The 124,092-nt window shown below is 36.6% G+C and overlaps 16 protein-coding genes across 22 annotated transcripts in view; 10 read left to right on the top strand and 6 right to left on the bottom strand.

Annotated features, from left to right (window-relative positions):
- Positions 1 to 7,777: 7,777 nt before the first annotated feature.
- LOC103950395 (probable beta-1,4-xylosyltransferase IRX10) lies at positions 7,778 to 10,607 on the top strand. Its single transcript, XM_009361594.3, has 4 exons — positions 7,778 to 8,206; positions 8,861 to 9,249; positions 9,479 to 9,720; positions 9,833 to 10,607. Exons 1-4 carry the CDS (start codon positions 8,110 to 8,112, stop codon positions 10,344 to 10,346), a joined length of 1,242 nt encoding a protein of 413 aa, XP_009359869.2. The 5' UTR covers positions 7,778 to 8,109; the 3' UTR covers positions 10,347 to 10,607.
- Positions 10,608 to 13,225: 2,618 nt separating this feature from the next.
- Positions 13,226 to 16,339, top strand: LOC103950394 (transaldolase). The gene is made up of 7 exons (XM_009361593.3): positions 13,226 to 13,526; positions 13,730 to 13,901; positions 14,119 to 14,168; positions 14,450 to 14,750; positions 15,050 to 15,238; positions 15,331 to 15,513; positions 15,697 to 16,339. The coding sequence occupies exons 1-7, from the start codon at positions 13,336 to 13,338 to the stop codon at positions 15,940 to 15,942; spliced, it is 1,332 nt and encodes a 443-aa protein (XP_009359868.2). The 5' UTR covers positions 13,226 to 13,335; the 3' UTR covers positions 15,943 to 16,339.
- Positions 16,340 to 16,848: 509 nt separating this feature from the next.
- Positions 16,849 to 19,191, top strand: LOC103950393 (peptidyl-prolyl cis-trans isomerase FKBP19, chloroplastic). 3 transcript variants are annotated; one of them, XR_667676.3, is made up of 9 exons: positions 16,849 to 17,159; positions 17,241 to 17,357; positions 17,784 to 17,869; positions 17,985 to 18,035; positions 18,185 to 18,265; positions 18,355 to 18,399; positions 18,483 to 18,538; positions 18,638 to 18,721; positions 18,802 to 18,875. XR_667676.3 is itself a non-coding variant. In XM_048574729.1 (9 exons), exons 1-9 carry the CDS (start codon positions 16,982 to 16,984, stop codon positions 18,895 to 18,897), a joined length of 777 nt encoding a protein of 258 aa, XP_048430686.1. In that variant the 5' UTR covers positions 16,849 to 16,981; the 3' UTR covers positions 18,898 to 19,191. The 3 variants fall into 3 exon arrangements, 2 of the variants coding, with proteins under 2 accessions (XP_048430686.1, XP_009359867.2); XM_048574729.1 differs by having other exon boundaries at positions 16,849 to 17,150; positions 18,646 to 18,721; positions 18,802 to 19,191; XM_009361592.3 differs by having other exon boundaries at positions 18,646 to 18,721; positions 18,802 to 19,191.
- A 110-nt stretch (positions 19,192 to 19,301) lies between these two features.
- Positions 19,302 to 22,484, bottom strand: LOC103950392 (sterol 14-demethylase-like). The gene is made up of 3 exons (XM_009361591.3): positions 22,332 to 22,484; positions 21,476 to 21,968; positions 19,302 to 20,455 (listed from the first exon to the last, which is right to left on the bottom strand). Exons 2-3 carry the CDS (start codon positions 21,944 to 21,946, stop codon positions 19,457 to 19,459), a joined length of 1,470 nt encoding a protein of 489 aa, XP_009359866.2. The 5' UTR covers positions 21,947 to 21,968; positions 22,332 to 22,484; the 3' UTR covers positions 19,302 to 19,456.
- A 1,608-nt stretch (positions 22,485 to 24,092) lies between these two features.
- LOC103950391 (mediator-associated protein 2) lies at positions 24,093 to 27,751 on the bottom strand. 2 transcript variants are annotated; one of them, XM_009361589.3, is made up of 5 exons: positions 27,499 to 27,751; positions 25,938 to 26,119; positions 25,461 to 25,536; positions 25,211 to 25,291; positions 24,093 to 24,728 (listed from the first exon to the last, which is right to left on the bottom strand). In XM_009361589.3, the coding sequence occupies exons 2-5, from the start codon at positions 26,082 to 26,084 to the stop codon at positions 24,388 to 24,390; spliced, it is 645 nt and encodes a 214-aa protein (XP_009359864.2). In that variant the 5' UTR covers positions 26,085 to 26,119; positions 27,499 to 27,751; the 3' UTR covers positions 24,093 to 24,387. The 2 variants fall into 2 exon arrangements, with proteins under 2 accessions (XP_009359864.2, XP_009359863.2); XM_009361588.3 differs by having other exon boundaries at positions 25,938 to 26,122; positions 27,499 to 27,748.
- Positions 27,752 to 30,469: 2,718 nt separating this feature from the next.
- Positions 30,470 to 33,677, top strand: LOC103950389 (protein NRT1/ PTR FAMILY 6.1). 2 transcript variants are annotated; one of them, XM_009361586.3, is made up of 5 exons: positions 30,470 to 30,760; positions 31,250 to 31,499; positions 31,609 to 31,826; positions 31,947 to 32,527; positions 32,619 to 33,677. In XM_009361586.3, exons 2-5 carry the CDS (start codon positions 31,262 to 31,264, stop codon positions 33,493 to 33,495), a joined length of 1,914 nt encoding a protein of 637 aa, XP_009359861.2. In that variant the 5' UTR covers positions 30,470 to 30,760; positions 31,250 to 31,261; the 3' UTR covers positions 33,496 to 33,677. The 2 variants fall into 2 exon arrangements, with proteins under 2 accessions (XP_009359861.2, XP_048430690.1); XM_048574733.1 differs by lacking the exon at positions 30,470 to 30,760 and adding an exon at positions 31,002 to 31,142.
- Positions 33,678 to 33,747: 70 nt separating this feature from the next.
- LOC103950388 (E3 ubiquitin-protein ligase At3g02290) lies at positions 33,748 to 36,100 on the bottom strand. Its single transcript, XM_009361585.3, has 5 exons — positions 35,888 to 36,100; positions 35,409 to 35,530; positions 34,510 to 34,942; positions 34,226 to 34,335; positions 33,748 to 34,054 (listed from the first exon to the last, which is right to left on the bottom strand). Exons 2-5 carry the CDS (start codon positions 35,526 to 35,528, stop codon positions 34,028 to 34,030), a joined length of 690 nt encoding a protein of 229 aa, XP_009359860.2. The 5' UTR covers positions 35,529 to 35,530; positions 35,888 to 36,100; the 3' UTR covers positions 33,748 to 34,027.
- Positions 36,101 to 37,727: 1,627 nt separating this feature from the next.
- Positions 37,728 to 39,093, bottom strand: LOC103950387 (uncharacterized protein At4g14100). Its single transcript, XM_009361584.3, has 2 exons — positions 38,580 to 39,093; positions 37,728 to 38,012 (listed from the first exon to the last, which is right to left on the bottom strand). Exons 1-2 carry the CDS (start codon positions 39,052 to 39,054, stop codon positions 37,813 to 37,815), a joined length of 675 nt encoding a protein of 224 aa, XP_009359859.2. The 5' UTR covers positions 39,055 to 39,093; the 3' UTR covers positions 37,728 to 37,812.
- A 4,443-nt stretch (positions 39,094 to 43,536) lies between these two features.
- Positions 43,537 to 48,450, bottom strand: LOC103950386. Its single transcript, XM_009361583.3, has 4 exons — positions 46,918 to 48,450; positions 45,803 to 46,374; positions 45,499 to 45,718; positions 43,537 to 44,959 (listed from the first exon to the last, which is right to left on the bottom strand). The coding sequence occupies exons 1-4, from the start codon at positions 48,133 to 48,135 to the stop codon at positions 43,610 to 43,612; spliced, it is 3,360 nt and encodes a 1,119-aa protein (XP_009359858.2). The 5' UTR covers positions 48,136 to 48,450; the 3' UTR covers positions 43,537 to 43,609.
- A 9,562-nt stretch (positions 48,451 to 58,012) lies between these two features.
- LOC103950385 (indole-3-acetic acid-amido synthetase GH3.17) lies at positions 58,013 to 61,325 on the bottom strand. The gene is made up of 4 exons (XM_009361582.3): positions 60,356 to 61,325; positions 60,176 to 60,277; positions 59,211 to 60,055; positions 58,013 to 58,849 (listed from the first exon to the last, which is right to left on the bottom strand). The coding sequence occupies exons 1-4, from the start codon at positions 60,655 to 60,657 to the stop codon at positions 58,263 to 58,265; spliced, it is 1,836 nt and encodes a 611-aa protein (XP_009359857.2). The 5' UTR covers positions 60,658 to 61,325; the 3' UTR covers positions 58,013 to 58,262.
- Positions 61,326 to 84,838: 23,513 nt separating this feature from the next.
- Positions 84,839 to 86,133, top strand: LOC103950383 (40S ribosomal protein S27-2). Its single transcript, XM_009361581.2, has 4 exons — positions 84,839 to 84,987; positions 85,358 to 85,459; positions 85,611 to 85,639; positions 85,758 to 86,133. Exons 1-4 carry the CDS (start codon positions 84,985 to 84,987, stop codon positions 85,882 to 85,884), a joined length of 261 nt encoding a protein of 86 aa, XP_009359856.1. The 5' UTR covers positions 84,839 to 84,984; the 3' UTR covers positions 85,885 to 86,133.
- Positions 86,134 to 89,689: 3,556 nt separating this feature from the next.
- LOC103950382 (nudix hydrolase 12, mitochondrial) lies at positions 89,690 to 93,187 on the top strand. Of its 2 annotated transcripts, XM_048574746.1 has the most exons (6): positions 89,690 to 89,842; positions 89,939 to 90,018; positions 91,869 to 91,983; positions 92,063 to 92,146; positions 92,477 to 92,626; positions 92,785 to 93,187. In XM_048574746.1, the coding sequence occupies exons 2-6, from the start codon at positions 89,948 to 89,950 to the stop codon at positions 93,076 to 93,078; spliced, it is 714 nt and encodes a 237-aa protein (XP_048430703.1). In that variant the 5' UTR covers positions 89,690 to 89,842; positions 89,939 to 89,947; the 3' UTR covers positions 93,079 to 93,187. The 2 variants fall into 2 exon arrangements, with proteins under 2 accessions (XP_048430703.1, XP_009359855.1); XM_009361580.3 differs by having other exon boundaries at positions 89,693 to 90,018.
- An 8,334-nt stretch (positions 93,188 to 101,521) lies between these two features.
- On the top strand, positions 101,522 to 102,594 carry LOC103950436. Its single transcript, XM_009361636.2, has 4 exons — positions 101,522 to 101,594; positions 101,816 to 102,022; positions 102,203 to 102,314; positions 102,480 to 102,594. The coding sequence occupies exons 1-4, from the start codon at positions 101,522 to 101,524 to the stop codon at positions 102,592 to 102,594; spliced, it is 507 nt and encodes a 168-aa protein (XP_009359911.2).
- Positions 102,595 to 103,485: 891 nt separating this feature from the next.
- Positions 103,486 to 104,936, top strand: LOC103950381 (ethylene-responsive transcription factor LEP-like). The gene has a single exon (XM_009361578.2). The coding sequence runs from the start codon at positions 103,543 to 103,545 to the stop codon at positions 104,374 to 104,376; it is 834 nt and encodes a 277-aa protein (XP_009359853.1). The 5' UTR covers positions 103,486 to 103,542; the 3' UTR covers positions 104,377 to 104,936.
- Positions 104,937 to 105,532: 596 nt separating this feature from the next.
- LOC103950434 lies at positions 105,533 to 106,999 on the top strand. 2 transcript variants are annotated; one of them, XM_009361635.3, is made up of 4 exons: positions 105,533 to 105,645; positions 105,791 to 105,924; positions 106,055 to 106,339; positions 106,623 to 106,999. In XM_009361635.3, exons 1-4 carry the CDS (start codon positions 105,628 to 105,630, stop codon positions 106,675 to 106,677), a joined length of 492 nt encoding a protein of 163 aa, XP_009359910.1. In that variant the 5' UTR covers positions 105,533 to 105,627; the 3' UTR covers positions 106,678 to 106,999. The 2 variants fall into 2 exon arrangements, with proteins under 2 accessions (XP_009359910.1, XP_018503723.1); XM_018648207.2 differs by having other exon boundaries at positions 105,610 to 105,613.
- A 13,532-nt stretch (positions 107,000 to 120,531) lies between these two features.
- The window catches only part of LOC103950380 (potassium transporter 5-like), a 7,874-nt gene continuing 4,313 nt past the window's right edge, over positions 120,532 to 124,092 (top strand). The window contains exons 1-2 of the mRNA XM_009361577.2: positions 120,532 to 120,724; positions 123,089 to 123,314. Of these exons, the coding sequence (XP_009359852.2) occupies positions 120,557 to 120,724; positions 123,089 to 123,314 (394 nt within the window). The 5' untranslated portion in view covers positions 120,532 to 120,556. The remainder of the gene's footprint in view (positions 120,725 to 123,088; positions 123,315 to 124,092) is intronic.

Raw genomic sequence — 124,092 nt, 5'->3', positions numbered from 1 at the left:
ATCCAGACTCTTTTCTTTTAATTCGAGTCAATGAAAATAATCTGATGTGGAAATTTTAGAACCATTAGATATTGTTGGACGGTTCAGATTAGAAGTCTGGTATAGTCTTGTTGGGAAGAAACTTGACAGAGGATTCGTCAAACAAGTAATTAACTTGTGATTAAAGTTTGTCTTGTTTTCCATTTCAAGGAAAATGAAACCACAACCTACTTTTATATGATTAGGAATTATTTCATCAAAGTCTAGACATATTAAAAAATGAAAATGCAGTAAGTGATTTCTTATTCTCAGATACTTTTTTCTGAAAACCGTCTTCAATGAAATGAATTTATTAATTTTACGATCTCTTTTGGCACGACAAATTTTTAGGAGCTCCATTAAATATCGTGTCAAGAAATCTCTCAGATTGGGAATTAATTACTGCCTTAAGAGAGATGTGTAATTGTAAGGTGTGTTCTATTCCACCCAATTGTGCCTTATTTATAGTAGTAGGGAAGATTAATTCCTTACCCTTTTAGGATTACAACTCTAATAGGATATTAACTACTAAAGGGAATATTCAAACATATATACACTAGGATTTACACAATCACATTCATATTTCAATAGGACTGCAACACCCCCTGAGTGTGTAAATACTCAAGTAAATGGCGCATCAGGTCTTCAGTTATGAAGTAAGTTTAATTGATGAAGTTGTTGACACAATGAGCGAATGTGAGTCTCAAATTAATGGAAGATTGCATAAAAAGGTAAAACTCACAAAATCTCACTATGGTAAAACCCAAGGTGGGAGAAAAACCATAGGCTAAGGAGAAAAGTGAGAAGTTGCATAAGGTCAAAACTATACATCTTCTGGATGTAGGTAGAAGAGCTCACAAATGTATGATCAGCCCAGGATGGGTGCCTCGTCAAAACCTAGTTAGGTAACAAAAACCCAGCGGGAAAAATGCCCCTAATCGTAGGGAAAAAGAGTACATTAAGATCAAATGAGTATACTTCTGGATACTCCCCCTAAGTTTGACAGAACTTCCAAATGAGAACTACAAGCATTGCATATGATAGTTAGACATATCAATTCCTCGAACAAGCTTCTGGAAGGTTAACTTCGGCAGTGACATCGTGTATAGGTCGGCAAGGTTGTTTAGGATTGGCTTGTGTGGCTTCAATCTCCTGATGCTTTGCTAATGTGATGTAAACGCAATATGTCTTGGCGTTGACTTCGTTGATGTATCATGTCTTGGTTGGGTGGATACATGCGGCATAGTCTTCATGGATCATTGTTGGGACTTAACGATGGATGAAAACAGCAAATACTTCAAATATACTCAACAAGAACTACTAACCATGTCTCACTTGTGGTGTAATGAAGTAAGGTGAGTCTTGGAACGATTCGAAGATTTCGCAACTAAGGTCATATCGTGGACCTCCAAGATATTACGATATCCCTAATGGTAAAGACATAACCATTCGGAGATTTTGCCTTGTGCTGATTTGATAAGTAACCAGCGTCAGTATAACAAACAAGGCAAGCATCATTCCGAGGATCAGGGGGTTGGATCGGCTCGAGATGCGTTGGAATTTGCCCAAAATCGCAGTACCTTCAGGGTACGTCTTTAATACCAATTAAGTGGTTGAGTGTAGGCGCGGTGTTGCATCTATACCAATTAGATCAACAACAAATAAGATGTCCTATATAATACAACGAGCTAAGTACAACGAAGCGTAAAGTTAAACTTAGATATGAAATTTCAAATTCCATAACCTCTTCAAGGGTCTCATTTGCATGTAACATATGGACGATCAAAGGTATACTCAAAGGTAACACATTCGGGGTGCGGTTCGACTGGTAGACCAAAGTACCGTCAGAACCATGCTTGAACTTCAGGTCATGGCATAAACAAGTTTTTTTAAGATCTTTCATCTCAAATTCCATCTTCAGGTGTGAAGCAGTTTTCACAAGCTCTTCAAGAGTCTTAGTGAGATTCGTGTTAATGATATAAATTGTAACTCTAGCAATTCGGAATAAGATTTCATAGTTTAACATGCAAGGGCATTCATTTATATCCTTGATTGATCAAATAATCACTTAGACAGGTATACCACATTCGTCAGAATGTTTCAATCCGTAAGTGAACGCCTTAAACAAGTTAAGAGGGTGTTCCGTGGTTTGAAACTATTTGAACCAGTCCATGTAATTATTCGGGAACTTACATGTCAATCTTCGTATCAATATCCCCATGTTGAAAATACTAACCATATTTCATAATGCTGCAATGAATCATAAGACGTTTGAGAGAAATCTTACGCAATAAGGCGTGCATCATATTGCACTATCTCATTCTTCTTATAATGCTTCCTTTCTCACTTGTAACACAACAGGGTTACCTTGGGCAGTGTAAGAACGATAGGTCCAAAACACACTTTAGTAAGGAATTTGACCAAGATTGTAATTTCAGTTGTCCAATCAGTTCTACATTGTCACTTAATCAATGGAACACGGTTCGATATTGTCGCTTTTCATTTATGTCTATAGCTACCATATATGAAAACATCATCAATGGTAATCTCATTTCAATTCCATTTTCTCATCTAAACTAGTATATTGGACCAAAAACTTCAAGCCTCGGGAGTAATCCAGATTAATCTTATGAGATGGAAATGATTTGAGATAGAGATCAAGTATAGATTCATTATTGTGCCGTGTCTTCCTCTTCTAGGGAAATGAATCCTATGAACCGAGTAATCTGTCGTGCTCCAGGCGAAGACAGATTGATTGACTATCCGCCGGTGTACTGGACCGTCCAACAGGGGCGGCACACCCTCCAAGGATGCTGTCTCAACGTCTGTTAAGTACGTCTATCCTTGCATGCATGTTTGTAGCTGGTATATGATCTCGTCACTTTAGCTAGATCAGAGAAATATGTTTGGAGCAACATTTTGAAAGCTAGAATTCATCGCACTTGCTTATCATACTTATGCGGTATAGGAATCGAGATGAGACATAGTGGGCAACGTCCATGCAAATTTGCATTGTTCTACAGGAATGTTGACGTTCTTATTTCCCCCAAACGATGAGAAGGCTGTTTCATTGAAATGACAAACCGCAAATGAGCGGTAAAGAGATCGCGTGCAAGGGCTTTAAGTGAGCTAGTGTGAAGGAGAATCATAATCAACAAAGATTCACATCCTTCTTTGAGAACCTATGTTGGTGCATTGCGATGGTGCAACTTGGCACATAGAATGCACGCTAAAATGCGTAAATACGAAAAACATCAGGTTCGTACCCAGTAACCAACTGTAACGTCAAATGGTTGGGTGGCAATGGGCCTCAAGATGGACTAACATAGTTGCGTACAAGATTGAATAGCCTTAGGCAGAAACCAAAAACTTGGTATGTCCACCAAGGTCTAGGCGATCATTTAAATTGCGCTTTATGATCACTAGGTGAGGATATTTTAGGTGAACATGGGAATTCGATGTTCAATTATAAACCAAAAAGACATGCAATACTTTATTGAAAACGTCAATATAAACTCTCCAACATTATCCAGTCTCCCAGACTTTAAGGGATAAGTAGGGTGGTGAACCTTTAATCGATCATGAGGTTTAGCAGCAATGTGTGTGGACAAACATATGTCCTAGTTTGTCGATTCATCAACCAAAACCATAAGTATTTATATGGTCTGCATTTTGGTTGGATTTGTCCACATATATTCCCTTGAATCCATATGAAAAGAGGTTTGTTGCGTATCTTTGCGAGGGATGATTTAGAAAATTAATTTCCCTAATGAGCAGGCTTGGCAAAGTGCGTTTATAGGCACAAGATCCTTACTTAGGGTAAGGAGATACGTTGTAGCATCATTGTTTGACCTAAATGTCCCAAATGGTCGTGCCAAAGCAAGTAAATTGCTTCAAGCTCATTTTTGGAGGTGGTGCAAAGATATTTCACTCTATTTTCTTCAGTGGTTTCATTCATGATCATTGTCATCTTGAATAAGAAAACTCAACGACGTTCTTTTGGAATGGGGATAATATAAGGTCTCTGATATAGTAATTCAGTACCATTCATACAACGACGAGCGTGCCAATACTATTAATCACGTTGGATAAACCTGAAGTCGTTGCTAGAGATGTGATTTAGGTGTAAAGTTAGTGTGCGTAGTATCGCATTCATCCTAGACAACTAACTTTCCCACTTTCCTACCTAATCACATGTTTAATTGAATTTGATCACATGTATACAAGAAATATGATTCAATTAACTCATATTTGAGGACAATGTCAATAAGATTATCCATAACTAAAACATACACCAAACTTGAATCCAAGAACATGGAAAAATGTTCACAAAGTAAACCAAAGTTACTATGGTGGATTCGGCCAACAAGGCTATTTATGTCAAAATTCTGCTCTTCCAACTGGTGTTTGGTGGAGCAAAATTAGTCTCATATATTAACTACTACAATGGTACTCCTTAATAACATTGGTAAGGGCACAAACATGTGCATAACTAATGAGCTATTCCATTAATACGGAAGTAGATTCTGTAGGGTTAAGTTTGGGAATACTATCCTTTATTCTTGAAGTTTTAGGTCTTAGGTGCCAATGATCATGCTTTGGGCATGATGCCACACTTTGGCAGGCCTTGATTCTACCATAGGTTGTAAAAACAAATTCAAAATTAGAGTGTGTGAGACAAACCCAAAATTGGATTCATTAGGCTCCAACCAAAGCTGGAAAGGTTTGTTCGGTAGGCCTCTGCAGAAGCAGAGTATGTCCTTTGGTGCATCACTGCCGAAGCAAAGCACCACCATTCGGTAAGCTTTGACCAAACTGGATCAAGCCATTCAGTAGACTCCAGCTGAATCGAGTTTATGCCGTTCGATAGACTCCAGCCGAAGTTGGGTCTATACCTTTCTCTCACGTTTATGGTAGTAATCAGATCCAAGAATGTGGTAAACTTTCGCTTTCTACACTACATGCTTCAGAAGCGAGTTAGAAACATAGAAGGACGAGAAAAATATTCTCTACTCAAAATTCGATCGGATTTATAAACTTCAGAATTGTACTCATTCATGGATGTAACCATGGTGTGCTTAAAGCAATGTCTTTCATAATTAGACAGTCCGTATGAGTGAGCCAAAGAGCCATGAAATCCTCGTTTGAGAGATACTTCCTTTTGTAATGCTTCGGACATAAGTCTTTGAATGAAGATCGTGGCGGAGGCTAATTTAGCTCTTCCTTACCATTGTTGGCTTCAATGGTTTCTCAGCTTCTTGATAGTTAAGTGGAGATTCACGTCTTGTACCCCACGTAAAGTGGTTTCTATTAGAAATGTCCAAATCAGGAAAATCGAACTTGTGATGGTTCGACAATCTACTGAATTGGAGGGTAATGCTATAGGAATGAAACATCCATATGAATCAATGTTAGAACATTTGAGTTCTAAGACATGGTTTTCATGAAAGATGTCAGGTTTTTATAGGTGTATTGTTTTATGGAAACTTCGGGTTTCAAAGGCACTAATTTTGAAACTATAAGTTTAATTGAGTTTATGAACGTTTAGTTCATAAAAGAGAGGTTCATGCAAGAACGCATAATGCAATATGCTGATTTAAGTGTAGTGGATTTGAGTTGCTTTAGGAACTGAAGTGTGAGTGCTTCGGAACTACGAAAGTGAGTCAATGGTTTAAAGAAAAGAAATAATTTATTGAATCGTTAATTGCCAAAAAGTGGACTTCAGGCCAATAATTTTAGATTAATTGTCCTAGTAATGGACTGCTGGTCACTTTAATGAATTCAATAGATCGGGACCATACGGGGTCAATTGTAGAAGCAAAAGTAAAATTTGTCTAGGCCCATTTATTGTTTAATGTTGGCTGCATGCCATACAAGAAAAATAAGGCCCAAATTGGGCTCGGGTTGGCTGCATTGGGCAGCCCAATAACAAGCAAAGCAAGCTGCATGCTTGTTGCGATGTCACAGAGCAAAACAAAAAGAAGCCCAAGTGGGTTGTTAGGAAAAATCAGCCCAACTTTAGGCTGGCTGCGGGTCGAGAGGGCAATAGGCCCAGAAAAGAAGAAAGAAAAAAAAACTTGAAGCCCAAGTGGGCTGAGCCATGGACAAAGCCCAAAAGGCCGGGTATTGATTTGGGCACCCCAGCTACAAAACGTAAAAAAAGGCGCCGTCTCGATTCTCGAACCTGGGAGTGGTTCTGTGCATCTGGGTTTCGGGACAAAGCCGGCTTGGCTTAGCTTAGCGGGTTGGCGCGAGCGCAGCTGCAAGCTGCGGCTCCAGCGCGAATTTTCTTTCTTTGTTGTTGTTGTTGTTTTTTTTTTTTTTTGTCGATTTCTCCTATTTCGATTTCTCCAGCGTGAATTTTCTTTCATATTCCAATAGGACTGCAACATATTTATATATATGATTTCTAACTTAAGGGTTTGGTTGGAGGCCTTCTAGTACATCTTAGTTGTTGTAGTTGTCGTTTCTATCTCTCAGACTACATTCAAATCCCTCGTCAATCATATGTTTGCCTTCTGAAATTCCATGTGGTATTATTGGAGGAGTTTGTGTCTTGTGTTGAAAGTAAATTTTATCTTCGATTCTCTACCGGATTGTGACACTAGTTGCGCGAGATCATGCACAACATCTTGCATCTTGCTTTTGGTAATAATGCCATAGCTAGCCATCCTTTGTAACAATTTGAAAAAAGTTCCCCAATAGATTATCCAATCTCCAATTTTAGATTATGGAGATTGGAGCAATCCTTAAGTCATCCAGAGTTGGATCAAACTATTCTTTTCAATCTCTAAATCTTTAAAGAACATTGAGCAATATGCAAAACACTCTTAAAGCTAGACACCATTATTGATATAAAACATATGACAAAGTGTACCAATGAATAGCTTCAAAAATACAAAATCATCAACAAAGTCCAAACATTGAAGATTTGAGCTATGATCTCATAGTTGAGGTTTTTTTTTTTTTTATAGGGATGAAAATATCTTTTATGTGGAGTTAGTGTTATTCTTTTATTCTATTTAATTATAAACTTTTACATGTTTAATCATACTATGAACTCCAGTTTTATAATCAAGGTTACCGTTTGTATTGTTCTTACTAATGCTAGGCAGGCAATGTATTTCTGCTACCCACGCCTCCCGTCACCTCTGTCCACTTGTCTTTTTTTTTTTTTTTTTTTTAACACGTCAATTATGTTATCGATTTTGGTTTTATTTCATTCTAGTTTTATGTTTTGTTTGTAACGCTAGAACATGTTGATTTTGTGTTGCTACAACGCTGTTTGTGTTGCTTTGGCGATTGTGTGACCTCGCTGTTTGCGATGACTTTTATAAGGACATCGGTGCTAGATCTATCACTTCTATCATATTTGTGACATATTTATTTCACGACAATATGAATTTAAAATTATTTAAAATTTGTGCGAATTCTCTTAGATCATGAGATTGATTACCGGAGGACGTATACCCATTCGACACATTTTGTACTTAGTCATTCTCGGTGATAAAACACTCTAGTCGCTTCTGTTAAAGACAAAGATACCGTTTGATTTCCTTCGTATTGTCACAACTAGAGCAATCAGCAAAGAAACCATGTAAATGGAGAGGACGGGAACTCGCAATCTCTAGAAGTGCCAAAGAAGTTGTCGACTATTGGTGGATTTAATAAAATAAAGGAAAAAATGGCAGAGCGTTGGCGCTTTATTGCTTGTGAAATGGACTTGCCATCAGACCGGCAAAACAAATACAGCTTTCACTAACCACATAGATTTGTACATCTTGTTTGCTACAGTTTCAGAAAATGTATGCCGATACAGTCTTCACTGTTTCTTCAAGCAATTCCTCCCTGCATTTCCCTTTCGATGCTTTACCTCAAACCCTCCACCCTCCATTTCTTATTCCATTTTCAAAAACCTATAGTCTAAGAAAACTCCCCAACTACTACCCACACGACCTCCCACCCATCACGTACTCTTCATATATACTGCAATTGCAGCACCTTCGACACGAAAACCCGAAAACCTCTTTCGATTTATGGTCGAATTTTAGGGTTCAAAGATTGGGTTTTGAACTTTCAGTTGGGTGAAAAATGAGAACGCAAATGTGGGTTCTTGCTGTTCTTGTTGTATGGGGTTTTGCTTGTGGAATTGGAGCTGATCAGAATGTAAGAACAGAGCGGATTTCGGGTATGTTTTTCTCGTTGTTTACTTCGAATTAGTTGCAAAGCAGCTTCCTTTTTGCTACATTTGGCTGTACAAAGTGTCATTGGTAGGATGTCAGGTGTTTGAAATTATTCCCGATTTTGTCACAGTTCATAAGAAGTGTATAAACTGAGTGATTCTGCAATTTTGCTTTGTCTGATAGTAAAAGGGTCAGTATTTTTGGCATTTCTCTTGATGGATTTACTTGCAGGATTAATTTGGGGACACGAGTTTTTATTAGCTCCCAGTTGAGTAGGAGTTTTATTATTTGATTCAAGCGGTATTCTACTTTAAACTAATCTAAACTGCGGGAAGTAAAATTTGAACACGGTGCAGGCAATGTGAGTAGGCCCACGTCTGCCCAAGTTGATAGAGGGTTACATTTGAATTTTATATGGGGTTCATACTGTAACTTGTATAAGAAAGACTAATAATGTGATTGTTCATTACATCAAAGATTAACAATTTATGCATGGAAATTGGATAAGAGGGGAACCCAGTTGTGTTCTTGGAAAGATGAACTGTAAGAAAAAGGATTCTTGTGAATGCCTTTAAATTTATGTTCCATAAGCATTTTATTCTGTTTGATCCCTTTTTTTCGTTGTTGTTTCCGATTGACTTAATGGAAGAATGATGCAGGAAGTGCTGGTGATGTCTTGGAGGATAATCCAGTTGGAAGGTTGAAGGTTTATGTGTATGAACTACCTAGCAAATACAACAAGAAAATCCTTCAGAAAGACCCGAGATGTCTCAACCATATGTTTGCTGCTGAGATCTACATGCATCGGTTCCTCTTATCCAGCCCAGTTAGAACCCATAATCCGGAGGAAGCAGATTGGTTTTATACTCCTATCTACCCTACTTGTGACCTTACCCCCACTGGCTTGCCATTGCCCTTCAAGTCACCGCGGATGGTGAGAAGTGCAATACAGCTCATTTCTACAAACTGGCCTTATTGGAATCGAACGGAAGGAGCTAATCACTTCTTTGTTGTTCCCCATGACTTTGGAGCCTGCTTTCATTACCAGGTAAGACCCTTCAAATTCGTAAGTAACCATGATTTTTTGGGGGTTAAACTGTTAAAGAAAAGTAATTTGTGTTGGAACATGAAAAGTTTGCATGAATTTGTAGTTCTGTCAACAAAACCTCACTAAAAATTTCATCCATTCGAATCAAATCATTATTTGCAGAAGTAACAGAAAGTTACTTGTACGAGCCGTGACTAACATGTGGTCTAAATATGTTGGCATTCTGTAGGAAGAGAAAGCCATTGAACGGGGGATTCTTCCATTACTCCAGCGTGCCACCTTAGTTCAGACGTTTGGACAACAGAACCACGTATGCTTGAAGGACGGTTCAATCACAATTCCTCCATATGCTCCACCACAGAAAATGCAGACGCACCTGATTCCCCAAGAAACTCCACGGTCCATCTTTGTCTACTTCCGTGGTCTATTTTATGACATTAATAACGACCCTGAAGGTGGTTACTATGCGAGGTATGTTTGTCTGGAAAGTGTTTTATCCATTTGAAATTATGAAACATGTTTTCATGTCAAGTTAGACTTAAGACATACGTCCATCTCATTAACCCTTCTAATTGATTAACAGAGGTGCAAGGGCAGCTGTTTGGGAAAATTTCAAGAACAATCCACTCTTTGATATCTCCACGGACCATCCAACTACATATTACGAAGACATGCAGCGATCTATATTCTGTTTATGTCCTCTTGGTTGGGCTCCTTGGAGTCCAAGGCTAGTTGAAGCAGTGGTGTTTGGCTGCATCCCTGTTATTATAGCCGACGACATTGTTCTGCCCTTTGCTGATGCTATCCCATGGGAAGAAATCGGTGTTTTTGTTGCTGAGGAAGATGTCCCTAACCTGGACACAATCCTCACTTCTATTCCACCAGAAGTAATCTTAAGGAAACAAAGATTGCTGGCGAATCCTTCGATGAAATGGGCGATGATGTTCCCACAACCTGCACAACCAGGGGATGCTTTCCATCAGATACTAAACGGGCTGGCACGCAAACTACCCCACGATCAAAGTGTTTACATGAAAGATGATCAAAAGGTTCTGAATTGGACAGCAGGTCCAGTGGGAGACTTGAAACCTTGGTAAGGGAAATGTTATCATTTTCCTTCTCCTTTCGGAATGCAGCTGGATTTTGTATATGTATTGGCACTGAGCAGATCCTTTCGGGGCACAAATATCGCCGAATCGTTGATGCCTCAGATTTCTTTGTGCCTTTGTCGTGTGTTTTGTCCAGTCTCACTGTACCAAATTGAGAATGTGCTGCCTTGTACTCGAAAATGTAAACTGAGTTTCTTGTTTAATGAATTTTGTATAGGTGCTGCTGGCATTCAGCAGATTCTTTATGGACATGCTTTTGTGCTGCTGTACTCAAAATCCACAAATTTTATTTGACAGATCGGTCCTTCGGTTGATTCATGACACAAAAACTTATCTTTAATTCCTCTTATTTTAAGTGTCGGTAGGAAGTAAGAGTTACTTGCGCATAAAAAACGCTACGGTGATGATATTTCAAACAAATATCGCACTGCTAGGCGTTGGACTTTGCACACCATGGGAAAGAAGTTCAGCCCTTGAGCTATCCTAAGGGTCGGGTCGGATTTGATGGGGGTCAAGCAACTAATTAAAGTAAAATATTTGACGAATCAATTTAATTCGAGAAGTCAATTTCAAGCAATATAAAGACAACTTCTCATCCATTTTGGCCCTATGACTAATTGTAATTAGATTATAATTATATACAACCTTCAAAGTTCTGTTCTACCTACCTACCACATCCACAAACATCAATCCACATGGCTGCGATTGTGAGCATGACGATGTTTTAAACCAGTATATATTTGTTTATTAACATGCTATCCTCAAGTCGCTATTAGAATAATAAGCTACTAAAATCTGAAAAAGTACATTTTTCGTAGTGGCTAAAGATCCGAAGCAGGAAAAAAAAAAATCATTTCGGTTTTTTTTTTTAATTATTACAAACGATTTTATTATATATATATATATATTTTTATTTAAGATACTATATTATTTACAGGACGGATCTCTTCCCACCAAAGCCCACAAATCAATTCATTCGGGCTTTTGAAATTTGATTTAGCAGCTACAGGTAGGGATCCTTTTAAAAGTAATAATAATTTTAGTTGTTTGATCAAATTTCAAAAATCCGAATTAATTGATTGATGAGTTTTAATGGAAGAGATCCGGAAGGGATCTCTTTCCATTATTTACGTTAAGGAAAGAGGTTGAATTTAAGCTCTTTCTCTATCTATATATATATATATATATATTGTAATTTACGATTTTACTATATTAAAAGAAATAAAAGATTTGAATCCAAAAGCGGTGTGTCAAATAAATAAGTTCAATAAAAAATGCTAGGGCAGGTCGGCTTTTAGTAAATTCCTCCAAAATTGACCTCTAGCTTGGATGTATGTTACGTCTCTTTGTAATGAATATACCCTAATATGTTATTATCACATATTTTAATTAAGTTACCTGTTATTACATAAATGAATGACACATTACCTGTTATCATAAAGTATACAGCACTTTATAGCACGATGAATTGGTAACACAGTTTGATTGTGACCGGTTATAATTAGGGGTCGAAATTTTTTTTAATATAAAATATATTAGGAACGGTTTTGACATTTTAAAATTTTTATTTTACACTCTTCACAAGTGTAGTTTTTTTATTCAAATTATAGGAAGTTTTGATTGCAAAATGAGATTATTTTACTGCCAATAACAATTTCCAGTGACGGAATCAGCATGAGGACATTGGTTACCCTTGACCCCAACAACTTCAAAAACCCCATGTATATTTATTTGCGTATTTGTATTTTTGACCTCTATAAACGGTTAAGGAAAACTAAATTACAACCTCCTCTTCCTATTTCTTCTATTTTCTTATGTCATTTATATCTCCCTTTTCTCCCTTCTTGCGTGCGCTCTATTGTATGCACTATGTGCTCGATGAAATACATTAGTTGACAAACCTTAGCAATCTTCAACATTACTCTGCAATATCCTACATCCACCCTCGACAAAACTTTACATAATAGTAGTTGTCGACATATGTTGGCAGGACTTGACATGTGCTTACTAAGTGCTCGATTAAATGGTCTAATAAAGTTTTTTCGGTTAATATTATGATCCCATTATTTAAAAATCCGGATTCCACCAATGTAATAATTAACTATTATAGTGCAGATCGAGTGTGCCTCAGCCAATTGTGGTTTTCCTTGTCAAACATTGAATGAGTATGTCAAATATTGTGGTCCAAAATTTTGGAGAGTCCTCATTTGAATTTATAAAATCACAATCAAAAAGCCAACATTTGAACCAACCACGTGTTACTCATGATAATATTTATACAAAAAGTTTCTAATTCAAATGGTTACAATTTTTCTTTTAACCTCAAAATTTTGTGCTCAAATCTTTCCCTACCAATTGTGACCAAACACAAACGCAATTCACCTTTCAAGGTTTTGCATGTTCGAAAATCGTGTGCTGTTTCTCGCATTGCAGGTGGCATTTTTAGTAAATTGAATTTATACTACAAATGTTAATATTTATATGATCCAAAATTAAATGTGTTCCAAACTTTGTGACTTATTTTCTTTTCTAATATTGCACCACATTCTTCAACAGCATCAATATATTTTAAAATTAACAAAAAATGACGTCTTGATTGAGTAAGCGTTGGCACCTGCAGAGTGAAAGCCACGCAGCAGCTAGCTAATAAGGAGAAATTATGATGGGAACATAAATGATACATCATATATTTTTAAATAAAAATTTTATTTTTTAAATTATTAATTTTTAACGTACCTATCTAATTATTTGTATAGTAACATATTACTAGCAACTGCTACCATCGTCGCGATTGAGATCTTGTCTTCAACATGCCGTTTCGAGTCTACAGAAAATCACCGAAAATATTTAACCCCAAAAACTTACAAAAATATAAACAATTTCATCGTCGGTGTCGTAAATAAATATAAACGGTCCTTTCCTCAGTAATCAATCAGTCTTCGCGTCTTCACCAACCCCCTTTCTCTGTGATCCAGCAATGGCGGCTTCCATTTCCAAGCTCTCCAATCCCACCCCCGCTTCCTCCTTGTCCTCAACCTTCAGCCCCAGAACGCCGCAGCCCAAGTGTTTGATCCGCCTCCTCGCCACCCCCGCCGCCACCTTCAACTCCAAACTCTCCTCCTCCAAGCTCTCCGTGCGAAGCAAGCCCTCTCTCCGGGGCTCTCTGGTGTAAGTCTCCCCCTTGTTCCGATTGCATATTGTCGAGGTTTAATTTTTTTATGAGAAGCTGGATTTGAGCTTTGTTTCATTTGCTTGATTTTTTATTTTTTGTATTGAAAGTTGTGTTCTTTACTCTTCTGGGTTGCTGATTGATTGTGAAATTTGAATCGAAAAGTTTGTTTATTTATTTTTTGGCCTTCTTTTATTGGTAGTGTGAGGTGTTCTCAGAGTGATGGAAATGGAAGTCAGATGAAGAGAACGTATCTGCATGATCTGTACGAGAAGGAAGGGCAGAGTCCCTGGTATGATAACCTTTGCCGGCCCGTGACGGATCTGCTTCCACTTATCGCAAGCGGGGTTCGAGGTGTAACCAGTAACCCAGCGGTGATTACTCGTTTCTTTTTTGTTTTTTGAACTTTACTTAATTTGTTGACATGCATGGATGATGGTTTTATTGGTTTTAGATCAAATGAGAAATGGGGTTGGAAGTGAAACTGTCAAAATGTTAGCCGAGTATTATTTCTTTAAGCATGTCTTTTTGCAGTTTTCGTGTGTTATCCGCAATCCGATATAACTATCTCTGTATAATGTATGATTGCAGATTTTCCAGAAAGCAATCTCAACTTCAAATGCTTACAATGATCAATTCAGGTATTTTCAATGCTTTTCTTCGTTGGAAGGGGTTGTAATTGGGGTATTTTTAAGTGGAATGGCGTGTATAATCTATTGGACTTTATAGATTTATCAGTTGTGCTAGTAGAGGATCGTACCGCATTAGAAATAATATATAGAATGTTTGCAGATGGAACTCTGTTGAGTTTCTGGTTATAAGCTCTTGGCGTCTGGGATGGGAAAGTTGAAAATTGGTATTCAGCATATCCCCTGATATACCTTCTTCATATGATAATAACTTAAGCTAATGGAATTTACAGGGAACTTATACATTCAGGAAAAGACATTGAAAGTGCATACTGGGAACTGGTGGTGAAGGACATTCAAGATGCTTGCAAACTTTTTGAGTCAATCTATGATCAAACTGATGCTGGTGATGGTTATGTTTCTGTTGAAGTTTCTCCCAGACTTGCTGATGACACTGAAGGGACTGTCGATGCTGCAAAATGGCTACATAAAGTAGTTGCTCGTCCTAATGTCTACATAAAAATTCCTGCAACTGCTCCTTGCGTTCCTTCAATTAAGGAAGTTATAGCAAATGGCATAAGTGTCAATGTGACTGTAAGTTCAGTTCTACTATAATAATTTTTTCCTCTTGGGGCGAAATTCTTTGAATCTTTGCTTCACCAAGAATAGATGGCTGGCAAAGTCGTACAGAAGTGTGTCTAAATAGAACATAAGTTTATGTGGTGGTATGGTGGGGCTTTTCATGGGTGATTATTTTGATAGTGTAAATGAAATCTACATGATGCGCTATAGTTGCCATAAGTTCTTGTGGCATCATCTCTCATTCGACTGAATTATTTAGTCCCTTATTGTAAAAGTGTTAACTCATACTTTCTCTTAATGTGTACACACAGCTTATATTCTCACTTAGTAGATATGAGGCAGTGATGGATGCTTACTTGGATGGCCTTGAGGCTTCTGGACTGAGTGACCTTTCCAGAGTCACAAGTGTTGCTTCCTTCTTTGTCAGTAGGGTGGACACCCTCATTGACAAGATGCTTGAAAAGATTGGAACTCCAGAGGCCCTCGACCTTCGAGGAAAGGTAAATCAAAATCAGAAGTTCAACTCATTTTTCAATCATGAACAAAAGCCTTGAAGGTGAGATTTGCTAACTTGATGAGTTAACTGTTTCAGGCTGCAGTAGCTCAAGCTGCTTTGGCATACCAACTCTACCAGAAGAAATTCTCTGGCCCTAGATGGGAGGCTTTGGTGAAAAAAGGTGCTAAGAAGCAGAGGCTGCTTTGGGCTTCAACTAGCGTCAAGAATCCTGCCTACCCCGATACTTTATATGTTGCTCCTCTCATAGGCCCCGACACGGTGAGCCATCCTATAGTCCAACCTGATCTCTGGTGCTTGATGATTGTTATTATTATTATGGTTTTTATTTCTGTGATGATATATTAGTTGCTTAAATATACTTCAGAATTGAAACTTTAATCTGTCAATGTTGATTTGTTGATTCATATTGCTTAATATTTGATGCCGACTTTCCTTTTGCAGGTTTCAACCATGCCAGACCAAGCTCTCCAAGCATTTGTCGACCACGGCACAGTTTCAAGGACAATTGATTCAAATGTATCCGAGGCTGAAGGCATTTACAGTGCACTGGAGAAGTTAGGCATCGACTGGAGCTACGTTGGGAACCAACTCGAAATTGAGGGAGTGGATTCTTTCAAGAAGAGTTTCGACAGCCTGCTAGACACCCTGCAAGAGAAGGCCAACTCTCTTAATTTGGTTAGTCCGTAAGATGCAAGATGTGGGTGAGAACTACTTGTGTGAGTTGAATAAAGCTGGTGGGGGTTGTCGTCCTGTGAGTTTGGCATTGTTTTCTTTTTCCTTCCCCCACCCTATGAAGGTGAAGCTAGTAGACCTTCCGAAATGTACTTTGCATTTGGATTTGAGAATTATGGGCCATCAAGTAGATGATGCTCGGTGTTAGTCTCTGCAAGATTTTCCATTTCTGCTCGCAAATTGAACCGTCAAGCTTAAAATTCTTGAATCCGACCGCCGAATTTTAGGTTACCTTCAAACTAATGGAGAGATTCAAGTATGTAGTGTATGGACTTCCTTGTTGAATTATGTACCTACGGAAGAACGAAAATACACTAATAATTAGAAAAATATTATGTTATCGAATTCTCAATCTGAATTGTTGTTGAAATATGTTATTCGTGACTGTTACTTTGATTGACAATATTATTCGATTAACGGAAAGAAAACTGAACATGGTACAAGTGGCGAACACTTTGATCTGACTGTCTGGTCTAAATCAGCAAAAAAATAAAAAACTAAAACTTGGTAAATGTTTATTTTTCTTACACGTCCAAAAAAATTTTAGATAGAGCTGGTTAATTCAAGCGATAAGTTAGTCATAATAATTTAATATCAAACTTGTTATTTGTAACATTATATAAAAGAAAAAAATTTATATATATATATATATTATAGGGGTATGATATTCACATCTTTTTTTACTTTTCACATATCTTTCTAATTTTCGACCGTCAGATCGTATGAAATGAAGAAGATCAACGAACAAAAATTAATAAGGGTGTATGAGAAGTAAAAAGGGATCAGATAGCACATCCCATATTATATATATATATATATATATATATGTATGTATTATATTTAATTTAAAGGAGAAAAGAAAATAGAAGAATAGAGGGGTTGAGCCAGACAAGTTGAGGCCGTTATCTTGCCGCGAAACGCATTCCCTGGTTCCCCAGTCACCACATCACAGGCCCACCCTTTTCTCTCCTAGTCAAGTAGCACCACACCTACAATGTCTTCAATCTCAGCCGTCCGGTCTCCACCGCGGCCTTCGTCCTCACCCGTCGGAAAATCTTCAACCCCGATACGTCGTTTCGTGCTAACCTTCCCTTCTATGCGCCAGAGACGCCGCGGACCCCAATCTCTTCTTCTTCCTGAAGCGGAGAAGTTTTCTGATTCAGGTGCAGGCGGTTAGTACATCAACCATGGGATATCTAATTTTAATTAGTAAATTGGTCAAATTTTGAATGAATTTTGAATCTTTGATCAAGGTGGAAGCATTCTTATCGAGCGAAGAAGTGTTGTGTTTTCATCGATTGGCATGGTGGCTGCAGCTTTCTGTAATGCTTCAAAGGACGTAATTGCCCTCGCGTCTCAGTTTACTGACAGTGAGTCATTTCCTATTTCCATTGCCCGAAATGTTAGCGATTTTGACACTCTCCTGTTTAAGCCTCTGCAATCCTCCTGTGAGTGCCAAAACATAACATCGTAAATTATTCAGTTTGGAGTGCGGATGGCTAAAAATACGGGGAGTGTCGAAATCGCCGTCCTTGAATAACCATGCTCATAAGTCATAGTCATATACATTTGTATGATTTGTGTACCAGGCAAAATCTTAAGTGCAACGAGTGTATATCCTGTTGTTCGTATGTCTCTCCTCACGTGACATATCATGTGATGAGACAGACATGCACAAATGTGTCACTTGAGGAGAGAGAGTGGCATAAAACATATCATGTGACGAGAGAGATGTGTACTTTTGCTTTTTCTCACATTGTTTGTTGCATTTGTGAATGTTTTGGAACTACTTTCAGTGCCAGCACTTAGGGGGAAGGACTATGGCAAGTCGAAAATGAGTTATCCGGACTATACGGAAACTGAATCAGGTCTTCAGTACAAGGTTAACTACTACTGGAACATACAAAAGTTTAGCCTCTTTGTTTTTATTGAGTTTCAAGCTCTCCGAAGTTTGCTTTAGTTATTTCGTTGAATGATTTATCTAAGAAGAAATGCAGGACTTGCGAGTAGGAGATGGCCCCAAACCGAAGGTGGGAGAGACCGTTGTGGTAAGCCACTCATTCTCCGAGTGCACACTTTCAAGCTTTCACATGTTGCTAGGGTTTCTGTTTAGGATTAAGCCAATTTTGTGCAATGAATTTGTCTCTGTCGTAGACAAACGTTTGAGCATATTTCTGGTTGATTGGATGGATTTCAGGTTGATTGGGATGGATACACCATAGGATATTATGGACGTATCTTTGAAGCTCGAAATAAAACAAAGGGCGGTTCATTTGAGGTATGGAATACTTCTCATCGGTTAACTTGGTATCACATAAGCTTAACTAACCGACTAACAGATTCCGTTCCATGGTTTCTCAAATGCAGGGTGATGACAAGGCCTTTTTCAAATTCAGGGTAGGATCTCAAGAGGTGAGAAATTCGTGACCCAATCGAACGAAACAGTCTTGAATGCTCTGATCTGTGGCCTCTAATGATGACGTGGTTATCTTCAGGTAATACCAGCTTTTGAGGAAGCCATTACAGGCATGGCTCTTGGAGGCATTAGAAGGTGCTGCATATTCTTTTCCGTAGCTCGTTGTATTTACTTAAGGAACTTTTAAGCAGTTATATTGAATGTTATTTGCAAATTTCACAATGGAGCTCACAGTGATGCAGGATCATAGTGCCCCCGGAATTGGGATATCCAGACAATGACTACAACAAGAGTGGCCCAAGGCCGACAACATTTTCGGTAAATCTTATGTCTTTCTGCCGATTCATGTAATCCAGTTCCGCCTTGTTCTTACAAGGTGCAATGTTCATGCGTTACAGGGCCAACGAGCTTTGGATTTCGTGCTGAGGAACCAAGGGCTGATAGACAAAACTCTTCTGTTCGATATTGAGCTCATCAAGATCATACCAAACTGATCTCCTTTCAAATTCAACGTTTCTCACAGGAAATCGATTAGCTGTTAAAACAAATACGGCTTATTTATCGTAGAGTTTCTTACTCCGGATGTCAGAAATATCGATTAGCTGAGAAAGTCGACAGATTACCCTAAATACCATCAAATTTGAGGTAGAAACTTTATTTCTGCGAAGTAGAAGAGTTCACAATTATTTGATAAGCTTTTTGTAAAATTAACTTTTCATGCAGTATATCTGTATAGTGAAGGATTACATTGTATAATTTAAGCTGGATTTGTGCATTAATTTCTTGTATACATGTAACCCTATTGTTTTGGCTGAGGAGAACTTCGAACGAGTACGGCTAGCCAGAGAGTTGGAAGTAAATCCAAAGTTCTGTTGAGAGCTACAATGTGCATCATAAATTAATGGCACTAAGCAAGATCGATAATCTGATAAAAGTGCAAATCATCAACAGTTAATTGCAAAACGAGGAAGAAAATCAACACATACAAGGACCGAAAACATCCTAAGAGAACAAATAATTTAAACCCGCAGATCACCCAAAAAGTCATTGCCATTATTCAACTGAAAGCTCCCGACGCTTGTACCGCACCATCACCTTTCCTTTCACACCCACAACCATGGCATTCCAATCCGTCTCGGGAAATGGTGATACCAGCTCCAGTTCAAAATTTCTCAGCAGGTGGCTCCATATAGCCTTTATCTGTAGGTATGCAAAAGGCTCACCAAGGCATCCATGCCTGCCACCTCCAAACGAGATGTATGAGAATGCCCCTGCTGACTTGTCTTCTTCTCTCCCAGCAGCAAATCTATCAGGATCGTAGGTGTCTGGCTCCTTGTAAATATGAGGAAGCCGGTTGGCAAAAGATGGTGACGCGGCTACTATGTGCCCCTTCGGGATATCATACTCCTTCCCCTCGTTGGTTTTTACGCTGAAATCACTATGCGAGCTTCGCAGCAGAATGATCAGTGGAGGGTGCAATCTGAGAGCTTCTTTGATGCAACGATACAGGACATCCATCTCTGCCAGTATATCATGATCAATCTTCTTTCCATGCTTTTTCATTATGTTTTTCTGCTCCTCTGACACAGCAGATAAGAACTGCTTGTGACGGAGGAGATAGGCCCCAGTCCAAGTGGAAGTGATAGAGCTAGTGTGTTGCCCAGCAAAGAGAGCAGCAATGAGCAAGCCAGTGACCTCAGATTCAGTTGTTGGTCGGCCATTTTTGTACTTTGAGTCAATGAAGCATTGCAACATGTCATTCTCAGACTGTGCAGCACGCTTACGGGAATTTATGATCTTTGCAAAGATATCTGAAAGCTTCTTTCGGGCCTGGTCACGGCGACGGTGAGCTGGGATGGGAAGGTATGGGAAGATGACACTGATAGGAAGCATGCCATTGTCAAGGTCATGGAACAATGCGGAAACATCATCAAAGAGCTTATCACGAACTTCACGACCCAAGAGGCATCTGCTGGCGGTCAATATGATCAGATGCTCCAGCTCATATTTTAAGTCCACCTCGCCACTGTCTCCCCACTTGGAAAAGTAATCCTGCACGGTACAGTTGGAAGACAAGAATCAACATCATGGACAAGAAACAATGCACAATTTAAACAGCACAAGCATTTGTGTATTTAGATTGAGTAATACTATAGAAGGAAATGATGAAAGCATTAGTCGTCCCTTGCATTTAATTGATGTTTTGGGGTGTTCTATTTCCTTTCAGATTCAGAGAAACCTGAAGGGAAAAACTAACCATGCCCTTTGCGATACATATTTTGTATAAGAAGTTAATGAAAATAACTATGCCAATACTGAGGGGTACTCGCAACATGAATCACAGCATGATTGAAGAACCAACCAGAACATAGTCCATCTTTACTCACCGGAAAGTTCCCCAAAACACAGACACACATAGTTTTCCATTTTCCTTGAAGATTTAAGCACTGTTAAGTCACTTCATGGTTCATACTAATTCCCTTTATTTATTTCTATTTTTCAGGGAAGGGTCTATAATGCGTACATTTTCCTCTCACATAAGAAACAATCATATATTTGACATGTGGTCTGCACAATCTGAATCTGATTAAATTCAGAAAAGAGAGTAAAATATCCTAAGGAGCACGCAATGCTAGTTGCCCACACTTGAAAATGACTACCCCACGAAAATATAAAATGAGACTCAGAGAAATCTTCCCAGGTGAATCAAGCTCATGGGAGACTCGTAAAGCACTACCGTCCTTTCAGTTAAAAACAAATTCAGGTTAGCTGCTACGGTTTTATCTTTCTAATCAAATTTAACATTAAGGAAAGAGAAAAACATCTGGTTTAAAGACTCTCATTCCAATCAATGTTCCTTGCAAAATTTGCAGTCCCAGGATACTATTTGGGCGAGTGGAAGAGAATTGTGCCGTAGATCACATTCATATTGCTACTCTCTTAAGAATATAAAGTATCTTCTCTTACAAACATAAATAAATTACTAAACGAGTTGAAGGCTGAAGCAATCAGATAAACAACAAAACCAGCCAAATTCCAAATCAAACAATGATATTCAATCGAAACACTTACCTCTGCTTCTGTAACCATCTGATCCACATATCCCTTAAGCTTATTTACCCTGAGAGCCTCCGTGAAGAACCTAAACTGCTCCTGTCTCACCGTGTAATCCACGTCGAACACAACTCCAGGGCCAAAAGTGGGCACATTGAACTGGTATACTTCCTGCTGGCTAAGATCAGCCTCCGATGCCTTGAAGAAGTGGGCAGAAACCTCAGGACCAATCAAGAAAGTGATCTTCTTGTTAAGCAGATTCAATGTGAACACACTCCCGAGCTTCGGGTACTCTTCACGAAGCATGATAATGGGGCCTTTCAAGAACCTGAGCAGTCCTCCCAACACAGGCCAGGTATTCACCACCGGAGGAAGACGCTTCCCAGATCGAGACATTATAAGCGCTGAGATCAGCTTGGCCACCACCAGAGTGGCCAAAATCATCAGCCCCACACTGAAAAGCTTGTTATCCATATCCATTGTCACCATAATTTGGTCCACTTACAGGGACCTAACAGCAAAGTTCACACAGAAACGCAGAAAATTAGCAGCTTTTAAATTAACACTACCACTCACCACCAGTTCTAACGAAAACCCAACAGAAATTTCACAACTTTTAACAGTAAATTTCGAGTAGATCTAACTTTGAGCACAAAAAAAAAAAAGAATTTATACAAGTTCTCCGTCCGGTTGCGGGAAAATTGAATCAGAGCTTCGATTTTCGCGGCAACCAAACAATCAAGGAGTGAAAGGGAAACGAGAATCTAGTTAAAATGGCATCAGATTAATGAAAAATTGAAGCATAAAGACAATGCATGAGAGAAGGTAAAGACGAAGGATTTGGTACAAGAAAGAGGGAATTAGGGATTCGTACCTGATTGCAGAATGGGAGGCAGAAAAGATAGGAGGAGGACAGTGAAGACCCGAAACTCTAGTCGAGCAGTGTGAGAGTAAGGCGAGGCACACTCGTGAGCATATATAGCTCTGGATAGTCCGCTTCCACTACAAATATTTCAAATATTATTTTACTATTTTTTGCTGGAAAAAAATATTAGTATTATTATTATTTTAATAGAGAGAAAACTACTCTCTAAATTGACATGGTTTTTCATTATTTTTTTTAAGAAAACTAACTAAAAGTTAAAAAATAAAAAATAAAAAATTAGTTTTAATGAAAAGTGACAAATAAGTAGGTAGTGAATAGTACCAGGAAAAGATAAAAATATGATTTTTCGTTAAAAGTGAACAATATGGAAAGTTTTTCGTTAAAACTCTTTTTTTTTTTTTTCAAATGAATTATATTATCTACACTAAGCTCGAGAGAGTAAGCTAAGTTTCATAATAGACCAATAATGATATGGTTTAAATTCATTTTTTACGAGAATCAAACTTTTGACCTCTCACTTATCAATAAAGAAAAATACAATAAAACCGTAATATTAAGCTTTTAGTATCACAAGTTCAAACTTTTATTCTCCGCTTTATCAAAATCAGGCAAGGAAAAATTGTTTACAAGTGTAAAGCTGCGCTCGTTGGATTTGGAAAACAGTGGGTATATGACAAAGGTGGTTTGTCGTACACGTGTGTGGTTTTAATTGGTTATGGGAGATTTATATCAATTTAGCACGTGGCTGCTGCCTAGTTGGGATTACAAAAAGGAAAACGACAAAAACATATGTAGCAACTGCCAACTGCCAACTGCCAACTGGAGCTTTGAATCATTGATACACGGGCCCGGGGAGCGAATGGCGGGAGGAATCATCATGTCATTGTCAGGACAAGTTATCCATGGGTGAAGGAAATGGAGGCAGATTATCTGCCTCTTCCTGTATGGGTGCCCTTTCCATCTTCTTTTATTTTATACGATCACGATTAAACTACATTCATATTTTATATTTATTTTTTTTATAAAGATAATAAGACAAAAAGAAATATAAAATGTTGACGTGGCTTAACCGTGATCGTACAAATAGAAAGGGATTGGAAAGGCATCTAAATAGGAGGGCAAACAATCTGCCTCCGAAGGAAATTCCTTCCCCACTGCATTTTGGGGCAAATAGTGATAATAATAACGACAACTAACGAAAAGTTCTTAAAAATTTTTGTTCTAATCAAAATGATAAAATAAAGATGTAAGTAAAGAGTGATTTTTTAGGCAAAAGAAATCTCTAACGTTAAAATTGAATAGTACCAGAAGTGTTCCATTAAGACTCTCGTAACAATATGGATACGAATAACCCATAACTTCAATCATAAAAACTGAACTCTGCACATGCAGGTAAAGTCAGTTGATCAAAATAGGAGGTTTGTTAACTTGCGTTTGCATAATGCTCATAGCAATTATGGGCATCAAAGAGTTGGTAAGATACCCATAAGGCGCATATGGCCTCTTACCACAATGATAGAAAGCAATCACATCTGTGTACCAGTGGTGCAAATTCGATCTCACAAATTCTCTCCTCGTAATTGATAATTTAACCCATTAATGTTATTATTTGTGAAAAAAAAAAATACCCTAAGGCATTATACGGATGGAAGGAACAAATAATAAATGGGCTTTAGCGGTACCGGATACTATGGCGCGCGAATAAAATCCAGAAGAGACCCAAGAGCAAAAGAAGAACCAATCAAGAGAGATTTGAAATTAGGCTTTAATAATTAATAGAGATTGAACTACAAACTTCAAATAATTAGAAGCCTGGGAAGCAAAAAAATTGAAGCACACTTTATAATATTGCTTCAAGTGTCTGCACAAACTCAAGAACAACAGAGTACCGATTACTTAATCCTCCATCAAGATTCATTTTGCATAACGTATTTTGAACAAAGAAAACCCTCTGATAGCGACATCAATTCTCATGTTCGATTTTCTTCCTTGATCTACTTCGATGAGGTTGTCCCGAGGAAGCAACTGCGCTATCACGTTGTCCTCAGTCGGTGACTCCACTGCGTCGTCCTGAATTTTGGCCAGAGTGGTTCATGGACCTCGTAGGTTCAGGTGCACGCCTTTTCTTCCGAAGCTGTGATGGCTCCCCAACACCAGATATGGAGCTTTTTTGTCTGCTGCTATGAGTGGGGGTTGGATGCCCACCTACTGTCCGTGACATTGTCGGCATAGAACTTCGTGTAGGAGTTGCAAAACTATGGGGAGAACGGGACATTCCAGATGATATCTGCTGAATTTTCTTCAACTGTTTGGACTTTAGTTTTTCTTCAAGTTCACTAGGTTCCGGATAAAACACGAGAGAAACATTCCGTGAAATCTTCCCAGCTGCCAAATCATAAACAAATTCAATATATGATAGTACCAAAGCAGGAAGCACAAAGGTCATTGCAGGTAAAGACAGCCACTGGCAACAATCACGATAACAACAATTTTATCAAGATATTATCCACAAAGAAAACTGTTTGTCATCTCAATCATTATGACTAAAATACCATAAAGCAAATGCAAGGCTAAATACTAGACTTCATAATAAAACTTCACGTGTACCACATAAAAAGGGAAGCTACTGATCACCTGTACTGGTTAAGAAAACAAGATATATGAAGAACCTAAACCTAAACATATTCAGCTAGATACAAGCTCAGCGCAACATAATTCAAATTGGTTATATTTTGACAGAACATCAAACTGTAATGCCAAGGATCAGTCCAAATTGCTAAACATTAAGAAACTGAAGGTAAGCATAAAAACTGAAACTGAGATTAATGTGTCCTGTAGATTCTTAATATGAAAGGTTTCAAGCATACCAACTTTTGTGCCTGACACAGACGAAACAAAAACTGTAGCATCTGGCTTTTGAGCTGTACTTTGGAGATCATATTCTTTGCCTAGCAGCATTAGAAACTTCATATCAGCACTCAATAGTAGAACAGAAATATGCATTGCAGAGTCATACCCAAATGAACTCCTTGGGCTATTGAAATTATATAGATAAATGATATGTGTATCTATAACTCTAACATGCCTCTTCTATCACTAATGTTTATGTAATATTACCAGATGGACCGACAAAACTGCCCAACTCTCCATCAGGACCAAGCTTGAGCGAAACTTCTTGGCTAAAATCTGGATTCTGCAACACCATCAAATAATAAATAGAAACTCGATAACCGACAACGATCACATTAAAAACAACACCACCACCATTGATTCTAATGAAATTAACGTTACCCTTCCACTGTAAGGACCACGAGGCCATGGAAGTCAATTCCTAACAGCTAGCTGGTATGAGTACTTAAGAGGGCAACAAACAAGTTGATAACTAGCTGGTATAAGTACTTAAGAGGGTAACATTACGTTCAACAAAAATTGGGTCTTCCCATTAGTTCACTGCAAAACTTATTCCCAAACAAGAAACCAATTTTCAAAACTACAAACTTACAACTATGGCATTGCTCTTTATACTGGAACATGAAAACAAGAGTCCTAAATAAAAGTATTAGAAAAGAACCCCGAAACCAAAAAGCAGCATACTTGATCTTTCGGCCAAGAAATGAGCCAAAGCTCTGTGGAGTCGTTCATATTGATATCCAGAAGTGGTTCTTTAGCAACTTCGGAAAACTCCGGTGGAGGTTTGTAGCCCTCAGCCACACCAACTTTACCCGAGTTTTTTGCCTCCATCTATCTCCTAGCTCAGTTCACAAACTCATGCAGCGCTTCTACAAATCAAAGAAAGAAAGATAAGCAATGAGATAAATAATAACCAAATGAATACTCGTTCAAACATTTTGTCGAACACCTTAAGGGCAACTTCACAAGTTACAATTTTTGGATTAGCGAAGCTTAAACCCTAGAAGTATGGGGTTGGGAAAATTGAACAATGAAGCTATAAGAAGAAGAAGAGTACCTGTGTAAGAATAAGCGGTAAAGAAAATAAGGGGCAAGCCTCTGAGGCAGTTCTACGTTTTTTCTCCCTTCTCTACTGCCCTAGTATGGTAGTACCCTTAAGATCTAAAAATTTGTTGGGTTGTAATGTGCTGAGTTTGAATTAACAACCCAACCTGAACCCAACCCAATCATAAAATTTATTTTTTATTATTTTTAGGTTTTTTAAGTTAAAATGGCCAATTGTTTATTAAATTGAGGGTATTCTTGTCATTTTAGTACTTCTTTAAGGAGATTTTTCACAAAATGACCAAAATAATTGATGGTGGACAAACTAAGGAACACTTCTATCGATTTCAATTCTCAGTGACCCAAGTGAGAAGTTATGCCAATTTCAAGGACATTTTGGCTAAAAAACCTAAAAATAAGAAAAATTTAAATTTCATGATTAGATCAGGTTGAGGTTGGGTTGTCAATCCAAACTCAGCCAATTAAAACCAACCAATTGTGTTGTATTTGTCATGGCGATTTTGTCAAAACAAGAAACGGGGCATTATAGATCTTAAGGTACTACTAGGCCGAGAGAAAAGCGAAAAAAAAAAAACACAGAGCTGCACCAGAGACTTGCACCTTGTTTTCTTTACTGATTAAGCACATGCTCCTGCTTTCAAAAAAAAAAAAAAAGAAAAAGAAAAGCCCATGCTCCTTATTTCCCCAATCACATACTTGTAGAGTTTAAGCATCTCCAATCCAAAATAAAAAATAAAAAATGTACCCTTAAGGTGTTCGACAAAATTGTAGTATTCATTTGATTATTATTTATCTGATGCCATGATGACATTATTCTTTTGAAGAGTGATCTGGAGGAATCCAGGCTTATATAAGAAAAAAATGAAAAGCAAACTGGAGAAGGAATAATTCACACTTCACAGATACAAGAATCGTAATTCATCATGAAAGCTTGAAGATTTAATCCTATAGCAACCTTTACCCATAGGCCATACTTTCCCACACTTTCTAATCAATAAAAAATTTAATCTCAAGATTTAATCCTACAGGAACCTTCACCCATATTTTCCCGCAAGTCCATAAGAATCAGAAATATCAGCAATAAAATTATCTCAAAAATTATCTGAAACAAAAATTCCTAGAATAAAGACATAAATAGACAAGATGCAAAAATGAAATCGAAAATATAGAGAGGGAATACGTTATAGGTTTGAGTTCTGGATAAGCGGCGAGGAGAAGCCGGCGAGGTGTGAGAGTGAGACGGCGAGCGGCAGCGAGGTTGCGAGTCAGCGCCAGCGAATGGATGAGCGACGGCGAGTTCCTCCTCGGCGAACTCTGGATCATTCGATTCTTCAAAGACGACGAAGGCTGAGAGGAGTGCTATGAGAGTGAAAGAGAGGAATTCGCGGAGGTTGGGAAGGAGAGGGGCGTAGATTAGGGTTGCCAAAGTCTGAAGGGGGATAAGGGTATTTAGGTATACGACGCCGTTTCATGGTATAGATATATTAAAAAACTTTAACGAAAAAACTATATTTTTACATTAAAAAATCAATCATGTACTATTTACTTTACTATTTATTTTATCTTCATCTTTAAAACTCAAAGTTTTCAAGCATTTTTCATTAGTTTTCCTATTAATGATTATTAAGTTTCAAAATGTTTTGAAATACTTCGGTTTGGTTCGGTTTTTGAACTCCTGAATCTAAAACCAAACCAACAGATTTCAGTTTGGTTTCTGAGCTACTAAATTCAAAACCAAACCAATAGATTTCAATTTGGTTTTTTTTTTTTTTTGTTCGCTTTTTTTAGCTTCGGCTTTGTTTTCTGCCTAGGTTTTTTTTTTCAATTTTTAGTTTTTTGAACCCATCCTTATTGCAAAGCGATACTCTAAACTAAAGGAAAATAAAAGATTTTGGGGTGAGCATTGCATGGCTTGGTCAGGTTGGACTTCAACCAGTTTAGCCAACCCAATACGCTCAGCCATAATTGAAGCCCATTTCCACCCAAAAAATGGGCAAGCCAACCCACCCAAATCTTTCTAAGACATGCTACAACCAAACCAATTTTGGTTGAGTTGGTTGAATTGGTCAGTAAACCCACTAAATGTCCACCCCTAACAAGTTTGAATTCAAGAAGTAGTGGATTAAAGATCAATGCCCTAATCACTAGAATAATCCATAACTAATTAATTTAAAATTTATAGGACATGGTGCCTGGACAACTTTTAATGTACTTCTCTCAATTTCAACTATCTCAAAATTCAGGCCATGTTTAATATTCTTGTTCAATCCAACTATTTATTGTAAAAAAGAATAGTGAATGTAGTTAAAATACTTAATACCCGTTAGTTTCAGAAACAAATAATTGAATCCAAAAATCTTTTTTTTTTTTGGAGGATTGTGTAACATCCCACATCGTCCAGGAAAGTGGATCATGTAAGCCTTATATGTATATTCTCATCTCTACCTAACACGAGGCTTTTTGGGAGCTCACTGGGTTCGGGTTGCGTAGGAACTTCAAAGTTAAGTGAGTTCGCGCGAGAGCAATCCTAGGATGGGTGACCCACTGGGAAGTTTTCATCTGAGTTCCCGAAAACAAAACCGTGAGGGCGTGGTTGGGTCCAGGGTCCCAAAATGAACAATATCGTACTACGGTGAAGTCGAGTCTGAAATGTGATGGGAGCCCGGACCGGGGATGCGACAATTATATAAGGACTTCTATTGGAGAATGCAACTTTGTAAACTCCATCCCACATGAATAGTGTTTGCCCATTTGACAGGTTTTTTTAGTCTTTGGTAGAGTTTTTTTTTTTTTTTGGAAAATAATAAATACACATTATTTTTCTCCTCACACACTCTTCTATCTATTTTTGCTCTTTGTTTTTTTATTTAATTTGATAACTAAAAATATACATCACTTTTCTTCTTCCATATTCCATATTTATTTTTTCCGTTATCTCCTATTACCCCCTGTTTAACTTATTGTTGTTTTCATGCTTGGATGTGGCCTCATTTACTGCTTGAGTGGCAGGTTGTGTGCGAGAATCTTCCTTTGATGGCCCTTGGAGCCTATGTAATTGGTCCAGTATGCTTTATAGCTCTGTCTTCGTCTATATATTTGAGGGTGGAGTTATTTATACTTTTTTTTTTTTTTTTTTACTTTTTATATACTTTTATTAATTTTTGTCCGTTATTCTTGTTCAATTCATTCGATTCGACAGTCGAAAATTGAAAAGAGTGTGTGAAAGGTAAAAATAGATATGTTGATAACACCACCCAATATTTAATCACTTAACCCAAAATCACATTCTTCATTCTTCCCAATATATCTATATAGATTTTAACTCCTGTATGTTTCTTTAACAAATGAGAGATTCTATTGTATAATCGAGACGTATTTTTTTTTTATATTTCTTTCATTACATAACAAGAAAAGCAAAAAACGAAATACACCCCACCATTATTGGAGTTAAAAAAAATTAGTTGATGTCACACCTAATTATCACACTCAATTTTATATATTTGGTGCTTGCAAAATCAATGATTCATCGCATCACACATTTTTTATTCTCTTTGTTAATGGACCGCACTTGTTAGTGAAAGAAGCACATGAACTTGTCAAACGCATCGTCCAACTTCCATCCCCCTCCATTTGTTCTTTCTTTCTTCCTCAATGTCATCATCGATAGACTTGGTTGGATTGAATTGACACTTGACCAACAACATGGACAGTCTTAAATCCGTTTGATCCCACCAAAAAAATACAATAATGACTCACTTGAAACGAAAGCTACTATAATTACAATAGTAAAAAGGAATTGTTGTTAGCATTCTACAAATTTCATTCAACACTCTAAACTTTCTATATTAGGAAAGAAAAATACACTTGCGAGGAGTGTAGAATGAGATTTTTGGAGTGCCAATAACACTTCCCTAGTAAAAAATACATAAAAACGTCTGACAGATTTAAACACCAACATTTTCGCATCTATATCCAAAATACTACACTCAAAAAAGTAACTAAACACAGTTAAGCATATGCCATTCAACTATGTAACATCAAAACCTCCGAAGGATATCAATTCCCACCCATATCTGCATGCTCAAAGTTATGCGGTGCGGTGATCAAATTCCGACAAATGAAACTGTACGGCGGCGTTTCATCATTCAGCAGCAAGTATGGCTCTTTCTGCACACCCAACCTCCACCACAGTTGGCCATTTATTTATTTATGGTTAATTTTTCTTTGGTACCATTTATTGCCTTGGGATCCACTTCTTCGCGAGTTGGTTGGATCTCCTTTAATATTGTCTTTGAAATCATATCAGTCGCCAACCAACCTCTCAAAAAGATTATTTCCCTTCTATCAACTTGGCTTAAAGCTTCATTCTTTCAGAATGTTCTTCACGTCTGCATAAACGGCAGGATACTGTTCTACTCATCTCTTCACTTAGCAACTTAACGGTGAGGAATAAACTCAGTTTATGTGTAGGATTCTTACTTGTACGTAGGTGTTCTTTGTTTGTTTTAATTTTCTTTTAATTATATATTTTGGACAGGAGTTTGCTTGTTCCTTTTGTTTCTTTCGAACAGGAGTTTGTTTGTTCCTTTGTTTCATTTGTTTGTTCTATTTGTTCTTTTGGAGACAATAGATTCCACATATTCACATGTCACCGCCTCTGTACGTAGAAAATTTGTCATATCACTAGTTTTATACAATCATGTGCGTTTCTCTCTCGTTGCATTTGACTAGATAGACAAAAATGGTTGTACACAATAGGAGACACCCAGAAATCTCCCCCTATTTGACGATGTGATCCAATTCACTAGAAACTATAGTAATTAGGTATGAAGAAATAGTCATTTTTGTTTAAGATTTATTTTATCAGGTAATATTTCATACTTGTGTGTAAAGTTCCATATAAATCTTGTGGTTTTGTGGGATTTCTGTAGGGAGTTAAAACAATGGGAACCGGAGAAATCAAGTCCCCTGAAGGAGGGGTGATGACACCAGCTAGTTTAGATGGAAATCCAGACTCAAACCAGAGAAAGAAGCTTGGACTGTACTTCATTGAATCCGATGACAGGCGGACGGCTTTCGGACGGGGTTATACTGGAGGAACCACACCAGTTAACATCCATGGAAAACCTATTGCTGATCTTTCGAAAACCGGCGGTTGGTTTGCTGCCTTCTTCATATTTGGTAAGCGCTGCGTATTTTGTAGTGTATTTTTCAATTTGGTTTCTATGCAGCTCTTCATGTAATGAAATGTGATTAGGTTAGTCGTGAAGTTTACTTTTAATTTGTCCAGGAAATGAAATGGCTGAGAGAATGGCGTATTTCGGTCTCTCGGTTAACATGGTGGCCTTCATGTTTTATGTTATGCATAGACCCTTCAGCAGTTCATCAAATGCAGTTAACAATTTTCTTGGGATTTCCCAAGCTTCATCTGTCCTCGGCGGTTTTCTAGCTGATGCATATCTTGGTCGATATTGGACAATAGCAATCTTTACAACTATCTATCTTGTGGTAGGTATACATACACTCCAACACTGGAAATGTTTAACCAAAAACTAATTGGTTTTCCGATCACAAGCTTATAGGTGAGCTGATATTTCTACATTTTTGCTTTCTGTATTTTCATGGAAGGGTTTGACAGGAATAACCTTATGTGCAACGATGCACATTTTGGTGCCAAACCAAGATCAATGCAGCGAGCTAGCCCTCCTTTTGGGCAATTGTGAGCCTGCAAAACCGTGGCAGATGCTTTACCTCTACACGGTTCTATACATAACTGGATTCGGAGCTGCTGGCATACGGCCGTGCGTTTCTTCTTTCGGGGCAGACCAGTTTGACGAAAGAAGTAGAGATTACAAGTCTCACCTGGATAGGTTTTTCAACTTCTTTTATCTCTCTGTCACCATTGGGGCAATTATCGCCTTCACTGCAGTAGTTTATGTCCAAATGAAACTTGGTTGGGGATTCGCCTTTGGGTCACTGGCATTGGCAATGGGCATATCAAACATGGTCTTCTTTCTAGGCACCCCTCTATACCGGCATAGACTGCCAGGAGGCAGCCCTTTAACGCGCGTTGCTCAAGTTTTGGTTGCTGCCTACAAGAAGAGGAACGCAGAATTTTCCAGCAGTGAGTTGATAGGCTTGTATGAGGTTCCTGGAAAACAATCTGCCGTAAAGGGTAGTGGAAAGATAGCTCACACCAACGATTTTAGGTATCTTTTCATCTACTTTTTTCTTTGTAATAATCCTATTTATCGGTCTTTCTCTTCGATTCTAGAATATCTGATGTTTTTCGTGTTACAGATGTTTGGACAAAGCAGCTCTGCAGTTGAAGGAAGATGGCGTAGACCCGAGTCCCTGGAGGCTATGCACTGTGACACAAGTAGAGGAAGTCAAGATCTTGTTGAAACTTATTCCGATCCCGGCATGCACAATAATGCTGAGTGTAGTTTTGACAGAATATCTCACCCTCTCAGTGCAGCAGGCATTCACCTTAAACACCCATATGGGCAAACTGAAACTCCCTGTAACATGCATGCCAGTGTTTCCTGGCCTCAGTATCTTTCTCATACTGTCCCTCTACTACTCTACATTTGTCCCGCTGTCCAGGCGCATCACCGGCCATCCTCACGGTGCTTCGCAGCTTCAGAGGATGGGGATAGGTCTGGCAGTTTCAATCCTGTCAGTGGCGTGGGCTGCTATATTCGAAATGTACCGGAGAAATTATGCTATAGAACACGGATACGAAAGTAGTTTCTTATCTGCAATGCCAAATCTAAGTGCATTCTGGTTGCTTATCCAGTACTGCCTTATCGGAATAGCTGAGGTGTTTTGCATAGTGGGATTACTAGAGTTCCTGTATGAGGAAGCCCCAGATGCAATGAAGAGTATCGGATCTGCCTACGCTGCTCTTGCGGGCGGTTTAGGTTGCTTTGCTGCCAGTATATTGAACAGCATCATCAAATCTGTCACCAGAAGCTCAGAGAAGCCGTCTTGGCTGTCCCAGAATATCAACACAGGAAGGTTTGATTACTTCTACTGGCTGCTGACAGTTTTGAGTCTCATCAATTTCGGCGTTTTTCTGTATTGCGCACATCGCTACAAGTACAGGACGGAGCAAGGGGTTAAGAAGGAGAAGCAGGCTCTAACCAACATAAAAGAACAACCCCTCAGTGGTTAGCATGATATGCCATCTTCCTATGATATTCCAACCTTTTCATTTTGCAGCATTTTAGTAGAAAAGAGAGAAAAGGAAGCTCAAATTTACTTGTAACCAAGCGTTATGCAAACAAGAAATACAGTTTGTGATTAGCAATGTAAAAATTGCCTTGAAAGAATAGGATGGTGGGAGCCCTTTCGGAACGTTTTCGTGACGATTATTTTCGGGGAGAGATGTTTTCATCAGAAGCGGTACAAACAAGAAAGAATAGGATGGTGGGAGCCCTTTCGGAACGTTTCCATAACAATTATTTTTACAATCATTAAACATGGTTCCACACAGATCTGTGGAGATCTATACAAGAAATAAGATGAAGTAATCAAACACGAAGCATCGAGAAACACGAAGTATTACAACTGGTGACACAAAATGAACAATTGCTTCCCTCTCCGGAACCCTTTAGAAACAAGACAACTTTTTATTTACAGAAACCCGTAGCCGCGCTCCACATATGTATATATTTGTTATATTGCTTTGCCATCAGACAGAAAAGTTAAGGGCTTTCGCAGAACTCCATCTCCTGAAATTCCAGAAACTAACGGTTAAAAGTATGAACTACTTGGTAAGTTGACTCTTGATTTAGATAATCTAAGAACTGCTGCAAAACAACACCAAGCAAAATTCCAAGGGTAGGGCAACTAATAAGCGATAATATTTTGATCTACAAAGTAAATTTCATGTTCCAGCTTACCTTGCCACAAATTGGACAGCTTTCGCTTCTCTCCAACCATTCATAAATACAGCCGAGGTGAAAATGATGAGAACATCTCGTTGTGATTTTTGGATTTTCTGAATTGTATTCTGCAAGAAAATACATCAACTATTAAGTATTAGCAGCACACCAAAGAACCAATGAAGAAAGACGCTAGTTCGCAACAACAATATATATTATCACCGGACAATTAATATCTTAAACCATATTCTAGCAAAGCCCATTGGTTATTAGCTACTGTGACATGTGCGCATTTAACTTACCATCCAGACATGTAGGGCAGACATCTTCATCTTCAGAAGATGGTTGCACGTAAGTTAGTCCATATGCGAGTTTTGTTGCCAAAGCCTTTTCCGAGGTCTCCGATTGGCCAAACTTACAATCTTCTTCAGTATCATCTCCATTCCATTTCTTTCCAAAACCCAGGGATTCGGTACCAGAACTGCCTCTTCTCAGTTGTTGCGTATCTTCTTGCAAATGAGTCATTGACTTCTCACGCCTAGAGACCAAGCCATCACGCTGCAAACGTGAGTATCTCTGATCAACATCGAAGGGGGTTGGCCTGGAAACTGAGAGCTGAGTATCATTCAAGGGATTATTTTGTAGTGTTGTGCCTACTCCAGTTGATGCCAAAGTGGCTCCTTGAATAGGTAATGAAGGTGGTCGTCCATCAAGCCTTTGAAAAGGTGCACTATACTGCGTGAACATGGGGAAATGTGAACAAATAAGAATTATGGAAACTAAAGTGAATCAAACCCATGGATCTTATTGGGATTACCTTCATAATAGCTACGCATTTTGGAAAGAACATTTTCATTTAACAATAACTTTGAAAATGTCTTTCTGTTCAAGTATGTTGGCCCAAAATTAAAAATTGATAGATGATTTCAAACAGTTTACTTTGTAGCCATCATTAACATTACAAATTTTTAGAAGTAATGTAGACGTATTTGTTTAGTTGCATCAGGCTTCTCAGTTTCCAATTGACATGCCAATTTATGGTCCACTGCCCGTTCTTTTTCAGACAATAAATCTAAAACATTGATATAACCAAATGCATCTGGTGACAGAAAACTACATAAATTTCCTAGCTTTGGACTAAGAGGGTTCCTGAACGGAAGAACCGACAAAATATTGAGTTCATCATGGCTTCTATACATACCCCAGTGAATAGCTGGTGGAAGAAGTATCTCAGGCACAAGCAATGCCTATAAATTGAATTGCTTGGAAGCGCGTATTCTTCGAATTCCTCACCACAAGGACAGCAGCAAAGAGCACCCATCTCTGAATTTCCACCAATATATACAAAAAGTCAAAATTTGAGTTCCTGAAGACAAAACCCGATGCTTTGTGATGAGAGCCCCAATTGAGACTCTTCCACAATAACCCATATGCATATGCAGAGACCCCAGTGTGAATTACATAACATAAAAGGACAAAGAATCAATTTTTGACAATTACCGTGATCAAGACTTACAGACCCAGCTGAAAAACTAATCATATACTTACATTACTAACATTTTCCAAAAGATTTGAAGAATTACAGTGAAAACCCATAAATTTCTAGGGTTTTTCAATTGGGAAAATCAAGTAAAGGTTGAAAATTTAGAGGTGGAATTGGGAGTGTAGATTCTGACATACCTCGCGTGGCGTTTGCGGATGAGCTATTGAATTGCGATGGCGATCGTGCGATGAGATGGGGGAAGGAAGGTAGGGGTTGAGGAAGACGGAGACTTGGGGGGAGTCGAGTCCACGCAGGGGTTTCCTGGTTTTGGTTTGGGAAGTTTCAGGAGTGTGGTGGGTGGGCAGTGGGCTCAGAGCTTGAAGGCGGACAAACAGGAATGGAAGCTCTTTTTTAATATTTAGCACACGGTAAGGAGATTGTATTTGAATATTAAATTTATAGATTAATAATGTGATATAAATAAGAAATAAACACGCTAATTATATATTTTTTTTCTTAAAAAAAAAAGCATGTTAATCACAATTAAGTAATGATTAAATAATTAACTTTCATGTTATTTAGTTTACAAAATTTAATCAAGACATTTGATATCTCTAACATTACTCCTTTAATATTATTTATAGACTGTTTTATCCTGTACATGCGCACAGCAAATTCTATGGATTTTCAGCCAATTAACCCACATTCTAAATAAAATATTTTAATACGACTGTTATTGATCCTTTAAAATATCAACATGTGCTAATCAATCAAAAAGAACTCTTGGTAGTAAAAATGGAGTAACACCAACACAACCTCTACAAGTGAGGGTGTGTGCAAATACTACAAAATAAAATAATCTTAAGACGTGCTACCTATGTATGACCTTCCTAAGAAATTTCATAAATTCATCTAGTGTTGTGTGCTTAAGCATTTTTTATTTGATACTTTCACCAACCAAAACCCGTAATTCTAGACAAATTTGGGTAAGGATTTCGTTAATACAACTTGTCTCTGAGGAAGTAGAAAACAAATATTGCACATGATACGTTTTGACCTAAAACATTAGTTTCACCTTTGGATAGTAAATTGGCAAAATTTTTTATTTCTTATATTGGTGGTATTTGCGTACACCCTTATTAGTTTAGGTATTGTTTGTGTAATTCTCGTGTGAAGAAAAAAAAAAAGAAAAAAGAGTAGAGTACAAGAGTGTTTAGCTGAGTTGGTTAAGACATTATAGTCCCCCATTTGCACCCAAATTCGAACATAGCTCCTATTAATTCAATGAATTTTGTTTAGTTATCATATCATTTGTCAAAAGAGTAAAGTAATTATATAATACAAAAATGACAAAATAACAAAAATGAAAAACACTCACATTGATCAAAACAGAAAAAAAAAATAAAAAATAAAAAAATAAACAAACAAACAAAAAACAAAAGCTCACCAATACTGACCAACTAGTAAATTAATAAGGCCGTTGGTAGTAATGTCTTGGGACAGAATCTCGGTTTGGTCAAAATAATTGGCATTGTTCACCAATAAAATTGTGTCAAATATTGCAACGCATACAACTCAAGCAGCGCGAACGAGTTAGCGGGCCGTGTTCGGGTTTACCAAATAAACCCTTACTCAACCTGTTTAATTAATCAACCATAACTCAACTCGTTCGCCACTGTTAGAAATCTCACCAAAATTCATTATGTGTTGCGCATTTGAGAACTTTTTTCGCATACCGTATTTTTTTCTCTATCGATAATAAACTCTCCCTTCCTAGTCCGTAACCTCAAGTGACCCCAATTATATATTAGAGAGGAAAGAAAGAAAGTTCTGCTAGATGAACCGCGTCATCACACAACGGTTAACTCAAGACTCGCAAAACCTCGCATGGAGTTGAGCAGTTGATGTCCAAGTTTAGAGTTCAAACCATGATCGTTATTCTACCAACCATACTCCACTAACACCTTGAAAGCTGGCCCTGTTAAAGATAGATGGGATTCGAACTTGACTACACCAGAAAGATATAAAATTTCGACATTGTTAACCATAAAATCATTTATTCTTATATATAAAAGTTGAGTACAAAAAACAAAAAGAAAGAAAACATAAACCCTGAACATCACTATAAATTGAATCCCAATAGATTTGAACCTTTCAGAAATCCTCCATCCATAGAAGCACCGGTGATGGAATACTCTGCTTCTGCTTCTGCTTCTGGGACAGTATCAGTTTTCTTGTTATCAAAGCAGTACACAGGGGCTTGCCATTTCGCATCCTCGAGCACTGCCCCAACCTCAAATGTCATCACATGTGCCTCCCTCCCTGCAACATTATTCCTTTCTCATAATCATCACAATTAATACTCGAGATGTTATCGACAGTTCAAAATAGTCATTATGCACTCATACCAACAAAAACGATAAAAAAGGTGAGTACGCGATGACTATTTTAACATAATAAAGATGACTATTTTCGAGTACTAGTATTTATTTTGGGGGTCTAATCACAACTCCCAATCAAAATCAACTACAAGGCGAGTTCAAATCTTCTTCACTAAAACCGTTGTAGACTCTCTATAACCTATCTACTTGATTGACGGTGTTATTTAACTTATTTGATCTTTATACTGTTACGTGCAGTTTAAATGAATAGCGAGGTCTCAACAAATAAGATCGGTAAGAGAGGCCAAAAGAATTTTAAGTGCAGAAGATTTGATAACGAGTGAGGCACTTCTAAGGTCAAAAGAATTTTTAATTGTCAAATTAAATAAATTAAAAGAAGAACTACGAGATAAAAATATAAAATAAGTGCAGAACATAAAACTGGGAGTGAAACAAATCAGTTGAATATGAAAACAATTAATTAATTAATTAATCAATCAGTTGGTACCTGTGTAGAAAACCCAATGGACAGGCCGATTGGTATCAACGTCCTCATAGTACGTTATGAAGTCGGCCTTCTCCCAAACATCGCACAAGAAACCACCGTCCACGAGGCGCCGACCCACATACCTGGCTCCGTCGAGCCAATCGGGTCGGAGAATGCCCACTTCAACGTGGACGGTTTTGCACTCTCGGGCGGAGTCCAATGTGTAGACAAAGGAGGTGCCGTTGTTCCACTCGAGGTCGTAGGTGACCGATCCCAGCTGGTGCCGTATGATGTTGAAGTTCCGGCCGTTGGGCCAGTCGTACCAGAGGTCGATCAGCTCGAGGGTTCCGGTGTAGTTCATCATCAGTATGGAGTGGAATTGGTGGGGCCACGGGGTGGGAACTGGGTCTTTTGATGACGGCAGTGCGAGGCAGAGAGAGGCGGCGAGGAGGATGAGGATTGGGACGACGGTGGTGGATTTGGGCAGTGAAGCCATTGTCGTTGGTGGCTGGATTTTGCGGTGAGGACTTACAACGTGGACGCGTGTGGTGGAGAGGAGGCCAGGTGACTCACTTTCAGCAGTGACGGACCAGAGTGGGCTTGCACACTAAAGCCCATTGGGCCTCAGAAATGTTATTTTCCTTGAATGATTTACTCTCTTTATCGTTATTTGAATAATTAAAAAAAAAACTTTTTAGCTAAAATAGTCTTTGAGATTTGCATAGCACCTCACTTTGATCACTGAGATTGAAAATCAATAGAAATGGTCACTGAGATTGTCCATCATCCATTATTTTGCTTTTTCCGTTAAAAACTTCGTTAAGTGTCCTAGAGCTCTGTTTGGGCCCAAAATAATATGGTTGGGCCGAGCAGCAAGATGTGCTCGGCCCAAGGTAATGACAGATGCTATGGGCCGAATAATAAAACCCGGGCCAGCTGGCAGGGTCGGCCGAATCCTATCCTAAGAAGTCCAGATGAGTAGAAAAGGTCGAGGAAGTCCAGGTGTGACCAGGATTCTCGACCAGCAAGAAATAAAGCCTCAAAAGGAGGAAAATTCAGAATCTCAGAAGGGGTAGGATTGTTCGAGCTAGAGGTAAAATGGGACAAGGACTCCCAATCCAAATCCGAATGGATTTCAGGGAACGAGGTGCTATAAATACAAGAAATTACGCAATAGAAAGCCCCCTTCAACTCAGCATACAATTGCCCTGCGCAAAACCTCTCAAGCACCTTGAGATTTTTTCCTTTTCTTTTCCCTGCCGACACATCTTCAGTTTGGATAAACAGCACTGTGGAAGCACCCGGCGAGCATCTTCAGTTTGGATAAACAGCACTGCTGCCGCAGAATCAGCCGACCGAGGAGCACCTTCAGTTTGGATAAACAGCACTGCGTCGAGGTCGACCGATTATCTATCTAAGTCTCGGCCGAGAAGGGTTTTCGAGCCCTTGTTGGTAGAGGTCATCTTACTAAGCCTTTCCGGCATAGTAGGGTGTTACGAATTGCATTGCTCGGCGCATTGGACGCCGAGTGGTTTTATGATTGGATACTCGCAAGTAAGCTTCAGGGTTCGGCATTCCGACGGCCGAACTATGTTTACCATAAAGACATATATCACATTCGAGTACCTGTGCCCATATAGTTTGGTCTCGATTCGGCGTGCTTATACTCTTACGAATATAATCACATTGACCGAATCAGGTTCCGACAACTTGTGAACTCCGTAGAATTAGTAGCCTTGTCTTCAGGCTATAGAACCCAGAGGCCGAGAGCGTTCCTTCCTCGGTCGCAATCACAAGATACAGAAGTCAATAGCGCACCCAACGCGACAACATCAAATTTTACTCCTCGGCCGACGAGTTGGCACGCCCAGCATTCAACCGAAGGACGTAGTTAGCTCATTAGTTACTCGGCCTGCGCGCCACGTAGGTTTTGTAATTTTTAGAGTCAACAAGCTCTTAGCTGAAAGTTTGGCCAATTTTCAAAACTTCGTAACTCAATCGTTTTTCAACCAAATTTGACCCTTAATATATCAAAATGAAGATAGGAAAGTGTAGAAAAATATTATTTCTATTTGGAGGCCCAATGATTTCCGGGGATGGCCGAAAAATAGCCTGAAAGGTGATTGGTCCGCGAGAAAACTGGAAAACTCGCCGGCAACTAAGTAAACTTTAAACGTTTATAACTTCTTCAATACTGAACGAAATTGAGTGATTCAAAAACGAAAATCATACTTCTTGACGATACAAAGAGCATGATACCCTTCTCGATAGCTAACCCATCGTGGTTTGGCCGCCAAAAAAAAAAAGTCTTTTAAAAAGTTTATCTGAAACCTTGTGTGATAAATACTAGAGTATTTAATCAAAGTTTTAGTCATTTAAACAACAACAAGTGGTCTAGTGGATTGGTGGTACAAATCTAAGTCAGGTTTGCTCTATGATCTTGAATTTGAGACATGAATTTTGCAAAAACACGGATAATTCTCTAGTTAAAAGTTTTAGGAAGACTTGTGTCATTTAACTGCTTCAGAGGCGAGTTGAAATGTCTTTAGCTTTTCCAAATCCTACTAGAAATTAATCCTACTCTCCGGAGTGTGTACACCTTAGGCTTGGATTTAAAAATATTTTTAAAATGACTTAAAGTGGTTTTGATGAAAACGTTTTTGAACCAATCCTTAGTAAGAATGCAAGTAAATTCTAGTAAAACACTTGAAGTGCTTTCTACAAAATCACGTAACTGGGGCTTCTTGCAAGAAGCACTTTTAAGTGTTTTTTGCAACCCAAAATTATTTTCTCTAATCCCTCTTTAAATCAATTTAAAAATACTTCCAAACGAACTCTTAGTTTATGATAATATAAAATTAATAGGGTCTGCTGCTAAGCGATATTGTATGTGATCTTTCTTGTTTTAGAGAGTGTCAATTTAGGTGTTAAATAATATTATACTCTTTTTTTTTTGTGCCAGCAATATTAGAGAAGATAAAACAAAAATTCAAAATTTGTTCAGAGACCGGATACTTTTGACCAACTGAGCTGAGTTATTTCATGCAGTTAAAGAATTTATCTCGCCATAACCACTGCCACGAAATTGTCTATAAATGCTAAACCACTTCTGATTTATAACTTCCATTAAACCCTGCAGTTCTCTCCAGCTTCAGTACTTCCTCCTCCGCCTCCTCCTCCTCCTCCTCCTCCTCCTCATAAATCTTGCTTCCAAGTTCCGAACTCCAACACATCCCTCACCCTAATATCGATAAACTTTTAGAGTCAAAGAAAAGCTTGAAAGTAAGAATGACATGGTATCAGTTGGAATGTATGCTTGTTTGATCTTCTTAATATTCTGTTTGCAGTTGCAGACCCCGCTGTGGTGAACTTTTGAGATTAATGGCTGTAGATAGAAGAAAATCTCTGCATGAAAACGAAAACCCTACATTTTCCGGCAACGGTAGCCTCTGAAATCAACGGTTTAGGTCGTCAAAGAGTAGGATGGGCTAATTACAACCGTTAGATTATAAATCCACATCTGATCTGCCTTTTGTTTTCCATTTGAGCTTAACTCTATGCCGATCATGTGTTAAAATTTTTCTTTTTCAGGCTCATCATCGGAGTGGGAGTAGCTCATCAAGGGACGTGCAAATCTAGGTCGTAATTGGATCGCTCTTGATGCACATATAATTATATATTGGCGTCTCTAATATAACCTTCAAATTACAAATTCGACTCTGTGCATCAGTTTAGTGATAAACCATATAAGGAAAGGAAATCTCTCCTCTCTCTTAATTCTCTATGGTATTTTTTTCCCGACGGGGTAGAAGAGTGCAAATTGACATTTCGGAGTGTCGGTATCAGCGTTTGGACGCAAGGGAACGCTCAACATTCGGTTGAGAGCTATGTAAAAATTGTTAGACGGGGGTTGTGATTGCACACCTAACTTATAAAATGTGTTAAGAGTTCTTGGTGTAATCTCAATCTTTGATTTTGCACTGTTTTTATGAGCCTGTTTTTTTTACTTCCACACACTTCATGTGACGGTTCAGTTACAGTGCATGGTATTAGTATCTCTTAGCATTTAGAGGTTTAAGGGCAAGGGTTCTGAATCTTAACCCGAGACATCCGCCATATCAAACCAGAAAACCCAAGAAACTGACATTTCCGCTCACTTCTGAGAACCCCTATGATTCGATCTTAAGCGGTGGATGGAGCCAACGGCGCCACACAGGGCAGCTTCTGTTCCTCGAGCACAGCTATCAAGGTGAAGTTCCGTTCCGGCAAAGACACGGCAGCGTCTGTTTAGGCACAAGGACGAACTGGCCTGTTTGATTTGTGATCCTAAAATGCTTTGAAAAATCTTGATTGAATCTGAAAATTTGAATTGTATCTGAAACTCTTTAGAAATTTGAAAACTTGTATGGTAGGTAACTTACTTTTTCTCATTCAAGGAGCCCCTTGACCCTTGAGTTGTAAAAACTTAAGAAACAATATACCTTGAAATTTACGAAAACAATATACCTTGAATTTTACGAAAACAATATACCTTGAATTTTACGAGTTATCCATTCTCACCTCATCCGGGCAACCAAACGAAACAATTCACCAGCATTCACAGCTCTGTCACTACTCAAACGTAAAAACAAGGGCTGATGCACAAGCTTGACATTTATACAACCATCGCACGGTATCATACATCAAATTCTTACAACTTGGCGTCAGCAGTGCAAAGTATCACAGTTTACTCAAGCAGGTAAGTAGGGGCAAATATTCCCAATCATTTTGTAATTCTAAATGCATGTTACTGTCTGAATGGCCAGATCGGGAATTAACCAACCAGAGCCATCAATTTGCTCGGAAGGTTTAACTCCTACTCAAAGGTCTTGGCGTAATGACTTGTCGTGATGATTCAAAAGGCGGTTGACAGTTCAGGCATTTCAGGGCATGCCAAATTGCAAATGCTCAAAGAAAAGGTAAGAAAAAGTGAAAGAAGTGAGAAACAAACCTGAACCTTCACTCCTGATCTGAAAACTGCTAAAACATATTGTACACAAGTATGTGTTTGTCTAAATGTACTTTAACCCTGAGATGTACTGTTGTCTAGACATTAGATACTGGGCCAGGGAATAAACAATTCCCAAGAGCCCTAATATCCTAATCTTCAGCACGTCTGTTATTATGATCGATGGCAGATTAAGGGGCATAGTTATCAACGGCATTGAGTCTGTCTGTTTTGTGAAACTCCACATAAACCTGTTGAAAAGGATATGGCTCGGGAATGTAAGAATGAGGAGGGCCAAATTCTTCACAGCAAAGAACCAATCTGGACCGCCAATTTCCAAGCCCCAACCCGCATTCCCATGCCAGACATCTTCCCATATGCTGTAGATGGCAGTCAGGACTAGGTAGGCCGATATCACTACTGAAACAGGGAAATACCTTTGCTTGTCCCCAAATCCGGCAACAAAATCAGAGTCCTGGTTGAGAAGCAGCAAAATTGGTGCCAGAAAGAATATCGCACGATTTGAGCCGCCAGTGAGATTGACATTCAGGATGAGGCATATAGCAAAGCACATCACAGTTGCAACGTTACCAACTGCTGGCATCCAAGCTCCCTCAGCAGCCATTTTCTTGATTGTGAATGATGAGACACTTGCAGACCTACGCTGTTGCATGAATCTCATTCTTGAAGCAAAGCTAGTAGAGGTGCTTTCACCAGATTGACTGTGCCTGATTCCAGGCCTTTCAGTAGCCTTTTCCCTCATTAACGACGCAAGTTCAAACTTTATCTCCAGCGCTATTAGCATAAATATTGCTGCATAAAGACCGAGAAGAGATGTCCTTGCCCCCTCAACAGCAAATAGAGTAGTGAGCTTCTTCTCTTCTTCACCCAAGTCTCCAAATCCACTATCTCCGAGGATGTTTTTAATTCTCACTTGGCCCTCCAAAAGATAGGTCACAGGAAAGAGAGCTACTAGTAAAGCAAATACCCAAGGAAGCAGCTTTGTACTCGAGGCAGATGGAAAATGGGTGAAAACCGCAAACACCGAGGCAGAGACCATGGTTACGACTATGAGGATATGTAAAAAAGCTGTCTGAAGGAAGTACTCGGTAGATATGTAGACACCTAGAGCAATACCCATAGCTATGGAGTAAAATACTCTCAACTCAACCATGTATTTAATAGGTATGACAGATGTAACAGCTGCTAGAGTCAGTAGGATTGCCATAATAAGAAGCCATGACGGCCACAAAGGTTTTTGTGCCACAAATCCATATATGGTGATGTCATCAGAAGTCTGACGAGCAGCTTTAATTAGGTCAGACCGGTACGTCCATGATACTGGAATAGGTGGTTGCATAAGGATAAACAGCAATCCAGTTGCCACCACCAGCACTAGGCATCTTTTGGCAGACTGCACAAAAAAGTAGAAAATGATCACTTAACACGATGAACATAATCGATTAGATAATGCTAAATAAAAAGATTCATAAACTTGGCCAAGTTTGATAATCTGATTGATTTCTCTTCATTAAGTGCTTAAAGTTCATGAACAGCTCAGTATCGGTTTCATATAACGGTATCAGCACACCCAATTAAAATACCAACTAATTAAGAAAAGTAAGATTTTCTAATTAGTTGTTAACTAGGAGAGTAATATCCAGTTTTCCTCAATTCAGTTTAAAATTCCGGATTTCTACAGAACACTGTACCTATTCCAATCAGTAGTACTATGAGAAGATATGCAGAATCAATATGGATGATTAATGTGATGAATCACACATGAAAGGCTTATGAAATAAATTCTAAACGGAGAGTGAAAAATACATAGAAGCCCAAAACCTTAGGTAGAATATCAGATTTATATGCTTTTTCTTTGATTTCGATATCTATGCGAACAGGTTATGTGCAAAAGATACTGAAAGAGAGGTCAAGAAATAGAGTATGATATACCAAGACATGAGAGAAGTGGAGAGCCACAATTGGTACACAAGCCAAGCCCGTCAAAACAATACAGCAACCCAAGAGTAAGCCATCAGATGGGGGTCTTCCATTCCACCACTGTAGAGCTTCAAAGATTGTTTCACGGCAAAACCAGACTGCTAAGGAAACCACACCTGCATGTGCATACGCTTGCCAAGCTTTCATTTTTGAGGCTGTTCTTGACTTATCCCTAAAAATTGTAGCAAGCAAAGAATTAATAATGCAGACACTTTACAGAGTAAACACAAAACATCAAGCAAAATAGAGTTAGTACTTGTAAAGTAGCAATGGTGGCGTTACAGCCAATAATAGAATAGCTGACACCCATACGACAGACTTGGAAGAAATAAGCAGCATAGCCTGCTTAGCTGAATACAAGCACGTCAAAACCCAAACAGCCTTTCCACCAATACGACGATCTACAGATAGTCTTTTCACCAAAGCTAAACCCACAAATGTTGTCACAATAACCATGTAGCTTGGGTACATTACATCTTCCTCAAAACCATAAAAGTATATGCCAGAGTAATTAAAAAATCGATTCTCAATGTGGCAAACAAGAAATGCATGGCCAATTAATCCAATCTCCATCAAAAAGTGAAGCTTTGAAGGAAGTAGTACTAGACCAGGAATAGACATAGCCAAGACAACATTCACAATTACGAGTTTGCAGAAGGACTTCAGGGACATTCCTGCCATCCAAATATTTAGATCCCAGAAATTATGTATTACAAACCATGCCACCATCAAGCTTCCAAGAACAACAAAAGCAAAATATGACGAAACACTCTTCTTTGTGAAAAATCGAGCCAAATAGAAACCGGCAACTGAAGGCAGTGGAAGGAACTGCAAGACAAAGGACGACCAATGATCACTGCTAGTTCAAGATTCAAATTAGAGTTCAGAGTCAGTCATAACGCGATAAACTCATTATTCCACAATCCAATTACAAGCTTACCACACACAACAATATGAAGTTCAGTTTGGAGAATTTTGTCTACAACACATTACTATCCTCGAGTTTGTAAGATTACACCACCACAAAGGTAACTAGCATTTTGACACAGTAATGAAACACTCCGGCCAACACTTCATTTTCAGAAATGTTCAAAAATTGAATATGATAGATTACATCGGCACGATGTAAGCTCATACATCACAACAGCACAAAGAATTATGTAAAAACAAAAAAAAAAAAAAAAAAAAGTAGAGCTAACGTCCTAATAAATAGCATTCTGAGGGCTTACAGTGATTTACAGTCTTGTCTAACCATGTCTGCTGCAAACCAATTTTCAACAGGGTAGACTCCTTTTATACTTTGTAGCTAACAGAATTCATGTATGCTGATAAAAGACATGAAGATAGAAATGTAAGGAAGCAACTGCATACCAATATAGGAAACCCGACAACGATAGCTCCAGCAACACTAACTACAACAGCCAAAGCAGTGAAAGCCATGGAGCTGAAAGCATCAGATATCATGCCCAACGCATAAGCACCCGCTCCAGATGCACCTCCGAGCATTGCAGTGGTCACCAAAAGGTAATTCAACGGCGGGGGCACCTGAATGTACCGCCCAAACGAATGGAAAACGACTCTAATTTCCAAACATATCACCACAACCACCAGTGCAACAGCTCCATTCATCACCTGAATGCCGCGCAGTTGGTTCGGATTCTTCGTGACCCACCAAAGCGCGCCCCGGGTCGAGGCATAGAGCTGGAAGAGAAATGGAATGAAGAAGAGGAGAAATAGATCGGAAACTGCAGCGGCAGAAGAGAAAACGACGTTGTAGTGAGAGGCAATGTGGAAGAGGAGAGGGAAGAAGAGGAGATAGAGAGTGTGGATGCAACCCTCCAGTGGCGTGAGGATGAGGTTGTCGTCGGGCACCTCACCGCCGTGGTACTTGGAGTCTTGCTTGGTTTTGAAGGAGGAGATGCGGGGAATTGAGTAGAGGTAATAGAAGAGGCAAGAGAAGGACATGAGGTAGTACGAAGCGTTGGTCATACCTACGGCGGAGATGGTGGCCCAGGTGAAGAGGGAGGAGGCGGCGAATGGGAGGCAGGCGAAGAGGAGGCGCTCGAGCGCGAGAACGATTGAAGGGTTCTCGATTTGAATCCACTTGAATTGGAGAGAGACCCAGACGCCGATGAGGAAATTGGTCTCGGCGCAGAGGAAGGCGGCGAGGGCGGCTAGCGGAAAGGAGGTGAAGGTGGAGAGGAGGGAGGAGCTGAAGAAGAAGGCGATCTGGGAGAAGACGAGGGTGAACCAGACGCCGAAGAAGGCACCGGACTTGAAGTTGAGGGCGTCGACGATGTAGGAGACCATGAGACCTAAGGTTAGGGTTGCGATCACCGGAGTACCGCCGAGGTCGAGGAGGAAGGCGGCGCAGGGGAAGAGTGCAACGGCGATTCGGGCGTTGTGGGCGAAGGAGGAGGGGGAGAATCGGGAGTTCTTGAGAGATCTAGAAGGACCGCCACCATTGTTGAAGATTGAGTCGTTGAGGCTGGAGCTAGGGTTTGGGGAGCCGTTGCCCAAGGAGGAAGTGCTCGCCGAAGGGGTGATGTACGGACGGAAGAACCGCGGCTGAAGCTCCGGCGGCATCATCTTGGCCCGGCCTCTTCAGCTTGCTTCACTGTCTCTCTCTCACTATCTAATCCTACCTATATATTTCGGATTGTTGTCCCACTCAGGACAGAACTATTGTCCAATCTTTGCCGAGTTGCTCTGCTTGTACAGTTCTGAGATTATGTGAGAGACAAAACCGGCGGCTTCCCAGCACGCTTATTTTCTTCGATTCATTTCCAACTTAGGTTCTGAGAGAGATTTTGGAAATGGAAGTCGTGACGTGGATCGGGGAGTTGTGACCGTTGGATGAGGATCGGGCGGTCTGTGTGCCTAAGAGGGCAAGCTACTATTGGTGGGTCCCTCCGTCGATGAGTCGCCAGGACTTCCTTCTTCTCGGTTTCGACTGTATTTTGTTTGGGCCAAAACTTGTTCCCGCGGCCTTACTTTGGTCCCAAATAACGCGCCGATATTTAGTCCATTGTGAAGTGATTCCTTACACAACCCAAATAATTTGGGTCTTCAAAATGAGAACAAAAAGTTTTTGTCGTTGGCCCTTAAAATTTGATCTTCCCATTAAAATGGTTCTTGAAATCAAAGTTTTAGAAGAAGCTAGGCGCTAATCAAATGATGGGCTGGGGTCTAGCGTCTAAGTGGGTGTCTAAGCAGATTAGATAGTTTAAGTAAAATCTTTGCTTATGCTTAGAATATATATAATTTCATCATAAACTACACGATAAAATGACATATACATTATGAAGTATTGGAACATAAGAAAAATATGGAGAACAAGCATATAATGTGTGTTCATCCAAGTATTCAATAACTCTTTAACAATTTATTGAAAAAATAAAATGGAAATGAAAGTAATCTCCTTTTTTGTCTAAGTGAGTCGCGACCTAAGCGGGCTATGCGGGCTGGTTTAGGTGGGCACCTCAACAGGTCTAGGCTCTCCTTCTTAATTTTCAAACTTCTAGACATTAATTGAGATGGTGAATAGCTGTCTAGTGCCTAAGTGGTGCTAGGTGAGAATTTTTAGAACATGCTTGAAATAAAATATATTGTCTTTTCGTTAAATTTTCTGCTAGCACATAAATGGATTTCACCTATCCAATTATATGGTGCTCTGTGGATTAGTAATAAAAAAATTATTTGAAAATAGTTAAAATCTAAGATAAAGAATTTAAACTAAAACTGAAAAAAGGAACACCGTGGTCTTTTGATCTTGCTACTCTTGAGAGCCTTCTTCTTTGATCAGCAACGGAGATAAAAACCCTAACTTTCAATTGTCGGGCACTCGAACGGGGAGAGAACCTTGAAGAAGAAGATTTTTTTTTCTTTTTTTTTTTTTAATTTTAGTTTTGTTAGTTTTAGTTTTTAAATCTTTATAAAAATTTGGGTTTTATTATTAACCCACGTGACCTGTTATGATTGGATAGGTAAAACTCGTTCATGTGCCACATTAATACATAATTGAAAATTAGACAGATTGACCAATTTGATTTGTTGGTTTCACTTCCACAGAGCAAATTGATAGACTTGCTATTTCATAGACTATATTGATTGAAAGTTCCAATTTTAGGGACCACCCCTGATAAAAAAATAAAATAAAAAATTGTTTGGATTATTTAAGCAAAATATTAAAAGGGAGAAATTTTGTTCACAATTAATGAATTCTACTATAAGAGGGTGGAGATTTTGATGAACCACACAATGAGTCATCTATAATCAATGGTGGAGCCAGAATTTTTTTTCTTGGGTTGGCTAGTTGAAATTAGTACCATAAAATCACATATTTATTTTTTAATCAATATAAAAGAACAACAATAGAATATAAAGAATTCTTAAAATCATAACCCTAACCAAGGACCATATAAATAATTAACCTGCTAAATAAACCAAGAATAAGTAAATAAAGCGATTAAGAACGTATCAAAGGTTGCATTCATTGGAAAATTGCAATGAAAAGTAAAGAATTGCAGAGATAGGGATTTAATTGTGAACTAAAAGAAAATTCTTTTTCTTTTCTTGAGTAAGAAGTATAGAGGCTAAATCGCATAGGGTAAATGATCTTTTTCTTTAACGAATAGGATAGAAGGGGGAGGGAAGATAGAACTAATTTATCACTTGTAGCATAAAAAGTATTATTTATTACCTATCCTCTACTAAATATACATGAAATAATAACCTGTATTGGAATTGAGTGGGCTATATAGGTTATACATAGGCTACATGCATTAACATAAGTCATTAAAGCATGAGTTTGAAAAAAGATAGTGCTATTCACATATCATTATTAATTTTTTGTCATTGATCGTCATCAATTCATTCAATCCGAAGGTCGAAAACTGAGAGAAATGTATGAGAAATAAAAATGAGTGTAGATACACTACACTTACAAAAAAAACATCTCTAAACTACAGCCCACCTTAACCTTGTGGGTGGCTCCGCCTGTGTCAATAACTGAGTCCTACATATCCCTATGTATAACCATGCATTACATATGGTAATTGGATGAAATGGAATTGTAAGACCAAAATGAAAATGGTCAAACTTAAATTCAAGCTCGACCTTAAAAGGGTGCAAGTGGTTCCATCGAGCATGGCCCTCGATGGTTTTTTAGTAGAGCAATAATGATATTGGGTTAAAATAGTTAGTTGTTAAGTGAGAGGAAAACCAGTGGAGATCGAATCGGTACAAGAGTGCATAACAATTTAGAAATTATTTCTATACTAAAATCTAAACTCTCGTGTACTGTTCACGAACAATGGAGTGGCGAAAATGCAATGTGGAAACAACAATGCAAGGATGGGATCTCATCGCTTACACTTAAACAACGGTTTGTTTCTCGAATCACATTCATTAGTTAGATTATTAATGTGCCTAAACTGTGGTTTTCAATATGACTTTCTAATTTCCCATTTACAGCATTCTCTTTTTGATTATAGAAAAAAAAAATTAATAAAACACAAGAGATGCAGCAATTAGAAACATGGCTGCAAGTGTCTTTCCTTTAAATTACTATATTACTTTTGTAGTATATGCATGCATAACAGAAATTCAAATCATAATACAAGATTTTAGAACTGTGCCAATCGTGTACCAAAATACTCGAAAATCAGAATTGTGAAACCAAGTCATTGTCACTTAAAAAGGTGTACATAATTTTAATGTTATATAGATGCAAGTTATTTTTCACTTATTCTCTAAACCATTTACTTCCCTTCTAAACTTGAAAGCAGGAAGCCAAGTCTCCAGACTGCACCAAGGACTAGGAGGTCATCCATGAGCAACCTGGCATGAGGATTTTACTCACACGGTTGGGCTTCTGAAACTCATTATATTTAGTATATTCTTCTTATATACAATGCTTCTATTTGCGGATTTAAACATGTCCTTTTTTAATTTTAAGGGCATGAAAATTGAAACTCGGGTGCTACCCCCATTTCAAGGCAACTGAGACCGCTTGACACTGGTACCCCAATCGATTTCTTTGTTGTTTTCCTTAATGGATTATCAATTTCTCACTTTTTTCTGAGTTTTTTACTATAGGTATTTTGCATTTTTGGCCTTCAAGATATAATTGCCCAGTGCGTATATTTGTTTTCATAAAGTGCAATGGATAATATGTTAACCTGATTATTTGTGTGCATAAAGTATTTTTTTTTTAGAAATATGGTTATTGCTTTTCTAGTTTACAAAGGGAACGGCGCTTGGCTGCTAAAAAATCAGCAGCAGCTCCTGCTGCTAGCGAATTATGGATGGACACGTGTCCAAGTAATTGATTTTTTAATCACAATTTGGACACGTGTCCACCCGTGATTCGCTAACAGCAAGAGCTAATGCTGATTTCTTCAGCAGCCAAGCTTTCTCCTTACAAAAAGGGGTTTACAATGCAAAGTCAAAAATAATTTTTGAGTATTTAATTTACTGCCCACAAAGGAAGTTGGGGTTATTTTTCTTAGTTTTATAGTTACTAGCCTTCATGCACGCGCTCACGCTCGTGCAGAAGACATTTTTTAAATCACGCCGTGCTACTCGCAACTTATATGTTTTAAATGTATTTATGTGCGTAAATTGACAAAGGGAAAGTCAAACATTTGAAGTAAATGAATAATTTTAGATCATGCTAGAAGAAATCCCTCATAAACCAATTAAAGTAGCTGAATTCACATAATAAAATCAGTCTCTATAGAATTTACATTAAGAATAGAGAAAATAATATTTAATAAACAATTGACTGAATCATATTATTGCTAGCCTATTGTGAGGATAAGCCCACTCCCTTTCCCTTAGTTTATATAATATCGTTTATTAAAAAAAAATCATTTGACAATTAATTTAATCACATTATTATCCGTGTGCGAAATACATTTTTTATAACCGGAATTACATGCCTCTCAAGATGTTTTAAATGTGTTTAAAAATAGAGAAAATAATATTTAATAAATAACTGATTGAATCATATTATTACTAGCCCATTGTGAGGCTAAGCCCACCATATCCCCCTTAATGTAGATAATATCATTTGTTAAAAAAAAAAAAATCATTTGATAACTTATTTAATCATATTGTTATCCACGTGCGAAAAACCTTTTTTTTATAACTGGTATTATATGCCTCTGAAGATGTTTTGAACGTGTTTAAAAATAAAGAAATTGAATCACATTATTGCTAGCTTATTGTGAGGTACTAATTAAAAAAAAACACCAAAAAGTAAATTATTAAATAAATACTGTTAAAATGATGAAAATACCCCTACCTTATTTGATGTATTATGTTGGAATGCCTTTAAAGTTTTTTATTTCTAAATTTTTTGTTGAAGCATGATGACACCAAATCACTATTCACCTTTTCCATTCTCTTTATATATAATAGATTACATCTTATTAGGTATGTTGCTTCTTAGAAGCGATTTGATCACGGTATGACTATGTCAGAATTGCAATTGATCTTGATTGGGAACATTTTGACATCGGTTGAGAGAGGTAGCATTTGTAAATTATGTAACACCTGATACTTAAATCGGTTCTTTTTCATCTTCTCTCTTTGTTGTCTTCTTCCTTTACAGAGGGGAAGGAGAGGGTACTTTTGTGTGTATTATATTGTTCTTAGTGGAATATTAAATTACAACTAGGTTTATAACACAAAAGTGTTTTGGGGACAAATGGTATATTGACTGAAAACATCATTAAGAAGATGAAAATGTACTTGATTTAAAATTTATAGCTATATGTGTGACAGTTGAAGTTTTTGGTATGAATTTCCTTAATTTTCTAGATTTGGTGTTGTTTAATAAGTAAAGATTCATGCCCGAAGATAATTTATTACAATCCAATGTTCTGTTAGTAAATCTTTATCCTTTATCTGTAAATAATATTGCGCATATAGTTTTTGTAATGGTGTTGAGGATTTTAAATATGTTATTTTTGTGTCTAAACAGTAAACAATGCGTTGTAGTTTGTACGTAGAAGCAAAACAACGGACAAGATTTACTCCATATGAGAAGAAGAGGTTAACTTAATTGTTTAGTTTTATTCAAAATTGGTCAGATTCAATCTAATTCAATCATTTTTTTTTTGCAGTATGGATAACATAAATCTAACATTTCTTTCTTCTCCTTTCCTTAGTTGGAGCTACCCGTGCTGCTGTTGATGCAGGATATGTTCCTAAGGAGCTGCATGTAACATTAATGATGTTTTTTTTTTTTTTTTTTTTTTTTTCATTCTTGAAGAATATATTCATTTCTATATTATTTTGTAATGATAGTATATGTCACATCCTGATCCGGGGCGAATCACTTTCCGGGCCTGCTCCACCATTGTAGCACGATATTGTCCCCTTTGGGCTTACCATTCCCTCACGGATTTGTTTTTGGGAACTCACAAGCAACTTCTCAGTGGGTCACCCATCATGGGATTGCTCTAGCCCCCTACTCGCTTAACTTCGGAGTTCCTACGGAACCCGAAGCCAGTGAGCTCCCAAAAAGCCTCGTGCTAGGTAGGGATGAGAATATACATATAAGGATCACTCCCCTTGACGATGTGGAATTAAGGATCACTCCCCTTGACGATGTGGAATGTCACAGTATATTATGAATCACATCCTTGAACCTGTTATAAGTAGTCTTACATTTTGATTTTCTTTTATTTTTATTCTCCTGCAATTGAAGTATGATTTGCTTTTCTGGTTTATAAAGGGATTTCTGATGCAATGTCAAAAAGAATTTTTGAGTATTTAGTTTATTAGCATCGTAATGGAATGTGGGTTTATATTTCTATGAGTTTGATAGTTATTACATCTTATTAGGTATGTTTCTTCTTAGAAGCGCTGCAATATTTGTAAAAGAAAAGCAGAAGAATTAGGGGCATATTATGTGGAGGGTGAATTGCTTGCCTGAGGTAATTATATATTTTATGTGTGAATGTGACTTATGCGAATATTAACTGAAATGTCAAATGTGTGTGACATGTAATGTGTATATGAAGGTGAACTAATTTAATATATGTGAACTAAAATTGAGATTGGCAAATTACGTAGTGAACTGAAATGTACATAGATGATGTAAATTTAAACTGAAATATTTATATGCGAACTGAAATGCACAACAAAAATTATGCTTAGCATGCTTTCGCAATTGATAAATAGATCTTTGTACAGAATTCTCTCATATTGATGGTTCATTGATCTCAATGTAATTACCATATATTAACTATGCATTGTGGAGAACTAAACATTGAATCATAAATAGTCAATATATAAGTATTACGTAATCAATAAATAATCAATATATACGAGGACACTATCTTATTATGCTTCTTGAAGAATTTAGTGTCTAATTTGAAAAACTAAGGAAGAATTTTTATTCTTTTGTACAAACCCCATCTACTAAAATGTCAGATTTCTTCAATTGACTGAAGGAAACATATGGTAAATACCTTAAACTTTTGAGCAAATACATTTTTGAATCACTTTGCTTTTCAGGAATGCAATGAAAGATGATGTGAGGACTTGCGATGATGGAGTTGTATAGTTATTGTGCTGCATGTATAGAGATGAGCAACCAGGGATATGTGTAGATAGAAAAATATGGATGATATTTGTACCTAGCTACTTTACATTATTTGGTTGTAGCATACCAAGAGCCCTGATCCTTTTGTTCAAATGATATGTGTGTCTAAATGCATTTAAGATTTTATACATTTACTAAAGACATTTATATTTTGTGATCTCTAAATAGACTTTGAATCATTTTTAGATTCTAATATAAATGTAAATAGGTTTTAATATATTTAACATGTTTAATAGAGTTTTACATCCCGTAGCATCGCACGGATTTAAATACTAATTATAGTTAAACATACTCTCAAAATCTCAAGAAATCTCATTATAATTTATGTGGTGTATAAATATCGACATTGGAAATCGATGGAAGTGGCAAAACCCCATCCTTGTTTGTATCACATGACTATCATCCAAAACCACAGGCTATATATATCTGGAGAAAGCACGAATGACCCATGCCGGATGTCGTTTCGTTTTCTGAGCATGGCAGAATGACATGACCTTATCCGAAACAGAACGAGAGCAACCAGAAAAGTCCCAATCCCAGTTCTATTTGCATGTCAAATTATAAAGTGGGGCTAACAAAAAGGACGCACAACCTGCTGGGGGTTTGAGCCAAAAGAGACAGCTACAGAAGCTGGTCATCTTTCTCTCTCTCAATATCTCCAATCCAACATGCATGCATGACCCCCAGCACAGCATACGTGTGGCCTGTCGGATCTTTCTTTCTGTATTTTCTTGATACACAGCTGAGAGAGTGAGAGCTACCTCTCTTTCATTACTATTTGTCAAATGCCAAACACAATTCACAAATGTCTCTGTGTGTGTGTATATATGGGGATGCGGGGCAAGCAGTGACATCCATCGTATTTTTGTTGGTCGTCCCTTTAAAGTGTACAGTATTAAGAGTGAAATACGTTAACTTTTACAAATTTACATTTAACATGGTATTAGAGCAGGTGTATGTAGATCATAAATGAGTTAGATAAGTATCTATTGTTCTACGTGAAATGGGAGGGTTGAGACTGAGAGTTACTGAAGTCCTAATACTGAGGACGAGTGTTACTTGTTAGCATAGTTCATCTTCTCAGTACCTTCATAATATGTATGTCTATTTATCATGAATGAGTACAAAGTATATTAAAGATCATTTTGATTTCCAACATATCATGCGCTTACTAACACATAAGAGAATAAAAAAGTTTGTTACACATTATAAAATAACTTATTTCATATGAGAAACCATATATTAGATCGCTCAACAAAAATACGTTTATTTAAGGGAAGTATTATTGGCACTCTAAAAATCTCATTCTACACTCCTCACAAGTGTATTTTTCTTTCCTAATGTAGAAAGTTTGGAGTGTAGAATAAGATTTTTGGAGTGCTAATAACAAATCCCTTATTTAATACCTGAACAAATATGTGCGATTACTTCTCTGATTTAAAGATTTAAAGTAAGTAATAGTACTGACATGTAATAGCCTTTCGTATTGCAGATCGATTTTGCAATTCGTTTAGTAATCCAAATTGGAGGCATGCAAAAGCAATTACTCTAAGCACCGAATCAAACAAACTAAACAAACGTATAGATTAAGCTAATTTGGGTTGTCATGCATGAAAGACCGACGCCTAAAATGCCCCGGTTAGAAAATAGTACTGGCCAAGTAAGTTAAATTTCCATTTATACCTAAACAATATTATGCACAGATTGAGATTGCATCCTAATTCATTTACGTGTCTTCTCCATTGTCCTCAAGAATAAGAGAACAATAAAGTCTACGTTTAGGGTTTTGGGTTTTGAGGCCTCTAATATTTTAAAACGTGTCACCCTACCGTTAAATTTGTCACATTTTTTGTTTGTTTTAAATGCACGAAAATAACCCTCAATTGTTGAAATTTTTTATTGTGCAAAGTAAATTGGCTCGTTTATACTTGCAAGTCCATGTAACAAGTCGGAAGAAGGTCATAATTCCAAGGTACATTTCCATCAGTTTTGTCGATAGTCAACGATTATGGATATTGATTTCGAAATTCTCAATAGATGTATCCGTAATTAGGTTGCCGACATTTCTGTAAAAATCGATATTTACAAGGGGTACATTGCGAAGATTTTCGAAAAGAGAAAAGAAACAAGAAGAATGATTGAATAGCAGTGCATGAGTGGAGTGGAGCCATATAAGTTTGTATCATCATGAGATCCAAAGGAAGAGGCGTGTGAGTGAGATAGAGAGAGAGAGGACATGAGACTCGAGGGCAGGCCCTCCTTCTCCCCTCCTCCGCCTCCGCTGTGCAGCTACCTGGGGTAGAGCTGGTGGTGGTTAAGACCACATTTTCCCAATAAATGCATGAGAGAAATGCCAAAGTGCTTGGCTAGCTATATATGCATATACTGACTTGACTAGTATTATTTATGCCCGGTCCCCTTTGCTTGTACAGTTTCCTGTGTCTCCTTGATTTGCACTCATTGTCCACCTTACCTATCTCCATGGGCGTTTTGCCTAATTTCCCACATGCAGGCGTGGCTGCATCTTAGCCTTAATTTGCCTCCTTTCCCTTCACCACTGGAAAACAAGGCCTTCTATAGCTGGTTGGCTCAATTGGTAAGGTCTCTGCTTTATGTGTCGCCCCACCAAGATTCGAGTCTCATTGCTAGCAGTTTTCGTTGGTGCGAGACTTATAAATTCTTACGTAAATTCATATTAGTGGCAGCTGACAATTAGGTACCACGCCTAAGTCCTTTAGGCTCGAGGTTGTGGATATGCCTTGACACTGGTGGTGAAAGTCATCACTCTCCCCTTAAACTTTTCTTCACCCCAAAAAAAGGGCCTTCTATAATTTTTGGCCTTTGAGCTGAGAGGAGAAATTTTAATCCAATTTTTCTAAAAAGTAGTCTAAATTTTAATCCAAATCCAACTTACACAATGAGAGGGAAATCACAGAATATATAAGACGAACTTTTACAAATCAAACCATGAAATTGGGTTCTCAGTTAACATTTCCAGGGGAATGAATCAAATCCCGGAGTGGCCATGTTTTTGTTTATGTCAGTCAAATCCAGGGAAATGCCAAAATTCACCATGTTTTTGTTTATGTCAGTCAAATTATTGAGTCTCCATTCTAAATGGCTCCCATAGAGGAGTTGATTTACTGAAGAATCTTCCCACCACCCTGGAATCCAGAATCCTAATGGCCTCCTCTGACTGGATGCACCTGGGAGTTTTATACTGGTTCACAGAAGATCCCTGGGACACAGAGAAATCCATGAGTGCATCAAAAGTCCCATGCTGCACAATCCGGATCTCCAGTGGTCCTATGGAATTGTCCTTCCTCCTGCACCTCCGGTACACCGAGTCCAGGGATTGTTCCACTGTGGAGCAGCATTGCTCCATAATGATGGTCTCCAGTTCTATCGTGTCGTTGTTTTCTTTGGTCTTGAGCTCCCAGAACAGCACATAGTGGCCTGGGATTGAGGAGGTGTCCGCGTAGCTGGTGTACTCGATGAGGAGGAAGCCGAGGGGCTCGAGCAGGAGCTTTGCTTGCGTGACGGCGTTTAGAAGGTCTTCTTCGTTGGTTTTGTCCGTGTCGATGCTCAAAACCACATTTCTCCTGTGCATGAATCTGAACTGAGGAGCTTTGTTGTGGAAGCCAGTCACCATTAGAATGTCACCAACCCTGTACCTGTATAGCCCTGTGTAAACAGTATAAAAAGAAGATTGATAAAACTACTATGATGAGGTAAATTAAAGACCAAAAATTCACAGTCGGATCATGAGTTAGCGGAGAAATCTTCTATGTCATTGGTTATAAACAACCATGTGTATATCTATCTCATCTCCTATCTAGTCATGTGATGAGAGAGACAGATATATAGTTGTATACAACTGGTGACACACAAGAATCTCTCAAGTTAGTGAGTGGGATACCAAAAAACTAATGTAGTATTTTATAGTTGCAAGGTAAAAGTTTTACTGTCACGTTTAAGAAATGAAACGTAAAATACATGAAGCATGTGGGTCAGACTCTGATCTAAAAATAGGAAGTAAAAGTACCTGTAAAAGTTGTGACAACAAGTTCATAATAGTGACCAAGCTGCACATCCACTAGATCAACTGTTCCTAAATTTTCTTCCTCATCTGCGTTTGCGCAATCTTGACCAGAAACACTGTTGCACGGGGCTACCTCTTCGTGGTGTTTCTCCACGGGTAGGAACTCGAAGTAGGCCATGTTCGGAAGGAGGGTGTAAGCAACATCATGCGGCTTGCTTAGCGGGTTGAAATTGATCCCGAAATAGCATTCAGAAGAAGCATACATTGTTGAAATCAAAGGCAGTCCACCAGAATAGAATTCAAGAGTTGGGATATACTGAGCCATGGACCCTGTGACTATAACCTCAATGTACTTTGTTCTTGGCCAAAGCCTCTTAACTATCCCTTCCATTGACTTGTTACTAAATTCGTGCCTGATCAAATCGGCCAAATCTGGATTCGGTTTGCCGAGGACTAAAGACACCGCGTTTCGACAACTGGAGTCAGTGATCCAGGCACTGACAATACCTGAGCTTATGTTTGAGCACAACTCCTCCCAGTAGTCCTCTAAGAATTTGATGGCCCTGAGGAAAGCGGACGCGAAAACTGCACCGACCCTCAGGACCTCATCCCTCTGTACTAAACCACAGAGTAACTGGCAGTACATACTCTGCTTGCTGTCTGAGCACAAGATGGTCTCATCCGGGCTTGTGTAGATGTTAAACCGGTTGAAAGGCCGGTTGCGGAAGTTACTGCTCTTGTAGTAGCTGCTCAGGACAGGCCTTGCCACTAATCCGGAAGGAGTACTAATTTCCGGTTTGATAAACAAGAGGTACATTCCTTTCCCTTGGTCCAAGCCATCCACATACCTGAGTTTGAAACAAATATAATTTCTCAGTTACCTTGTTTTTCACTGTTACATCAATTTAGAACCAACAGTAAAATTTAATATAGACACAGCAAAAAGGAGGAAAAAGGTAGCTTCTCACTTGTTCATCACAGGCACAAGGAGATTATAAAAGAATGTCTTCCTGTCCAAGTCTTCAACGGTTGAAGGCATCATCTTCGGCTGTCCTCCCGAAGTTCCCGAGCTGCGAAAAAACATAACTATTAGAACTAAAATTCATGAAACATAAGAAATTGTACTTGTGACCATATACTTTTCGTACCTGGTGAGGAGCTCAGTGATTTTTTGAGCCGAGATGATCTCAGACGTCTCTCCATTGGCAATTCGCTCGATGTAAGGCTTGACATCTTCGTAATTCACAACAGGAACTTTGTTCTTGAAATCCTTCTTGTCATGGTGGCCATTGAGAAAGCCCTTCAGATATTCGGTCTCCGCATTTTTCGCTAGTATCTCTTCCAACACCTGCTGCTGTACTTCATATGCATTTGTTGTCAGGTCCTCCAGAAGCTTCAAACCATATTCACTGTCATTTGGATTATAACTGGGAATCATCCTTGGCAACATTAGAAAGCAAAATTAAAAAAGAAAATTTGGTCCGAGCCGATTCTAGGACGTCATTTACTGTGACACACAAGCAATGAATCGAAAAATTCACCGGAATTTCGGTTTGATTTTGATCAGTTAAGACCTGAAACTCCAAGAAAAAACAGATTCTCTCTTCCCTTTTGAACTGAATTTTGTAATATGAAAAGGTGCCTTGCAGGAGAAAAAAAGTGGAAGAAGAGTGAAAGTGCTTAAAGAGCAAAGGAAGAGAAAGTGCTACATATTTGTATGAGCCATTGTCTTGCAATAGAAGGCTGTTCAATGTGGTTTCTGTGTAGCAGCTGAGAAGAAAGGGTGGAGGGAAATGAATAAATAACAGACTCTGGAGGGGACTTCGGGAAAAGATGTATATTCAAAAATAAAATAAAATAAAATAAATCTGAAAAATAAAAAAATGGAAATGTGAGGGAAGTTGAGGACGCTATGGAGGTCCTACACACGTGGCCTTGTCTGGTTAGCTGTGAATAATATTGAAAAAAATTAAGGTTCAAGTTTACATCTTTTGTCTGCTCAAATCAACCATTAGTCAGCCAAGGACCTAACTATTAATTGAATACTCACTATCTATTAGACAGATGGAATGAGATAATAATTAAAAGAAATGTAACAACAGAAGACTTATTTCTCAGAAAAAAAAAAAAAATTCATTAACCAACTATAATATCGCATATGTAGCTCAAATCAGTTGACTAAGTGGATACTTCTTCCGTGCACTCGAGTTTCAATTTCCTTTGCGTGGAAGTATCCAATTGCTAATGCAACAATAAGATAATGCCATCAAAATATTGTATAGAAATCATGGACAAGCTCTGGCTTCTGATAGTAACAGAGATTTTAACAGGAAACTTCTTTTCAAGAAGGGGACTGATAGATTAAGTCAAGGTTTTGCTAATCTCAGCAGACATTTAGCAAAAAGAGTTGATTAGACTTCATTAAAACAGGATTAAGCAGTGGTTTGTCACATTCTCTGCCAAAAATAATTATGGTACAAAATTAAGGTGGGGGTTTATTTGGCTGCTAATTTAATTAATTTCAAGCAGACAAAACCTGGCCACAAGGTGATAGGCGAGTTTTCACCACCAGGCATTGCACCAGACCCACAAAGACTTTTGTGGCTCTAAAATAAAATGAAATCTTTTCAAGGAAATGATTTGTTTACTCATTGTTTAAGATTAATGAAGCTCTCAAATCAATATCTCATTCCTAATCGAATACTAGGAGGTGTCTAATAAGTCAGCATATTTGAGATATTACAGCTGGGTAAGAATATCTAATGTTGAAGAAAATATTAAAATTTATACACCAAATCAGATCATTCATGCTAAGGCGCAAGTCTATTGCTTGCATTGGTGAAGAACTTCTATGTGCTGGATGACACAAAGATGGAATCTCAAGTCAATTAGACATTATCACGTAGGAAACTTAAAATACATGACAGTGTATGATTGACTTAAGAGATCGCTACTGCAGCATCTCGTGTAAGTTTATCTCCTTGAAAGAACATGCTAAGTGTCCCACGGATCGCATTTATCTTTGTTCTGGTGCATTATGAACGATACAATCCTACCACGATCCACTGATGTTTAACCCTGCGTGATTCCAATAACAAATCTTGGTGAGAAACAGAGAAAGAATGGCAAAAGGAACAAATATAAAAGAAAAATAAAGAAAAAATTGATATATAGACAGAAAATGTTTGTCATGCCAGTTAGTAGAGAATCATATGTCATTTCAAGGACCCTACTCTGGAAATTGAAGTCACCCAAATTATGATTGGACCAAACCAACACTCAAGAAAGTGTTGGCTTGTAAACTGTCCGCCTGGTAATTTGAAGGATCTGAGGACAAAGAGAGTACTATTTTTGAGTAAATTATTGTCCACCTATACAACAAATGCACGAACCCCAGCATACGGCTAAAAGTTCCAATCTTTCACAGGCTCCACTCATGTCCCAAGAAAAAGCCAATTCCTTAAGGGTAAAGTCAATACTTGATGAACAATACTTACATGATTATAGTTCACACACCATTCAAAAATTGCAAAAAAAAGAAAAAAAAAAGAATAAAAAAAAAGGCTAAAATGCTCTCGAACATTGAATACTCTGCGACTTAAAACGATTAGATGCAATCCATCGGTTGTCCTAAGCGACGAAGTATTCAATACTCTAGCATGTTGTAGCCTCACCCCAAAACTTAATCAATGTTGTAACTTTTTTCTTTTTATTTTATAAAAAATAAAGGAAAACAAAAGTTTCTGTAAATTAGGAACTGCCCTACTTCATAAAGTTGTAGACTTGCAAGAGACAGTAAGCTACTTTAGAAGTTAGGCCAGAAATGGAAAAGAAAAGGCTTCTTTCTGGTCTTGAAACACCCACGACGTCACATAGCAGAATGGCCCCATCAAAACTAATATTGTAAGGCGTTAACGTAATGAACTGGCTTTTAGGCATTTAGCATGGGTCTCTCAATCCTACTCCGTTTCGGGCTAGAATTCTCTCCCATCTTCTTTCCATCCTCTTCCATCTCCTCCTCTCTCATTTTCTATTTTGTTTTTCTTTTTCTATAAAAAAATTAATATAAGATGTTCACATGACTTAACTGTGACCATTCAAATGGAAGGGGAGGGAAGGGAAGGGGAAGGAAAAAAAGAGGGGAGAAAATCCTACTCCGTCTCTCAAGCACCAATCATGCATTTTTCTCTGAGGTAGCATGTCACGACAGGGTCTCAAAAGTGTTGGGACTTCTGGGTTTGCTTGCTTGAGAACAGAAAAAATGTGTATGGTAGAATACAACTGTCATACACAACATGTGTTAGTTGCAAAATCATAATGTTTATTCTCGGGAGCAAGACGAAGCTCGCACATTACTTTGCGTAGCTGCTTTGGCTCCTTACACTAGCTCGGCTTCTAAGAGATATTTTGTCAAACATCTTGTCCCTATGAGAACCATTCTCAATAAAAAGTGTCAGAATTTCAAAGAAACATGAGGCAATTGCGTACATATTCCTTAATGGTATTCATGATGAACCACTATTGCTCAAGTAAATTCTTTTTATAATTCATAATGTGCAGTTCAGATTCACAGTTCGGTAAAAGAACATTACAACATTCTATCTTAAAATGGTCAAGTAACATGAATGCAACGGGTTAAATTTGAGAGAATAGTCACATACCCAATTCTAAAGCAAAATCTTAAGTGTAACTGGTGATTTATCATTCCCTTTATGTCATGCATCATATCGTGTCACCGTAGAATCCCCTACTTTCTAGGCAAGTTCTCTTTTACATGGGGCTCATTGGGATGTGTTAAAATTTGGCTAGCTGTTTTGGGTGTGTGTAACAATAAAGGAAGTTGAGGGTTTGAGGCTTTGAACCTTTGAGTTTGCTTCAGGTAAAAGAATAGGCCGTCATGCGAGCTCATTGAGGGAAGCAATTGAGCAATACAAAACCGTTGTTCGTTAAACAGCTTGAAGAGGAAGAAAAATAGTAATGGCTAAACAGTAATATTAGGACATATTGATCGGGATTTGCTAGATTTGGTTTGCTAATTTAGGTCTTCATGTTTAAGATAAAACAAAGTAGGCGTCTTAAGGGGGGACAGACCGCCTTTGAAATGGGCAGGGGAAGAGGAGCAAACTAGGGGTGGGAACTGGAAGGGAAGAGTGAGATCGCTCTTCACTTTCCCCCGGTAAATATATTATCATTTGTTTGACCAAACGAAAGATCCACCGTCCAGTTGTTCTTCAAATTAATGACCAACTCAAAGAGAAATAGAGCAATTTGGGCTTGTATCATATGATTCAGAACATGATTAACATGCAAAACGTCACAAGCACTTAGTCTAATGATAACTGGAGAGTTATGGTTCGGTTCACATAAATAGCGAATTAAACATATAATTATATATAATTGATTTTTGGATTCACTCAAATTCCAAACCAACTTCTTCTCAATTCTTTGTCTTAATTTGTTGTCATTTATTGATATATTTGATTCAGAGTGAAGAACCATAATTTAGAGTCTCAATTTTAAAGTCATAGTTTTAGAATGGTTAACGCTAGAATTTTAAGTTTTAAGTCACATAATATGCAAAGCAGTCTCTCTCACTTTCCATGCAAAGCACTCTCTCTCACTTTCCACATTTAGATGGTGAGAGTTTCGACTGAACTATGCTGCCTACCGATTGACGTCCAACATATCCTCCTTCTCACCATCATGTCCTTCTCATCATCATGTTCTTCCTTCTCATTATCATGTTATTCCTTCATATGATTCTATTTTTCTCAAATCCCAACTAGTTTGTTGGATCAACGCTTGTTCCATTTTAGACCAATGATGAAATATAGCGTTTTGGGTAGGATAGTGGCTGGGCTCAATATGGACGACGATGACACTATGACACTAGAGGATGGGGTTTGTAGATCCATGCAAATCTAGAGGGTTGTGAGGTTTATGTTTTTTAGGTTTTAGTACGTTTTATACTTAAGAAATTGCATATGACCAAGTTTGAGTTTGATGTGTATTATGTAGTTTCTCTATAAGAGTTTCGGTTGGCAATTAGAATGGAATTGCAACTTCATGTCGTTATGCAGTTGATTTATATTGGCATCTTGAGTAGGTGTGGTTTTGGTGATTGGATCTCAAATTTTTCTATTCGTTGATTTGCATGTAATTTCTTCTAGATCATTTCAATTTTGTGATCGGATTTGTTACAAATGTGATATTGAAATTGATCAATAGAAAAGGCTTTTGCTCATATTCAGTGCCGTATTTGCTCTCGGTATTCAATGTCATATACTTACATATTGTATGATTTAATCACACGTAACTAAATTCAATCTACAAATTGTATAAGAGGAAACTTTTCTTTAGTTGAATTTTGTTTGACATTACAACTTAGAGTACATTGTAATATAGTTAATAGAGGAAATAAGCAAATCACAAATAAAATTAATCACTAACCTTGTGAAGCCATTGCAGCAGAAAAACGAGAGCTCTTCTGCACTCAACACTACTGTATGCAATTAACAAACAATGGGGCTTGTTCTCTCTGTTTTGAGTAATCAGTGTGAATGTGGGGACCTCTATTATATATCCTTAGTGGTGGTATTTGATTAGGTTACTTCCCATCATGTAATCCTAATCAAATTGTATAAACAAATATCCTTATCACCACAAACCAAAGTTATCATATCAGAATAGTTAAACCTATTCATACTAGGATTACTTCCAGCTTTATATCCGATCAAATACATTCCCTGATAGCTTTACAAGTCTAGTCTATCCCAATCTCTTATGACTTTAATCCCTTAAGCAAGTGATAAACTTAGTGTGCAGCTCTAATTAGATTACATTCTCCCACTAGAGCCAACACTTGTTTTCACACATGCCACCATATAAGAAATCATACTTTAGTGGCCATAAGAATAGGAACGACAAAATCCCAGTAACAAGTTTCTGTCATATGCCAGCATTCATAAGAACTAAAGGGAGTCATGTCCTTAAAACATAAACATTATCCCCTGCATCACTATCATAAAACTATCATACACATGAAACTCCAACAAGACATGAAAAATTAATACAACATGCATGCTTGAATGTTTCTGTAATGCACCTCATATTATAGTCCACCTTTAATAAGACTAGTAAACTAGTCTTCTTCATTGTCTCATATCGAGACCCTTAAGTTGCCCTCTGTAGTAACAATTAAATATAAATTATTTTCCAAATAACACATTAAAAATGTATTGTATCATAACTACAAATTGCAAATGGGAAACTTCTGCAACCAGCAGTTTATAACTTTATTAGCAAAGATAAACTGTAAACTTTAATGCATGTATCAAATAACTAAGGTTGAAAACAAGAACATAATGTAATCAAACCATAGGCTCTCACTAATTCACGATATCAAGATTCTCTAAAACCCCCATCTTCTGTATGTGCTTCTTAAAGACCACCACGAACTGGCTTGGTTAATGGATCAGCAATCATGGAAGATGTTTCCATGTAATTTATTTTAACTAAGCCCTCTACCATTTTCTCACGGGCAACAAGGAACTTAATATCCAAATTTCTGGTAGCATTGGACCTTTTATTATTCTTGGTAAAGAATATGGTTGCATTGTTGTCACAATAAAGTTGTATTGGTCTTGAGATCGAGTCGACTATACTGAGACCTGCGATAAAATTATTCAACCAGACTCCTTGATTAATTGCTTCACAACAGGACAAGCACTCAGCTACCATTGTTGACGATGCCACTATATCTTGTTTAACACTCTTCCAAGAGATAGCTCCACCACCCATCATGAACACATAACCAGAAGTTGACTTCAAATCATCGGGACAACCTGCAAAATCTGCATCACTATATCCTTCTAGAACCAGTTGATCATCAGTTCTTTTGTAGACTAACATGTGTGATTTAGTCCTCTGAAGGTACCTCAATACTCTCTTACCTGCATTCCAATGTGCCTTACTAGCGTTGGATTGAAACCTTCCCAAAACACTAATTGTAAAAGCAAGATCAGGTCGTGTACAAACCTGTGCATACATTAGGCTCCCAACAAGCGATGCATATGGCTTGTCTTGCATAGCTTTTTTCTCTAAGTTATTCGTAGGACATTTTTCTTTACTCAATTTTTCTCCCTTGGATATCGGCATTTCTATAGTTCCACACATTGACATATTGAATCTCTTCAACACTTTTTCTATATATCCCTTCTGCGACAACCCTAGTAATCCTCTCTTCCTGTCCCTTTTAATCTCGATACCCAAAACATATGCAGCCTCACCCAAGTCCTTCATTTCAAAATGGTTTTTCATGAAAGACTTGGTGTCATCTAAGAGACTCATACTGTTCGTAGCCAATAAAATGTCATCTACGTAGAGCACCAAAATAATAAAGTTGTTCCCACTAATTTTCAAGTAAATGCATGCATCAGAGGGATTCTCAACAAAACCATGCTCCCTTATAACTCGATGGAATTTTAAGTACAATTGCCTTGATGCTTGCTTTAATCCATAAATGGATGTCTTCAATTTACAAATTAAGTGTTCTTTCCTTTCCTCCATAAAACCCTCTGGTTGAGTCATGTATATGTCTTCTTCTAAATCACCATTCAAAAAGGTTGTTTTTACATCCATTTGATGTAAAAGCAAGTCAAAATGTGCCACTATTGCCATAATAGCTCTGAATGCATCCTTTGTCAATACCGGACTGAACGTGTCTTTATAATCAACCCATTCTCTTTAAGTAAATCCCTTTGCAACTAGCCTCACCTTATGCCTTTCGATGCTTCCTTTCGAATCTCTTTTTGTCTTAAACACCCACTTACACCCTATCAATTTGATGCCCTGAAATGGTTATACTAATTCCCAAACATTGTTGCTTTCCATGGAACTCAATTCAATTTTCATTGCCTCAATCCACTTGTCGGAGTTGCCACTAGTCATGGCTTCTTGAATGAATTAGGGTCTTCGAATTCTGACAAGTGTGATTCACTTTCAGCAAAATAAACAAAATCTTCCAGAGTGTTAGACTTTGTTACCCTAGTTGATTTTCTCAATGGAACAATACGTTGCTGCATTAATGTTTGTGCTTGTTGTTTGATTGGTTGTGCATACTGCATGGTTGGTTGTGCTTCTTTGGTGACATCTGCATGCACTTCAATCTCATTTTGAACCTCTACATTTTCGCCTTCTTCATAATTATTGTGTTGCTGATCTTCATGGTTGTCATCAACATCAATATTAGTCATTTGCCCAAGAATATCAACCACGGTAGTCACTTTATTATGATCTTCAATCTCTGCCCCATTCTCGATAACCGCATCCTCTCATTCCTCAAACACAAACTTGTTTGGATTGGAAGTAAATTTATCATTACCTTGAGTGTGTTCCAAGAGGATTGCCCTTGCAGTCTCAACAATTTTCATATTGTAATTAGGGCAATGAAATCTATAGCCCTTGGATCTGTCTGCATAACCCATGAAGTAACAACTAATGGTCTTGGAATCTAATTTCTTACCATTAGGATTGTAGACCTTTGCCTCTGCTTGGCAACCCCATACATGAATGTGTTTTAAACTAGGCTTTCTCCTAGCCCATAATTCAAAAGGTTTCACAACTTTGCTAGGAACCCTATTAAGAATGAAACTCACTGTCTTCAGTGCCTCACCCCACAAGAAATCTAGGAGTTTTACCTTGCTTATCATGCTTCGAACCATGTCAAGAAGTGTTCTATTTCTTCTTTTTGCCACCTCATTTTTCTCGGGAGTTCCTAGAGTGGTATATTGAACAACAATACCATGATTTTGCAAGAAAGAAGCAAAAGGGCTTGGGCTTGGATGTCTACCTGTTTGATCATACTTTCCATAGTACTCACCTCCCCTATCAGACCTTACAACCTTAATTTTTCTTTCCAATTGGTTTTCAACTTCCTTTTTGTAAATTTCAAAAACTTCTATTCAGAAATTAAATAAACATAACAAAATCTTGAAAAATCATCAATGAAGGTGATAAAATATTTATTTCCTTCAATAGTTTGTGTGGGAAAGGGACCACAAATGTCTGTGTGAATGAGTTCCAAAAGTTGTTTGCTTCGTGTGGAACCTTCCTTCCTAGACTTAGTTAATTTTCCTTTGATGCAATCCACACAAAAATCAAAATCATTAAAATTCAATGCAGGCAAGATTTCATCTTTCACTAAGAGTTCCATCCTTGGTTTTGAAATATGACAAAGCCTTTTATGCCACAAGTTTGATGACTGAAGTGACTTTGTTTATTTGCTCAGTACAAAAGATAACTTAATTATTCTTAAGTGAAAATTGAAACATGGAATCAACGAAAAATCCGGTACCAATATGGGAAGAGTCATAAAAAAATATTGAAGCCAATCTTATTCATAGTAAAATAAAACCCTAACAAAACTAATCTTGAAACTGAAACAAGTTTCCTTCTCATCGAAGGTACATAAATGACATTTTCCAAATCTAATTGAAAACCAAAATCCAAATTAAGCCTAACTGTGCCTAGAGCCTTGACTTCAACCCTTCTCCCATTGCCAACGGATACCTTGACTTCATCTTTATTTGGAATTCTCCTTGTTCTGAAGTCTTGCAATGAGTTCGTAACATGAACAGAATAGCCGGAGTCAAGCCACCAAGCACTACTAGGTATATCAATCAAATTACTTTCAAAACAAGCAAAAACCGTTTTACCTTTTTTAGCTTCTTGTTTAGCAAGCCATGCTTTATATTTAGGACAACTCATCTTCGTATGGCCGGCCTTTTTACAAAAAGTAACATTTGAAAACCAAAAGTCTGTTAGGTTTAAAAACCCTCTTCGAAGATGAGTGAACATTTCTAGTATGATCTTTCCTGATGGCATCCGAGTTTGATGCCTTGACATCCCTATTGCTGCTTTGAACAAAATTAACCATTTCATCCTTTTCTTTGTCCATTTTCTCTTTTTTCATCCTAACCTCCTCACTTACACAGATGGAGATTAACTCATTGACATCCCGTTTCTCACGTCAAGCATTGTCAGACACTTTGAGTTGAGTGTATGTATCAAGGAGTGAATTCATAATAACAAGCACAAGGAAAGTTTCAGATATGGGCACCTCAAGTGTTTTCAGTTTTCCAGCAACATCGATCATTTTCAGAATATACTCACGCACACTCTCAACACCATCATACCTCATGGTTGTCAATAAATTCATAAGGTTCCTAGTTTCACTCTTGTCTGAGTCTTTGTACTTTTCTTCAATGGATTTCAAGAAGTCCTTTGCATTTGATGTTTCTGGAAAACCACCACACACCACATCGGTCATTGATCTCTTAATAATCATCAAGCAAATTCTGTTGGACCTTTCCCATTTCTCATGCTTGGATCTTTGGCTTGCTGTGCTTCCATCAGTGGGCACCAATGGTTGCTCAGTTCTCAGTGCTAGATCCCAGTCCGTCACACCAAGCACTATCTCCAAATCTTGCTTTCATTTTTTGTAATTAACTCCAGTTAGGGGTTCCAGCGTATTCAGGCTCATGGAATTGGGATTCATCACTTAATACACAACATGCAAAAAACTTTAATCTTTATGCCCCAATCCCTTATGACACAAGTCTCTACATTTTTGAATCGAAGAGAACTCGTGAACCTTTTTCTTAATCATAATACTATCATAGTTTTGTTTGAATTTCTTTAACCATATCAACATGCCTTTGTGGTCAATAAACATGGTTGGATTCTAACAAGAACGTATAAAATATTATGCCACTTGAAAACCAAAAATATGAATGATAATTTTCTTTAGATAACTATCGGTCATGTTTCCAGTATTCAGTGCAAGTACTGGCGTTCCAGTCCTTTGTACAACATATGAGCAAGAAGAGCTTTAGCTAATACAAGCCCATAATTTATTTCTTTATGGACTGGAACCAATCCGTATTCTGCAAAAGAAAGAAGACAATTTCTTGTGCTTTCCACATAGGGTTAAAATATATGTGAAAGGCTCTGATACCAAATGTAATATAGTTAATAGCGGAAATAAGAAAATCACAAATACAATTAACCACTAACCTTGTGAAGCCATTGCAGCAGAAAACTAGAGCTCTTCTACACTCAACACTACTGTATGCAATTAACAAACAATGGGGCTTGTTCTCTTTGTTTTGAGTAATAAGTGTGAATGTAGGGATCTCTATTATATATCCTTAGCGGTGGTATTTGATTAGGTTACTTCCCATCATGTAATCCTAATCAAATTGTATAAACAAATATCCTTATCACCACAAACCAAAGTTATCATATCAGAATAGTTAAACCTATTCATACCGGGATTACTTCCAGCTTTATATCCAATCAAATACATTCCCTGATAGCTTTACAAGTCTAGTCTATCCCAATCTTTTATAACTTCAAACCCTTAAGCAAGTGATAAACTTAGTGTGCATCTCCAATTAGATTACATACATCGATCTCTGAACTCTTCCTTTCAAGGCAATGACATATCTGTCCTATCACTGCATCTGATTCCAAAAAATAACACAATTCACCTTTCTACGTTTTTAATATAAACCCTGCAGCCTATTACCTTTTGCCAGAAGGGTTTATGTGTTCTTTGAGGTAGGCCATAATTTGTATAAGTGTTGCTTAAGCACTAATAAAAACATGTTTGTCGGCTGTTTACTGTAGCGAGTACACGCCATTGACCATACTTAAAAAAAAAAAAACCCTTATCGATTAGCAATTGGGGGACTAAATTAATGGACAAGAACATGTAGCATAATCCTTGTTTAACTAATTAATCAAATATTTATGTGGAATTACTACAAAAACCTTGGCATATGCCTGAAGGCAAGAGAGACGGCCTCGTCCATCCTACATTACAACATTATTTTTCAATTTTTGCGTCAATGAGTGGTTTGACAGAGAATTTTACACCCAAAAGCACCAGATCCAAGACCAAGTAGGGCTCCGAGATGAAGATTACATCTTATTAATTATTTTATGCACATTATATATGGTTTGAGTTTAGTTTTATAAGTTAACTGATCACTCGTCATTGAAATTGATATCAAAATCACATTTATTTATGCTTAAAATTTGATATCAAATCCAAAAGTTAGTGTTCATGCATTTCTTCCTTGTCAGATAACTAAGAGAATATTTTTAAATAATAATAATTTATATAATATGTTGCATTTTTATTTATTTATTTATTTATGCTAGAACATGAGTAGTTACAAAACCAATCGATGAAAATGGGCAACATGAGATAAGGGCGACCCATCACATACATTAACGGGAGGGACGGTGATGGTCAATTTGATTTCATCGTGAGGGTTGACATCCAACGTTGTGGAATCTGTAACACTTATCATCAATGAAAATAAAATTAATATTTTTGCACCATCATAATTAAAGATAGAATTATAAAAGGTGGTAGATGGAATTATAAATTGTGATACAACCATTCATTAGGATTTAGGGCTTATATAATTTGTGGATGATCACGCCATAACGGCTGGTTTGGTCAACGTTGATTTTAATTTAGGGGCTTTCCATATGAGAGATTATCCTAGGGCACATGCACATTTGTTCAAATCCCACATGAGAAAATGTGTATATATATATATCAAGAGAGAAAAATTCAAACACATGATTTTGAGTGTATGGATAACTGCTATTAATCTACATGAATTTTTTTTTTTTTAAGTGAGAGTGGACATGATGTGGGTATGGAGTAAATAACGATGGACTTGAGAGATTGGCACTTTATAAAGCCCTTTTTCCCACCATGTTGCGTGATTTACATTGCATGGGATAAAATGCAGTCGGCAAACAAAGAGCAACTGATAGGTATTTTACCACCTATCAAAGTAAGGATAAAATCACACAAAATACTTGTAAGAGAACAAGGTTGTTGTAGTATAAACGGCTCAAATAAGGTTGTTTTCCATTAGGATTATTTAAAACAATTTATGAAAAAAAAAACCTAATCCTAGTTAATTATTTAAAAGTAAAGATTGGAAAATGTTGATTTTAAATTTAAAAGTATTAAAAACGAATTTTAATAAAAGTAATTTAGGGAAAGCAACTAATAACCAATTAAAAACAAAACAAAACAAAGAGAAAAGATTTTGAGAAACAAATTTGGAAAAGCACTAGGGTTCCGCCGTCACCCTAACAATCCTAGGTAGTTCTTCTAATTCCTTATGAATTACACATGCATATTTTGAAGGTTAGGTTTTCCTAAAGTATGCCCTACTTGGAACCCCCAACATAGAACGTATATCTAACATGCAACCCGTCCGTGGCGTCCAAATCGAATGTGAACATGCAAGACTCATTAAGTTTTGTGAAAACCTTTTGAAAAACTATATAACTCCTAAGACATGTCGTCCATCCTAAATAGTTACATATGTTAACCACAAGAAGCCTTAGTCTATTTTAGGGACAGCCCTCCGCCAAAATTGCATCAAATTACTTTTCTAAATATCCTAATGGTCGCGAATCACTAAGACAAATAGATAGTTTAAAGCACAGTGATTAACAATCCAAAACTTGCATGCATAAATTCATAAGAAAATTAAAAAAAAAAGCTACATATTCTTGCTAAGGATCATGGCCTCACCCTAGCAAAAAGGATTAGTTACGCATATTCATAATTAAAATCAACATAATTGTATTAAACTAGAAAAAAATTAAAACACCTGAAAGTATAAGTCTTGAATAGGGGTGGGCACGGTGCGGTTCCATCCCTAAACTGGAACCGGAACCGAAATATATTAACAGTTCGATTCGGTGCGGTTCCACTTAAATTTATTACTAGAACATTACGGTTCGGTCTACACTGGTTCCGATTCGGTTCTTGCCGGTTTACGGTTCCTAATAATAAATTATTTGAACACCAAATCATTATGCATTCAAATACATCTTCTAAAACTGATTACATAAAGTTGCATACAACACATCTTTTTAATGCAAATGTCTTTGGTAGTGGCACCAAGTCAACAAAAAGAGACAACTAAAATACATATGCACTGGTCAATCAGTCAACAAACAAAAAAAATGATGAAGCAAATTGCAGGTTTTCAGACTTCAGATAGCAAGCAGGAAGCAACAGCTCCTGTACACAAATTTTCAACCTATTTTCAACCTATTATACCATGACATGTGTGTATATAATATTTATTTATTTATTATTAATAAAACTGTTCGGTTCGGTTCGGCCGGTTCTTGGTCATTCGAAACCGGAACCGGAACCGGTTTGAACGGTTCGGTTCGGTTTTTCACTCAAAGTGACTTTTCCGGTCAACACGGTTTTTTCGGTTTTTTTCTTACGGTTCGATCGGTTTTGCGTTTTGTTTGACGGTTTTTATGCCCACCCTTAGTCTTGAAATCTCTAAGCTGTAGCCAAAATCTTCTCCCAAAAGTTGCATACATTCTACCCCAAAAATCCTAGGTTTGCCAAAAGGCTTATTTATACCACTCTAATTAAAATCCTCCTAGTAAAAGGTCTTAGAATAAAACTAGGAAACCTAAAAACTTGAAATAAAATAGGAAACATAATCCTAAATTAACTTGGTAAATTCGCCTAGAAATCTGCACAGCCACGTTTTGGACCCAATTCAGCTCCAAAACTGGCCCAAAATAGCTGGATTTAAAGTTTGAACTATTCTGAACACTTCTCCAGAAGGCCACGAACCCATCTGAGGTCATCTTGAGCTCCAAAAATGCAGTTTAAGCCCAGAAACGTCATTTTCTAGTAACGCGCACTACTCATTTATTTAATTGCCAGAAAATAACCAGTTTGGTAGAAAAATACCAAATTTTGATACAAACAAGCTAAGAGACACACGAACGTCCTCTAATTTGAATCACTCCAAAATTCGTCCGTTTGATCATGTTTTACTCCAGAGGAAGTCGAATATCCTATATTAAAAATATAAAGCAAAGTATCAAAATTCTACCAAAATAATTACCAAATTATACTAAGATTAGGATAAAATATATAATATAGTATTGACTCATCAGCAACCAAAGCGTTTCCCTGCAGCTTTCCTCGTTGAAAACACTCAAGAAATGGTATATAATTAAATTATCTTCATGTTTGAAGAGATACCCGCCAAGTTACTCTGAAAAAGAAAAGAACATTTATATATTTGACTGCAGCAGTTATTTTTCTTCATTAATTCATGCTTTTAACAGACAAGCTTTGTTTATTTGACGTACGTGTGTGTGTGACATAATTTAGCCAAGATCTGTCTGCTGGCTTTAGTCATCATGGTCGTATAGGGGCTGATAATGTCTCAGACTCAGGGCAGTTTTCCATGCAGCTGTAGTAACTTTCACTGCATTCACCCGAATACTCAGCATCTGGTGATTTGCTTTGGTTCCCACTGTTGTTACACTCAACCATGCATGACATCGCGTCGCGGAAGCAGGCAGTGGTACATGCCTCTTGGCCGTGGACGACTTGAATTGCAGGCCATGTTAGTAAGAGCGATTTCACAAGTACAGGAAGCACACTCGACCTGATTGACCTAGCCATTAATTATGTAAATTTTAAAAGTGGTATATATGTGTGCACCTTGCTGTGAGTAGGTTCTTTTCAATATAACGTGATTGTGATGCTTTGTCATTGGGGGATGTTTATATAACGAAAATGGTCTCACCCAATGGAGAAAGAAAAGGTCACGCAGGTAATATTGATTAATCGTTAGCCAAAAGCTTCGGAATAGGCAAAGATAATGATCGAGTATATTGTAAGTAATCTTCCCTTGAATTGATCATATATCAATACAAGAAAGTATGATATGTGATTTTTAATAATAAAGAAGCTCGTACATATTGAAGTAGAACTAAGGTACAAGTTTTTATTTGGCTTTTTACTTCTTGTATGGCTAGGATTGAAATATATTTTCTTTTTAGATTTACTTATTTAAACTAAAATAGTGAAGGAATGCCCCTAATACATGACAACATTGGCCATGGGGATTTCAGACAAATAACGTTGGAGTCTATTTTGGGCACAGAAATGCCCCTAATACATGACAACATTAATGCCTCAAATCCAGCAATATATTAGGGCCTGTTTGGTATCCTATTTGAAATTTTTTATCATTTACATTTATTAAAAACATTTCTTGAAAACAATTTTCTTTAAGACTCGAAAATGTGATTGATTTGCGATTTAAAATTTTTTCGATTTAAAATTTTTAAATCTTACGACTTAAACTAGATAAAGAGATTTAAAAAGAGGGGGTCGCAAGAGAGGGAGAAAGAGGAGAGAGGAGGAAAGAAAGTAAGAGATAATTGAAGGAAAGAGAAAGAAGGGAGAGGATTGAACGATATAGAGGAAGAGGAGTGAGAGAAAGAACCGAGATAACGGAGATAACGGATTGGAAGAGAGACGAAAAAGGTTAAAAAAAAAAAAGAAAGAGAAAGAAGAAGAAGAAGAAGAAGAGAGAGAGAGAGAGAGAGAGAGAGAGAGAGAGAGAGAGAGATAGAGAGAGAGATTTGGAGTGGGAGGGGAGGAGGGAGAGAAAAGAAATGAGTGAGTTTAAGTTTAAAAACTCTGAAAACTCACTTTTTATGTTTGTAAAGGATAGACTATATTTTTTAGTTAGTCTTGAGTTCAGTTTTTTAAAATAGTCCTACCAAACAAGTTTTTAAGGCCTAAAACTTGAAAATTGTTTTTGAGTTTAAAAAGTTGGATTCAAGTAGAGTACCAAACATACCCTAATATTCTTACCACATTTTTCATACCACATTTGTACCGCTTTTCTAATAGAGATGAGACCCACATATGTTGGTACAAATGTGATAAGTGTAGCATTACTCTTTGCATTTTTCATACCATATTTGTATATATCATCTTTCTAATAGTTTTTAATAGAGATGAGACCCACATGTTGTTGGTAGACCCTACCTCTATTAAAAAAGTGGTACAAATGTGATATAAAAATGTGGTAAGTAATGCATGAATAATTGCTATATTAGTCTGAATGAAGTTGAGTTAAAGATTTAAGTGAGAGTGGAGGTGATGTGGCTACTCTCGCCAATAATTTTTGGCTTTCCACTTGCATGGCTATGGAATTGAAACCTATATAGACGACTTGCTTTGAGATTGGTTAATTCAACTAAAATAACGCTGGCTGGGCTCTTTGAGCTTGGCCATGAGATTACACTTTATGCTAAAATATTATTAAAAAATAACGTTGGACTTGAGGGATTGGCACTTTAATTATAAAGCCCTTTTGGCCACTAGGTGGCGTGATTTACATGCATGGGATAAAATGCAGAGTCTGTAATCAAAGAGCGACCAAAGCTTTAGCAAGCAGCTTTCCTCGTCGAAAACATACGAGAAATGGTATATACTTAAATTATCTTCATGTTTGAAGAGATATCCCCCCCAAGTTTGAAAAAGAACAACTATATATTTGACTGCAGTTAGCAGTAATTTTTCTTCATTCATCAAAGCTGTTAACATACAAGCTTCGTTTTATTTGATGTGTATGCGCGTCTCTGTGTGTGTGTGTGTGTGTTTCTCTCTCTCTCTCTCTCTCTCTCTCTCTCTCTCTCTCTATATATATATATATGTATGTATGTATGTATGTATATAATATCATTTAGCAAAGCTCTGTCTGCTGGCTGCAGTAATCATGGCCGTGTAGGGGCTGATAATTTCTCAGGGTCGGGAATGCAGATTTCCATGCAGCTGTCGTAATCTTCGGTGCATTCATCCGGACATGAAGGTTCTGGTAGTTGGCTCCCATTGTTGGTACACCCAACCACGCATGACATCACTCCGTTGTAGCAGGCAGCGGAACATGAATCTTGGCCGTGGACGACTTGTGTTGCAGGCCATGTTAGCAAGAGCAGTGTTACAAGTACAGGAAGCACACTCGACCTCATTGCCAAAACCATTATTTATAGCCGTAAACTTTAAAAGCGGTGGATGTGTACCTTACGCAAATGTGTTCCCAATAACATTTGTCATAAATAAATAAATACACATAATATGTTGCAATTCGGTTGTTTATTTGATCAAAGCTTAATTATAAAGTACAAATCCTTTTCTTTTATTGGATGTAGACATAATTGAGACCACTAGGCTCCACTCGCATATATATATGTGTGTGTGTGTGTGTGTGTGAAGTTGATCAAATCAAGGCTAGCTTATGGTAATTTAGGTGGCTGTGGCTGCATTGATCATGGTGGAGGTGGTGGTAGAAGAGGTGATCGATGGCATTGCTCATCGCACCTAGTGTTCGTACCGTTGCAGTCGCTAATACATGCATCCGCCCCACTGCCACCGTGTCCCAAACAAGCAGTGACGCATGAGTACCAGTCTTCAAAGCAGAGCACGGCGCATGACAGGCATGCTGCATCTTGACCTTGATCGCCATGGACTACTCGTGCCGCACGCCATACTACCAGAAGCATTGCCACAAGACCCAGTACTACAGTGCTTGACCTCATTGGCAGGTTGGAGACTCAACTGTGTAAATTAATTAAAAGGTTGCTTATTAATTTCTAATTTTCTATGTAATGTGATGCATTTTGGTGTTTTTTTCTAAGAAAAAACCCGGGCAGATGAATGTTAACGTTAGAGTTTAAGCATTTTGTGTGGGGATGGTTGCATGACATTCCGGAAGAATGAATGATGTCAGTTATTTTAGTTAGAGGTATTCATCAATTTCCCTCCTGAACTTGTGACCATTAGCCAATTTCCCCCCTCAACTTTAATTTTGGCCAATCTCGCCTCTCAACTCTCATAATTAGTCAATTTCCCCCCTCAACTTTAATTTAGCCAATTTCCCCCCTCAACTCTTATAATTAGTCAATTTGCACCCTAAAGTTAATTTTTTAATTTGATCATAATTAAACAAGTGTGTGTAAGAAACTAAATAAGATGTATGTTAATCATGTTCCTATATCTTTATCCTATTACAAATAGATTAAAATTTAGAATTTTACAATTTATCATAGATAGTATTATTAGTCATAATAAATCAGTATGGAGTAATTTTATTTGATTTTTTACTATACAAAATTGATAACGAAAAGGATTGATGTGTAAATTTTTGTATGTGAATACAATTTTCTTTATAAAAGTGAAAGCTAAGTTCAAGTAAATTGCAGAGAATCGAGCTTTAGTGAAAAAATGGCTAGTCTATTCGACTCCTTATTAAGAATAACCCATTTTATTGGAATAGGTCTGATCCATGAGTTTAGGATTATTATTTCTTTTTGTTATTATTTCTTCTTCTACATGCTTTCAACCCGATTCATAACTTTTTCTTATAATCAACCCATATCACATACTAACTGTATTATGTTTTTGTACATTTTACCCTATATTATGCAGGTGAGTTTATGTTAATTTTAGTACTTTGTTGGAAGTTATTAGAAAGATTGAAAATTAAGAAAAGAATAGATGGAAAATTAAAAAAAAAACAAAAATTAACAGTAGGGTGCAAATTGACTAATTTTGAGAGTTGAGGGGGGAAATTGGCCAAATTAAAGTTGAGGGGGGAAATTGACTAATTATGAGAGTTGAGGGGGAAAATTGGCCAAAATTAAAGTTGAGGGGGGAAATTGGCCAATGGTCACAAGTTCAGGGTGGAAATTGATGAATACCTCTTTTACTTACACAGGAGCCAAAAACAAGTTCTGTAACCCTAGCTACCTCATGTCAATGGAGATTACTAAGAGCATCCCGAGGAGGGCTAAATACAACCTGAGCTATGTTAATTTTAGCATACACTAGAAAATGTGCCCGCGTTTTGTTGCGGACGTTGAATGTGTTATCCACGAAAAGCATGAATAATTTCTGCACAAGGGAACTAAAAAGACACTGTAGTACCTAAGAACCAATAAAGTGAAACTTTTTTTGCTATGTATGGATATGCATGCTATAAGAAACCATTCATTTGTAGATCATATTGCGCCATCAGTATTATACTCATCGTTTTTAGTAATCAACCTACTACATGGGGGAAACATAGAAAAAGGAAAGTAGAAAAGTAGAAGACATAATACTTTAGCATCAGAAGAATAGTTTGTTTTTGAAAAAAATTACTAAACTATCTTACAAATTTAATCACTAAACATTATACTGACCCAAGATAAAGATAAAGTATATAGGTAGTTTACAAATCAAAATGAAGTCCTATCGAAGGAAAATGATTAAGACATTAAAATACAAAACTGAATTGGGCAACCATATCTTTTATTGGTAACTAAACGAATAATTTAGAATGGTACAAACCCGATTCTAGCTCATCTAGCTCCTCTCTCATCCGCAGCTCTGTATTCGAAAGGTTGAGTAGCCAAGTTTGGAGAAGTCGTTAAATAATCACTATCTAAAGATTGAGAATAACCTACATTCACATTGTAGAAAATTCTATAGAAAATCGGACAAATTAACATATTTAAAATAAGCATTAGGATGCAAACATTCTCAAGATAAATTAAGCAGAAAAACGAAATGAATCCAATGACAATACAAAAGGAAAAGGCAACTAAACATTCTCAAGATAAATTAAGCAGAAAAATGATCTAGCAATACTAGGGACATCATACAGAAATTCAAGTAAACCCCGTAAACTCTCAACTCCTCAACTCCATCGCTTTCCCACCATTGTTTCTAATTCACCTCTCCTTCGAGCTTTTATATTACAAATTTATATACAGCAAATTGAACTGTCCATTTGAAATTATACATAGGCAGAAAAGCAAAAAATAAACTCCCACCACATAAATTAATCAGTAGCCCAACAAAGAAAAATTCTTGGAGACCAGAACAAACACAATTGAATTTTCATGCGACTGATTGTAATTGAAAAAAAAAAAAACATATATTTAAGTGCCAAATTTAAGCTTTACATCATATTCTGTTCTTTTAACACAAACAGTTTCACGGTCGTTAAGTAGTTTCTATGGCTTTCGATCAATAGTTGTACTTACATAAAGAAAAAAAGTAAAATAGTCGAATACAAATGAAAGAAAGACGGATCAAATTATCAAGAAATCTAAGTTAGAGTTGTACAATTCAAACCTCCACACATTCATTCATACACTTTACAAATTGTCAGACACTGCTAATTGCCAATATAGCAAGAAAATGAATTGCGTGAACGAAAAAACTAACATGCAACTGCAACTTACCATGCCAAAGAAGCTCCACAAGAGTAGTAGCTTCCTCCTTACTTCATGCATCAAAAGCATTGCAACCATAGATCATAGAAATTAAAAAAAATCCATCCAATCAAGAGACAATGTAATAGTTATGGGAAGGTGAATATGCAACCAAGAATCTAAGATACACCTGACAAATTTGCAATGTGACATCCCACATCGCCTAGGGGAGTGATCCTTATATGTATATTCCCATCTCTACCTAGCACGAGGCCTTTTGGGAGCTCACTGGCTCGGGTTCCGTAGGAACTCCGAAGTTAAGCGAGAAGGGGGCTAGAGCAATCCCATGATGGGTGACCCACTAGGAAGTTGCTCGTGAGTTCCCAAAAACAAAACCGTGAGGGAATGGTAAGCCCAAAGCGGACAATATCGTGCTACGGTGGTGGGTCGGGTCCGGGAAGTGATCCGCCCTGGGTCGGGATGTGACAATTTGGTATCAAAGCCTAACTCTGGCCGCATATGTGCCGACGAGGACGTTGGGCCCCTAAGGGGGGTGGATTGTGACATCCCACGTCGCCTAGGGGAGTGATCCTTATATGTATATTCCCATCTCTACCTAGCACGAGGCCTTTTGGGAGCTCACTGGCTTCGGGTTCCGTAGGAACTTCGAAGTTAAGCGAGAAGGGGCTAGAGCAATCCCATGATGGGTGATCCACTGGGAAATTGCTCGTGAGTTCCCAAAAACAAAACCGTGAGGGAATGGTAAGCCCAAAGATGACAATATCGTGCTACGGTGGTGGAGCGGGTCCGGGAAGTGGTTCCCCCCCGGGCCGGGATGTGACATGCGATTCCATTATAATTTCACATAAAAAAAAAAGATCAAATTTTGATTCAAACAAAACAATCTCATCTGTAATAGATCAGACCAACCAAAAAAAGAATCTATTAACATGATTTTCAACCGAACTATAAAAATGAGCTTTATAACAACACAATCAATATCATTTCAACCCAACCAAAAAGAAACTGATTGTATGTCATAAGTTTGTAAATACGGAGAAAATGTATCATATTTCATGACTAATCAAAAGACAAATGTCAGGTAAGAACATACTTAAGTTCAAATGCAAGAATGCCAATGAAGACAATTCACTCTATTGTGTTCAGCAAGGGAATAAAAAGTGACAAAAATAATATGATTTAGTGATTCGTACCTTTAACTTGATCTGATGGCATGGCATTGAATGTTGACTGAACAAAATTTTGCAAGTAATGAGGTTGCGTAAAAACTTCACCTGAAAGTTAAAAAGTGAACTTTCCTACATTGAACTCCAAAACCACTGGCAAACAAACAGTGGAAGCCAAGTAAACAAAGTACACAGATGCAGCGATAGAGTGAGAAGAAACAAACACGGACAAAGAAGATAACTTTGTTAAAAAGAAACAGACATAGCGCATAAATAGGCACGCCAACATATATTTTAAAACAAACAAAACCAAGTCACAGACACGCTTGATGTCCTCATACAGCGATCAAAAATCAAATCACATCTATAAATCATGAAATAGTAAATATGAATATGAAATGTGATCGTCACCTAAAACTCTATAACTTAATTGTCAACATAAAAAATTACCTCACATCTTCACTTCCCTTCTGCTCTGGCATCGTCGGGTTGACTTCTAAACGGTTAACAAAGTCCTGAAAACAGAACAATGAAAAACGTTTACAGGTCTAACATTTCAACATGTGGTTTTGGTAAGTATAACATTTCAACATAAGCATGATATAGAAAGATAGAAATCCACATGCCATTTCGCTTTTTCAGAACCAATAAAACGGCCAAATATCAGAGAATGGAACCAATTTAAAGCAGTCAATCAGTCTCCCAATAAAGGAGAACATAAGCATGATATACAAAGATCAAAAGGCACATTTAATTTGGTTTCCTCAAAAGCCACCAAAATGAGCCTAGATCAAATTGAATCGAACAATGTGGAAACTGGATAGATGAAGATTTGAAACAATTATGAATACAGAGTACATAACAATCATCACACCAAAAAAACCCTATTTTTGATTATGCTGAACAATTACGAATACAGAAAATCATACAAAACAGTTCCTAATTTTTATTATGGACTTATTACATACAATGGCCTAAAAAAAACATAAAATCTAATCAATTTCATCCAAATTCAATATTATACATCGTAGACACAATGTATATCCTAAACCAAAATTATCATACAAAAACCATAAATTTTCCGAATTCCCAAGCAGCAAGTCAATCTCTCAATTCCTAAATGAATTCTCATAATTCTCGAATCCAAATTGTAATCTTCGATAATTTTTCACAGAAAATCAAGAAATTATACCTTCCATCAACTAACGTACTACTAATTCTCCACAAAGCAAGCATTGAACTTTTCCAATTTGTTCTCCAGAAACTTCACGAAATCGGTGACGTCCTTGGAAACCTCACCAGCTTTGCCGACTTTGCTAACTAAATCTCTATCGTCGGCCAATATGGGCTATTTATTTAGAGGCTTGCCTTCATCTCTGCGATAGATCAGCGTCAGCTGCTTCTTCAAGTCCTTGTAGGACAGATGAAGAACGGGTTATAGATTCGTTTGATTAAGAACTAATTCACCTATTATTGATTAAGAATTAATCCCAACCATGCCAGCTCTCCACTCTCAATTCATCTATTATTGATTAAGGATTAATTCCTAAAATTTATTAACGAAATCCATTATCTCGCAAAAAAAAAAATAGAAATTTTTTATTGTGACCGGAATACAGATGGTACATCATGTGTTTTTATATAAGTGGTAGAAAATTAATTTTTTACATTATTAATTTCTTAACACACATATCTCATCATTTGTATAATAACACGTGATATATCATTTTTCGGTCACATCGAAAAATCTCTCGAGATTATAAAGGCACAAAAATATTTTTACACTTTCTTCTAGGGTTTAGGGTTTAGGCATTTTAAAGGCACAAAAATATTTTTGCGCTTTTTTTTTTCTTCAAGATTTTTAGAATTTTGTTCTTTTCTACATGTGAAAGACTTGGAAACCTTGTCAAAAACAACTAAGCCCATCTAGAGGCCTTGTCGAGCCATCTCTTATCTAGTGTTTTACTTGATGTCATATTACTCGAAATGTATTAAAATAAATTTGAGAAGGTCTTGATTAATGAAAATACATATTTCTATATTAGAATACCGTCTTGTTAAAACTCAAAAATTCATTTTATTAATATATAGTTCGTTACAAAATATATATGTATATATCGCACAGTTAAATATTTCAAGAGATAAACGAAAATAAACATCGAAGACTTTGCTTTGGACCACTGGCACAAATTTGGACAAAAAAAAGCCCATTAAAACAAATTTGACAAAGAGGCCCAAAACGAAATACCGAACTCAGCACTGAATGGTTGAGATCAAACTTTTTGACGATCCAACGGTCAGAACCTTTCAGCCATTCATTTAAATTCGATCTTAATTATAAACCCTAAATCTCCTCTTACCAGCCATCGTCGCAACTCTCTCGCTCCCTAGAGTTTCTCTTTCGCGGCCGCTGCTCTTCTCTACGATCTTCGTTTCCAATCAAGATGGTAAGCCCAACACGCCTTATATTATTCTGATCTGTAATACTCTATCGTTTTCTTCTCTTTCGTTAGCATATGATTCAGCTATATATATATATATATCTGTTTATATATTGTTGAAACATGATGGCAGTGGAAATCTGTTAGGATATCGAATCGAAGCGGCATTTATTTTCATTTGGGTTGGTCCAAAAATTAGGTCAGAGTTTGAACAGAGTCCATAAATTCTGTTTGTATTTTCGGAAAATGGTTGCATATGAATCATATGATAATGTTTTGAAAAAATGATGTGGTGAAATTTAAAGGTGATAGAAATAAGTTAGGGTTTCAGAGACGGATTGTGTAGTAATGGATGTTTGGTTGCTCGTTGTAACAGGTGCTTCAGAACGATATTGATTTGCTTCACCCACCAGCTGAGCTCGAGAAGAGGAAGCACAAGCTCAAGAGGCTCGTGCAGACCCCCAACTCTTTCTTCATGGTATGAATACTAATCGATTGTTGCGTATGCTTTTGTGTTTTTTGTATTTGTGTTGTTTGGTTATGAATGTTCAAGTGGGATGTTGCTCAGTTATGAAATGTTTAAGTGGGATAAGAGTATACTAATTTTGATTGTTTTAAACTTGAAATAGGATGTCAAGTGCCAGGGGTGCTTCAACATGTAAGTGTTATCTGTTTGTGCAGTTTTTTTTTAGTATTTTTAAGATTGTGCGCTAAATTGCGAAGAAAGAGAATTTTGTTGTTGTTTAGAAGTGAATTTAATGGAATTGTTTGTGCAGAACCACTGTGTTCAGTCACTCGCAAACAGTTGTGGTGTGTGGGAACTGCCAGACTGTGCTGTGCCAGCCTACCGGTGGTCGTGCCAGGCTCACTGAGGGTTGCTCTTTCAGGAGGAAAGGGGACTGATGCTCCTGCTAAGACCACTTTTGACTCATGTTAGTTTATGTGAAACGGAGCCTTTTGAAGGTTCATTTTCGTGGAAGAAAAGAAATGGGTGCTGTTGTTATTGTCAAGTTATCTAGGTTTGGGTTCCGATATTTAATTTTGTTAGAATTGTTCTGGACTTAGTATGGCAGTGCCGCGTTTTGAATTTGTTTTAATTGAGTTTGCTATTTGACATTATGAGATATCAATTACATCTTGAGATTATATATTGTTCTTGAAGCGTTTTCCTTCTCTTTTTATTTGATATCTATAAATTGCTTGTTTTGCTGTTGCAGTTTATAAATCTCTGTCTTGGGTGAATATCGTGGGAGTTCTGTAATGTGTTCTTTTACCTCTTTTATTTATACCTTGGAGGATTTGACGATCATCTCCTATCATACAGGTAGTTATATTATGCTTTCTAGGACTACTGATTTAGGTTGATCGATGGTGTTCAGCGTGCATATCTATCAGCGAAATGTAGTTTTAGGGGTGTATAGTGGGTATCATTATTGTTTAATTGCTCTGTTTTTGGGCTATATTTATGTAGCTGTTAAGTCTCATGTTGCCCATTGATTTGCGGGATAATTTGAGTTCTTTTAGTAGTTTCTTTTGGTTCAAAGAAGACCTATGACTCAGAGGCACGAGTTCAGACTCTTACCGATGAGTGGGTGAGTTAAAACTCTTATCGTGGCGGTAATCATGTGTCCGATTAAGGTAATCTCGGACTGGAGTTTGAAGTCTCCACAGCTTCAGGTTGCATGGAGTATTCAATTGCTGTCCAATATTTCTTGAGCGGTCCAATAGCTTCGGCCAGCATGGTGGTGAGGTAGTGGAAACTTAGACGGAACGGGAGAGTGAGGGAGGTAGGTGGCCCAGAGAAATGGGAGTTGCTGGCTTTATATTTTGTATGTGATTGCGGTTGGTTATTGGGTCATATGTGCTCAGTTGCAGGAGCATGATCTAGTTTTATCCTTTAAAGCTTATTAACAAGGGAACTTTAACGAAAAACTTCTGGTATTGTTTATTTGAATGAAAAATCGTATTTTTACACTAAAAAGTTAATCTTGGTACTATTTATTTTATTTTTTATTTTATCTTTATCATTAAAATTTAAAGTTTTCAAATCATTTTAGTTAGTTTTCCTATTAACAACTAGGCTCGTTGAATCGTGGTTTTTGGGTCGTTGCATATGAGAGCCTTTTTAAATTCAAAGCGAAAGGCCCGATATGCTTTACATAAACTATTTACTGTGCTTCTGTTTCCAATTGGTGCGTCTATTCGTTGTGGGGCTCATATGAGTTAACGATCATCTGTCGGTCGGTTGTGCGGGTCTCATAACTCGTTATTTAGCAACACACGGTTACACGGAAAAGATTTTTGGATGTGTGGATGAACGATTGACACCACGTTTCTCTATCATCAACGATCTTATCTCTAACATTAGGTTTTTATTTTTTTTATTTTTATTTTATCAGGTATAGAATCAAAGACTGTATTAAATGACGAGAGTGACCCCAAGTAAATGACTTTTGGAGCTTTTGCTTTGTAATGTTGTGACACTTTTCTCCCAATAATTCATCCGACTAATTACACCCAATAATTCAAGCGACTAATTACTTTAATTACTTCCAATGGCTCTACTGAGTTTCTATCTTACAATCATTACCCAATAAACAAATGTCAAAGCAAACAATCTAGTGTTTCTGTGTATAGAATAATGGGTAAATTACACTTTACCATCTTAGGTTTAGAGTTTATTACAATTGCATATAACATGATCAAAACATTTCACTTTCATACCTCACATTTTATTTTATTTCAATATAGTACATCCGTTACATTTTTCATCTATTGATCTGTTAAGAGATGACATGGCTGCCACAGTTGTGCTACGTGGCTACCAAATTTGTGTTACGTGGCAAAAAAATATTTTTTTTAATTTATTTAAAAATAATTAATTAAAGAAAAGTTATAAAAATTAAAAAAAAAAATCCATAACCCATAACCCATCTTCTTCCTCGAGACGCCCCCTTTCCCTGCAACCAAATCCCCCAATCCCACCCAACCCCACCCCCACCCCAACCCCCACCTCTGCCGCAACCCCCCACAAGGGGTTTTTTGTTTTTTATTTATTTATAACTCTTCTTTAATTAATTATTTTTAAATAAATAAAAAATTATTTTTTTGCCACATGGCACAACTGTGGCAGCCACATCAGCTCTTAATAGATTAATAGATGGAAAATGTAATGAATGTACTATATTGAAATAAAATAATAGGTGAGGTATGAAAATGAAATATTTTAAAGATGTTGTATGTAATTGTAATAGGTCCCAAACATACGGTGGTAAAGTGTAATTTACCCTAGAATAATCTGTACTTCTCCAGTTGCGCCTCACATTTGATAGCAATTTCTTGATTAAACATATGTCTTTGTACTTTGTAGTATACAACAACAACAACAATAAAATCTTATCCCACCAAATGAGTACTTAGTAGTATCTTGTTGACAAATATGTCGATGGATAATACTTGTACATAACCAGTAATTTCAAATCTTAAGTTCAAAGCGTGCTCGGACAACTTTACATGATTCTTTTCTTATGGGAGTATTGGAGTACAAATAATTTCCAATTTTTCTTGTGTAAATCTGAATTAGGAGATGATACCGGTGCACGACAGTGATGTATAGTTTGGTCGGGCAATTATTGGTGGGTCTCTACCCCAACACTAATATTAAATTTTAATTGAAAATTTGCATGTATCTGAATCTTCATATATCTTTAAGAGACCGAGTTTCCCCCAAACTTGTCTTTTAGTTTAACATTTTTATTTTTGAAAACAGCAAGGCCTGTCGTCGATGCTGCCGACATTTCGTAGGAAAACAAACACAAGCACGAAAAATAAGGCTAAATAACTAAAATGATCATTGATATTTACATAATTAATAGAAATGGTCTTTAAAATTAAAAATCAATAGAAATTGTTCCTGATATTGTTCACTATCCATGATTTTGGTCATTCCATTAAAAACTCTTTGGGCAATTTAAAAAACTTTGTAACTCAATTATTTCTTAATCAAATTCAACCCATAATATATCAAAATGAAGACACGAAAGTGTAGAGCAAGATTAAACCTATTTAGAAGCCCAATAGTTGCCGAAGATGGCCGCAAAATAGCCTGAAAGGTGATTAGTCAATGGGAAAACTAAAAACTCGCCGAAAACATGGTAAACTTTAAATATTCATAACTTCTTCAATATTCAACGAAATTGAGTAATTCAAAAACGAAAATCATACTTCTCGACGAGACGAAGATAATAGTACCTTTCTCAATGGCTAAACATTAGCTGCCGTCATTTTCTTGGAACCAATGAATTCTTATAGGGTGACAAACCACTCATTTCATATTTCAAGTTCAAAATTTGCAGTATACTTCCAATCCTCAAAAACACGATTTCTTTGAGATTGCGTGATAGTAAGGGTTTGATATTGGGAGTGGGGGTTTACTGACAAATTTTAATTGTATTGTTAATTTTATTTTGTATTATGCAATAAAGAAAAAAAAGGCAATTCATATTTAAAGTTTAAACTAGATGTAGAGATAGTTTATATGAGTTCGAATAAAATTTCCCAGACATTTATATATATATATATGGGGGTCTCTCCCATTCTCTCCCCCTTGCAGAAAACATTGTGTAAGCAGCAGTTTCTGTGAAGCCGCAGCATACAGAGCAACCTAATTTCATCTGTTCAAACAACATTTAATTTGTTACTAGATTCAGTGTCACCGTTGCCCTTATTGACTCTCCATTTTTTCTTCCTCTCTCCCCTTCTCTCCTTTTATCGAGTTAATTTTAAAGAGCTATGAGGGTCATTCTGCTATCTCATTTTTCATCCGGAACACTAGTTTTTCGGTGATCTTGGTGTGCTCTGCGTATGTAGATTATACACACTCAGAAGTTCCAGCAAACCGTGATGAACAAATCCCCCAAATTTGGACATTGATAGGGTTGTTTTTCTTGGTCGGCAGGTTACTATCATGTCTTGTTTAACGGCAAGAACAGGGCGGCAGAGACAGCGCTACGACGGTCATTTGAGGCTTGTTTCAGGGTAAACACTTCTAACACCTCTTTGTTTTTGGTCATAGATTGTTTCCTTCGTTCTCTTTCGATAGAAGGAAGCGAGTGTTTTACTGTTTACTGAGAGTATGAATCCCACGTCGGAGATTTAAAGCCTTGCCAACTCCGTCATTATGATAAATTATTGATGCTGTAGCATTTTGCATCAATTATGTCTCAAATGATTTTTTATCTTATTGTGTGGAAAAAATGAAATTTGTACTGTAGATGGTATTCAGGTGATAACAAGCTTATCTCTGGGTCCCAATGTTTTGTCACAAGAAGTTGCCAAAGACTCCAAAATTGCTTGTGGCCAACTGGCCAAGGGTTAAGTTGCTAAAGCTGGTGAAAATTGACTTGTGATAGCTCATGGCTTTATATTCCATTCAGTTATGTTCACACTTCACATGCTATATGCGGTTTTGGAAATTCCCCTTTTAGTCATTCCACACTTGGAAGTGTTGTCTAATGTGAGTTAGTAAGCTTATCATGCTACACATATACAGCTATTTTCAAATTTAGTCTTTATATAAGTGTATTATCTTTCGGAATCATCAGATAAGACATAGAAGGCAGAGACATATCTCAATTGTCGATATGTTACCTAATGGCTAAGAAACACGTAAGGATTTAAGAACTTTATCGTATGTGTATGTATGCTTATGTCTCTTAGCTATCTTTGCATTTCAATTGTTTTTTTGTATCTAGTAATGAGTTGAACTTTAGCAGGGTTTCACTTCATCTTGAGTTGACACTATAGTAAAACCCAAAGTATTTGCTTTTTACGGTTCTCTTGTTTTGTTATCTGTGATTGACAATGTTATGCTTGCAATATGGCATAACTCGGAGTGGTAACTGTTTATCTCCTCTTAAGAGGAGGATTATCTGTTATCTCTCCTTGAGACTCTCATAATTACATATTAAGAACAATAATTATGCTTATGAATACGATCGTCAACTATTAGTTTAGTCTTCATGAATAAAGGAGGAGAATGCTATAAAAACTAACAGTGTTTAGCTTGCAGTATAACTGATATAGTAGAAACGATAACATGAGTAATCTAAAGAGTCGTCATGAATAATGCAGGAAAATGTTGTAAAACTTTACGTAGATACCTTCCTCTTGTTGATTAGCCTGGAATAAGTACTTCGGTAGGCAGAGTCTGCAAGTGATTGGACTCGTAATTTCAGAATCAAACCATTTTGTTTGTGATAATGTAATTAAATCATGGAAGCTTCATATAGTATGGTTCAGTAGGTACATCACGTCATCATAATTAACTAGTTCATTCATTGTGTTGGTCCTATTGCTTATTTTCACTGGATATCCTATCCGTACGTTGTTGATGTTGTTCTTCCTTCAGAAGTACCCCTTCTCACTCTTTAAGTTTTTATGGGGGCTTTTCCTCATTCTGTATTTCTCGCATATTAGTTGAATCTGCTTGAATGGATACCTTCCTCTTACCGATTAGCCTGAACTTCAGCTACTTAGCTAGAAGAGTGTGCGGGAGCAAATGGACTCTTAATATCAAGATCAAACCTTATTGTTTGTAATATAGGCAACTCATGGAAGGTTCATAATATGGCAGTTATGGTTCATATGTATAACATGTCATCATAACGTGTTGATTCTTTGCATTGGTCCTAATCCTTTCTGTAGGGTATTCTATCTGTTATCTGTATGTCAATGATGTTCTTCCCTGAGCACCACGAGGGTTTATCGAGGACTTCTATAACATTTCCCTTCTATATTTCCTTTTCAACCAGCTACACTGTCACACGTTAATTTGGAAGTTTTTGAGGGAGTTATGGTTTTAACTTTCTATCTGGTGTAAAAAATAGGTGTATTCCTTATAAGTTTGAAAAGATTGCTGGCGGTTGCAATGGCAATATAGAGCAAAAATTGCTTGTTCTCATGATTTCTTCACCAAATCGGGATGATCTTGTGTTTCCAAAGGTATTTATCTTCCTTCTTTATTTGCTCTAAAAGCTCTAATTTGGTCGAATATTAAGCATAAAAAAAACCTTTCGATCAGGGTGGATGGGAGGATGACGAAACCATGAGGGAAGCTGCCTGTCGCGAGGCCTTGGAGGAAGCAGGAGTGAAGGGAGTTCTTCGTGTAGGTTTCTCTTCCCCTGCTTGGTAACAGGCACGGACACCTTGGCACTTTAAATTTCAAATGCAACAGAATTTGTACCTGGACATCTAAATTTACACATACTCTCATGTACCCTATTGTTGTAATGGATTCTCACTTCATGTGTCTATAGTATTGGAAGTCTGTTTTCGTGGTTTTACACGATCTTCGTTTGTACATTTTTAATGTGATTACAATGTCTCATGCATAACACTGAGACTGATCATGATTCTCTACATAAAATATGATCAACTTAATATAATACAGACTCTGAGACTCAAGTAAATAAATAAATTTCATATTTGCTTCCAGGATAATCCACTGGGAGTTTGGGAGTTTAGAAGCAAGAGCAAACAGAACAGCTGCAATCTGCAAGGAGGTTGTAAAGGTTTCATGTTTGCAATGGAGGTGACTGAGGAGCTTGATTCCTGGCCCGAGCAGGCTAACTATGGAAGGAAATGGGTGAGTTCTATACACTGATGCAATTTTTTTTGGTCCACCAGATAAAATACAAGGAACCAGTTGAAAGAAGCATTAAAATTTGTAACCATTTTAGCTAACTCTTTGGCATGATTATAAGCGAGGACTTCATATAATTTGTTGGTTGTAACCATTTTCAGCTCACCGTAGAAGAAGCATTCAGATTCTGTCGTTATGACTGGATGCGAGAAGCGCTAGGAAAACTTTTGACAACCCTATCAGAAAGCAGGGAGAATAACACAAGAAATGAACTGGAAGAACTTCCTTTGAGGCCAATCTCCGAAATTGGATCAGAACATCCAATGTCCTCATCACCGGTGTGCTTTGCTAATCATTCCAGTATCCACAGCTTGCAGCTTAAAAATTTAACCAGAAAAATGAACTGTACAGGATTGATCAATGATCACAGGTCATGTAAAAATCCCTTGTTCTGAAATTGTTGTATTTTTTATAGTAATTATGTTTATTTTTAAGTAAGTTTGTTCAGATCTTCTCATTTGTACAAACCTGTAATCAAATCAAGGGTTGAGAACCCTTATATTATATACTTGTACAAATATTTATAATTTGCTTTAGAAATGCTGCTAAATGCTGGCACAATGCAGAAAACGAGCAAAACAGATAAAAGCCAAAAAAAATCTCAAACTCCGGGAATGATCTTCAAACACGACAAGAAAATTTCAAACCTCCACACGGTCCTCCAGAACTCGAATCCTTGCAAAAATGCTTGAGCAGAATACGACAACATTCACCCTTGGCAGAAAAATCTTTGTTTAATTGATCTTTTTGGTTAATTAGTTTTAGTTTAATAGGGGTTTAATTCGGAAGGCCGCAGGGGTTAAATCAACTTTGTACTTCTCCCCTTCCGTATCTCAATATTCTTAGACGACTATGTGAACTCGTGCATTGACGAAGATCTTTTGCTTCACAATTAGCCTCGAGAGCAAGCTGAAACAAGAAGTTTTTCAGTATGATTATTACATTTTTATAATACTGTCGCTAATATATGTGTTATAATATAAAAAATAAAGACATTATTAATATTTAAGGACCTATACCCAAGTGTTTAAACATGAGTCAACTAGTAACACTATGTGATAGTATAATAACCACACCTCCTTTCAAACAACTAGAAGAATATATATGATTATGACAAAATTGGAAAAAATCAGATGACCTTGCTTGACTGTCAAATCTTCATGTTGTGTTACTAATCTACTCATTAAAGTACAAATAAATGGCCATGTTAATATATATGAGCTACTTATTAACAGATGACAATGTAAAGTAAACACTTAAAAAAATTTCACAAAATAAGATTTTTTTTTTTTAATAAACGATATTATCTACACTAAGGGGGAGGGGGTGAGCTTTGCCTCACAATGGGCTAGCAATAATGTGGTTGAAATTTCCATTTGGCGAAAATTAAATCTATGACCTTTCACTTACAGGTGAAGAGGAACAAGTTAGAAAAATACATATGACTATGACCCAATGGGAAAGGATCAAAGGACCTTGTTTGTGTGCCTAACTCAACTTTGTCCTAGTTGTCTAGATTGTTGAACTGACACCCTTATCAAACCCTTAAACCATTCCATGTTACACGGGGAGGGTTCCTTAAATCTTTGACTCTATACCTTTCTTTCCAACACATCTTTCCATTCACACATCTGTTTTATTTGTACCTTGAAATTGGAGATTCATGGGATTCACAAAATCCAACTTGCCCTTTATTCGAGTTTTCTTTGACTTTTGACACTTAATTTTCTTCCCCCATGAAGCCACTATTCACCTACTAATTAGTTCTCAACACCACCCACCATTCATGATAAATATATCAAAACTTCTTGTTGTTGTTTTTTTCTTTCTGTTTTCTTACACCAATAAACTAATTAATATTAAAGCTTTTTTAAAATTATTCTAACACACTAGTGACACTCTAAACTTAGTTGGCTAATTTATTTTCACTTGACGTTGAAAGTTATATATACTCTATAGATTTACAATCTACGCATGCATGATGTCTATATGTCACATTTTATGTGTTGTTTTTAGAACAAATTAAATGATTTTTTTTTAATCAGATTGTGTATTTGTGGGATTCTTTTAGACGAAAATAACATTACAAAGACAAGTTCCTAGGGCAAGAAGAGCTAGTAAAATCTCATAACCAAGCCGGACGAGCCTTCGCAGGCCGTAAACGATACACCACCGGATTAGAAGATGACAACCCATCGAAGTTAAAGTAGCTACAACAAAATTAGTCTCACAAAAAAACATGGAGAACAAAATACACTGAAAACGACCATATTAATTGTGTACGTTTTTTTTACCGAATTTGTATTTGTTTGAACACAACATGTAAATAAAATAGATATTCTTAACCATGTAAGTTATGCATAACTCAAGTGGATAGGATGTTGATCTTCTACCATGTTTTTCGGGTTTGAAACTACCCCTTTATCTTTTAAATTATTGTAATAATTTTGAACCATTTTCCCTCCCTTAGTAATAATAAATTATAAAATGTATAGAGAAAGCACATGGGTTGGCCATGCCACTCAAATGCTTAAGAAAACGATGGACTATATTTTATTGATTTAAGACTATTTAGCATATGATTGCAGATACCGACTAACCTATAAAATTTGTCATCACAAAACCATCGATTTTAAGGTGCTTTTGCAGAATCTCTCTTTCTATATGTTTTCTGAATTATTTAATTAAAATGGAAGCTAGGAAGCAGGAACGATATGTAGTTTGTGTTGTGTCAGTCATGACTCATGAGTCAAAGTGAGAGACCAATATCTCCGTCAGAAAATGCACCATAATAATATTGCCAAATATCTAAGAAGAATACCATCTTATAGAATAATGGTGATCAATCGGCATTAAGCCTTGTTTGGCCTACTAAAGTTCAGAAATCTGTGTCCAGGAATCACGAAGGGCCGATTTATCTCTATCCTTGGTGCAATATATCTTTCCACTTTCTTGATGGTACGTAATTAATTAGTTATAATCTTTATTTTTGCAATATAAATATTGAAAATTTAAACTCTCAATTGAAAGGAAGATTGGATGACATGCTAGATATCATACTAGCCATATTTTAATTATGAAAAGGCTCACCATGTTAGATTTGTGTGGTCACTCGAAGGGGATCTGGGACCAAGTAGGGCAAATTAGGACATTGATATTTAGGTGGAACCCGAATAATAAACTGGAAAGACAAAGTTAATTACGTTAGTTTTCAGTATATAAAGTGAGATAATATCAAACGTGTTAAAACCCCACTTCAACCTTTATTTCAACTTACGTGGTTGTTGCCTTAAGTTTACAATTAGTTGTCTCTCTTTTAAAGTGGATGCAAATGTTTGACCTATTTGTGACTAAGGCTCCCTCCAATTTGTACAGTCTATAAGCTCCACTTTTGCAATAGGGTAGCAATATGATTCTCATTAGAGTGAACATGCACACATGAACATCAAAAGATTGTTTAATAGTCTTTATTGAGTGACGCAAGAATGTCTATGACTATTAAGTTTGACATTAAAATTTAAAAACACAACGTCGTAAAATATTTAGAATATCACATTAAAAATCAATCAACACTAAATGAGGAGATCAACCAGTTTCAAATATATTGTTATGCATTTCCCATGAAAGACAATTTCTGTAACGATCAAGGTGACTTAATTCATCGTTGAAAAGGAAAATTGTTCGGTTAAAAAAATCTGGATTTGATTGTTGTTATCATTCTAGAGGATAGTCATACTCTGTAATTTTCGTGTGAATGTCCTACTTCTTTAAAAAGAAAATGTGAATAACTTATATGAGAAAGGGATAATGCTATGGATACAAAATTTGAAACAAAATTTGCAAACCAAATGATGTGCCACCAATAAAAAATAAGCACGTTAATCAACACTTAAGTAATAATTCAATCATCAACATCCACATCATTTGGTTTACAAAATTTGGTTTAGAAATTTGATCTCCTTAACATTACTTTTAAGTAATAAGAGTAATGCTAGAGAGACTAAATTTGCAAACTAAATGATGTGTTACCAATAGAAAATGAGCACGTTTATCAACGTTTAAGTAATAATCCACTCATCAACTTCTATGTCCTTTAGTTTTCAAAATTTAATCTCCCTAGCATTATTCAAGGAGTAATACTATTCATACATGTTTTTATACCACATTTCTATATCACCTTATGTGGCATCTGATCTGGATTTGCAAAACCCAAGGAAATGAAAGAGAAAGACTTATCGTATACCACAATCATCATTTAATTAACTAGTTTTTCTTAATTATTAGTTTATTAAATAATGAACTAAATTTAAAAATCTGATTAATTCAAATAATATGACTGTCCACATCAAATACCACGTAAGATGGTATGAAAATGTGGTACAAAAACATGGTATGAACAACATTACTTTTATTCAAGTAATAATCCACTCATCAACATCAACACTTAGGTAATGTGTTTTTGCATTCTACCATATGGTTTCACACCCAGCCATGAGGCATGCATCAACAATTTTTGGAATATTAAGTTGTTAATTACCAATCCACAATTAGCACAAGTTACAAGACGTTGTTAGAAAAAATATTTGGAAGGATAAGACAGAAGAATAAGATATGTGGATCTTAACTGCCACCCTCACTAATCATTAATTTAGATTAAGCTGACTAATCTGTTCATTAACGTATTTACATCTTACAGTACTTTTTCTTTCCAGTTTTCGTTATCCATAATCCAATAAATTGGTCTTAAATTGGATTTCAGGTAAAATAACTAGCACTAATTAACCTAAAATATCTAAGTAACTAAAATTACAAAGCACTGTGTACCGAAAGGCCAAGGAAAATGGGTCCCATTAGGTCAAGTTTTCTTCTATTACGTAGGTCTTTCCTAGTGATTGTTTTTCTTCAAAAAGCAACGCCCTTTGTGTCCCCTCACATGCAAACCAACATTGCTTTCCTTCAATGGAGGTCTATCTGCTTGCAGCGTGTTCAATGTTCATCTTCATGAGCAATGAAGGATGCTCCAAACTCACCAAAATATAAAAGAGGAAAAAGCCCATTCCACGGAAATAAACGAATTATGAAACAAAATTTTTTGTTTGAAAAGTTGGGAAAGAAGGTGTGGAACATATGATTATACTATGTATAAGCTCCAATTGGATCTACGTGGCTGAGAAAATTATATTCCCCATGTTGTTTCATATACCTAAAAGTCTCCCTATGCTGTATAGAGTAACATGACCCTTTTTGCAATTGTAATTATATTATTTATGACTAGCTTTCATGCACGCATTCATGCGAGCGCAGAAGGTATTTTTTGAATTACGGCGTGCTACACGTGATTTACACGTTTTAAATGTATTTATATGTGTAAATTGACAAAAGGAAAGTCAAATATTTGAAGTAAATGAATAATCTTAGATCATGCTAGAAGAAACCTCTCATAAACCAATTAATATAGCTGAATTCACATAATAAAATCGGTCTCTATAGAATTTACAATAAGAATAGAGAAAATAATATTTAATGAACAATTGATTGAATCATATTATTGGTAGCCTATTGTGAGGCTAAGCCCATCTCCTCCTCCCTCTTAGTATAAATAATATCTTTTGTTAAAAAAAAAACAATCATTTGACCACTAATTTAATCACATTATTATCCGCATGCGAAAAGACTTTTTTATATCAACATTACACGCCTCTCAAGATGTTTTGAACGTGTTTAAAAATAGAGAAAATAATATTGAATGAACAACTGATTGAATCACATTATTGTTAGCTCATTGTGAGACTAAGCCCACCCCCTCCCCCTTAGTGTAGATAATATCGATTGTTAAAAAAAAAAAAAACAATCATTTGACAACTAATTTAATCACATTATTACTAGCCTATTGTAAGACTAAGCCCATCCTCCTCCCCCTTAGTGTAGATAATATCGTTTGTTAAAAATAAAAATAAAAATCATTTGACAATTAATTTAATCACATTATTATCCGCGAAAGACCTTTTGTTATAACTGGCATTACACACCTCTTAAGATGTTTTAAATGTGTTTAAAATAGAAAAATTGAATCATATTATTGCTAATCTATCGTGAGGCACTAATTAAAAAAAAAGCACAAAAAAAATTAATTATTAAAAAAATACTGTGAAAATGATGAAAATGCCCCTGTTTTATTTGATGCATTATTTTTGGATGCCTTTGAGGTTTTTTATGTTGGGGGCATTTTTGTCCTAATATTTTTGTTGAAGCTTGGTAACACCAAAATCATTATTCACTTTTTCATTGACTTCATATATAGATTATCTATGTATATATAGGACAATATCATTTGCCTATTTGCGTGATAATATAATTTAGACTGTAAATTTAAACTATACATCAGATAAAAGCTTACTTAATCGATGCAATTGATTTGGAACGATCTAGCATGTTAGAAAGAGATTACGAAATATTTTGTTTTCATATAGTTCGACAATTTATGTCCATTTTACTTGAAAGTGAAACTAAAAGAAAGAAAATCTTGGGGATGATCTAAGTATATATGCTCGAAAAGATAAAGGTGGTATTAACATGCATGGTGATTTGCATGATTGCATTGGGATGATCAATGATGTGTACTGACAATTGAATGATCACGGGAACGATGATTAGAGATTTGAGATGTATTGAGCAATCATATGTTGCAGGTGACTCCTTTTACAAAGCCTTTCGGTTTTGGATATATAAAACTTCTTCTCAGGCGTGCATGCTGATAATACAATTTGATTTGATTACTACAATAGTGTCCATGATTAGGAGAGATTTTAAAATAACAGGTTTTGAATTTTAATCTTTGCAGAAGATTAAAATTTAATAAAAACTTAGTCCTAGATTGGATATTGATTTTAGTTATTTAATAAGTACTTAATTCAAATTCATATTATATTTTTGTTTTAATATTTAACAAATATCTTATTTAATGTCATTACATTAAATTTTAAATTTACTATTATACACATTTTAATTCATTAATTTTATTTAACTTTCTCTAATTTGTGTACCTAAACATTCGTATCATAATATATTATACTAAATTAGTGTATAGAAATATCTGTACCTAAATATATTGTAATGAATTAGTGGCAGGTAAGAAAATATGCAAAAACATTATTTTCATAAAATTTAATTTATGAACACCAAAAAATTATAATAAAAAGAGAAATTGAATACATATGCTGACATTAAATAGATTTAGGGACTAAAATCAATTTTTGTATAAGACATTTTTCTAAACTGTATCTTATTTAAGGATTAAAATTTAGTTTTCTAGATTTTTTAATGTATCCAGAACACTGGATGGTACTCCATATGTTATTATACAAGTGGAATAATTTTTTTTTTACAAGTGTCCCTCTACTTTATAATGACATATAGTATATGTGTCAATGTTCGAGGTACACTAAAAAAATCTATTAATAGCCCATCATACATTCAAAAGTCAGACTCTCTCTTTCTCCTTCCTTCCTAAGGCACATGCAATCAAACCTTAGGTTAGATATGATAATATGAACTTTGAGAGTACTACATTATAATATTTAATCCAATTGAAAATGTGTTCCTAATTATTAAGAACATGAACTTGCAACAAAGTTACAGGAATCAACACACAAGGATAATAATGGCCATAAGTTGCTAATCATGCATGCCAAGTAAACAAGATAGCAAATGTATTATTAGTACTTATTCAATCAATAGGAAATCTAATGCATATATTGCAAAGGTTCCGCGCGCGGTGATTTAATCAGGGTTTTGTTTAAATAAACTAGATTTTAACAAATAAATTAACAAGGGATAAAGTTGCTGTCAGCAGCAGGCATAAGGATCCTCTTCAGATTCTCTTTGTGAGGATCTTAGAGCAGTTCCACTGAGGCTTGGTTGCCCGGCACCCAGTCCAAAAAATGGATTGGCCTCTCTCATTTCTGCTCCACCCTAGCGTAATAGGTTGGCACCCAGCCCAAGCCAGGCCATAGGCTGGCCCAAAATCGACAGACTTGTTGACCAGCCCATCTGACGCCAATGTTGTGTCAGAGGCCGTTTGAATTTTTTTTTTTTTTTGCGCCAGGCACGTGGGAAGCACACACAACTGGGTGCGCGTTGCTGACAAGAATCCAGAGCCGAGACCCATTTGCGCAGGTACACTCAGCTCACTGATAGGGAGGCCACGTGGCCGATCTTGGGCCGTTGGATTTCTAACGGCTAGTTTTCTGGATCGTTGGATTTCCAACGGTAAAAAAATTTGAATTTGAATTTTGATCTGGATTGTTCGATCACAGATCAACGGTCCAAGTTTTTCCCCCAAAAATTTAAAAAAAAAAGAAAAAGAAAAAAGAAGGCACAACGGTCAGAATTATGACCGTTGCCACATGTCAACTTATAGGCTGTTCGATTTGAATATTTTTCAAATCCAACAGTCCTAGATTAATTACCTAAATTAAAAATTATTAAAAATTGTTAAAAAATACAGAAAAAATTTAAAAATTTAATTTATTTTTCCTATAAATACCAAACCCTCATCTTCCACCTTACACCATATTTCAATATTTTCAACACTTTTTACCAAACCTTTCATATACTTTTTGTGTGAAAAAAATACCAAGAACCTCATCCTTTTTTTTTTGTCCATATAAACCCTACATCCCTACATCCATCTTCATCGTTTTCAAATCTTGAGTTCTTACCATGTCTTCTTCAAGGAGAGTGTATAAACAGCTTGAGGAGCAACAGAAAAGATTGTTGGCACAACAGGAATAATTGGTCAATCTCGAGGAAGGTGGAGGTGGAGATGAGGCTTTCGCAATGGAGAAGGATGATGATGATTATCATAGAAGGCAGAGGGTCTCACATTCCCACTGTGTAATGGAAGCTATGAGTTAGATATCCAAACTCAGACGTGCTGCAAACTTTGATAGAAAGAGGAAAAAACGAGGTATAAATCTCTTGGAAGATTATTTTATCCCCAATTGTGTATTCCTTGATCTTATTTTTGACGTTGTTTTAGAATGCAACAAAGTTTGTTCGACAAAATCATGAGTGCTATTTGCAACCATGATCAATACTTTGTGCAAAAAAATGATGCTTTTCATGTTCTAGGTCTTCTTCCTAAGCAAAAAGTTACTGCTGCATTGCGGATGCTTGCATATGAAGCATCTGCAGATCAAGTGGATGGGACAACGAGGATGGAAAAATCAACTGTTCTAGAGTCTCTGGTGCGGTTTTGCTCCGCAATCGAAGCCCTCTATACGAAGGAGTACCTCCGGAAATCGACGTCTATGGATCTACGAAGGCTATTAAGGAAGGGTGAGATGCGAGGCTTTCCTGGCATGATTGGAAGCATCGACAGCATGCATTGGACCTTGAAAAACTGTCCAAGTGCGTGGCCAAAAACGTGTGACGACAGAAAATAAGCCAAAAGTATCATTTTGGAAGCGGTGGCTTCATTTGATACATGGATTTGGCATGCATTTTTTGGTGTTCCAGGAGCTAAGAATGACATAAATGTCCTTGCCCAATCTCTAGTGTTCGACGAATTACTGCAAGGAAAAGCACCCAGAGTCACATATTCAGTCAATGGCCATACATACGAACAATTGTACTAACTTGCAGACAACATTTACACAAGGTGGACAATGTTTATCAAAACAGTCCCACATCCACAAAGTGAAAAATAAAAACACTTTGCAAAATGTCAAGAGGGGTGTAGGAAGGATGTGGAACATTGTTTTGGTATCTTGCATGCTTGTTGGGCAATTGTCAGGTCATCTGCCAGAATGTTTAATGTTGAAGCACTTCAATCCATCATGATGATGTGTATCATTCTCCACAACATGATTGTGGAAGATAAGTATGATTATGATGTCGTCGACGAATAGGAGCCGGACACAATGAACAACTCAAGAACACGTATCTATTGTGCTCATGATGGCACTGAAGATCCCATGCAACACGAGCCATTGGAACAGGATGAACGTTACAATCAATTGACCGCTGAGCAATACACTTCATTGCAAGAGCCATAATGGCACTGTATCTGGCAAAGTGACTTGATTGAGCACCAATGAGGATTGCAACAAGGTCAAGATATTAAAAGGATCTTGTGGTGGAACAATAAAGTTCTTAGTTTATTTAGCGTGTTTCTTATACATCATACGATCAGCTTTTGTTAAGTACTATTTTGTTTAATTCTAAATAAAAAATTCAAAATAATATATAACAATATGATATACGATGAAAAGATAGAATGCAAGAATCTTCAGAGAACAATAGTCTCCAGGGTGCCCTCAGCCCTGGATAATTCGCCCCTGGCAGAACTTACATGATGTCACTCATACAAAAAAGGTGGACCCTAATTTTCAGATGATTAGCATGCGCGAGTGTGAGAGAATTGAGATTGGTCATCATTTGACAACTTAACTCTGTAAATGTAAGGAGGAATTTTAGTGCTTAAAGCATATTATAACATAGAAATTTGACATGATTAATAGATTTCACTTTTAATGTATATTGGCTAAAAAAACAAAAACTATGTTATAACTTCAGCGAAGCGACAAAATCATGTGGTGGTTTTCCAATTACATCAAAAAATCACTATAACACAAGATTAATATATCATTAAATTAATTAAATAATAACACAATAATCTCCCTTATTTAAACACCCCAACATGCAACGGACGAAAACCCAAGAAGCCTACAGTCATTCCCTTCTCTAAAAATTCTAGTAGTCATCACTGACATCTCTATCCAACGCATTATCTCACAGACATTTGAAGAAACACTTCTTTCTTTTTCTTCATATTGTTTTTCAATCAAATTAAATCCATGGACTTCTTCACCAACTCACCTTCTAAATCAAACAACTCGCCACCTTCTTCAACCAAAACCAAAAGAAAGCAACAACAGCAGCAAACCCAGCAACCACAACAAACCCAGCAGGAGACTAGGTTTCTTGGAGTGAGGAGAAGGCCGTGGGGCAGATATGCGGCCGAGATACGAGACCCTTCGACCAAAGAGAGGCATTGGCTCGGAACCTTTGACACGGCGGAGGAGGCCGCCTTGGCCTACGACCGATCCGCTCGCTCCATGCGCGGTTCCAAGGCTCGAACCAACTTTGTCTACTCGGACATGCCACATGGCTCGTCTGTCACCTCCATTATCTCACCCGAGGAAGACGTGTCAGCGTTCTTCACCACCTCACTTCCCCAAACCCACGCCCAATCCCAAACACACACTCAGCAGTCCTTCACTCATCAGGACCCATTTGATGCCTACTCATTCTCTGGAAGTTCATCAGCAGAGAATGAAAGCGGGTCTTACGTGCCCGCTTTTGGTGTTGTTGCTGATGAATCCGGGTCCCAGTCTCAATCTCACACTCACGAGCTACCACCTTTGCCTGCTTGTGTCTCCTCCTCCACTTGTTATGGGCCCGAAGGCGGCATTATGAGCTTTGACGGAGTTGGGAATGAGTCAGGCTTTTACGAGTTTTCAGACCCCACGACAAACAATGGACTGGACTCATTGGTGAGTGGGTCCTATGTGGGCTTTGACTCGAACGAGTTTGTGCAGCACAGCCCATTGTTTGGGAGCATGCCAACAGTCTCCGAAGCGGGTATTGATGGGTTTGATTTGGGTTCATCCTCTGCCTATTTCTACTGACTTGGTTTTAGTAAATCCATCTGATCTACAAGTGTGGTTTTTTACTTTCTTCTTTTTTTTTTTTTTTTGGTCAACTTGTTTTGTGTTGTGATGGGCCAAAAGTAAGGGCGCCTTGATGAAATTGTAATGGTTATGCCCTTTATATTGCAAGAATGTGAGCTTCTTCGAGAGTGAATGTTCATATGGTTTGGTTTGGTTAGTCAGGTGGGTTATTTCAAACAATTTTGGAGTGAACTCGGAACCTGTTATGATCCTCTTGAGAATGCTTTTGTAAGGGCTAGTTTGAAATTGTTGTGCTGTGAAAAGAAAAAAAATGTTGTTTTCAGAAGTACGGGTCAAGCTGCTTTTGCTTTATGGTGTTTGGACTCATGGTTTTGACATAAAACTTTTTCTTTTTTTTTTTCATTTACCAAACATAATTTTAACCCTAACTTTTTTTAAAAACTGATTTTAAAATAATTTCAGTAATGTCAAACCAGACTTATGCTAATAAGCAATTTTTATTGGAGGCCTACTTTTTGTTAATTCAAGGTGTTTTTATAATCCAAAAATATCTTCAAGTTTTTTGTAACCCTACAAGACAAGTGGACAATGCTTGCGCTGCCCTAAACTTTTTAAAAACAGTCATATAAACTCCTATCGTTTAAGCAACGAATCATTTACATTGGCAGAACATATTAAACAAATGACACATAATTCACATCCTCAACGTTGGACCTTACAACTTGAAGATCCGACTTCCTCTACAATAAGCCTATTACAAGGTCCCACATTGATTTACCTATTCATGACAATGGACATGCAGATCACGTGCAGAACTTGTAACTATTCAAAAGACAATAACAATGGACACACATATCATCATATGCATGCATGCCTTCCATTAAGTTAATTCTCTTCCCAACTATAGCAATTCAGAGCTTGTGATTCATATGGTAAACCAACTATAGCAATTAACGTATGATCAGTAGGGGTTGCTATCTTGGCACAGTGCCATCTACAGCCGTTTGGATAGGAGTCGAACCGTCTAAATAGGAGTCGGAGTGGACCATTCTCATGCCATTGCCAATTAGCGGTCAAGCAAAAGCCACGACCTCCCTAATCCCTCCCTATATAAGTGTACGTGTTTGTCACCCAAAGGATATATATAGTGCAGGTAAACATCATCATTTCATCCTAATTATATGTTGAGCCAGAATCTTGTTAACTGTTGAGTCTACCAAAATTCAGGGCAATCGTAAGTCTACCAAAATGGCTTTCAGGGCAATCGTAAGTCTACCAAAGTTCTTCTTTTCGATCATTTGTTTTGTTTTATGACGATCCCCTTGATTTGATTCGACTACCTTAATAACGTGATACATTAATTATGATGATGTCAATTGGTGAAATGATTAATTAATGTGGGTTTGTGTAGAACGAGTTGAGATTAATGCTGGCTCCGGCGGGAGGGAACCGAGCTTTTGCAACCTCCGCCGCTCCGAAGATGAAACATTTTGCAGAAAATGTTCGTGATAGTGAGGCTGCTCAGTCTACCATGTCGAACATCTGGTATATATATTGAAGTGTTTAAGCGATAACTAGTTAGAAATGAAGATTGATGATGATAAATAACAAGTGGTCATGGAATTTTATATGTTACGCATATTAACTAGTTTATGTATGCAATCGATCCAATCAGGAAATTTCTTAGAAAGCCAGAGAACGCACCCGTTGCTGTGCTGCTAGGGTTCCTAATTGTGCCTCTGACGATTGGGACGCACAGTGCTCTACAGCAGCTCATGCATGCCCCGATGGTTGTGGTCAACAAGAACAAGAGGGCCATGTACGAGGTTGACAACCCAGATGCTGCTGTTAGCTCATCCGACAAGTTTATCAACAAATCTTTCCTGAGGAAGGTTGGCCACATTCAGGAGCCCGGCAGGCCATCCATGCCTGATTCAGTCCAGCATGACCCTTTTACTCGGTATACATACATACATAAATATATGCGTGCTCGTAATTTTTTATGCACGAATTATTCTAATTGTAGAATGTTTATATTGGCTGATAAAAAATCTGGCAAAATAAATGTTATGTTGATTTGTTAATATTTCTAAATATTAGGCATCCAAATAAGAATTATTAAATTGATCAATGATTTCGTTTTCCATAAACATCTTATATTGTCTAATTGAAACATTTTTTGTGGATTGTAATACTTTCGTACATTATCCTAACGAAGGCTAGCTGTTGGTTGAAACTTGCAGGCCTCGCACGGCGGCGACGCTCAAAACAGTCGGAGTGGATCCAAGCCGTCGCTAAATGGGATTTTCCATCTCAACAAATTACAAATACTTCCTAGTGTGTCTCTAAAAATTTCTATCTATCCCAAATGGTCCCGTTAGAATCCGATTATTATGACGTGTGACATTGTAAATAGCTTAATTTTGGGCATATGTTTTTCCTTTTCCTCTGTTCATAGCTTAATTTTGTTGCAATGCACAAAAATATGTCATATGGGTTATGAAGCCCTCCCTTCCTCGCTAGTAAATTAATTAGAGGTGAGAGGCTCCCATTTTTGCTTGTTTAATTTATTGATTTGTTCTAATAAACAGAGACACCGTATAATTATAAATTTATAATATTTGCATTGCTTTTGTATCTGATATATGTAGCTTGGTAAATTAAAAGTATTTTGCAAGAATTACAAACCATCCAATTCCAAATTCCAAACCCTGCATGTCAAATTAACCAAAATATGACCCTGATTTGGGTACCAAACTAACGCAGATCATGGAGTTGATCAATGAGTAAAACAACGATTAATAAACAAAATTTAATTGTAAAGGTCCCTTATGTAGCCATCATATATGAAAAGGTCGAAAAGGGTTCAGAGTAATGTTCCTTCCCAGTGAGACTGCACTAATGAAAAGAATTACAAAAGGTTTTTGTTGAAAGCATTTGTTATTATTTCAAAACGCGTTAAAGCACTTTTGTTCAACTAAAAATGAAGTCCTTGCATTTTTGGTTATTTGAGAAAGGTTTTAGCACTTCTGGTCAACTGTAAAAATAAGATAGTAAAAAATTAGTAAGGGGCCAATCAACGGTTCAGATCCCTTCAACCGTTGACAAAAAGAACCATTTGCATGATGTGAGATCTGGCTTTAGCATCATCAACTAACTTTCAGTGTCTTCATTAACTTTCAATTCTTCCATAATTGGTATTATGGCTTAGCATCATTAACCCTTAACTCTAAGGAAATTTTAATCTACAGCCAGTTTGTGAACTAGATCTCCATGGCTTTGTTTTTTTCCACCACAACGGTGTTGAGCATTTACTGAACCGGCATTATTAATGGTTAGTCATGCTCTTAGTCCAAGAAGAAAACCAGCACAACGATTTCATAGTAAGCTAAGGATGTACTCATCGTCGTTATGACCCATCATGCTCTTCCGTTTATTTTTTATTTTTGAATCACATGAACTACAAACTTCTTAATTTTGAGATACTGACTTTTATCTATCCTCGACAAGTTCCGATCTAGCAAGAAATAGTATCGTTTTTTTTTTTTTTTTTTTTTTTTTTTGAAAAATTTGATAATATTTTTAGTTAGTGATTCAACCCGAGCAAATCCCAATAATCAACATTTTGTCTGTGCTAATGCGTAATGTAGAGTTTTAGGATATATTTGTTGTCTAGCGTTGGCATCACTTGGATAATTCACTAGATCCAATAAATGAATAAAAATATAGAGGTCAACTTGCATAATTTGTCCAAAAGATGGTAGAAGATGGAGAAGTGATGAAGAAAATTATTAAATTTTCTCTCCTATCATTTTGTGGGAATTAGGTTGGATAAGTTTTCTTCATAATTTCTCCATCTTTTACTTTCGTTTGGCCTCCTTATTTTCAATTCAACAATCATGAAATCTAATGAATGATCAAGCCAAAATCCAAAAGTGCAAAATAATGATTTGTTTCTTTAATATTGACAAAAAAAAAAAAAAAAAAACTTATTTCTTCAATAACTTGTCCCAAAAATAACTTTGCTTATGAATTTTCCTCAATCAATTATCAAATATTAACCTGACAACAATTTTTAATTAGAATGACATGAAACCAATCCCAATTATGAGCTTTTCCTAATTATATTCTTATGAACCTAACAACATTTCTTTTGTTGGTACATATCCTAAGACCATTTTCATAGATTCGGATTCTCACTTCTCTTTTTGTTATATTAAATAATCCTACAAAGCATTGCATCATTGTATTTAGGTTTGCATGTCGGGCACTTGTTGGAATCAAAGATTATATAATGTTATCGTCGATCATAATTAGAAACTTAGAAAACTTGACAGACTTATTTGATATGCTATTGTACACGTATATGAAATGTGTTTTTATGTCCATTTGTCGTGCAACTACTAGCTACGTGTGGCAAGATTAAACGATGTACACCTACAACTATGGTCCTACTTTGAGAGAGACTATTTTTACGGCTCAATGAACCTTACATCACCAGATGGCTTAACAAAAAGTCTTAGCTTGGCGCGAAGTATGGATTTCCCTAGGCTACGTACGTTGACAGAGGAAACTAGGGGCCGGAGACACTTTCGTCACTTCAGAAAAACTAGGGGTTAATTCGTGTTTAATTTGCTAAGAATTTTTTAAATACAAATGCAGCTTAACAAGTGTTCAAGTTAGTCAACTACACAAAGCTTGTTGTCACTACCTATTTACATTGATCTAACTAACTCCATTCAAGGCAGTGTTTCTTTTTCTTTTATTTTATTTTTGAAAAAAAAAAAAAGAACTCATCTTAGGAAATGGGAGTCTAAAAATACGTATATACACATACTATACATGTAACTAGCTTGTCAGATTTTTACTTGCGTCTTTAAGTATAATTAAAACTCAAGGGTTGATAATTGGTAGAAGATAGTCATCTAAGAAGATTTTCTTTGCTCGTTTACACGTTTACACGGTCACCTTAATTTGGAGGCTGGAACCGAGGATATCGATGCGTCGGATATACTCAGTCAATTTGGAGGCTGGAAAGGTTTCCATGACTAATCCTCATTGCTCAAACGTAAGTCTATATTAATCTAACCCTAATTTCCTGGATTGTCAGAGCACTTGGGCACCGGCCGAAGAGGAAAATGAGTCTGTGCAGGAGGCAATGTAGAAAAGTAGTGTGTATCTTATGGGAGAGGCACAAGTGGTGGCAGAAGAGAATATTTCCTGGTTCAAGAGGATTGTTGTCAACTAGGTGTACTATTTCTTGAAGAAAAACTTTAGGCAAACTGAGGAGAAAATTTTCATTGTGACGGAAATACGGATGGTACACCATATGTTTTTATGTAAGTGGTGGGAAATTTTATTTTTTAAGTTATTAACTTTTTAACATACATATCCTACTATTTATATAGTGACACGTGATGTACCACTCCGTGTATCGGTCATACTGAAAAATCTCTTCATGCTCAGAGCTTGATGGCAATTCCAAGGACCAGTCTTGTTAGGGTTGGAATGACCTATGAGATAAAAATTAAGATACTCAGCGTGTTTCTATTGCAACACAAATGCTACCGGCCTTTCCACTTCACCTGCCACTTTCTATTTCCCGTTCGTTTTTTCGCTTATATGTCCACCCTAGGTATACTTAGTAGATGTAGATGCAGCCTAGTATTTCACAAGAAATGAATGTTTTTGTTCTCGCGTTTTAAAAAACTTTTAAAACACTTTTGTTTCCAAGCGCTTACATTATTAAAAGTGCTTCGATTTAGAGCACATGGATATTTTTAATAAAACTACACGTGTTTTTTAAAAGAAGCACATAACATATAATGGAGTGGAGTTCGATAAAACTCACAAATTAGATTCATAAAAAAAATAAACTTAGAAGTTACATATAGAAGAGAAAAAAAACCTAAAACCTAAAAATTTGGAGGTGAATCTCAACTTTAAATTTCATCTAGATAGCTAGTCGCCATTTTTAAATGTTAAAGAAATTGAGATTCCATCATAAAATTAATTGTCAATATGAGGAGTAGTTCAACCTCTTATAAGCTCTTGCAAGGTTTCTTCTTTCACTAATGTGAGACTCTTACTTTCACATTCTCACATGCCCCATCACACGTGGCAAATTTTCAAGCTAAACACGTGGACAACATGAATTATGTGACGTGAAGTATGTGTGGCCATTGAGCTTCATACATGGGCCAACCTGGCTCTGATACCATGAAGAAGTTGAGGTTTAACAATAAAACCAATTGGCAACATGAGTAGTTCATCCTCTTATAAACCCTTGCAACGTATCTTCTTTCACCAATGTGAGACTCTTGGACCTTTACATTCTCACAAATATCCAAACCAGGAGGTGGAAAATTGAGGGTAGGGGGAGTGTGGTGGTGATGCTGTGAGGGTGGTAGTGATGATCACCATGACAATTGATGTACATAGAAATGTTGTACGCCTTTGGTCAATTGATTGTTTGACCCTTCATCGAATTGATGGTATAACGAGTTTAAGATTTTTAAATGGGTTAATGTATAAGCCAAATTTGCATTACACTTACAAAAGAATCTATTAATTTGATAGAGGATTAGATATTTACAGAGATAAAAAGTATAACTGATACATGCAATGTGAAGAATTAAAACCTCATGATCTATTTTGAAAATCATCCCAAGTCTAAAGGATATAATATTTAGTTTACCCATGAACAATCACATTGTTTTCTCAAGTATTGTGTCGGGCCTGTTGGAATAAAAGATCACATATTCATTTTTAATTAGGAGTCAACTCTTTTTTCTTTTTCTTTTTCTTTTTTTTGGGTTGTGAAAGATATGAAGTCAACTCTATTATTGAGCCCCGACGCGACAAAGTGATTTGCATGATAGGAATTGATAAAAATAACCTAAAAATGATTGAAGCTAAGTCAAATGTGTTTATTTTGTTCAGCTTGAAGGTCAACTAATATGATTGGTGCTTAAGTAATAAATTATCAATACATAAGCACTCAAATTATGCACGCTTGTGCGTTGCTTCTCTGCAAAGCTAACCAAATACAAGCTTCATCAATGCCTAGGTTTTTTTTATTTTTTATTTATTTTTGGTACATCGACATTTTTATATTAAGGGAAATGAGAGTTCGGCTAAGTCATATAATGGGTAGCCTAATTTGGTATCAAATTCGCCATTCACGAGATTCGAACCTATGACCTCTGACTTCCAAATTAAGAGGAATACCACATGACCATAGTACTGAGTGATTATCAATGCCCTAGTTAAATTCAAATGTAAACCAAATCATAAAATTATTATCCACCAAATTTTCCATATCTCATTATGTTTATTGTTTTTTATACAATTCTAATTTTTTTTTTAACGATTCTTCTTTTTTGTTTTTTCTGGTTTTAGTCTCTCGTTCCCTTCTTTAAGGACCCTTATAGACATGAATTGGTAAGTTGGTTAGATTGCTTATTTTCCTTGTATTATACAAATTATGAGGGTTGTAAGATAAGGTTTAATGCTAATTTATACTATTTGATTAGGGAAGTAGATTGACTTGCGTGCACCAGAAGATAACAACAATGTGATGGTCTTGCATCAAATGGAAAATGTTCAGTTCATTTTTTTAGAGTGTGGAAAGCTAAGTACTGAAGTGTTGAAATAATGTTCAAGTTTATGATGTGGTACAATTGCGATAATTTTGGATTGGGTTAAAATTTTTATATGAGAGACAATCTTTCAATTTTTTTTTCCTCTTGTAGCGTCTGGATGGAACAAGCACAATGGGAAAAAAGGTGTCAAGAACAATTGAAACATAAATAAAAAGGAAGAAGTGAACGAGAGACTAAAACCAGAAGAAATAAAAAGGAGCCTTTATTATATGTAAAAAAAAGGAGATAGGAAAACTTCAGTTGGATAATATCAATGATTTGGTTTGCATTTGAATTTAATTAGGGGCATAGGTGAAAAGACAATGAAAAAAAATTAAATACAATTAATACATTTAAGAGTAAAAAATGTCTGTCATTGAGTGAGAAAGATAAGTCGGGAAATGCAAATGGGAAAGGTAGCTAGCATTCTTGTTTGTAGGTTAAGGTAAGTTGGTGCTCTTTAAAATCAAATTTAGTGATAGATTGTAAGAGGTCTCAAGTTCAAATGCTCCTCCTATCATTTGAATTGGAGATCGTATCTACACAAAATCATTTGAATTGAAGACCCAAGACTGAGAAAATGAGCGGTTCCATTATATAATATATATATATATATATATAGAGTAAAAATATGTTATTTGTAAGAAGTGAGATATGTGCATTCATTCATAGGATGCAAGTATTATCCACAGAAGATTTACGATCTTACCATTATAAGGGATTTAATATTGATAATCATTGCAAATCCTTTGTTAAGGATAAAGAAGGTCCACCAGATTAAAGCTTAGCTTAGCTATTAAGATAAGATTGTTAGCTTAGCTATTAAGATAAGGTTGTAAGGAAATGGAGTTAATTAACAGCCAATATTGTAATGTATTTATACATGTGTGTACTCATTCATTCATATATGAAAATACACAACTTTAATCACTTTCTCTCTCTACAATACTCTCTCTTCTCTCTCTCTCTCTCTCTCTCTCTCTCTCTCTCTCTCTCTTCAATTTCCCTCAGAATCATGAGTTTCTACATGGTATCTTCGCCTTTGTCTGCCAACTTCGATCCTTCACTTCCACTGGCCTAAAATTTTCTCACAGTTTCTTTCTTCCCAAACAGGTCCTAGCTCCCTCACATTCTTCATCTTTTCTCTAATTTCACCAATTTGTTGTCTACTTCTCCTGAATTCCTATGGCAACTGCTACGAATTCTGCAAATTCTTCTCCAGATACTTCCTCTGATTCTCCTGGCAATGTCTTTCATTCGTCAATCACCTCTATTACTTCGATCACGGTTCAGAAGATCACAGGCATAGTACTGACAAAACTTAATCGTCAGAATTACGTCACTTGGCGTAGTTTGTTCATCCTTGTTGATCTTTGTCCACCTCAGCTTGTGTGCGTTTCATCTGGATCTCGAGTTCATAATCCGGCTTTTGATCTTTAGTGTGAAAGTGATCAAATCTTGATGATTTGGATTAACTCGACACTTGCTAAAGATCTCATTCCTCTCATTGTTGGTATGGATGATTCCAAATCTCTCTGCAATCACTTGAACGTCGTTTTGCTGGTGCTTCTCGCACTCATGTTCATAACTTGCGTTCGAAAATCCAGACTAACCAAAAAGGAGATTCCTCTATGTCTGATTATCTTAACTCTCTCAAAAAAATTTCTGATAAGGTAGTTGCTGCTGGTGAACCAATCTCCGAGTTTGATTTGGTTGGTTACATTCTTTCTGGTCCTTCTAATGACTATGAGTCTTTCATTAACTCAATTGAAACATGGACTAAATCGGTGATTACTGATGAACTGCATGGAATGCTTCTTAGTAAGGAAATTTCTTTTCAAAAACACAAAACATGAGCTTCTTCATCCACTACTCCTTTTCATGCTTTTGCTGCTCAGCAAGGTTCTCCTGGATCTAATTCCTACAAGGGTAATTCTCGTGGTATATTTCAGAATCGAAATCGATTCAATCAGAATTGCAATTTTGGTGCCAATCAGAATTGTAACAACAACACATCATGGAATATTATTGGACCTGGTTTCTCTAAATCTCATTTCTCTGCTGCAAACAACTACAACTCTGGACAATCTGGTGTGAACAACACTCATTACAGTTCTGGTCAATCATCTCTTCTGTCTAGCCGAAATCTTCAATGTCAATTATGTCTTCAATTTGGCCATGAAGCTCTCACCTGTAATAGGCTCTCTCAAATTGCTTCTCAACAGTCTCACAGTGGTCTTATGGGCATGACAGTTGCCACTTCTCCTCATCCGAGTTATTGGCTTGCTAACAATGGTGCATCTCATCATGTCACTCCAAATCCAGCCTCTCTAAACTCTGTCATTCCTTACACAGGCAGTGAGTAACTCTTTGTTGGAAATGGTAAAGGTCTGTGCATTTCACACATTGGCTCTACTTTACTTAGTACAACCAATGCTATTTTTAAACTCAATGATGTGTTGCTAGTTCCTCAAGCATCTCATAACCTATTGTCAGTTTACAAATTTGAGAATGATAATTGGTGTTCTCTGACCTTCGATCGATATGAATTTTATATCAAGGACCTAAGCACTGAGATGATGTTTTTCCAGGGCCCCTGTGGAGGTGGCTTATACCCCTTCTATTGGAAGGCCTCCAATGGCATTTCTGGGATTGTTATATCTCCTCAAGCTTTTATGATTGCTAAAGCTGATGTTCACACATGACATAAAAGACTAAGACATCTCTTTAGTCCTACTTTACATACTGTTGTCACTAAGAATCAATTACCTATTATTGGTTCTATTAATAAACTGTCCATATGTTCTAATTGCCAATTAGGGAAGGCTTCTAGACTTCCATTTTCATCTTTGTCTTGTACTTCCACTAGGCCATTTCATTTACTACATGCTGATGTATGAGGTCCTTCTCCCATTCCTTCATGTACTGGATATAGATTATACCTTATTCTGGTAGATGACTACATGAAATACAGTTGGCTTTATCTTATGGTCTATAAATCTGATGTATATTCTGTGTTTAAGATTTTTGTTTCCAAAGTCCAGAACTTCTTTGAATGCAAGATTCAATGCCTCAGATCTGATTCAAGGGGTGAGTTTTTAAGTAAACAGTTTCAAATTTTCCTTAATGATCAAGGTATTACTCATCAATTGAGTTGTCTTTATACCCTTGAGCAGAATAAGTGTGCAGAGATGAAGTATAGACATGTTGTTGAAATGGGTAGAACCTTACTTTCTCAAAGTGGTTTGCCTTTTAAATTCTGGATAGAGGCTTTTCAAACTTCAGTTTATCTCATCAATCGATTACCACCACAGAATTCAGTCATTAGTCCTTGGGAATTACTCTTCAATGCTACTCCTAGGTATCATACTCTGAAGGCTTTTGGATGTGCTTGTTATCCCTGGTTATAACCTTATTGCTCCAACAAATTGGATGTTAAAAGCAATCAATATGTATTCTTGGGTTACAGTCTTAATCACAGTGGTTATAGGTGTCTTGATCTTGTAACTAACAAGGTTTATATTTCAAGACATGTGACTTTTGTTGAGCAACTTTTCCCATTTAAGACTGGTCTCTCTTCAGTTTCTCATTCCTCTACAACACATTCATCCATAAGTCATTCTTCTGCAAATGCTCCAGTTACTCTTACTCTTCGAGTTATTTCCTTCTCCAGTGTTCCATCTACCTTACCAGCAAGTATTTCAACTACTTCATCAGCAAGTTTCTCATCTGAAACCTCTGATCATCAGCCAGTCTCTATTATTCCAGAGGTTTCTCCCTCTATCTCTAATTATCAGCAAGATTCTATTTCTGTCAATGCTCATCCAATGATTACAAGAGCAAAAGCAGGAATTCACAAACCTAAGGTTTTCACTGCCACCAAACATCAACTTCCAAATGATGTTGATTCTCTCATAAGACTTCCTCCTACTTCAACTACATTTTTACAAGCCTCTAAGAATCCCAAATGGATGGCAGCCATGAAGGATGAATTTCAAGCTTTACAAATTACAAAGACTTGGGATCTAGTTCCCTTCAATTCAAGGTACAACTTAGTTGGCTGCAAGTGGGTGTTTAAGATCAAGCACAAACCTAATGGTTCAATTGAAAGGTATCAGGCACGGTTAGTAGCTAATAGATTCCATGAACAAGAAGACATTGACTTTTATGAGACATTTAGCCCGGTTGCCAAACCTACTACTATACGCATTCTATTATCCATAGATGTCACTTATGACTGGTTCATTCATCAACTTAATGTGAGCAATGCATTCCTGCATGGTACATTGAAAAATGCAGTCTGTATAGTTCAGCCCATTGGCTTTGTGGATTCTACTAGGCCAACTCATGTCTGTCAACTTAAGAGGTCTCTTTATGGCCTTAAACAGGCACTTAGGGCCTGGTATGATGCTTTCTATTCTGCCATTTTATCATTGGGTTTCTCTCCATCCCTCTTAGACACTAGTCTATTCATGAAGAAAGATTTCTCAATTACTTTCCTCTTGGTGTATGTTGCTGACATCATAATAATTGGCAGCTTTAATTCAGTTTGTTAATCCCTTATTTCTCAACTGCATATTATGTTCCCTATCAATGACTTAGGTGACATTCACTATTTATTAGGCATTGAAGTTCATAGATCTACCATGGGATTATTTCTGAACCAATCTAAATATGCATTGAACCTTCTTTCCAAAACTGATATGATTGGTGTTAAACCATGTTCTACACCTGTTAGTTCTGCACAGCTTGATCACTTAGGCACATTACTCTTTGATCCTACCTTCTACAGGTCCACTATAGGTGCACTCCAATATTTGACATGGACAAGGCCTGATTTAGCATTTGCTGTTAATCAAGTCTGTCAATACATGCATGCTTCTCGGACAATTCATTTACAAGCAGTTAAATAGATTCTTCGATACTTAAAAGGTACAAATGATTCAAGATTATGGTTTACTAAGGGATCTCAGTACCTAACAGCTTGGACTGATGCAGATTGGGCAAGGTGCCCTGTTGACAGAAGGTCCACCAGTGGATATTGTGTTTTTTTTGGTCCAAATCTTATATCTTAGAGTGCAAAGAAACAAAACACAGTTGCAAGGTCATCTACAGAGGTAGAATATAGATCATTGCAAACACATCTGCTGAACTTACTTGGGTGTGCAAAATTCTACAAGATATCTCTTTTCCTTTGCTGAAAAATCCTGCTATCTTCTGTGAAAATAAGAATGCTATTGCCTTGGCCTTCAATCCAATTTTTCTTGCTAAAACTAAACACATAGAGATTGACTATCACTACATCCGAGAAAAGGTTCTCTCTGGGCATGTTATTGTTCATCATGTTGCTTCTCTACATCAAATTGCAGATATCTTCACCAAATCCTTGCATGCTGATAGGTTTGCGGATTTGACTTCCAAGCTTGCAGTTAGATCATCTAACTTTAGCTTGAAGGGGTGTGTTAAGGATAAAGAAGATCCACCAGATTAAATCTTAGCTTAGCTATTAAGATAAGATTGTTAGCTTAGCTATTAAGATAAGGTTGTTAGGAAATGGAGTTAGTTAACCGCCAATATTTTAATGTCTTTATACATGTGTATACTCATTCATTCATATATGAAAATACAAAACTTCAATTACTTTCTCTCTCTACAATATTTCTCTCTCTCTCTCTCTCTCTCTCTCTCTCTCTCTATCTTCAATTTTCCTCAGAATCATGAGTTTCTACAATCCTCACGAAGGTGTTACCTCCGATTCAAGTGGTGTTTTAATAGGGATGATATTCAAATGAAGACTAAGAAAATGAATAGTTTTCAATTATATAGTCTATACAGTAAAAATATGTGATTTATAAAAAAAATGAGATATGCACATTCATTTATGGGATGCAAGTATTATCCAATCAAGATTTACGCCAATTATAAGGGATTATATTGGTAATCATTGCAAATCCTCGCGAAGGCGTTTCCTCCGATTATAAGGGACGTCAAACAAAGCTTAGGGCGTTATGTCCCATGTTCCTTCATAATCTCATTCTCTTTCGTTTTTATTTTTAATTTTATTTTATTTATTTTAAATTGAAAAACTGCATATGTATTTATTTTATTGAAAAACTGCGATTCTTTCAACACTAATTTTCAATTGTTATATACCTTTAACCTTTTTATCAAACATAGAGGTTTTTGTGGATGTCTTACTTCAAGACGCTATCGGTTTACTTTCACCAATTATGTGGGATATAATAATGGTAATCATAGCAATAATGTTTGATAAAATAATATTTCTTACTTTTGTATGTATAATTGGCATGAATTCTTCTAGGTGCCTCGAATTCAATATGGCCATGTTCTCATTAGTTTGATCACCACATTTTAAACACAAATTATTTTTCGTACTTTTCTATCAAAACAAATGTTTATCTTATATTTCTTCATTTTTTTTTTTAATTTGCATTTCCATTATTTTGAATTTTTGTTTTTTTTTTTAACTCAATTTTTTATTTCCAATTTTAAAATTCATAATACAAATAAGGAACCAGCCCTCAAACTCATCCTAGACTCGTGTATTATAAAGATGAATGTGGTGTTAAAGGTAAACATCAAAGTTACGATGCTTTTTTTATTAGTGAGGGTTGAAATATTAAACTTGGAATCTCTTGGGCACCGTTTGTTAGGCCTCCTTAGAGGGGGCTGGCTTAGCCGGCATTGCAATTCCATGTTTGGCGTGGGACAAGACTAGCAAAAAATGATGCTAAGTCCAACTCGTGTCAACTAAATGCCTCACTAAGTCGCATTATCTAACCCTGAGTGAACGCATGATGTTACCGGGACTATTCTTGCTTACAACTTCATGCTCTCGCAGAAAGCAGTGTTCGTCGTAGCCCCCCTTCCACGGACTCCTACATCGCCGTTTCGTTGATCTCCTACAAAACTAGGCCACATTGAGAGCCGCCACCACCCCTGATCTGGAATCCATTAGCTACATTTTTATCTCTCGTTATTAACTCTGAAACCCATCGATCATATATTGCAAAATAACAAAAATGTTCTCTCTTGTGTTCTATGGCAAGAAAGTTTATGGGTTTGGCTGGGTTTTTCATGTTGTTCAACTGAAGTTATGACTTTGGGTTTGATTAATTTACTAGGTTCTTTCCTATTTGTTCCACAGTAATCAAATATTTTCATGGGTTTTGCTTCCCAAAGAAGAAGAACGGCTTTGAGAAAGAAACAATGGTCTTGCTTGCTTTATGAACATGATTTCGTATCTCTTTGCGAGGAAGAAGGGCAGATGATCGACTGATGTTAATTCATTTTTTGTTTCTTACTTTTTAGTTTTTTTTAGGTTAAAAGTAAATTAATAAATGGTCAAACAAATATTTTTAGGATTACTTAGGTTTTTATAAATAGAAATACCTACAAAATAAAATTTTAATAATCAAATAAAATGAATGTTCTTATTGTCATGTTTCTTAGTCCGGTGCTGTACCAAACGTTTCATAATTTTTATCCAGCTTAGTCCAAGCCAAGTAAATCCAGCTTAAACTCTGAAGTTAGTCCAGTCCAAGATACTCTGGTACAACAACGCACCCTTAAGGTATTGAAAATACCATTAGACTAAGAGTTTTTTTTTTTTTTTTTTGTCCGAGATTCGCAGTTAGTTGGTCAAATGCTTCATAATTAGCTGCTTAACAATATTATATTATCTATTATCAAATGCTCCATAATTAGCTGCTTAACAATATTATATTATCTATTGTCAAATGCTCCATAATTAGCTGCTTAACAATTTTATATTATCTATTACCAACTATTAGTTTAATACTTACGGTCTAACTGGGCGATACTTTTTACTTGTAAAAGAGGTTTGATTCATAGAGATAGTGACTCAGTGCGATTCTCCTTTGAATGCTTAGTTATGTCTACTCTATATCTTCTCCCTTTTCTTTAGAGTACAGTATCTTCTCCCTTAAACAAAATGAATATAGAAAAAAAATATATGGACCTGTCAAGAAATTCATTACGTTTGTAAACCGTCTTTGTACAATTCCTGCAGTACAAACAAAATAGCTATGGAACTGTTTAGATCGGCACACTCAATTTAGTGCATGATTACCAAAAGAGAAATGGTATATCGGCTTGAGTTTTTTTGTCTAAATAGATGTTAATCGTAATTAGTGGCATAACACAAACTAATTGCCACAAATGACAACAAAATTTAATGCATAAAAAATTACTGTAAAATACGAGAATATGCGACTTTGTGAGTTCAACAACGTGTGGTGGGCACTTAAAAAAACAACGTACGGTGGAAAACCTGAAAATTTTATAATTGAAACGATAATGATTAAATGAAACGTCTACAAAAATCAAATTGTAGGTTGATGAAGAATAAATAAATAAATAAATAAATCAAGGTACGTAGCACGTCAGAAGTTGAATCAGTGTCCCAACCGTGTCTGATTTTGCCTATAAAACGACATGCAATGAGTTTGTAGATGGACAAGTGCAGGAAGAGTAGTAGAAAAACAAAAGAGATGGCGGAGAAAGTGGTGATCCCGACAGAGGGGGAGACAGAAGAAGCAAAAGAAATAACGAACCTGCAACTGAAGGAGAGAAAAGGATCATGGGCAAAGTTGCGCCATGTCGACTCTCTCAATTTGGAGGCCGGAAGAGTGACCATGAATGGAAGGCACGGCTCACAGGTCAGTCTAGGTTATTAGCTACCATGCATCATTTCTTTTCTAGGTCAAGGCTACCATGCATCTTATTGCATGGATTTCAAAGTTTTAGTTAATTACTTGAAATATTTTTACCATCTCAGACAAAGCATAAAAGTACGAGAAGCAGATTTGAACAAGATCAAATTCGATAGAATAAGGTGAAATCCATTAAAGATTTTAGAAAACTTCTAAAATTTAATTGATAGTCTGAATAAGGTTACAATTTAGAAGCCAATATGACCAATTTAATGTAACATAACCCCAGAAACCGTATGAAATTTAATTGGAAATGAATTAAGCATATAATTAAATATCTAAAACGTCATAAAGTATTGAAATTTGTTAGAAGCCGCCCACGTTTATAAGAAATTTTTCCATGTATCTAGAACATAAGTTGACTTGGAATTCCCAACTAATAAAGTTGTGACACCTAGCCGTTTCAATTAAAAATTTGCCACGTTGTTTTTTAAGTTTTCTGTTGAGTAACCTAGAATTTTTTATTTTCTGAATTCCAAATTTACCCCTAATTGTATTCCAACTTTACCCCTTCTACGCCAAACACCCACCTCAACCGTCGCCCTGTGACTGCCGGCGACACCCAATACCTTTTTTACTCTTCCCTCTCTTTCTCTCCTACTCTTATGTCGACATGTAACCCGATGATACTCACGGCACCCTCAGATCTGTTGTCGCAGGCCTCCGATTCAAGGGCTTGTGAGGTCAGCGGAATCCCCATCGGTTGATCCTGTTTTTTTCTTATTTTAAATTATTTTTATATTTGATTGATCTAAAAAATGATAAAGCATGAGTAAAATTGTAAAGATGAAATTGATGGTTTTACGGGAGGAATGGTGGCAATGATAGTCGGCGCGGATGGGGAAGAAGGAGAAAGGATGGTGGGTCTATCTCGGGAACTGGACTGTTTCTTTATTTTTTTCAAAATAATTAACTTTTAAAAGAGTTATTCTATTTTAATTGTTATTTTACAGATGTCAATAAGTGAATACTGGGGAACACCACTTGCCATGCATGTGTGTACACCTGTCATCCTGAAAAATTCCTCCACGTTCAGACCTGGGTTGTTGCATAGCAACTTTTCTTGCTATGATTATTAAATAAAGTTAATTTCATTGTAAAATTAATTAATAATATAAAAATTAATTATCAATGGTAAGTATATACAAAATTCATCATTGCACAGGTTCAAAACTGGCATGCCAAACCAAAGCTTTTAATCCAATTGCTCGAAAGGTCCAAAAGATCCATTTTCAAAATATGACAGTATCAAATAACCTTTTAACTCACAAATTACCAATTCTTCAATTTTTCTTTTTTTTTTTTTGAGTGATCGCTGTTTTAGTTTTATTGATGTAAAATACCCCAATTTATGAGCAACAACAATCTCAACTATTCATGTATGGTATTATCTTGTTATGTAATACCAATATATAGTAGGGGCTTTTGGATTTTAGTGTTTAAATAAGATTCTGTTTAGATTTTAACATGGATGGTTTTATAAATTTAATTTAAGTCTTATTAGGTTGTTTATTGTATGGTTTAACCAAATTCCCTCTTCTATTAATGTAAAATATATCGTTGTACTAAAAATATATATATATTTATAGCAAATTTACTATACATTTCTATCCATCCATAATATTATTATTATTTTTTTGTGCTCCAATCATATTAATAGATATAAATTTATTCAAAATTCAATTTTTTATAATTAAAAAAGTCAACAACAATACAAAAACAATTTATATTTAAAAAACTCATAGTTACAATTGTTCGGTACGTAGTTTTGGTACGACTATATCGGTACATAAGTTTCAGTACGATTGTATCATACATAAGTTTTTGTACGATTGCATAGGTGTAAATTTCAGTACGAAAGTCTCGGTACATAAGTTTTGGGGTATATAAGTTTCGGTACGAATGTTGATACATAAGTTTTGGTATAAATGTGTCGGTACGTAATATGCATATACATATATATAGAGAAATTCACGCACAATGAAGAATAGATGATAATATCTGACTTTTCTTATTATTGGAACTTAATAATAATTATCAAATAATATTTTTATTGTTTATAGAAATAAATATATAACCTACGCACAAAAAGCTCAATAATTATTATAACCTAATTAATATTTGAACGTTAAAATTAAATACCAAGGACTAAGTTAGTTTTTAATTTTATACATGGTTTTATTCTAAAAGTAATCTTCTTTAGGGATTGAAATATAGAATTTTCTATATATAGTATGACAAGTGATCAAATAGGTTGGTGCAAATAGTAAGACTTCTTCAAATTTATACTTCGATCCACTTTTGTTGCAGGTAAATAACTGGCATAGAACATTGAGTTTGGCATTTCAGAGCATGGGGATTGTGTATGGGGACATAGGGACGTCTCCGCTCTATGTGTATGCTAGCACTTTCACTGATGGTATTGACAACACTGACGATGTTATAGGAGTATTGTCTTTCATCATCTATACCATAGCGCTCGTACCCCTACTTAAATATGTCTTCATCGTGCTATGGGCTAATGACAATGGTGATGGTAAGATTGATAAGCATCAAACTTTGTTTTAAGTGATGTGATGGTATTTCATTTTTTTTATATTTGACATCTAATCTCATTCATACATGGCTCGCATATGCGACATTTAGACCTGACGTTTGTGTTGTGTTTTTTGCGCTCGTATTGTTTTCATGACATACATGATCTTAATGGGTTATGTTGTGTAACACCTGTTAAAATGAACAGGTAATATGATTTGACCTGAACTCGACTTGCTAATATTAACGAGTAATATGACCCGATCCGTTACTCGTTAAAGAAAATATATTTTACTTCAATAAATAATCAAATAAGAAGCGTAACACTAAATTAGTATTTACATACTATATTGTCACATAAATATTAATTCAAACATAAAAACATATTTGTCTTTCAAGTATTATATACCCAAAATAAGAGTTTAATGAAAAAACATTAGTACATTACTATAAAATATCAAATGTTCAAGGATATGCAAAATGAAGGGAGATTAAATCCTATGGCTATATTGTAGTAAGATTTTTTTAATAGTTTTTAATTAATGTAGAAGTGTAAAAAATTAAATTAAATTAAATTAAAAAAAAAAAAAAACAAACAAACGATCGTAATGACCCCTACAACTTTTGTGGAGAGGTTAACTCCGAAATTCGTCTCCATAATCCCATAAATAATAGTTTTTAGTTTAACCGTTAATTGTCGTTTACATTTAGGCTACATTCTTCTCACCGTTTTTTTTTTTTTTTTCTTTTCAAATTTTCTTTATTGAAAACATGATATT

The sequence above is a fragment of a genome, unplaced genomic scaffold (assembly GCF_019419815.1).
Source record: "Pyrus x bretschneideri cultivar Hongxiangsu unplaced genomic scaffold, Pyrus_bretschneideri_v1 Contig74, whole genome shotgun sequence".
NCBI classification, from domain to species: domain Eukaryota; kingdom Viridiplantae; phylum Streptophyta; class Magnoliopsida; order Rosales; family Rosaceae; genus Pyrus; species Pyrus x bretschneideri.
This window is presented reverse-complemented; position numbering and strand designations above follow the sequence as displayed.

What these genes read in the sequence shown, in the direction of transcription:
- LOC103950383 (XM_009361581.2), top strand. An exon ending in CCCCCAACTCTTTCTTCATG is followed by an intron (nt 85,460 to 85,610) that starts GTATGAATACTA and finishes AACTTGAAATAG; the next exon opens with GATGTCAAGTGCCAGGGGTG. An exon ending in TGCCAGGGGTGCTTCAACAT is followed by an intron (nt 85,640 to 85,757) that starts GTAAGTGTTATC and finishes TTGTTTGTGCAG; the next exon opens with AACCACTGTGTTCAGTCACT.
- LOC103950394 (XM_009361593.3), top strand. Translation starts at nt 13,336, where the DNA reads ATGGCGGCTTCCATTTCCAAGCTCTCCAATCCCACCCCCGCTTCCTCC. An exon ending in GTGTAACCAGTAACCCAGCG is followed by an intron (nt 13,902 to 14,118) that starts GTGATTACTCGT and finishes GTATGATTGCAG; the next exon opens with ATTTTCCAGAAAGCAATCTC. An exon ending in GCTTACAATGATCAATTCAG is followed by an intron (nt 14,169 to 14,449) that starts GTATTTTCAATG and finishes TGGAATTTACAG; the next exon opens with GGAACTTATACATTCAGGAA.
- LOC103950381 (XM_009361578.2), top strand. Translation starts at nt 103,543, where the DNA reads ATGGACTTCTTCACCAACTCACCTTCTAAATCAAACAACTCGCCACCT.
- LOC103950434 (XM_009361635.3), top strand. An exon ending in TCTACCATGTCGAACATCTG is followed by an intron (nt 105,925 to 106,054) that starts GTATATATATTG and finishes CGATCCAATCAG; the next exon opens with GAAATTTCTTAGAAAGCCAG. An exon ending in CAGCATGACCCTTTTACTCG is followed by an intron (nt 106,340 to 106,622) that starts GTATACATACAT and finishes TGAAACTTGCAG; the next exon opens with GCCTCGCACGGCGGCGACGC.
- LOC103950388 (XM_009361585.3), bottom strand. Translation starts at nt 35,528, where the DNA reads ATGGGTGCTCTTTGCTGCTGTCCTTGTGGTGAGGAATTCGAAGAATAC. An exon ending in CTGCCCTACATGTCTGGATG is followed by an intron (nt 34,336 to 34,509) that starts GTAAGTTAAATG and finishes ATTTTCTTGCAG; the next exon opens with AATACAATTCAGAAAATCCA. An exon ending in GCTGTCCAATTTGTGGCAAG is followed by an intron (nt 34,055 to 34,225) that starts GTAAGCTGGAAC and finishes CTGGAATTTCAG; the next exon opens with GAGATGGAGTTCTGCGAAAG.
- LOC103950436 (XM_009361636.2), top strand. Translation starts at nt 101,522, where the DNA reads ATGGAGAAGGATGATGATGATTATCATAGAAGGCAGAGGGTCTCACAT. An exon ending in ACGAAGGCTATTAAGGAAGG is followed by an intron (nt 102,023 to 102,202) that starts GTGAGATGCGAG and finishes TTGGTGTTCCAG; the next exon opens with GAGCTAAGAATGACATAAAT. An exon ending in GGCCATACATACGAACAATT is followed by an intron (nt 102,315 to 102,479) that starts GTACTAACTTGC and finishes GGCAATTGTCAG; the next exon opens with GTCATCTGCCAGAATGTTTA.
- LOC103950385 (XM_009361582.3), bottom strand. Translation starts at nt 60,657, where the DNA reads ATGTTGCCAAGGATGATTCCCAGTTATAATCCAAATGACAGTGAATAT. An exon ending in ATCACTGAGCTCCTCACCAG is followed by an intron (nt 60,278 to 60,355) that starts GTACGAAAAGTA and finishes GTTTTTTCGCAG; the next exon opens with CTCGGGAACTTCGGGAGGAC. An exon ending in TGTTGTCACAACTTTTACAG is followed by an intron (nt 58,850 to 59,210) that starts GTACTTTTACTT and finishes CTGTTTACACAG; the next exon opens with GGCTATACAGGTACAGGGTT.
- LOC103950392 (XM_009361591.3), bottom strand. Translation starts at nt 21,946, where the DNA reads ATGGTGACAATGGATATGGATAACAAGCTTTTCAGTGTGGGGCTGATG. An exon ending in AGATGGTTACAGAAGCAGAG is followed by an intron (nt 20,456 to 21,475) that starts GTAAGTGTTTCG and finishes TGTACCGTGCAG; the next exon opens with GATTACTTTTCCAAGTGGGG.
- LOC103950389 (XM_009361586.3), top strand. Translation starts at nt 31,262, where the DNA reads ATGGGAACCGGAGAAATCAAGTCCCCTGAAGGAGGGGTGATGACACCA. An exon ending in TGCTGCCTTCTTCATATTTG is followed by an intron (nt 31,500 to 31,608) that starts GTAAGCGCTGCG and finishes TAATTTGTCCAG; the next exon opens with GAAATGAAATGGCTGAGAGA. An exon ending in TTACAACTATCTATCTTGTG is followed by an intron (nt 31,827 to 31,946) that starts GTAGGTATACAT and finishes TTTTCATGGAAG; the next exon opens with GGTTTGACAGGAATAACCTT.
- LOC103950393 (XM_009361592.3), top strand. Translation starts at nt 16,982, where the DNA reads ATGTCTTCAATCTCAGCCGTCCGGTCTCCACCGCGGCCTTCGTCCTCA. An exon ending in TTCTGATTCAGGTGCAGGCG is followed by an intron (nt 17,160 to 17,240) that starts GTTAGTACATCA and finishes TCTTTGATCAAG; the next exon opens with GTGGAAGCATTCTTATCGAG. An exon ending in GCTCTTGGAGGCATTAGAAG is followed by an intron (nt 18,539 to 18,645) that starts GTGCTGCATATT and finishes ACAGTGATGCAG; the next exon opens with GATCATAGTGCCCCCGGAAT.
- LOC103950391 (XM_009361589.3), bottom strand. Translation starts at nt 26,084, where the DNA reads ATGGAGGCAAAAAACTCGGGTAAAGTTGGTGTGGCTGAGGGCTACAAA. An exon ending in CAGTTTTGTCGGTCCATCTG is followed by an intron (nt 25,292 to 25,460) that starts GTAATATTACAT and finishes TAATGCTGCTAG; the next exon opens with GCAAAGAATATGATCTCCAA. An exon ending in TGTGTCAGGCACAAAAGTTG is followed by an intron (nt 24,729 to 25,210) that starts GTATGCTTGAAA and finishes ATGATTTGGCAG; the next exon opens with CTGGGAAGATTTCACGGAAT.
- LOC103950386 (XM_009361583.3), bottom strand. Translation starts at nt 48,135, where the DNA reads ATGATGCCGCCGGAGCTTCAGCCGCGGTTCTTCCGTCCGTACATCACC. An exon ending in TTGTCGGGTTTCCTATATTG is followed by an intron (nt 46,375 to 46,917) that starts GTATGCAGTTGC and finishes TTTGTCTTGCAG; the next exon opens with TTCCTTCCACTGCCTTCAGT. An exon ending in TCCACTTCTCTCATGTCTTG is followed by an intron (nt 44,960 to 45,498) that starts GTATATCATACT and finishes TTTTTTGTGCAG; the next exon opens with TCTGCCAAAAGATGCCTAGT.
- LOC103950395 (XM_009361594.3), top strand. Translation starts at nt 8,110, where the DNA reads ATGAGAACGCAAATGTGGGTTCTTGCTGTTCTTGTTGTATGGGGTTTT. An exon ending in AAGAACAGAGCGGATTTCGG is followed by an intron (nt 8,207 to 8,860) that starts GTATGTTTTTCT and finishes AGAATGATGCAG; the next exon opens with GAAGTGCTGGTGATGTCTTG. An exon ending in GAAGGTGGTTACTATGCGAG is followed by an intron (nt 9,721 to 9,832) that starts GTATGTTTGTCT and finishes ATTGATTAACAG; the next exon opens with AGGTGCAAGGGCAGCTGTTT.
- LOC103950387 (XM_009361584.3), bottom strand. Translation starts at nt 39,054, where the DNA reads ATGGCTTCACTGCCCAAATCCACCACCGTCGTCCCAATCCTCATCCTC. An exon ending in CCATTGGGTTTTCTACACAG is followed by an intron (nt 38,013 to 38,579) that starts GTACCAACTGAT and finishes ATAATGTTGCAG; the next exon opens with GGAGGGAGGCACATGTGATG.
- LOC103950382 (XM_048574746.1), top strand. Translation starts at nt 89,948, where the DNA reads ATGTCTTGTTTAACGGCAAGAACAGGGCGGCAGAGACAGCGCTACGAC. An exon ending in ATGATCTTGTGTTTCCAAAG is followed by an intron (nt 91,984 to 92,062) that starts GTATTTATCTTC and finishes CCTTTCGATCAG; the next exon opens with GGTGGATGGGAGGATGACGA. An exon ending in CTAACTATGGAAGGAAATGG is followed by an intron (nt 92,627 to 92,784) that starts GTGAGTTCTATA and finishes AACCATTTTCAG; the next exon opens with CTCACCGTAGAAGAAGCATT.